Source organism: Zingiber officinale, chromosome 2A (assembly GCF_018446385.1).
Source record: "Zingiber officinale cultivar Zhangliang chromosome 2A, Zo_v1.1, whole genome shotgun sequence".
NCBI classification, from domain to species: domain Eukaryota; kingdom Viridiplantae; phylum Streptophyta; class Magnoliopsida; order Zingiberales; family Zingiberaceae; genus Zingiber; species Zingiber officinale.
This window is the reverse complement of record NC_055988.1, coordinates 138,483,711-138,602,172: the sequence shown is the minus strand read 5'-3', so window position 1 is coordinate 138,602,172 and position 118,462 is coordinate 138,483,711. Positions and strand designations below refer to the sequence as shown.

At 35.6% G+C, this 118,462-nt stretch overlaps 2 protein-coding genes across 2 annotated transcripts; one reads left to right on the top strand and one right to left on the bottom strand.

The window, feature by feature from the left end:
- Nucleotides 1-6,492: 6,492 nt before the first annotated feature.
- LOC122042430 (tetratricopeptide repeat protein 5-like) lies at nucleotides 6,493-33,080 on the bottom strand. The gene is made up of 5 exons (XM_042602550.1): nucleotides 32,844-33,080; nucleotides 28,131-28,240; nucleotides 12,633-12,743; nucleotides 12,473-12,530; nucleotides 6,493-6,725 (listed from the first exon to the last, which is right to left on the bottom strand). The coding sequence occupies exons 1-5, from the start codon at nucleotides 33,016-33,018 to the stop codon at nucleotides 6,601-6,603; spliced, it is 579 nt and encodes a 192-aa protein (XP_042458484.1). The 5' UTR covers nucleotides 33,019-33,080; the 3' UTR covers nucleotides 6,493-6,600.
- Nucleotides 33,081-52,242: 19,162 nt separating this feature from the next.
- On the top strand, nucleotides 52,243-52,793 carry LOC122040075. Its single transcript, XM_042599440.1, has one exon. It carries the CDS (start codon nucleotides 52,309-52,311, stop codon nucleotides 52,771-52,773), a length of 465 nt encoding a protein of 154 aa, XP_042455374.1. The 5' UTR covers nucleotides 52,243-52,308; the 3' UTR covers nucleotides 52,774-52,793.
- The last annotated feature ends 65,669 nt before the right edge of the window (nucleotides 52,794-118,462 follow it).

Sequence of the window (118,462 nt, the reverse complement as noted above, 5' to 3'; positions counted from 1 at the left end):
ACAACGATCAGATCATGATGGATCAGTGGGCGGAAGATAGACTTACAGTAGGGGTTTTGAAGGCTATAAAAAAAAGAACGAATGGAAGCTTCAAGGTTGGTAAAATAGTGTTAGTTAAACCTATTAGAAGGTATGTTCTTTGAGCCTTGTTCTTTTTAATTTCTTATGATGCTTATGCTTGTAAGAAATTTCTCCACCTGTGATAATTAACTGAGAAGGAGAAAAATAGTGACTTTCCAAGAGTGATCAATGATAAATCAGGTCATGGAGTAAGAGTCAGAGGACTATCGAACCACGTAAATGTTTATGTGTTTACGATTGTCAATGTTGATAGCTTGTTTTCTACTTCGTTGTGCTAATCTTGTTTGTGCGACCTTGCAAGTCAATAGCAAGAGTATAGAATCCCTTGCAAGTTTAAATCATTATTCACTCCTCTCTAGCTCACCTCACGATTCCAACAATTTATATCAAAGCCAAGGCGCTCTTTGTTGGACTAACCACCAAGAGGGCAAATTAAAGATGGCCAAGATAGTATACGAACCTCCATATTATAAAGAAAAATTCAACATTTGGAAAAGACAGATGGGGCACATGGTTCCGATTCAATTTCCAAATGATGTGTACTATGAAGAGGGGGTTTGAATTCCTAGTGGACAAGAAAGGGAGACAACTCAAGAAGAACAAGTAGATATATCACCAAATTGAAATTAGTGAAGGTAACTTTAAAGGTATTAAAGCTCCAAGGATCTTTAGGAAAAAATCATTCTATTTCCTGAAAACCCCACAAAAGAGGAAGAAGCCTAAATTTAAAAGAAAGTAATTAAAAAGGTAGTAGAGAATTTGCAAGAAAATTTTAAAGCCCCACAAAGTGTAAAAGATGAAGTTATTGAAGCTCCAACCATTGAGGAAGTAATGGTGGACACAAGCTCTTCTACATTGGATGAATAACAGAGAGTCATCCACCTCTTCAAGATGTGAGGAAGAGCAAAATTCAATTGAAGAGGAAATGTTGAAAGCTCAAGCCTCTAGTGCCTTAACCAATATTAAGAGAAAGGAGCACATTGTTTGGTTTGGATGCAATCAAAAAGGACACTACAAAGATAATGTCTACTTACCCAGAAAAAAGTAAATGAAAAGGTAATGTCTACTCTGCCCATGACGAACCAGTCATGACTGGTCCCATGTCCAGATAAAGGAAGAGGATAGGGTTGCGTTAGGATGCCAGCCAGCATTAAACTATGACAAATGTTCAAAAAAAGATAATTCCAAGCATAATGTCTACTTACCCAGAAAAAAGTAAATGAAAAGGTAATGTCTACTCCGCCCATGACGAACCAGTCATAACCAGTCCCAAGTCCAGATAAAGGAGGAGGGTACGGTTGCGTTAGGATGCCAGCTTGCATTAAACTATGGCAAATGTTCAAAAAAAAGTAATTTCAAAACTTAGCGATTTAAAGATTTCAACTAACCCAAGATTTGGGCACTTGGTATGGTAGTAACTTTATCAATGACGGGATATAGTAGGAGTCAACTTATATTGTGGCTAAGAGAAAAAACAAAATTGATCATCACTAGAGAGCAGTCTACTAGGCACAGGTTGCAATTGGCTAGCATAATGCTCAAAAGTTGGGTATCAAGTTTCAACTTGGGGAATAACCATAGAAGTTGGTATTCATGTATAGAATCCATTTGAGATTTGAATACAAGTATAGGGTCATTCTAGATGCATAAGACCAATTATTAGAAGATAGTTGGTGCATATTTTTTTATGTATGGCAAAGGAGGAGAGATTTGAAAATTAAAGAGAGATGAAACAAAAGGTTACATGGGAACCTTGATTTCCTTCGAAGGTGACTTTTGGAAAATTCTAGCCCCAGAGGAGTTTAGGTGTAGGCGAGCCTACGATAAGGCCCCATTGCATGCTATTACATTCATTGCATAAGCATTTTATTGCTATGATGGTTTTCCTAGAATTGACAAGCATAAAAAGTAGATTATTGTCGTAGTTGTGCCCCAAAGGGCCTGGTGCGATCTTGGATATTAATATTTAGGCAAAGGATTTTAAGTTAGGTCATGCTTGTACTTGATATATATGTTTGAGTATGCAAGGACTTAGGAACACACGTGAAGTTTAGAGACTCGTGAGTCATGGATGTTGGCTTGACGTGCCTAAGGTGACACATTTAATGGCTTGGAGGTCCATAAAGTTCAGAGAAGGATGATATTAGACACCTGATGGACTACACGACAAGCAAGGAGCATTGAGGTGATGTTAAAAGAGCTCTGGATTGATGAAGTTTGGAGAATGTTGTACAAGGCAAACTGAGTTGCAGAACAAGGAGCAAAGAGGGCAACAGCTAAAGGAGATGGACTATGTACGTAAACAAGAGGCATGAAGGATGGTACAAAGAGGAGCCAAGATTAACAAGAAATGGTCGACGGCGAAGTCAGCTACAAAAAGTAAACTATCGTGAGCGATAACTATAAGTCTTGAGTATCCATGGGAAAAGGATAAAACTCAATGTAAGTGGACTCAACCTCAGAGGTGGTTATAATCAGGTTACCCAATTGACTAATATTATAGATCAATCGACGACTGATGGCTGAAAAACCAAAGAGTCTTAGGATTCACGATTTCTCAACCACTAGCCGATTCATCTCCAATACCAATCGACTAGTAACCCTAATCATAACCACCTCTAAGGTTGAGTCTGCCTATATTGAATTTTGATGACTATAGGATTAGCCAATTGGCCAATTGACTAGATCCAAGGAGTCATTAAATAGAATATTTATATTCATGATAACGCCTTATATCCTCTACCTAATCATTTATTATGTTTCTGTACTGTAACATTCTGCTTTTGATAATTTGGATTTTGTTAAGATTCCTCAAACTAGCTTATGTGCTTTATTTCATCAGAGAAGAGAATGGTTACAATAGATGAGATGGCAATGTTGCATTCCAACAGCCCATGAGAATTTACTTTTCTTCATTCTAACAAATTTAATGTTGGTTAGAAATTGGTTTACTATTAAAACATCTCTTAATTTCCCAATTGATAAACTTAAAGCTCGATTAGCTGCAAGGGGATATATACCAACAATCAAGTTTTATCCCACTAGGTGAGGTCGACTTATGAATCATTCTACACCATTGAGCTCTATCTCCTATTATATCATCATTTATATTTAAATAAATTTTATCTTATTTTATTGTTTCTAACTAAGTCATTTTTAGTCTTTCTCGTTTGATGTGCACATTTATCATAGTTTCACATCGCCTAATTGGAGCATGTATTCGATAACGACACTCAATTAAACATGTTTCTAATTTTTCCTCAATAGGTACAACTCATATTCTTTCTAATATTTTCATTTTTATATGTCCATCCTTGTATATTTCCATATCCACCTTAACATCCTCATTTCTGTACCTCTTACATTCTTCTTGTATGCTCACTTATAGTCCAATATTCAACTTCATCTAGCATAACGAGTCTAACCGTTATTTCATAAAACTTTCCTTTAATCTTATAGGTACTTTATGATAGAATATATAACATTCTCCTCTATTTCAATCATCCTGCTTATATTATATGTATGACATTTCTCAATCCCGCCATTCTTTTACAAAAATAATCCTAAATACTTAAAGTTCTCTCTTATTTTAGCAATTATCTCATTACGTATACTATTACTAAATTTAAATTTCATATATTCTATTTGCACTCTACTAAGCCCAAAACCTTTAACTCATAAGGTCTCTGACCAAAATTCAAGTTTAGCATTTACTACTTTATATGTCTCATATATATATGCAAACAACAAACACCACAATACCGTATCTTAGATGTGTCCGGTGAGTTCGTCCATGATTAGTGTAAAAATATTGAGATTTAGAGTTGATCCTTATACAACCCCTACTCTTATGGGAAACGCTTCGATTATCCGCCTAAAGTTTTCACTCTTGTCATTACATACTCAAATATATCCTTAAAGTTCAAACATACGGTATGCTAACACATCTCTTTTCTATAATTCTCCATCATGAGCTTTTTTTAGTCAACGAATCACTGTGTATAAGTTTTGCTTTTGTTCTGAATACTTTTCAATTAGTTGCCTAAGATGTATAGCTCCTATTATCGACCTTTCAAAAATAAATCCAAATTAATTTTCAGTCACCATGACCTCCTTAGTTTTTTTTATTACTCTTTCCCAAAGTTTCATAATATGACTCATTAGTTTAATAACTTTATAGTTTGCACAATTTTATACATCTCATTTGTTCTTATAAGGGAACTAAAGTGCTTATAATATGGTACCCTTATAATGAGCCATTTTTTGTTTTCAATATCAAATTGAATAACTTTGTAAGTCATTTAATGCTTTATTTACCTAGGCACTTCCATACCTATCAGAATATCATTAGGTCCCACTATTTTTCCATTTTGTATCCTTTTTCAGCTTGTTCTACTTCTGTAGTTTGAATTCTATGATAAAAATTTAAATTTTTATACTCATTTAACCTACTTAAATTACCTAAGTTAAATTGTTCACCTAAACTTTCATTAAAAAATTGATGAAGTACCTCATCGCTCTTTTATTTCCTCATAATTTAATAATATCATATTGCATTATCTTTAATACATCTTATTTGGATAAGATCTTTTGTCTTCCCCTCTCTCGTTTTAACTATTCTAAAAATATCACTTTCCCCTTCTTTTGTATCCAATTTTAGATATAAGCATTCATAAGTTTCATTTTTTTATTTCATTCACCACTTTCTTGGCTTTTTTTTGTTACTATATACCTTTTAAAATTTTCCTCGTTCTTACAAGTGTACAATATCTGATAGATTGTTCGTTTGCCTTCACTTTCTCATGTACTTTCTCATGCCACCACTAAGATGCTTTACATATTGGTGAACATCCCATTGACTCACTGAGAACACTCTTGGCTACTATTTTCAACTTTAATGTCATTTTATCTCATGTCGTATTTGAGTCATCGTATATTTCTTCTAAAACTTATTCTCCTACCCTCTCCTTAAATATGTGTTGTTTCTCATCCTTTAACTTCCACATTACACATTTGCCTTCTATAGAGGGTTATAGCCCTCTAAATCACTTGGACATCGGGAATACCTTTTTCCATGGTGATCTAGATGAGGAGGTATATGAAGCAACCATCTAGGTTTGTTGCTCAATGGAAGAATGGTTTGTGAGTAAGTTTAAAAAGTTTATACAAGCTGAGGCAATTATGTTGGTAGATCTAGTTTTGCACTCCTTCAGTTTGATTGATATGGAGTGTATTAGATCATGTAGTATTTCACTTCACTGTTCCTCTTAGACTGAAGAACATAGCATTTTCATTGTTCATGTGGATAAATGTCATTGACTAGTGATGATTCTGTAGGAATCACCTAGACTGAAAGTATTCTTTCATCAACATTTTAAACAAGGGATTTAGGTAACATAAACCTTAATATCAAATTGATGCTAAGACGGAAGGAAGCACCAAGGTTAGTTGAAAATTTTGAACTATCTTATTGTCATGAGAATTAAGATCGCATTCACGTAAGTATGATTAGTCAATTTATTAAGGCTCCGTGTTTAAGATAGCTCTAAGGATGCGTTTGGTTCAGGGTTATTCTTGATAACCTTGGTTATCCATCCAAGGTTATCAACAAAACATTTGTTTCACAAGTTCAAATTTATTAGCGTAAATGGCAATATTTATTTTTTTTCAATAATTTTCTTTGATTTTCTGATAACTACAAAATGGATTTTTTTTTTTGGAAAATCTTCATGGACAAAGCAAACTCTTAGGCTCCTGAGATAAAGGGTCAGCAAATAAAATTTAAAAAACTCCAAATTGTGTTACCAAGGAACAAATAAAACCATGGAAAGATGAAAGACACAAAAATCAAATTAGAAACATAGATAATGATGAAGAAATGATGTGTTGTATAAGATTTTAAGGGCCTACTATTTCATAGTGAAACTGATCAATTTAGATAAACTCACATGCAGAAGCATTAGATTCATTTCTACAACTATTTTAAAATTCCAACAATCAAATTTCATGACATGGCCTGATAGTACATCATGCAAGTTCAAAATCAATTAACAATTTAACATCTTTAGTATTGATTGGAATGCAAGATTGACACAATTTTGGATGCATGCATGGGCTACTCAGGTGGAAGGGTTTTCTCAATTCAGAAATTCCATTGGACTTGCAAACCAAGTACTCTTTACCCTTATAGAAACAAAGGAAAATGTGTGAACCTTTTATGTAACAGTTTGTCATAGAAAAATCTATTATAGCATTAGGTTCATTTCATTAAAATAATATTTAAATTGATTCCACTGTATTTGCTTCTTGCAGTTGTAGATCGCCGTTAGCTGGAAAAATATCCATGGAACATGTGTCCTTTCATTCTTTTTTCGTGTGCTTAGCATGGGTTATTGATTTGTTTGCTATGTCTTCTCTTTGGTCATTTCTGGCCCACTTTGTTACACATTTTTCACCATAATGAAAATTTTGAAATGTCACTAAAAAATCAAATGAATATAATCTCGATGATGCTTATTTTCAGCAAACGGCAAAAAAACAAACAAAAGACTTACACCAAGAATTTCCATCCCTGATATCCAATTGTACAGCTTCTCTCGCGTGTGTTATGCTTTCTTCAATTGAAGCAGCTTTATTTTCTGTACCTGTGTGTTTCATGGTGAAGTATATTAGCAGAGTATTCTTAAGCTGCAAGAACCTAAACAAAAAATTACTAGTTCTCCACCAAACAAAGCCTCAAAATTATCAGCTCGTGTAAAGTAAAAAAGCATAATCAATGCCACAAAGGAAACAAAAAGGATAACCAATCATTTCAGAAAAGCACAGCTTTGTGAAATATGGAGATTGGGGAATGTTTTACTAAAAATAAGAAAATAAAAATATTTTAAAAAACGTTTACAAACACTTTTTACTGTGTGACAGAAACCTCAGGTTCTTTCAACTCTAGGTAGCTCCTTTACCTATATGTTTATTTATCATATTTACAATTTTTCAAATAAACACGTCCTTTGCTCAAGCTGATTCAAAGATAATATAAAATTTCAGCTTAATACAAATAGAATTCAATTTTCAAACCTCCAAGACTTTGTCAATAAATCTGCTGTCTGATAATCACCAACAAATGTAGTCATGACTTCCTTAGATTATACTTTTTCTCTAGCAAAGTGGAAATCCTTCTAGATCTTTTAGTCATCAATTGCATGCACCAGATAAGTTCACATGTAGTAATAGTCATAGCTCCATATTCTTCCTTTGCAGTTGATTTGGCCATTTTTATTTTTCCAAAATATCAAAATTGCCTCCTAAAACAACCCAATAACATAATGTGAATTGCCTATCAATGAGAAAACTGTCAATTTGTATCTGTGCATCGTAAGATGCCTTCAATACGATAAAAGAGATCCTTTCCTAGAGAATTTTTGAGGTACCAAAGACTCCTCAAAGTTGCTTCTAAAAGTTCAATTGGTTAATCAGACACACAGCAAAAGAGAAGTTCAATTCACCTGCAAATCACAAATCTTCCTTAGATCAGATAACTACTCCATTTATCTTGGCATTAGTCTAACATCTTGAACCATGGGAGTTTCTCAGGATTCATAGACAAGATGAAGGTTGTAATTGGTTGGGAAAAGACAAATTAACATTTGTGGTGTTGACGATATTGCATATTTCCTGTGTGGCTATGATTGTCTAAGTCTTACACTGACCTACACAGTTATTTCCGAATGACAACTTTACCTAATGGATACCAAGAATGTTTTCCTTCATACTGCTTGCTAAATAGGTGAACATAGAACAATCTTCTATGTATGTTGCTCAAGAGAGTAGGTCATTGTGTGTAAATTGAAAACTTCATATAAGACGAAGCAATTTCCTAGGGTATAGTTTGATAAATTCAGTTCTGCTTTTCTTGAGCTTGAGATGATCAAAATTCAAGTGTGTATCAAATCATTCGAGCCTGCTTACATTTTTAAAAAGTTGGAGGGAAGGAGTTAGTGATTATGGAAAAGTGGATTTATTCTGTTCCAATCTTTGTTAACATTAATAGAAGAGTATAAGAGCATCCACAATAAGATCGAAGATTTCTCCCAAATATTTATGGTCCCACATCCACATCATCAACCAAATATCTCACTCCTCAAATATCCCAAATTCCACCATCAAATATTTCACAAACCAAATGTTTATGGCCCCGCCTATCAAATATCTCATTCTCAAATATCCTAAATTCCACAATCAAATATCTTACCAACCAAATATTTACGAGTCTCACTATCATTCTATTAATTTACATCTAATTTTACATTTAAATATAATTAATTATATTTATCAATTTTTCAATTTAATATATTTCATCAATATTTTCAGAAATATTTTTTACTTAATATTTATTTACATATTTTGATAATTATTAAATATAATTAATTTAATAATAATAATTTATTTAATAGAAGGGGTACAATATAATACATACAAATTTTTAAAAAAAATAGTACAACATACACAAATATAAATATTTCACAAATTCGAAACTGAAATACAAAAGTACAAAACACGTTAATAAAACACAGAATGATAAACCATAGAAATTACAAACTACATTAGATAATAAAATAAACAATTCACTACATGTTCAATCCTTTCTTCAATTGCTCACATATCGCTAGATGGTTCTAAAGTTGTTTGTTTGTCATACCTCGTGTGTCCATTACGAGGAGTTGATGTGCTTGGATGAGTTGGTCAACTTTCTTAGTCATTATACTCCTCCAAATGTTACTCATGTTCATATTGAAAAGTAAATTTAAAAGTACTCTTGTATTTTTCATGAGCCTACAACATCAAATCATCGTCGCTCCATCCGCTTGGTCAATCATTGTACCATTTATTGTAGATTTCATTATATCTATTCACAATCTTTTTCACCCAAGCCAAATGTGATTTTGTTTTATCCTCAATTCTCTTTTTAGCTTCCTTACCTTGATTAATATTATAGTATGCCACCACCCGTTTCCAAAAAGACTCTCTTTGGGGCATTACCAACTATTGAATCTTCGCTCGTGATTGTGTAGGCTGTTGCAAGGAGTTTATCATCGTTGTTTGCTTGCTATGATCTCCATCTGATTCGTTGCCCATCTCAGTTGTTTGATCGAGAATAATATTGTCAAGCCCTATTTGAGATGAGAATGAAGGAAATTATGAATCAAGGACTGCATGAGGTGTTTCTATACCTTTATCAGTATCACTTGCATCAACACTAGCTCTTCTCAATTCATTTGATTGAATCATCGATGATTGAAGTCGATTAACTTCATGAGATGGAGCTTGCATGAAATATTGGCTATTCCGCCAATATTTCGGGACATGTATAAAACGAAGCTCAAGGGTCGCTATTAAAAATTTAGATAACTTTGAAAATTATGATAATATAGCGGTGGGCATGGAAAAGTTTGAAAATTATATGGGTTGTTGTGTGGGAAATGGAAATGGAGGAGGTTGTAGATTAGGACGAACTCAGGAATTTTCTTCACTTGAATTTTCATCAATATTTGGAGAATTCAACAAATCCCCAAAATAATGACTGGAATTTCTATCTATTTCTTTCTAAATTTTTGGTATGTAATGGTTTTTACCTGGTGAAAGATGAATGAAAAAATGATGTACATATAGAAGAAAAAAATGACCGTTGTCCAAAGTTTTAAAAATTAAATATTGGATCAAATTAATTACTGTTGCCAACGTTTACATTCAATTGTTTTAAAAAAAATAACAAAAAAAAACTAATAGAGATGCAGCAGCACAAGTGGGCCCTCCCTATCTCTCGCCTACACTGTGCTATAGCAACTCATTTTTTTTAAAAAAAAATTGTTTAAAAAAAAAGAGAGAATATCCCCATTTATATTCTCTCCAATGGTGGGTATTTGAGATTGGGGGATATTTGGAGAAATATCCTCTCCAAATATCCCCAATTGTAGATGCCCTAAGGATAGAAATGGATGGGTGGAAAAGGTCCCTTTTTTCCACATCTACTCCTGCCCAAATCTTTGTGGAAATAAAGGGGGAGAAAGCTCACCTTATCAGAAAAAAATAATAATTAATTAATCATTCTCATATTCAAGCATTACACCTTCCACCCTTCCAAAGGAACTCAATAGAGCACCACTTAGAAATGTTTGCTGTTCTTATTCATTTGATTTGAGCCTTTATTCTAACTTTTGCAAATGTATGCTATGCATTAGCTGAAAATAAGGTATTGCAGACCATAAAAAATGATTATTTTGTTGGATTATAGTTTATGCAATATACATAAGAGATTTATTTCTGTTCCATGCAAAATATTTTGAACAGCAAAGGCAAATGATAATGCAAGATCATGGAGAAGCAAGTAAAGAGAGTACTTATTTTGGGGAAACTCAAAGTAACGAATCTGAATTTAGTGAGAGTCAATGTCAAGTTCACTCGTCAAATAGCTCATATAGGAGTGAAGACAATGAACCATTTTATTTAACATTAAAAAGATGAAAATACCAAGGTTTATAATCTTGACCGACCATAACGATACGGGTTCGGTTTCGTATCGTGTCAATATGATTTCGGTATTTTTTAAATATAAAATATATTAATTAAGAATAAAAACTAATCTAAATATTTGCAATACAAAAATAAAAATAAAATATTTTTTAAAAATATATATAAATAATTAATGGGATAATTTTATTAGGATTTATTAAGCCTATTTAAAATATTCATACTATAGCTCGGAGTCGATTGAAATTATTAAACTATGTTTATTTAATTTTACTATTTGAACTATTGCGCTCGTGAGATGAATCTACCGCAACCGCGAGGCTCGCACGACAAGTCCACCACGGTCGCAAGGCTCGCACGACAGCCACGCCCACTGGCTCTCGCGACAAGTCCGTCACGGTTGCGGGGCTCGTGTGATGAGTCCACCCCAGGGCTTGCGCGACGAGTTTGTCGTAGGGCTGCTTGACGAGTCCGCCGCCGCCACGAGGCTCGCGCGACAAGTCCTTAGAAGTCGCAGGGCTGCACGACGCCTCCTCCGCGGCCACAGGACTTGTACAATGCCTCTGAGGCGGGCCATGGGCCTCAGAACTTCTGAAGTGTCGATACCGATTTCGGTCTACGGGCGGAACGGTAAGTTCTGCCCGTTTTGCCCAGTATAAACAATATTTTAAACCTTGGAAAATACAAAAGTACAATTAAGATAGCTATTTATACATTTGTGACCCAATACATATTTTACAATCCTAAACCATGTTGGGCGGTACAGCTGAAACATATTGTTTAAAAAATTATTAAAACTTGATACTACTCGTCATGGCTAATTTATCCTATCTCGCTAGGTAAATCATGTCAATGAGCATTATATCATATTAACATTCGTCACCCCTTGACATGCTATAAAATATGTCAAGATGAATTGAAATGATGTTTGCTATTTTTTTTTAACATTGTGTTTGTACAGGTGTTTGTACAGTTCAATGTCAAAACTATATTCAATATTAAATGGTATACAAAATCCAAAATTAAGTAGAATTGTGCTCTTCTTATTTTCATCTTCTTTCTTCTTTCCACTCCAATTCTCCATTGGTAACATACATCAAAACACCAACACATACCAAAACAGTATAACTTCAGCCAAAGTCTGAAATTTCAGCACAGCACAATTTGAAACCTTGGCCCAATATATGAAAATTAAGTAAATGCTACAATAGTGGATAGTGCACTCAAAATTTAGACAAGCCAACAATCAAAATGTAATGGCCTAAAGGTTAAAATACAACAAACTCTTATAATAAAAAAAATAGTTCTGATAACTTCAAATGCTCACCTAAACACATTGGTACAACATATCTACGCTAAGAGATAACTAAACTCAAGAGGAAAACAAAATTCCAGAAATACAAAATCAGCACTTGTACACTACCAATAATAAATAGAAGCAAGATACCAAAAAGGCAGTTGGATGCATGTGAAGGTATTGTGCACATGAATAAGTATATGAGAAAAGCACAAGGACATAAACAATTGGTTTGATATACGCACTCTGTAAACATGGTTTAAACTGCTAAGAATGCTGAAGAATAGGTGGCAGAAAATTTAATTATCACGTCACAACTGAAAAACACAGATCATGAACCTTGTCTTTGCATGTCCATGCATTGCATGTCTTAAGGAACAAGACAATCACAGATGTACTTTCAGGTAACAAAGCTTTTTAGCATATCTTAAACTTATTCTAAGTGATTAATCACAAATAAATGTCTGAATTTAATGTTTATGACATACAACACATTTCAGCATCATTAACTACAAAATAAAAAATAAGATTTTTAAAAAAAACAATACAACCAGGGAATCGTATGCTTGCCTTGAGCCATACTTCTTTCAAGCATTGAAAGCTGGCAAAGAATTTTCTTGTTAGGCCCCTGCATAACATAATTTTAGTCATCAATAGAAGTATAGTCCAACTTTAAGATAAATAATATTGGCAATGAAAATCCTGAGAATTTAGGAGTTTTAGGGAGCACCTTGCTTAGTGATAAAGAAAAGCAGTTTTTTGCAGATGGAAGATCTCCTTTCTTCCAAATGCAATTACCCAAGCTTAACCAAGCATCTGCAAGAGATGGATTTAACTTAACCTGAAACACACAACATGAATTCAAATTAATTTTAATTCATAACCAAGCATCTGCAATAGATGGACCCATTAGGGACTTAACCATAAATAATAAAGAATTTATTTATACGTATGCAAATCATAGGGTTATATATGTAAAACAACAACAGCATGACAATATTTATAGGCAGAGGGGACTACATAAAAAATTAGCCCTTTTCCCAATGCAATATGGTGTCAAAACTAGATAATCGTTGCCACTTGATTTTCATCTACCTTCTGTGACATGTAGGTTTTTGTTTTTCTCATCTGTCATTTTTCCCTGCCACATTTCTCGAGATAGCAAGCTAGTCCTTTTATCTAGTGTGTGCGTGCAATGAACTCCCATGTTGTTTGTTTTCCGGTGGAATGTATGAACTCCTGCATTACTCGTCTCCCTGTAGTTCATCCTCTGAGTTGCATGTGCTCACTCCAGCATGCAAGGTCTAGATAGGAGCTCCCAATGAGGATTTCTCCAGCAGCAACAATCAGAATGAGCTCTCCTTCCATGGGACCGGACTACTTTATGCTTCTTATCTGAAAACAGAAAATTCCTTTGTTTATCTCTATCTCATATTTCCCCTAGTGCTGAATTCTTCTAGGGTTTCCTGAGGTTTCTCTTGGCCCAAGCTTCTTCCTGGCACTGATTTCTCTCTTCTTGACTCTAATTTCAGCATCACTAGTCACTTTTAATAGAATTCTTCCAGATTCCACCTCTTCATACCTTTTAATTTTTTTCCCCTCTTGGACATGTCACCTGTAGAAAGTGTGTGGGCAGGCCAAGGAGCCAACCATCATCTCTTCAGTGACTGAATTCCAGCTCTGCTATAAGTTCATCAGTCTGTTACAATGATCTACATATCCCACGATACAGCCTCCTCCAGGTTCAGTGCTACCATTGACTTGAGATCAATATCAACCCTACCAAGGACTTTCAAGAGTCGATGATGGCAAGTACATCAACCATTTGGTTTCGCATTTCAGTCCTAAAAACTTCGAGTTATGATCTTCTTGGCAATAAACCTCCAATATCAGACACAATATCGACATAAACTAGCTAAGGAGTATCTATGCTTACTAAAAATGGAAGAATTTCTCAGAGTTTATCGCCCTAGTCTATGACATCATTGGTTCATGGAGATAACTCTACTGCATGTATATCATTGGGTTGAACATCAAGTTTCTAGATTCAAGAGGTTTTAATAATATGATAACATTTTCCTCTTCTCTAGGCATACAACAGCATCTCACCCTACCAATGTTACTTTAACGGACGCATCACTCACACCAGCATTGGTCAGAGTGCTCCTACCTCAATTTTGTCACTTCCTGTTATCCTCTGACCTTTCTATGAATTTACTATCAGTGAGAAAATTTTTAAGTCACTAAAATGGTTCAATTTGTCAACTGTATTTCCATTCAAGATCCATAATCCATGAAACAGCTTAAATGTCATTTCATGTTTCCCCATACCTGTTCTGGTGGTGAATAGAGGAAGAGAAAGCCTTCATCCAGCATTAATCTCTCATTTGGTGCAATGTTCCCTATACACCTTTAGGCACTTTAGGCAAGTAGTTAATGTAAGTGCAACTAAGATTACCAATTGGGTTGCCTCCTCTCCAAACATAGTGGCTCTTGGGACATTATAACCTGTAAAATCTATACAAAATAGTGTCAATGCAGTTGTACCACAAGAAGTTCGGTGCAATCTTTGAATTTGATGTTTGAATGAACGGTTTAAGTTAAGTGTTGTACTTAATATGTGTGTTTCATTGTGTAAGAATTTGCAGGGACACACATGGAGCTTGGAGAGGTTGTGGCTTAGCAAAGCAAAGTATTATGAATGTTGGCTTAGGGCATCCGCATTGGTTTGAACATTAATATGTCATATCTTCAAAAAGCATAGGACTCACATGTCATATACTCATTATATTAACACCTCCCTTTTATTAACTCACATTCATTTTAAAATTAACACTTATTATTTATAGATTTCAGTGTCCACTCATTCATCGGTATTCTTATTTTACATTAAAAAAGTACATTTTCAATTTTATTCTTGCTTATTAACAACGTTCAAAGAATTGAACGCCAACATGTGGGTGGGTGTTATCATTTGAGTGTTATAACACTCACCCATTAACACCAATGTGGGTTCCCTTAGCGTCACCAAAGTGATACACTTAGTTGTTTGGAGGTTCGAAGAAATTGAAAAAGAATGGTATGGGACATTTGAACGACCGCATGACAAGGAGTACTAAGGTGGTGTTGGAGCAACTCTAGAGCGATGATTTAGTGTGTCCAGGTTGGCAACAGTGGTCCATAGAGTTCGAAAAAGGTTGCATGAAAAAGAGCATCAAGCAACGAGGACGATAGCTGATAAAGGCAGACTATGTAGGCAAGATGCATAAAGGATGACATAAGGAGCCAAGAGCTTAGGTGCATCAGAGAGACAGACGGCCAAGAGTAAAGTTAAGCTATAAAGAATAAGACTCTGATAAGCTGAGTGTTAAGTGACCTATATCCATGGGAACAATTATAGAACTTAACGTAAGCAGACTCAGCCTTAGACGTGGTAGTATTCCAAGTTAGCAATCGACTAAGAAACCTAATACTCTAAAATATTTCAAGGTTTGTAGTTTGAGCAATCGAGTGATGATGGATATCAATCAACTCTAAGACCAGTTGACTCTTAAGACCAGTCGACTTGCAACTAGTCCAAGGAGCTAGAGAACAAAATGTTTTTGTTCGTGGCTGAGTTAGGTAGTCATCTAACAGCAAGCAATCAACTGTTAGTAAGTTACTAGTCAACCAATTGATCAGGTGGGAAGTAGAAAAGTCATTGTTGCACAACAACGATCAGATCATGATGGATCAGTGGGCGGAAGATAGACTTACAGTAGGGGTTTTGAAGGCTATAAAAAAGAACGAATGGAAGCTTCAAGGTTGGTAAAATAGTGTTAGTTAAACCTATTAGAAGGTATGTTCTTTGAGCCTTGTTCTTTTTAATTTCTTATGATGCTTATGCTTGTAAGAAATTTCTCCACCTGTGATAATTAACTGAGAAGGAGAAAGATAGTGACTTTCCAAGAGTGATCAATGATAAATCAGGTCATGGAGTAAGAGTCAGAGGACTATCGAACCACGTAAATGTTTATGTGTTTACGATTGTCAATGTTGATAGCTTGTTTTCTACTTCGTTGTGCTAATCTTGTTTGTGCGACCTTGCAAGTCAATAGCAAGAGTATAGAATCCCTTGCAAGTTTAAATCATTATTCACTCCTCTCTAGCTCACCTCACGATTCCAACAATTTATATCAAAGCTAAGGCGCTCTTTGTTGGACTAACCACCAAGAGGGCAAATTAAAGATGGCCAAGATAGTATACGAACCTCCATATTAAGAAAAATTCAACATTTGGAAAAGACAGATGGGGCACATGGTTCCGATTCAATTTCCAAATGATGTGTACTATGAAGAGGGGGTTTGAATTCCTAGTGGACAAGAAAGGGAGACAACTCAAGAAGAACAAGTAGATAGATCACCAAATTGAAATTAGTGAAGGTAACTTTAAAGGTATTAAAGCTCCAAGGATCTTTAGGAAAAAATCATTCTATTTCCTGAAAACCCCACAAAAGAGGAAGCCCAAATTTAAAAAAAAAAGTAATTAAAAAGGTAGTAGAGAATTTGCAAGAAAATTTTAAAGCTCCACAAATTGTAGAAGATGAAGTTATTGAAGCTCCAACCATTGAGGAAGTAATGGTGGACACAAGCTCTTCTACATTGGATGAGTAAGCAGAGAGTCATCCACCTCTTCAAGATGTGAGGAAGAGCAAAATTCAATTGAAGAGGAAATGTTGAAAGCTCAAGCCTCAAGTGCCTTAACCAATATTAAGAGAAAGGAGCACATTGTTTGGTTCGGATGCAATCAAAAAGGACACTACAAATATAATGTCTACTTACCCAGAAAAAAGTAAATGAAAAGGTAATGTCTACTCCGCATGACGAACCAGTCATGACCGGTCCCAAGCCCAGATAAAAGAGGAGGGTAGGGTTGCGTTAGGATGCCAGCCAGCATTAAACTATGGCAAATGTTCAAAAAAAGGTAATTCCAAATATAATGTCTACTTACCCAGAAAAAAGTAAATGAAAAGGTAATGTCTACTCCGCCCATGACGAACCAGTCATAACCAGTCCCAAGTCCAGATAAAGGAGGGTACGGTTGCGTTAGGATGCCAGCTTGCATTAAACTATGGCAAATGTTCAAAAAAAGGTAATTTCAAAACTTAGCGATTTAAAGATTTCAACTAACCCAAGATTTGGGCACTTGGTATGGTAGTAACTTTATCAATGACGGGATATAGTAGGAGTCAACTTATATTGTGGCTAAGAGAAAAACAAATTGATCATCACTAGAGAGCAGTCTACTAGGCACAGGTTGCAATTGGCTAGCATAATGCTCAAAAGTTGGGTATCAAGTTTCAACTTGGGAATAACCATAGAAGTTGGTATTCATGTATAGAATCCATTTGAGATTTGAATACAAGTATAGGGTCATTCTAGATGCATAAGACCAATTATTAGAAGATAGTTGGTGCATATTTTTTTATGTATGGCAAAGGAGGAGAGATTTGAAAATTAAAGAGAGATGAAACAAAAGGTTACATGGGAACCTTGATTTCCTTCGAAGGTGACTTTTGGAAAATTCTAGCCCCAGAGGAGTTTAGGTGTAGGCGAGCCTACGATAAGGCCCCATTGCATGCTATTACATTCATTGCATAAGCATTTTATTGCTATGATGGTTTTCCTAGAATTGACAAGCATAAAAAGTAGATTATTGTCGTAGTTGTGCCCCAAAGGGCCTGGTGCGATCTTGGATATTAATATTTAGGCAAAGGATTTTAAGTTAGGTCATGCTTGTACTTGATATATATGTTTGAGTATGCAAGGACTTAGGAACACACGTGAAGTTTAGAGAGCTCGTGAGTCATGGATGTTGGCTTGACGTGCCTAAGGTGACACATTTAATGGCTTGGAGGTCCATAAAGTTCAGAGAAGGATGATATTAGACACCTGATGGACTACACGACAAGCAAGGAGCATTGAGGTGATGTTAAAAGAGCTCTGGATTGATGAAGTTTGGAGAATGTTGTACAAGGCAAACTGAGTTGCAGAACAAGGAGCAAAGAGGGCAACAGCTAAAGGAGATGGACTATGTACGTAAACAAGAGGCATGAAGGATGGTACAAAGAGGAGCCAAGATTAACAAGAAATGGTCGACGGCGAAGTCAGCTACAAAAAGTAAACTATCGTGAGCGATAACTATAAGTCTTGAGTATCCATGGGAAAAGGATAAAACTCAATGTAAGTGGACTCAACCTCAGAGGTGGTTATAATCAGGTTACCCAATTGACTAATATTATAGATCAATCGACGACTGATGGCTGAAAAACCAAAGAGTCTTAGGATTCACGATTTCTCAACCACTAGCCGATTCATCTCCAATACCAATCGACTAGTAACCCTAATCATAACCACCTCTAAGGTTGAGTCTGCCTATATTGAATTTTGATGACTATAGGATTAGCCAATTGGCCAATTGACTAGATCCAAGGAGTCATTAAATAGAATATTTATATTCATGATAACGCCTTATATCCTCTACCTAATCATTTATTATGTTTCTGTACTGTAACATTCTGCTTTTGATAATTTGGATTTTGTTAAGATTCCTCAAACTAGCTTATGTGCTTTATTTCATCAGAGAAGAGAATGGTTACAATAGATGAGATGGCAATGTTGCATTCCAACAGCCCATGAGAATTTACTTTTCTTCATTCTAACAAATTTAATGTTGGTTAGAAATTGGTTTACTATTAAAACATCTCTTAATTTCCCAATTGATAAACTTAAAGCTCGATTAGCTGCAAGGGGATATATACCAACAATCAAGTTTTATCCCACTAGGTGAGGTCGACTTATGAATCATTCTACACCATTGAGCTCTATCTCCTATTATATCATCATTTATATTTAAATAAATTTTATCTTATTTTATTGTTTCTAACTAAGTCATTTTTAGTCTTTCTCGTTTGATGTGCACATTTATCATAGTTTCACATCGCCTAATTGGAGCATGTATTGGTCGTCTACGTACATGCATGTATCAATTAAACATGTTTCTCGGAATTTTTCCTCAATAGGTACAACCCGATATTCTTTCTAATATTTTCATTTTTTATATTGTCCATCCTTGTATATTTCCATATCCACCTTAACATCCTCATTTTTGTACCTCTTATCTTCTGCTCATGTGCTCGAGTCATAGTCCAGCATTCAGCTTCATCTAACATAGCAGGTCAAACCGCCGTTTTGCAAAACTTTCCTTTTAATCTTATAGGTACTTTATGATCAAGAATATATAACATTCTCCTCTATTTCAATCATCCTGCTTATATTATATGTATGACATTTCTCAATCCCGCCATTCTTTTACAAAAATAATCCTAAATACTTAAAGTTCTCTCTTATTTTAGCAATTATCTCATTACGTATACTATTACTAAATTTAAATTTCATATATTCTATTTGCACTCTACTAAGCCCAAAACCTTTAACTTGTAAGGTCTCCTACCAAAATTCAAGTTTAGCATTTACTACTTTATATGTCCCATCTATATATATATATATATATATATATATATATATATGCAAACAACAAACACCACAATACCGTATCTTAGATGTGTCCAGTGAGTTCGTCCATGATTAGTGTAAAAATATTGAGATTTAGAGTTGATCCTTATACAACCCCTACTCTTATGGGAAACGCTTCGATTATCCGCCTAAAGTTTTCACTCTTGTCATTACATACTCAAATATATCCTTAAAGTTCAAACATACGGTATGCTAACACATCTCTTTTCTATAATTCTCCATCACAAGCTTTTTTTAGTCAACGAATACTGTGTATAAGTTTTGCTTTTGTTCCCGATACTTTTCAATTAGTTGCCTAAGATGTATAGCTCCACTGTCGACCTTTCAAAAATAAATCCAAATTAATTTTCAGTCACCATGACCTCCTTAGTTTTTTTTATTACTCTTTCCCAAAGTTTCATAATATGACTCATTAGTTTAATAACTTTATAGTTTGCACAATTTTATACATCTCATTTGTTCTTATAAGGGAACTAAAGTGCTTATAATATGGTACCCTTATAATGAGCCATTTTTTGTTTTCAATATCAAATTGAATAACTTTGTAAGTCATTTAATGCTTTATTTACCTAGGCACTTCCATACCTATCAGAATATCATTAGGTCCCACTATTTTTCCATTTTGTATCCTTTTTCAGCTTGTTCTACTTCTGTAGTTTGAATTCTATGATAAAAATTTAAATTTTTATACTCATTTAACCTACTTAAATTACCTAAGTTAAATTGTTCACCTAAACTTTCATTAAAAAATTGATGAAGTACCTCATCGCTCTTTTATTTCCTCATAATTTAATAATATCATATTGCATTATCTTTAATACATCTTATTTGGATAAGATCTTTTGTCTTCCCCTCTCTCGTTTTAACTATTCTAAAAATATCACTTTCCCCTTCTTTTGTATCCAATTTTAGATATAAGCATTCATAAGTTTCATTTTTTTATTTCATTCACCACTTTCTTGGCTTTTTTTTGTTACTATATACCTTTTAAAATTTTCCTCGTTCTTACAAGTGTACAATATCTGATAGATTGTTCGTTTGCCTTCACTTTCTCATGTACTTTCTCATGCCACCACTAAGATGCTTTACATATTGGTGAACATCCCATTGACTCACTGAGAACACTCTTGGCTACTATTTTCAACTTTAATGTCATTTTATCTCATGTCGTATTTGAGTCATCGTATATTTCTTCTAAAACTTATTCTCCTACCCTCTCCTTAAATATGTGTTGTTTCTCATCCTTTAACTTCCACATTACACATTTGCCTTCTATAGAGGGTTATAGCCCTCTAAATCACTTGGACATCGGGAATACCTTTTTCCATGGTGATCTAGATGAGGAGGTATATGAAGCAACCATCTAGGTTTGTTGCTCAATGGAAGAATGGTTTGTGAGTAAGTTTAAAAAGTTTATACAAGCTGAGGCAATTATGTTGGTAGATCTAGTTTTGCACTCCTTCAGTTTGATTGATATGGAGTGTATTAGATCATGTAGTATTTCACTTCACTGTTCCTCTTAGACTGAAGAACATAGCATTTTCATTGTTCATGTGGATAAATGTCATTGACTAGTGATGATTCTGTAGGAATCACCTAGACTGAAAGTATTCTTTCATCAACATTTTAAACAAGGGATTTAGGTAACAGAATGTATTTCCTTGACTTAGAGGTTACCTAATCATGAACAGACATTCATATCTCACCGAAGTTTGTGAAATATATAATTAATATGGTAGGAGCTACATATTGGCCCTCTCATAAACCTTAATATCAAATTGATGCTAAGACGGAAGGAAGCACCAAGGTTAGTTGAAAATTTTGAACTATCTTATTGTCATGAGAATTAAGATCGCATTCACGTAAGTATGATTAGTCAATTTATTAAGGCTCCGTGTTTAAGATAGCTCTAAGGATGCGTTTGGTTCAGGGTTATTCTTGATAACCTTGGTTATCCATCCAAGGTTATCAACAAAAACCTTGTTTGGTTTAGGTATTCGATAATTCCCGAGTAATGTTCCATGTCCGACACGTCAGCAAAAGGGTCATGCAGCCCGGAATAGGAAAATCTCATAAAACTAAGGTTTTTCTTGATTCCGGGGTTAACAAATTTTTTTTACCAAAAATACCCTCCGATAAGAAAAAACATGGAAAAAAGAGAAAAAATGTAAAAAAATATAAAAAAAATGTTTAAAAAATTTTAAAATTTTTAAAAATAAATAATTTTTAAAAATAATTTTTTAAAAAAAATATAAATTTTTTTTAAAAAAATTAAAAATATAAAAACATTAAAAAATAAAAAAACACATAAAAAGTTAAAAAATATACAAGAAAAGAAAAGTAAAAAAACATAAAATAATAATAATAATAATAATAATAATAATATGATAGTTGATTTTGTAATACGGTAAAATATTAAACTAAGGTATCCATTAAAACCTTCAAACAAACAAGTTTTTGTTGCATTACGTATTTAGTTATGTTTTATTCCCCATAACCTTGGTTATGTGATTACCTGGTAATCACATAACCAAGGTTATACATGATAACTTGAACCAAACGCACCCTAAGGATTTTATGCTACCTCAAGATTGTTCTGGATTCAGGCTTCCATACCACAACTATGGTCATCTTCAAAACGTAACACAAATATAGATTAGATAGGGTTTACCCACATATGTGCAAATCCATATGGAGTTACTATGTTCTTTTGAGAGGCAATTTGGTATCATACTGTCATAGAAGAGCAAGAAGCAAACTGTATTGGTCAAGTGAATTCCAAAGATAAAATTTAGAGTCACGGATATAGACCCATAAAAGTTATATAGATGAAACATTTGAAAAATGAGTTAGGTAACGCTCTTACTAAGATGATAAAGTAGCTGTTTCCAGGATTCGAACCCGTGACCTTTTGGTCACATGGTAACAACTTTACCGTTAGCTCCCCTTCACAAAGTTTGATAAAGTTATATTCTGATAATCAAGATACCTTGCATATTGCTTCCAATCTAGTCTTTCATTGGAGAATAAGGCATATAAAAATTGATTGCCACTTTGTTAAGTGTTAAAAATAAAAAAAGTATAGGGATATGGTTTACTATATATATATATAGAATTCCCGTAAACTTTCTTAATATGGTATCAGATAAAACCCTAACCGTCATTCCAAACTCTAGCCTCCTCTTCTTTTCCATTATTGATCAATGCCAACAACTCTTCTCTTCTATTAGCCACATCTGGTCTAGGAGGAATCATCGACTGCCGATCTATCATCGCCCATATTCCTATCATCGAAATCTCTACGCGTGAGCCACACACGTCATTACGAGTTTTCTAATCCAATCCCATACTTCAGTGCATGAAAGCACGTTCATTATCATAAATCTCTTCGGTTGTTACTATTTTATTCACCCTGCTCCATATAACATCTTTGAATACCTAGTTGAGTCAACATCTATTCATGTGTGGGACTTTTTTTTGTACAACATGTTCACAGTTTCTTTGGTATTTTGAATTTAGTTCTCTTTTTTTTTTTCTTGTTACTCTTTGGTGATATGACTGAGAAGAAGTTTGTTATGATCTCTACTGATGGATATGTCAAATTCTCTTGATGATCTCTACTGATGATATGTTAAATTCTCTCGATATCAAGAATTGTTAAAATCTTCATCTACATCAATTACTACTATCACCAAGTCAGGTAAACCAAATACATATCTTATTTCCTCATTTCTCCAAATTGGTCATTGATTTTGGTATCATAGATCATCTGACAGGTAATTCTAATTTATTCTCCACTTTTCAATCTCATACATCTACTTCTATTGTTGCTTTAGCAGATAGGTCAACCTCTCGCATTCTTAGGTCTGACACATTTACTCCAACTCCTTCAATTCCATTACACGATGTCTTAAGCTTACCTCAGTTGTCTTACTCTTATCTGTTGTGTTTACTCTTAACTATGTGTCTGATTCTTTCCTAATTATTGTCTTTTTCAAGATCTTATAATGAAGAAGATTATTAGTAAAGGCCACAAGTCTAGAGTCTCTACATCCTTGATACACAGGTTCAAAACTCCATTGTCTATTTGGAATAATGGACCCGTTCAAAGCACATTGTCGGTTAGTCCATCCTTCTCTCCTAGTATTGAAGAAACTCCAATTTTATAATCTATCCTCATTACACTCAGTTTGCTAAACACCATCGTCTTAGTTTAAGTACAAGAGCAACTAGTGCTCCTTTTGAATTAGTTCATTCAGATGATTGGGGACCTTGTCCTATTATATCTCAACATAGGTGAAGGTATTTTGTTACTTTTGTTAATGATTATTCTGTAAAATGATTATACTTGATAAAAAGTTATAGTTATTCATTCATTTTTCTGCCTTTTCTACTAGCTTAAAACTCAATTGAATGTTCAAAAACAAATATTGTGAAGTGATAAAGCTAAGGAATACTCATTGGAATCTTTTCAAACTTATATGACTCAACATAACATTCTCCATCAAACCTCTTATGTAGACACACCATCTCAAAATGGGATTACTGAAAGAAAAAATACATACCTTGAAACTACAAGAGCTTTATTATTTTAAATGAAGGTTCTTAAATGGTTTTGGACTATGTAGTTTCCATAACTTACTTTCTAATTAATCATATGTCATCGTCCATTCTTGATGGTGAGACTCCTTATCACGTTCTCTTCCAAATAAGTCATTGTTTCCTATTGAACCTAGAATATTTAATTGTACATACTTTGTTCAGGATATTCATCCTCAAGCCACAAAACTTAATCCAAAATCTCTAAAGTGTGTTTTTATTAGGTTTCTTCCCAATAAGTCATTGTTTCCTATTGAACCTAGAACATTTGATTGTACCTACTTTGTTCGGGAAATTCATCCTCAAGTCACACAACTTGATCCAAAATACCTGAAGTGTGTCTTTCTTAGGTATTCTCAGGTTTAGAAAGTATATATAGATGTTTTTGTCATAACCTTAGCAAGTATTTGATGTTTACTAATGTCACTTTTCTTGAAACCATAGAAAAAAATTTCGTTCCGTGTCGGGCGGAACGAGCGGTGGGCACGAGCGCTAGGTCGCGGGCAAAATTACAATTTAAATAAATTAAACAATTCTCATTTAATCGTGATATTTTAAAAAGGCTTTCATAAACCCTAATTAAATTATCCCAATAAAATATAAAAAATATATTTAAAATTTTTAAAAAAATAATCAATTTTCTTAAATAATATTCTGAAATTATTTTTACTATTTTAAAATTTTTAAAAATTCTAAAAATTCTTTAAAATTCTAAAAAAAAATTAAAAATTTTTATAAAAATTCTATTAAATCAAATTTATATTCTTATATATATATTTTAATTATTTTATATTTTTTTACTGATTTAATGTTTAAATAAAATTACCGAAACCGTATCAGCACGGCCGAAACCTCGGCACGGGTCGAAATTTTAAACCTTTCTTGAAACTACACCTTTCTTTCCCTCTACTGATCACCCTTGTCAAGGAGAGGATAATGATTTGTTATTATATACTATCATATCCTCTATTTCTGATCCTACTGAATATGTTCTTGTTAATCCTGCCATACAGATTTATTCTCAGCGACATATTTCTCCTGATTCATGTCCTATGTCAGTTTCTTCAACAAAGGATCCAATTTCAAGTGGTGATCTATCAATTGCTCTTCGGAAAGGTAAACCTCAATGTACTTATCCAATGTCTTATTTTGTGTCTTATAATCACATCATCTACTTATTCGTTTATCGCATATCTCAATTTTATATCCATTCCTAAATCTATTCATGAAGCTTTATCTCATCATGGTTACCATAATGTTATGGTCAAAGAGATGAATGCTCTGGATGACAATGGGTACTTGGGCTATAGTCAAATTACCTACAAGGAAGAAGGCAATAGGATACAAATGGGTGTTTATGGTTAAAGTCAATTCTGATGGATCTTTTGCACAACTGAAAGTCCGTCTTATTGCTAAACGCTATGCCCAAACTTATAGTGGATTATTTTGATAAAGTTACATCCGGTTATTTATTTCCATGACGGTCACTCATAATTGACCCTTACATCAGCTAGACATCAAAGACACTTTTATACGTGTTGACGTTCATGAGGAAATATGTATGGAACAACCATCATGCTTTATTGCTCAGGCTGAATATTGGAAAGTCTATCATCTTCATAAATCTTTATATGGTTTGAAACAAAGTCCTCATGCCTAATTTAGTAAATTTAGTTATTGGATTAAGAAGTTGGGAATGAAGAATTGCAAGTCTGGTCATTTTGTATTATATTCTGCAATGGGCATCATCTTGTGTGGCAAAAGGTGATTTGCTCGCCCCCAGCTTCCCCTCAATGGGCATCATCTTGTTGGTTGTATATGTGGATGATATTGTCATTAATGGGAATGATATTGCAAGTATTTTGTCTCCTAAATCCTTCACAGTCAATTTCATACAAAGGATTCTTTTTGGGCGTTGAGGTAACAAGAAGAAAGGATTTTTTTTATCTCAAAGGAAATATATACTTGACTTATTGTTTGAGATAGGAAAATTATAGGCTAAAGCATGTAGAACTCTAATGACTCCTAATCTATAACTCACAAAAGATGGTGAATGATTTGAGAATCCTGAGAGTATAAAAAATTGGTTCGAAAGTTAAATTACTCCATTGTAACTTTTCTAGATATTGCATATTCAATATTGTGAGTTAGTATATGGCTTCTCCAACCGTTAATTATTGGGTAATTGTAGAATAAATTTTATGTTATTTGAAAGAAGCACCAAGATGAGGTATATTGTATAGCAAATCATGGTCATCCTAATATTGAGTGCTTTTCAGATGCTAAGTGGACAGGATCCAAGGACGATCGAAGATCCACATCGGTTATTGTGTCTTTGTTGGAGGAAATCTAGTTCATAGAAAAGTAGGAAGCAAAACATTGTCTCATGTTTGAGTCCAAAATCAAAATATAGAGTTGTGGCAAATTATTGTGTGAGATAATATGAATATATCAATCAAATTTTGATTGAAGCAGGTCTTACAACTTCAATGTCGGTCAAATTGTACTGTGATAATCAAGTAGCTCTACATATTGCTTTCAATCTCATATTTCATGAGTAAGCATATTGAAATTAATTATCATTTTGTTAATGAAAAGATTCGGCGTGGTTTGATGTCCACAGGGTATGTGAAGACAGAGAATAACTAGGAGATATTTTCACAAAAGCTTTACATAGGGTTGAGTCAATTGTCTTTGTAATAAGCTACTCCAACTTAAGGGGGAGTGTTACACATTATATAAATAAAAATATAGGAAATATAGGGATATGGTTTACCTTGATTGTGGAGATATAATTTTGATTGTAGGGATTTGATTAAGTCTCTCTCTCTCTCTCTCTCTCTCTCTCTCTCTCTATATATATATATATATATATGAGATTAATGAATAAATTAATAACATATTTTTTAATTTCTCTAAAATTTCTTAACATTAGGGAAAACGAATAGACAACTCTCATTCTTTAGTTCTAATTAAGGCAATCAAAGAAAAAACAACTCATTTACACCATGTGAGTACCCAATAAATTTATGGGTTTTGGTTTGAGTTAAACAAATTAGGTCATAAATAAAATGCATAGTGATCAAATATAATAAGTTAACGCACGATCATGGTTTAAAATTTTGTACCAGATGAAATGGTTGATATGTATGGTTCCAATAAAGTTTTGAAACTCGATACTATTTAGCACAAACAATGTCTTATATATCACTCTGTCAACCATGTCAATGAGTATAGTCTTATATCAACCCTCGACATCCTTTGACATTTATAATAGACGTTAAGATAATGTCCAAATCATACCATTCCACATGGAAAATAAAATTTATATTTAAGTATATAGTTGTATTTTCCTTTTTCTTTTTTTTCTCCTTTCTTCTACCTCCAATTTACCACTGCCACCCTATATTAAAACATCACGATACCGAAATAGTACTGCTATAGTTAAAGTTCAAAACTCTAGCACGGTTCGAGATTTTCAACCTTACCCACAATCACCCACCTATACTATCAATTAATATGTATGTTCATAAATTAAAAAGGCTAATCTCTGTCCTCAAAAATAATCTTATATCAATTATCTATTTTTATGTTAAGATTAATATATCTTTAATCAAACAAGTTTTTTTAGGTCAACCCACTAATCCACGAGTTGCATCCAAATTACAAATTTTAACCTCTTAATAAATAGGTCGAGTTTGGGTAAGAATCAAAAAGGTCATGAGTCACAGGACTCGCTTATAATCCATTAAGACAAATTGTGATCCTTAGTTCTAATGATTCAATCTTACATAGGCAATAGCATAGAATATGATTTAACAAGTTGGGATGTTCTCATATTTTTTATTTAGCTTGAGAAGAAGTGTTAGTGACATTTATAAATATGAAATCACAAGGATGTATAAGTAAAATGATAAAAGATATTATATAAGTACAAGGAACTCTCAAGGAACTAACCCTAAGAATATCTCACAAATTAATAGGATTCAACTTATCTCAAAGACACAACATTTGACAAATTAATGCATTTCATTATAAAAATAGTTCGTACATACAGCTTTTGACAAATGGTCTTCTGCTTCTTTTCTATAGTCAGGAAACACGTCTAGTATTTTTCCTCTCAAATATTCATAATTTGCACGCTGCAGTGATGACTTCCTCTGGTCTGTGTACTTTGAAGAAGTGAAAGAAACTACTATCAGATTAGCATGGCAAGGTGCTCCATGTTAAAATTTAGATTAAAATGCATGAGTAAAAAGTAACATTTTTTCTTTTCACACTTCAGAGGGAAATCATATAAGAGAACAAAGAAACACAAAAATTCAATTATCAACATGCACTGATAACAGAAAGTTGCAGACTGGTCATATTGATAACTTATTATTCTCTTTTTAGAAGAATGACAGCAATATAATGACAAAAACCACCATTCACTAGAAATTGATAACTTCCATATACCTGGCAAATAAACAATTAACTCTCCCATTAAAACTTAATTATCTGTAAATGAGAAAGTTGTGGAATTTTTGAAGTTTTCATGGTTCAGTGGAAACTTCCAATTGCCTGGGAACAGTTCAAAACTGAAATTTACATGTATTAATGGGTCAAGATAATGTGCCGTATATTTTGCCTTCAAACTGTTGTGTCCACGAAATTTTAAGGAATGAATATTATAAATAAATAAATAAATTTATATCTAAGACGTATTAGAAAATAGTAAATGAGCTGGGATAATTAAAATAAATTAACTAGGAGATAAGTTTGAATTGAACAAAAGTTAGAGTTGAGTGTTGAGCCTTAAATTAAATTAATTATAAGATAAAATCATTTAAATATGTTATCTATTTTTTTATATAACAAGTGGGTCTTGTGATTAGAATTAATTAGATTCAAACTGAGCCTAATTTGGACTCAATTTGGATGAGTTATAGCTGAACCAGGTTAACAATTTAGGTTTGGTTTGGTTTAATTGTAAGTTTGGGTTCAAGGTTTTAGAGATTATCTATATACATGGTCAATAATTTAGAATTAATTTGGTTTACTTGTACACTTGAAATTTAGAGTTTAATGGAGTAAAACAATCTATATAGCCGACCCCACCTAATGGGATAAAGCTTGGTTATAGTGGTTGTACTTGTATACTTGAAATTTGGTCTAGGGTTTTAGAGATTAATGCATACAAGGTTAACAATTTAGAGTTGATCCGGTTTACTTGTATAATTGGGACTTGGTTTAGGGTTTTAGAGATTATTTATATACATGGTTAACAATTTAAAATCGGTCTGATTTGCTTGTATACATGAGACTTTCTTTAGGATTTTATATGGTTAATAATTTAGAATTGATCTAGTTACTTATATACTTTGGTGGCAAAAAGTGAAGCCACCACCTTAGCAGCCCTTAGAGGGCAGCCCCACATACTATGGAAGGGAGTGAATCACAAGGGCATATTCAGTCTTAGCTGAGCGGCCTTTCTAGACAGGCGGCACGAAATAACCCGAAGCAATATTTGCACTTGTCAGAAATCGAACCATGCCTCTCTGGTAGCAAGGCTTGCCTAGGTACCAACTCCGCTCGCCTGTGAGGGCAAAAATAAAAATGATTGATACTTGGTCTAGGATTTTAAGCATAGTTATTAAAGGTGCTCGCTTAGCTACACCTAGGTGCTAGATACAAGGTGCAGCCAAGCGAGCCTCTTGTGCTTGTGCTCCTTAAGCGTGCACCTTGTGAGAGGAGGAAGAAATCAGTCTTAAGGAAGTCGATGAAGAAAATGATGATGATAATGATATGATTGAGAAAGATGATGAAGATTTTTTTTATGATTTAAATATTTGAAGTTTTTTTATTTGAATTATGCACATTACGTATTTATTTGCTAGTGAATTTTATATTTATATTATTGTTTAATATTTTATGAACTATAATTTTGTTAGTGAAATATTTTAGTAAAAATTCCCTATATATGTTTGAATTGTAAAAATTTATACCCAGAGCCTTACTTCAGTAAGGTGTACGCCTCACCTTACGCCTTAGGCACATAGCACCTATGCGCTTTTAGGCGCCTTAAGCACCATAGCACATTATACAAGGTTAACTATTTACAACTAATACTTATGGACTTAGTTTAGGCTTTTAGAGATTATTTATATACAAGGTTAACAATTTAGAATTGGTCTGATTAACTTGAAAACTTGAGATTTGGTCTAGGGTTTTAAAGATTATTTATATACATGAGGAGTTTGTCTTCCCTACTATGTTTCTTAGCCACCAAACTTTACGAAGATTAAACTCTAGCTGACATCATCTCCTTCCTTGCATGGTCATTAAAATCCCTAACGAGTTCTTCTCTCCTCTTTAGCCAAGGTCAAATTTGTCTCCCTTCCCCTATGAGGTAAGTTTCACCTTAGAAAATAGTTTTTGATAATTAAGATTATAATTGAGAATTAGAACAAATCTATATTTGTAGTATGTTGAGTTATAAGCATGTGATAGATGCATTAAAGGGGTGGTCAATGTCAATTTGAAAGCTATTCTTTAAAATGGGTAAAATATATCCTTGAACTTGTTATATAATTCGTTGTGCATGAATAAATAAATAAAAGATTACATGTATACTTGTATAATTATTTTCAAAAATGAAAATTAAAATAATATTCTTTAAAAAAATAGTAAAATGAGTTTTAAAATAATTAAACCATTAAAAGATAAATAATTAACATTCTTCATGTTCACACAAGAGTTTCATGTGGGGATTGACATGGGAGGGTTGTTTTAAAATTTAAAATGGATACTCTAATTTACACTTCAATTGATACTCGTCATTTAATATGCTTTATCTTTTATAATTTTTGTTGACTTAGACATTGATATTAATATCTTTGTTATATATCTTATACTGAGACACCACGTATTAATATGTAGAAACTTAGGGCAACTCATTTTAAAAAATTGATTTAGGTTAGTCATTAGTCATTTGACTAACTGATAAAATGTAAACATAGAATGGAATAATTACGGTTAGAAATATTAAAATAAAATAATAAAAATGTTAGATGGAGAAAAAATATAAAAAAAGTAAAAATTCTAAGTCTAGCTTTACACTTGAGTGCCTGACCGCCGAGGATGTGGTAGCGAGGGGTTATCCGCAGTCCGTATTTATTTGCACATGAACTCTATATTATTGTTTACACCAGTGAGGGCTTCTAGCCCATAGTCTAAGGGCACTAACTTCAATCATTTACTTTTTAGTGAATTTGAGGAAAAAAAAACTCAATCTAGATTATTCTAGAGTACCTGACCGCCCAGAGGAGGATGTGGTAGCACGAGGTCAGACCCTGTCATTATTTATTTGTGCGAGAGTATTATATATACCACTAGTGAAGGCTTTCAGCTCATATGTTAGGTGACATTATACTACTCTGAGGACACTGGATTCAAATATTTGCCTTTTAGTAGATTTATTGGTTATTGTTTTATTAGAGGTATATTATTACTGAAAAATCATTAGTCGAGATATAATAAAAGATCAAATAGATTAACTTAATTTGTGATGAAAGTTAACAAATAGTAGTAATGACTTCAAATGTTGGCAAATAATTGGAAAGAAAATAATAGTTAAATAATTCACATGAGAAGCTAAAGTTGTAATAAATTGTGATTTGCTTGATTTTTCTTGACCTTTTAATTAAGATTAAATTGATGTACCTCTTTCCTATATACTCACTTTGCATTTGCATTTGCATTTGCATTTGCATTTGCATTTGCATTTTTGTGCTTGCATGTTTGTGCTCACGTCTATGATTTTTTTTTTGCCTCTAGCTTACACAGTTTTTTAGATTTGTGCATAGTGCCGATGAAGTTTCTTTAAAAGTATGTGTTTAGTTAGTAGAGTTATTTATTTGCATGCATTCTTGCTCCAACATTATTGCAGTTCATGCACAATGAGTGACGCTAGCTTCAAGTCATGCTTAGCTCGTACAGGGCATGACACACACTCACTAACGGCCTATGTTGCGTGGATACGGGTATCATATCAGACACGACACAGATACGGTGGAAAATTTTGAAAATAAGGCACGATACAACTAGAATATAAAAATATTTTATATATATATATAAAATTTCATGCAGACTCCAAAACCTTTTTCTCATACAATATATGTTGCCAATTTCATGGAACATCAGAAAGGTCAAGCATTTCAGAGAATATCAGAAGAGTTAATCAATTGTTTAGCAATCTTCTTCCCCTTAGGTGGCAAACGTTTTTGTAACAAAAAGTTTGAATATGCTTAAGACCTATATACGGGTGACCATAACTTCAACTGGAAATATTTGCCTTCCTGATTTTGAGGGGTTATGAGGGGAAAAAATAAGACATCATTCAAGAAACCTTTACTATCTTGAATATTAAAGTGAAAGTATGACTAACTACTATTATTATGCTAACTGGCAAGCTAAAATGTATCAAACTAGGAGGCCATTACAATTCATGGAAAACTTTGAATAGCCTCAGTAAGTCCGTTTCAGATATGAAGCCAAAAAGATAACCAGGTGCATTGTGATCACATAGTTAAAAGATCACAAGTAAATGAAGGATCTGCACGCTATCATGATATTATGACGAATCAAAAGAAATGAACTCGGATCTGATCAAATAGAAAGCCACAGGATTGATTCCATTCGTTTCAAGCGAGATACTGACTGAACCAGAACGGCCAAAGGATTGATGGAGAGCAGAGCATGGAAATAAAGAAGGAATAAGTGTGTGCCTGGAGGAAGTGAATCGAGAAGGGAGAGCGCAGTGTCAACTAGGGCTCGAAGCCTGGAGGTCTTCTCCTCCGGATCCCGTGGGAAATAGGTGTCGCGTATGCGGTAGAGCTCGTCGACGACCGCCAAGACACTCGAGATCGCCTCTCTCTCCTCTTCGCCCCCGATGCTGCTCATCTCTGCGCGAGCGAGACAGAACGAGCTTTGACGGCCAAAGGCGTCTTTAGCTCTGAGTTGGTTTGTTTTTTCTCAGCAAGAGCAGACACACTTGAAGAATTTTGAGTTAGAACAAAAACAAATAATTGAAAAAAAAATTTAATTTTATACCTGAATAATTACGAATTTGTGATACGCCCTGTTTTATTTCCATTTGCGTTTCTTTTATATATATACAATCCTGATATGCTACGCGTCGCAGCATATCTGATTTTTTTTTTAATTATTTTTTTTTATTTTAAATTAAAAAAATTAATAATTCCTTAGATATATTCATAATACATAAATATATCACCTAAACATATTACAATACTCTATAAATACTTAAATTTATTTCATTTTAAATTTTTCTTTTTACTAAACACTATAATCCAATTGGAAGCCTAAACCCTAGAGATAAAATCTTAAAAAAATAACTTGAAAATTATAATTCAATTGAGAAGCATAACCTAAAATAAAATCTTTAAAAAAATATTTTAATTAATTTTTTTAATTCAAAATTTAAAATAATAATAATAATAATAATAATAATAATAATAAAATAACATACGATATATTATTATTTTTAGTTTTTAAATTTTTAAAAAATTAATATTTTTTTATATAAATCTCTAATCCTGAATATATCCCCTAAACATATTTCAATACTCCATAAATACTTAAATTTATTTTATTTTTAATTTTTCTTTTTACTAAATACTATAACTCAATTGGAAAGCCTGAACCCTAAAGATAAAATCTTAAAAATAAAATTATCTTATAAATTATAACTCAATTGAGAATCATCAATCCTAAAATAAAATTTTAAAGAAATATTTTAATTATTTTTTAATTCAAAATTAAAAAATATATATAAAGATATGAAAATAAGGAGCGAAGCGATCCTTCGACCTCTACATCAGCAAGGACCAACTTGCATTGGAGAACATGTAAATCAAAGTGCACGGAGATTGTGGTAAAAAAAAAGACGAATACGCTCATCTCAGCGCTCCCGTCAATCCATCCCAAGACTAACACAGAGGAGGTAAATCACGGGCGGCTACTAGCCTTTAGAATAGTGACTAGCACATAAGAGAGGTATTTACCTCGGTTTTGCCGAGATTCGAACCTCAGACCTCATTATGATAGCACATCATGCGCTGGCCACTAGACCCATCCGAGGGGACAAAAGTACACGGAGATTGATCATACTACGGGTTGACGGAGGCGCTAGGGATGAGTGAATCATCTTTTACCATAATGGGGACTGATCATACTCATACACAAGTCATCTACATACATGTAATCTGTCTAAGATTTATATCTCTTGAGAAAGAGTCTCCCTTATATATATTCACAATTTCAATTATTATGATTTATTATAGACCAACATTCAAGTCATCCCTCAACGTGGTGTAGGATCGTTGACGTGCTAGGGGTAAATAACACGCATTATTTTTTCACTCATTTCGAAAAACACACAGAATACGTAGTGGAATAAAGAATGAAAAGACAAGCAACGCTAACAAGTTTTCTTTTACTTGGTTCGGAGCCTATGGCGACTCCTACTCCAAGGCTCACGATCGTTGATCACTTTCGTTGGGCACACTATAGATTCAAAAATTAAGTACAAGTACAAATATGCAGCTTACAAGTATTGTTCAAAATTAAGCTTTTTATGGATAGAATTTTCAGGAGCTATAAAAAGACCCTTGGAGTTAGGAAATAGTACAACAACTTCTGTAATCATTTTCCTAGTTATTTCTGAGCTTTCAGTGTGTGTAAAAAACATCTCCGCCTTCAGAGAAGGAGATTCTTAGTCAGCTTTTCAACCGCCTTGGATTAACAACCAACTAGGTTGTAACCAAGTAAATAATGACATTTTACTTATTTCTTTAAGTTGTTAATTCTGTTTTTAATTATGTTTCTAGTCTAAGTCCAAGGATCGGGAAGGGGTTTTATTTTTCTATTTCAGGCAATTCACCCTCTCTTGCCGACCTCGCTGTGCCAATATTTTTAACTCTATATTGCAGAGACATGCGTAAATCTTCGAATTTTGCACGCGTGACCACTGACAAAGCCTGATTCTGATTCTTAAGTCAAAAGTTATGACCTCCAGAAGATTGTCATATTGAACTAGTGAACTGGAGGCACCCTGAGTTGTTCAGAGGCGCCTGGAACTAAGGCATCCTAGGTCAATCGGAGGTGTCTCGGATCAAAAAAGTTATCAAGATGATAACGCACGATTACATCAGATCAGATAAGCTTCATTGGAGGCGCCCTGGGTCATTGGAAGCACCTCCAATGTAGTGTAAAATGTGCATTCGACCAAAACGTTGTATAACAATTCCTTACAAGCTTTCAAGTCCATTCTACTATGTTGTCTCCTCACAACTGCTATACTATAACTCTACTACATTGAACTGATGCTCGAATAAAAAAAATGATAATCTCAGTTAATCTTATTGACTATCTCTAGGAGTGAGCAATCCGGTCCCATCAAAGTTTCCCACCAACCACCAGAATAAATTGGGAAGCGCACGCGGTGGCCAGCCCAGAAGCCCAACATCCTTTGATTACGCCCCCCCATTTGGAGGAACCGATGCTCGAATAAGCCTCTACAACAAGAATCGCAACTACATCGAGCTATAAGTGTTAGTAAAATTTAAGTATTGTTTCTTATTTGTTATTGTATAAAGAAAGTGTAGGTTGTTATGTTGGTTCGGTTAGCACTAACGATCTAACTCAGGTTTTGATGAATGACAAAGTAGGTTAAGTTAATTTCATTGTGATCTAACATTGTAACCAAGTATACAGGAGAAGTCCAAGTAGGTCGATGGGCCGACCGGATAGCTGGCACGAAGTCCAGACAGGTCGACGGACTGACCGGATGTCTAGCATGAAGCCCAGCTAGGTCGACAGGCCGACCGGATAGCTGGCACGAAGTCCAGACAGGTCTAGGTCAACGGGCCAACCGGATAGCTGGCACGAAGTCTAGACAGGTCGATGGGCTGACCAGATGTCTAGCACGAAGTCCAAACGGGTCGAAGGGCTGACCAGATGTCTAGCAGGTAAGTTAAGGTAAGTCACTAGAGGAGAGTAACTGTGAGGACGCATTTCCGGGAAGGGAACTTAGGCGCTGATTCAACTTAGAACCATTTCGGAACTCTAAGTTGAGATTTTGGCTAGATTCCGGTCTTGGTGAGACGAAATCTAATTACTACTTGTTCCTTATATAAATTGTGCTAACACTTTGTTTTGCAGAGTTGTATAATTTGCATTCCGACTCCGACTAATGTTTTCTTGCAGGTAGCTGGAAAATAGAGGTTCGGGCGCCCGGAATGCAAATTTTATCCCCATCACACGTCGCCACGTGGAATACTTTGGTTAGCTGGGCTACGTCAGAGTCCATGCGCTTGGAAGGGATTCGGGCACCTGGAGCCTCCTATATAAGGAGGGTGAGCCCTGGAGCTAAAGACAATTCATTACAATGCCATCCAACGCTTACTCTACCGTGCTATGCTCCTGCGACGCTGAAGTTTCTCCGACAACGCGCTGTTTCTTCTTTTTTCTTAATTATTGTCTGTATTTCATTTCTTTAACTTTCTTATACTTTCACTTTGTAATAACCTTTTTTGAATTGTTAGTGGATTGCCCAACGACAGTACTCGACGAGTGCAGGTCTTGGAGTAGGAGTCGACAAAGGCTCCGAACCAAATAAAATGGTTCGTGTTAGCGTTGTATTTTTGTTTTTCCGCTGCGTACTCATCTTTTGATCGATATTCACCCCCCCCACCTCTATCGACTTTCACGATCCAACAAGTGGTATCAGAGCAGGTACCGCTCTGATTTGGTGCAACCACCAATCAGACAAAGGGGTGAAATTCTTTTTCTTTCAATTTTCAGTTTTACGTTTTAATCCAAACTGATATCGTTACCTTTTTAGAAATTTTCTCGTAGCAATTAATTTGAATTGGTGCAACACTAATTCAGTCTTAGATATTTTTTTTAAATGTCGCACTACTAATCCAAGACCAAGTCTTGAGATTTCTTATTTTTGTGTGTGTGTGTGCAAGGTAAAAATGTCTCAAGTCGAAGGCTTCAGCACAGTTCATCCTCCTCTATTCAACGGGAACGACTTCCCCTACTGGAAGAAGCGAATGGAGGTCTACTTGAAGACCGACTTCGACCAATAGTTCGGTGTCACCAGAGGCTACAAGGTCACGGTCGACAACTCCGGAAATCCACTAGACCCAGAACAGTGGACTCCAGATATGAAAAAGAAATCCTCGATAGACTTCAAAGCTCTTAACACACTACTGTGTTAGAATCGGTTGAGCTAAAGGGGGGGGTGAATGGCTCACTTCGTTTTCTTGATCAACTTGATTTTGCGCAGCGGAAACTCGAAGGCAATGCTAACTCGGATATTTACTTGGTATCCACCTCCCCAAGGAGGTAACTAGTCCAAGGATCCACACCACTCACACTCTTCCACTATCAAAAACCCTCCTTCTCGGAATCACACCGAAGGTGGAGAAATCTTACACAGTTACAACTCTTCCTCTCCAAAGTAAAGGATCACACTCACCACAATGAAGAAGAAAGGAAATATTACAGACTTTAGAAAGGCTTCTTCTTCGCTGCGTGAGTTTTGAGAAAGTAGCGAGAGGGAGATTCTGAACTTGAACACTTTTGAAGATCTTGAGCACTTGAGAGAGTTGAGACCTTAGAGAGCAATGGAACAGTATGTATTGCTTTTCTTGTCTCTTTTCTTTTTCTTCCATGCCTTTAAACGTTGAGAAAACTAACCGTTTCTCACGTAGCCGTCGCCGTGAATCGATCGGAGTCATATTTGGATCGATTCATAATTATCCGTTGGAAACCATCGCGTCACGATTAACGGCTTAGATTGCTTCACTTGAGTTTGAATCGATCGGTGCAGTTGTTGAATCGATTCAGACCTTTGCTCATGAAATCGCAGTTCTGTGAATCGATCGCCCGATCGATTGAGTAACCTCAATCGATCGGCTGATCGATCCAGGGGAAATCTGTGTTTCGCACAGAGGCTTCTTGGATTGATCGCTCGATCGATTGGATTGCCCCAATCGATCGGCTGATCGATCCAGAAGCATTCTGTACTTTGCACAGAAGCTTCCTGGATCAATCGCTTGATCGATTGGATTACCCCAATTGATCGACTGATCGATCCAGAAGCATTCTGTGCTTCGCACAGAAGCTTCCTGGATCGATCGCTTAATCGATTGGATTGCCCCAATCGATCGGCTGATCGATCCAGAAGCATTCTGTGCTTCGCACAGAAGCTTCCTGCATCGATCGCTCAATCGATTGGTTTTCCCAATCGATCGGTTGATCGATCCAAAAGCACTCTGTGCTTCGCGCAGAAACTTCCCAATCGATCGGCCGATCGATTGGCTTCCTTCCAATCGAGCGACTGATCGATCCAGAGGCATTCTGTCTCACAGCCGTGTCTAAATTGATTTTCCAATCGATTTCTGATACGTGAGGGATCGTGCATCCAGCTTTATGACCTGCAGGAACTTCTCTTGCCAAGAATCCGGTCCTCGATCTTCTTGGACTTCTCTTGCCTTGCATCCGGTCTTCTGACCTGCAAGGATTCTTTTGCCAAGAATCCGGTCCTCGACCTTCTTGGACTTCTCTTGTCTTGCATCCGGTCTTCCGACCTGCAAGAACTTCTCCTACAAACTCACACTGTATGTTAGATCCAACGTATTAACCTAAACTTAAATAATTGTCAACACATTGAAACTTCCAGGGCATGATTGCACCAACATACTATTGGAACCCTAAGGTATTTTGATGTGATCAAACAAGTTAAGTTAGGTCATGTTTTGTTTAACCCTTATGTCTAAGTGTGCAAGGGCTTAGGAACATAGGAAATTGAGCGCAAGACGCAGCTAGCGAGAAGGACGGCATGGGGAGAGAGCCGACGGGCTCGGTACGTCCGAGGGACAAGGTGACCGCGGAAGAGTACACCGGTTGACAAAAAGAACGTGTGTGACATTCGAGAGATGAGAAACCGGGGAGGAATGCTGCTTGAGGAGATGGCCGGAAGTTAGTTTCGGGTGAGCCCTATTCTGGATGGACAAGATCACCCAAGCTAGCGGAACCGGAGCGGAAGACCTGGACCGAGGTAAGCAACACCGGAGCAGAGGGCCCGGACCAGAAAGCCAACTTGGTTGACTTAGTGGTCCGAGCGCTCAGAGTTGGAATATATCCAGATCTTGGTCAAACTGAGATCCATGCATTAGGGATAAAGTTTTATCCCCCCTAGGGTGCCCAGAACCCTTCGGGGCACCCCGACCAAGGCTATAAATAAAGTCTTCGTCCAGAAACTTTTCAACAATCTCAAGTAATTAATTTTAGCACTTGTATGCTTCATTTTAGAGTTAAGCTTCTATTTCTTGTGCGTCAACGTTGTAAGAGGCTTCTCCGCCCAGACGAGATTTTTTAGTACGTTTTTCATCTGCCTTAGATTAACAACCTCCTCGGTTGTAACCAAGTAAATTGTGAGTCTCGTTTTTTTCTGTTCTATTTTGTTTACTTTGTTTATGCAAGTGTTTTAGTTGAAAATCCGAGAAAGGGATTGTTTTATTTTGCAGGGCAATTCACCCCTCCCCTCTTGTCGGCCTCCAAAGATACCAACAACTACAATGCGAGCTGACGAGGGAAGAGCTGAACTGAGTAGGGCTGCACCAAAATACGAAGGAATTATGAGACAAGTTGGTCGAACTACACGAAGGAACGAGCGACGCCAAGGTAACTAAGTGTGATCTCCTTCTAAATAAATTATTTAATATTAAAATACAGGAAGGAGAAATGACAAATCAACTTCATGCAAGGATCAAAAACATCCTCAACGGACTTCACGAGATAGGCCACCAAATGGAGAATTAGGACTTAATTAGGTACGCCTTAAACACCTCTCCTCGAAATACATTGTGGGCATCCATCATGGATGCCTACAAAATTTTGAAGAATCTCTCTAAATTGAAATTAGATGAGTTATTTTGCAAACTAGAGTTACACGAGCAGACTAATGCCAGAATCGAGAAAGGTATCGCTTTGTTTGCAGGTTCCTCCAAGGAAAGGACAAAGACCAAGCCTGAACCTGAAGATGAGTCCGACCAAGATTCTGAAGATGAAGGGTACCTGGTGAACCTGGTAAGAAAGATATTCACCAGAAGGAAGAAGAACTTCAGCAAAAAGGACCTGCAGAACATCAACTCCCCGACTGAATCAAGGAACGTGACTTGCTTCGGGTGCAATAAGAAAGGTAACTACAAGAACGAGTGTCCAAGATTGAAGAGCAACAAGTCGAAAACATCCAAGAAGAAGGCTCTCAAAGCGACCTGGGGCGACTCTGTTGGGGTTGCAAGGTTGTAAACATAGTCCCACATTGAAAACACATGGAAAAGATCATGGGTTTATAAGAGAAAAGATATCTCCATTGGCATGAGGCCTTTTGGGTAGAGTCCAAGAGCAAAATCATGAGGGTTTAGGCCCAAAGTGGACAATATCATGCCATTGTGGAAATATCTAAATTCTTTTCGATCTAACAATTAGTATCAGAGCCTGAACTGCCAGAAGGTTTAACCACCGACTGTGCATAAGAGCTATGATCTGATTGAGTCATGTGGGTACAATATTGACCTCGAACAAATAAAGGGGGGCTCCTATGTTCGGATCAAGAGGACTAGACACCAGGCAGAAAGTCCTAGTTGCGGATAGGTAAGGAAGTCCTAGTAGGTCGGGTGGACCGAGGGGCAGGAAGACCTGGTGGGTCGAGGATCGAACGTGGAAAGTCTGTGGTCCTTTGTTTGAGGGAGGGATTGTTGAGGTTGCAAGGTTGCAAACATAGTCCCAAATTGAAAACACATGGAAAAGATCATGGGTTTATAAGAGAAAAAATATCTCCATTGGCATGAGGTCTTTTGGGTAGAGCCCTAGAGCAAAACCATGAGGGTTTAGGCCCAAAGTGGACAATATCATGCTATTGTGGAGATATCTAAATTCTTTTCGATCTAACAGATTCATCCTCAGAAGAATCGGAGGCCGAAGATTAGAAGCATCAAAGCCACCTCGCGTTGATGGCTCGCGAAGAAGAATCGGAGGATGAATCGGAAGATGAGTCCGAACCCGAATCGAGCCACGAGTCTGTACTCGTTTCCGAAGGTCCCTAAGAGGTATATCTTAATTTGAATAAGAAATTTTTTAAAATTATTGCTTGTTTAATTAAGAAATTAACTGCAACTGAAAATGATAATAAATTGCTCCTTGAAGAAAAACCAAAATCTTAAAGAACAAATCATAAATTCTAATCCAACTCAAGACCTAACACTTGAGGAGGAAAATTCAACATTAAAAATAGAAATTAATAAATTAAAAGGATTTTTAGAAAAATTTCCAACAAGATCTAAAAATTTAGATCTTATTTTAAATAGTCAAAAAGTCGTCTACAATAAAACCAAACTTGACTACAAGTCAACTTTAAATAAAATGTTTAAATCACTAATAACCCAATACAAACAACAAACTAAAGCTTGGGTTCCAAAAACAAGTTTAACCACGCAAGTAGAAATTAACCAATATTACATACCCAAAGATAAAATATATTATATAAAATCTGACAAACCAAATCAAAACTCAAAACACAAACCTAGACTAACTAAATCAAAATCGAAATATTTTAAAATCCATCAAAAGTTAGACTATCATCAAGTTAAATATAATTATAAAATTAACAGACATAAACCTAGAACTAAAACATCAAAATACAAGCCAATAATTCAGGGGAGGCTCCATAATAGCTGGTACCTCTAAAACTAACCTACCCGACATGGTAACCGAAAACTAACATACCCGGCAGGGTAATTAGGACTAGTTTAAAGGGATAATAGTTTAACTTAACTAATGGTACTGGTAAAGTTTTGGATAATAGTACGTTAGAGAAACTTTGTTTATGCATGCCTAGGAAGATATGACTTCGACCTGGTGTATTTGGCTTAGTGGAACTAATTGAAGCTACCATTTATGGATCCAAACCAGTTATACCAAGGTTTTGTATTAAGTTCAATGGATAAGACTATTTAAAAAACCTCGAAGGCATGGTTATTCTAATGATGTCCAAGTGACTCATCATAGCCCAGAAGTTTATCCAAATAATGCTTATTTGTTGAGCCCAAAACTAAACATGAATCTAACACAAAGTTAAACCAAACCCTAAAATTGAACTTAACTTCATCTCACAAAAATTATAAGTTTCCCTGATTGAAAACATAGATCGGGTGAGATGACTAATGACATCGAACCGAATCGAATCGAATCGAATCAAATTGAATCAAATTGGACCAAATCGAATTAAATCAAATTAAATTAAATTAAATCTATTAACTTAAAAATTATTTTAAATCTTTTTAACTTAAAAATTATTTGAAATCTTTTTAACTTGAAAATTATTTTAAATAAAAAATTACTTTAAATCTTTTTAACTTTATAAATTATTTTGAAAAAATTATTTTAAAAAAATATATTTTAACTTTAAAAACTATTTTAAAAATTATCTTAAAAATTATTTTTAAAATTAACTTAACTTAAAAATTGTTTTAACTTTAAAAATTATTTTAAAAATAACTTTAAAAATTCTTTTAAAACTTTAAAAACCATTTAAAAAAACATTTTAAAAATTATTTTAAAATTTTTTTTAACTTAAAAAAATTATATTAAATTAAAATATTATTTTAAAAATTATTTTAACTTAAAAAATTAAACTTAATACTGTAATCTTAAACTAAAACTTAAATTTAATCTTAAATTAAATCATTAAAATTTAAATTTAAATTTAAATTTAAACTTAAGATTAAAATTGAATCTCATATTTAAAACTTAAAAACTTAAAATTAAAATAACCACAAATATTAATTTAAATCTAAAATCAAAATTGAATTAAACATATGTTAATTAATATTAAACCTATTTCAAACAATCATTTTAAAATTCTTTTATAGTTTATTTTAGAAATCCTTTTAAATAATTATTTTAAATTCTTAAAACTTAGACACCTAACTTAAAGCTTACATCTTAATTAATAAGTAATTAATCAAAATTCAATTAACTTAAACTTTAGACTTAATTAAATAATTAATAATTAAATAACTAAAACTCAATTACGTCTAACTTTACTTGAAAACTAAGGTTGACTTGATTAGTTTCTAGATTTAACCTAATCAAAATATTAACTCTACTATAAATTATTTTAAATCAAACTTGACTTTACATTAAAATGTTAATTAAAATTTTAACTACTTTAATTAAATCATAATTTATCTTAATTAAAGGTTGACTTAAATTTAACCTTACTTAATTTTATTTAATAACTTGAATAAATTTAACTTCGAATTAATACTAACTTTAAACTTAGTTAATCCCACTTAAGTTAAATTCAAAATGAAGTAAGTGAAAAGTTAAATTATTAACTCATTTAAATTATTCAAATAAGTATTAATTGGTTAAATTAAATAAAAGTTAATCAATAAATTATTGATAATGATTAACTGCTATTGAATTAGTAACAAACTATTTAACTTAATACATCTAAATATAATGTTGATTATTTTCAGTATAATTGATTAATGATTAATCAAACTTAAATGAACAATTATAACAAATATATAGAGATAATTATGTAAATAATAAAAACGTAAGTGTTATTAACTCTAAATCACCTAAAACACTTAGGTAGAAAAATTTGTCAAAGCTATGAAATTTAACATACCCAAACCTTAGTATTAAATTAAGAGGGAATATCAAATTTAGGGGGAGTATCAAATTCAGGGAGAATTAATTCAAATTTCTTTTATTTAGTATTTTGTAATTAATTTTGTTTTTTTTTAAACTACCTTTTACAAACTCAGTATTGAAAATTAGAAATTGGATTTTTATAAATTTTGAAAATTAGATTTTGTTGACTTTGAAAAATTAAAGTTTGTAAACTTACCTTTTATAATCTAATGATAAATTTTATACAAATTTATTTTTGAAAATTTATATAAACTTACTTTAGTAAACCTAACTCTTTCTGAACTTAATACTTGAAAATTACTATAAGTTTAAAAATTAACTTTTGGAGGTTACAAACTTAGCTTTAAAAATTTATAAAATTGGTTTTGGTTTATCTTCCTTTTTGAAAATTAACCTCTATACAAACCTATATTTGAAAATTGTTTTCAAACTTATTTTGAAAGTTAAGTTGATTTTTCTAAACTTAGTTATTTTGAAAACTAAAAAGAAAAAGTTAAAAGAATTTTTTTTTTAAAAAAATTCTACTTTAAACTTCCCCAAATCAATCTGATTTTAGTTCAGATTCTCTATTTCATTATTTTCCTTAACCGCTTATTTTTTCCTACATTTTTTTATGAATGTCAAAGGGGGAGGGTTAGATGGTTTAAGTTAGTTAGCAACAAAAAATTACCAAAAATAAAACAAGACTAACTTAACATCATTGCTTGTGCTTATTTATTGCATATTTTTTCACTAACTTAACCAAGTTGTCATTGCATCAAAAAGGGGGAGATTGTTGGTGCGGTTAGCATTAACAATTTAACTCAGGTTTTGATGAATGACAAAGTAGGTTAAGTTAGTTTTATTGTGATCTAACGTTGTGACCAAGTGTGCAAGAGAAGTCCAGCTAGGTCGACGGGCCGACCGGATAGCTGGCACGGAGTCCAGACAGGTCGACGGGCTGACCGGATGTCTAGCACAAAGCCCAGCTAGGTCGACGGGCCGAACGGATTGCTGGCACGAAGTCCAAATAGGTCGACAGATTGACCGAATGTTTGACACAAAGTCCAGACGGGTTGAAGGGCTGACCGGACGTCTGACAGGTAAGTTAAGGTAAATCACTAGAGGGGAGTGACTATGAGGACGCGTTCTCGGGAAGGAAACTTAGGCGTCGATCAAACTTAGAATCATTTCGGAACTCTAAGTTGAGATCTTGACTAGATTCGAGTCTCAATGAGACGAAATCTAATTACTACTTGTTCCTTATATAAATTGTGCTGACACTTTATTTTGTAGGGTTGTATAATTTGTATTCCGGCTCAGACTAATGTTTTCTTGCATGTAGCTGGAAAATAGAGGTCCGAGCGCTCGGAAGGGATCCGGGCGCCCAGACGGTTCGAGTGCCTGGAAGGTCCGAGCGCTCAGAAGGGATCCGGGTGCCCGGAATGCAAATTTTATCCCCATCATACATCGCTACGTGGAGTACTCTGGTTGGCTGTGCTACGTCGGAGTCCAAGCGCCCGGAAGGGATCTGGGCGCTTGGAGCCTCCTATATAAGGAGGGTGAGCCCTGGAGCTAAAGACAATTCACTACAACGCCATCCAACGCTTGCTCTACCGCGCTGTACTCCTACGACGTTGAAGCTTCTCTGACAACGCGTTGTTTCTTCTTTTTTCTTAATTATTATCGGTACTTTATTTCTTTAGCATTCTTGTACTCTCAATTTGTAATAACCTTTTTCAAATTTCTAGTGGATTGCCCAACGAAAGCACTCGACGAGTGCGGACCTTGGAGTAGGAGTCGACGAAGACTCCGAACCAAGTAAAACAGTTCATGTTAGCGTTGTATTTTTATTTTTCCGCTGCGTACTCATCTTTCGGTCGATATTCACCCCCCTCTATCGACTTTCATGATCCAACATGTTACACTTCTTTTTATTATTGTATTCGTTATATTTGTCCGAAGGTTCTTCAAAAGATATTTTAGTTGATTGCTCAGTCAAAATAGTCTAAGGGATCGTGGGCTTTAGAGTAATAGTCGTTGGGTTACGAACTAAGTAAAAATAAAAGTATCTTTATCTTTTGTGATATTCATACTTTAAATTTTCTGCTACATACTTGAGTTTCCGAAAAGTTTTAAAAAGGAACATGCCACTTGACCTAGATAAGTTTTAAAATGAGATCCCCCCCCTCCAATCTCGTTCATTTCGTTAGATTATATAATCTATTAGGATTATTTGTTATAGTCTTGAGGGCAATTTGGTCTTTTACCTTTTTAGTTTAGGATTTAGATATAGTCTTTTACCTTTTCAGTTTATGATTTAGATTTTTTCTTGTAATTAACTATATAAAACCTTGCACTCTCTATTTTTCAATTTAATTTGAATTCAATAATATGGCTAGTTTTTCCCTTCTCTTATTTTTACATGGTATCAGAGTGATTTTCCTTCTTTAACCTAATTTTTTCTGCCACCCCCTGTTATTACTTTATGTTGCCGCTGTCGACTCCTATTGCTGCTATTGATTTCTGCGCCGACATATATTTTCTGTCCTGCTGTTGTTGATTTCGGCGCCGACATCTATTTTCTATCGATTACGCTGATGCCCTATGTTGACGATTTTTACATTTAATTTGACATCCTTTTCTGTCTCAGATTCTTTGTGTGACCACGGGTCGTCCTGATATCAGTTTTTGCAGATCATACAAATGTATATCCTTATAGTTTGGTTATTCTGAGAAATATTTGCTCTGTCATCATGCCTGGTTGTGCAGATGCTTCATGGAAATCTGATTCATATTTGTTTGAGCAGTTTCAACAGTTCCTTTCTTCACAACCCTTTGCCAAATCCGCTTCCTCTCATATAGGTTTGTCGTTGTCTGGTATTTCAGGTATATCTTCATCCTTATGGATTTTGGATTCTGGTGCTTCCCATCATATGTCATCCAATTTGTCATCTTTTGTTTCTTTTTCTCCCACTTCATCTATATCTATTGTGACTGTTGATGGTACTCCTATGTCATTAGTAGGTGTTGGTTCAATTGTTACATCTTCTTTATCTCTTACTAATGTTTATTATATTCCGAGTCTTACTTTAAATCTTGTTTCTGTTAGTCAATTATGTGAGTCTCGATACCTAGTCTCTTTTTCTTCATCCAATTGTTATGTACATGACCCGCAATCTCAGAGGCTAATTGGGACACGCCATAGGCAAAAAGGACTCTATATTTTAGATGAACTCAAATTACCAGAAGTTGTAGCTTCGAGTGTGGATTTATCGTCTTTTCATCTAAATCATTCATCTTCTGATTTTTATTTATAGCACTCTCGCTTAAGTCATGTTTTAACGCCTCGTTTGCAGTTTTTAGCCTCTACAGGAGCATTAGGACCTTTAAAAAGTTTTGATATTTCTGATTATAGTGGTTGTAAACTGGCCAAATTTTCTGCCTTACCATTTTCTAAAAGTCTTTCTTTTTCTTCTGTTCCATTTGATCTTATCCATTCTGATGTGTGGGGACCCTCTCCTATTCCTACAAAAGGGGGGTGAAGGTATTATATTTCATTTATTAATGATTGTACTCGTTACTCTTGGGTCTATCTTATGAAACACAGGTCTGATTATCTTATAATTTTTAATAACTTTAGAGCTCTTGTGAAAACTCAACATTCTAGTGTCATAAAGTGTTTTCGTTGTGATTTGGGGGGTGAATACACTTCGAATCAATTTTCACATTTACTTGCTTCTGATGGTACTATTCATCAAACCTCATGTACAGATACTCCTGAACAAAATGGCGTGGCTGAACGAAAACATAGACATCTTGTTGAAACAGCCCGTTCATTTTTATTGTCTGCTAGTGATCCTAGTGCCCTTTGGGGGGAAGCAATCCTTACTGCTGCTCATGTCATTAATAGAATTCCAACATCACACAATTTAGATTTGTCACCTTTTGAAAAATTATATGGGTATGTTCCTGTCTATTCTTCTTTGCGTGTTTTTGGTTGTACTTGCTTTGTCCTTCGTCTACATACAAAGCTTAATAAGTTAGTCTCTCGGTCTACTCTTTGTGTCTTTCTAGGTTACGGTATTAGTAAAAAAGGATATCGTTGCTTTGATCCCGTTAGTCAAAAATTGTATGTCTCTTGTTATGTTATGTTTCTTGAGCATATTTCATTCTTTTATATTCCGGCTAGTTCGCATAATATGACAAAGTCATATCTGCTTTGCATTGATCCTTTCAATACTGATACTGAGGAAGATTCACCCACAAATCCTACTAGTAGTTCAACTGAATCTGGTACTTTGGTTCCCGAGATATCCGCTCCACATGTTCCTCCTTCTGCCACTATTTAATTATCTCCTGAGGTTGCGGATGATCCTTCTCTCTACCATCGTCAATCCACTCGTGTTCGTAAGTCTACTAAACTATCGAATTTTGCTTACTCTTGTTATTCTCATTCTTTTGCTTCATTTGTTGCATCTATTCATTATATTTCTGAGCCTGAGTCCTATAGAGAAGCTGTTTGTAATCCAATTTGGCAGAGTGCTATGGTTAAGGAACTAACTGCTTTGCATCAGAGCCATACATGGGATATGGTTCCATTGCCACCAGGAAAACATATTATTGGTTCTCGTTGGGTATATAAGATCAAAACTAAATCTGATGGATTTATCGAACGATATAAAGCTCGTCTTATTGCTAAAGGATATTCTTAGGAGTATGACATGGATTATGAAGAAACATTTGCTCCTGTTGCAAAAATGACAACTGTTCGTACTCTGATGGTTGTTGCTTCTGTTTGTCGATGGAGAATATCTCAGATGGATGTCAAGAATGCATTTCTAAATGGTGATCTTCATGAAGAAGTTTATATGACACCTCCTCCTGGTATTTCACACAAACCTGGTGAAGTTTGCAGGCTTCGTAAAGTGCTTTATGATCTCAAATAAGCACCTCGTGCTTGGTTTGAAAAGTTCTCTACATTGATTACTTCGTTTGGTTTTCATCCTAGTAATCATGATTCAACATTGTTTATCAGATGTACGAGTGCATGTCGTATTCTTTTATCATTATATGTTGATGACATGATTATTGCTGGTGATGATTTTGATGGAATTGCTTCCTTGAAGTCTGAGTCGGCTCATTGTTTTGCTATGAAAGACTTGGGTATACTACGCTATTTTCTGGGCATTGAGGTTGCTTATTTCCCGAAAGGTTATCTTTTATCTCAGTCAAAGTATATATCTGACCTGTTTGAGCGTGCTCGTCTTACTGATAATAGAGTTGTTGATACTCCTATTGAGACTAATGCTCGATATTCTCCATCTGATGACTCACCTTTATCGGATCCTAGTTTGTACAGAACTATTGTTGAAAGCTTAGTTTATCTCACCGTGACTCATCCATATATTGCATATATTGTTCATGTGGTTAGTCAATTTGTTGTTGCACCAACTACAGTTCATTGGGCTGTTGTTCTTCGTATTCTCATATATCTTCAGGGCACTCAATTTCAAAGCATTTTATTTCCTTCTACGTCATCTCTTGAGCTGCGTGCATACTCTGATGCGGATTGGGCTGGTGATCCTACGGATCGTAAATCTACCACTAGCTTCTGCGTTTTTCTTGGTGATTCCCTCATTTCTTGGAAGAGTAAAAAGCAAGATGTTATTTCTAGATCTTCCACAGAAGCTGAGTATCGTGCCATGGCGTCAACTACTTATGAGATAGTTTGATTGCGGTGGTTGCTTGCGGATATGGGTATCTCTCTTCATCAACCTACTCCGTTATATTGTGATAATCAGAATGCTATTCAAATTACGCGCAATTCAGTTTTTCATGAGTGAACGAAACATATTGAAATTGATTGTCACATTACTCGTCACCATCTTCAGATTGACACCATCACATTGCCTTTTGTTCCTTCAAAGCTGCAGATTGCTGATATGTTTACCAAGGCTCATTCTGCTTAACGCTTTCGATTTTTATTTGACAAACTCTCAATGCTTCTGGCTGTAGCATCGTGAGTTTGAAGGGGGATGTTAGATTATATAATTTAGATTATATAATCTATTAGAATTATTTGTTATAGCCTTGAGGGTAATTTGGTCTTTTACCTTTTCAGTTTAGGATTTAGATATAGTTTTTTACATTTCAGTTTATGGTTTAGATTTTTTCTTGTAATTAACTATATAAGGCCTTGTACTCTTTATTTCTCAATTTAATTTAGATTCAATAATATGACTAATTTTTTCTTTCTCTTATTTTTTACAAATCATACATGTAGGGCAATCTTCATCCCTCACTGATCAGGCATCCATTTCGACGTCGATGTCAATATCCCATCGCATCAACAAGCATTTATACTTATTGTTGGCAGCAAAAAGATGAAATCGTCACCTCAACGACCCCTCTAGAGCGACCCCCCATAATCTAGAAGGGAGATAAATTACGGAGGACTTCACCCAACAATAACAACATGTGTAAGGAGGGTTAAGGCAACCAGTGGGACATTCCATATCCGCTGAAAATAAATCCTAGGTCTATTAGCAACAAATCATTTGTACTTATTGTTGGATGGTTTCAGGATGCACCTGGAGTACAGCGAGCATAGATCGAATGACCCGACATTGGGATAGCATCATCTTGGATGGATTCATGATGAGGATGGAGCATAATGGAGGACCCAAGCACAGATGAGTGCTCGGTCATGGATGATAGAGCTCCTTGTCGGATAAACTCCCTACCGGATGGAGCCTAGTGAGGTCTCGGCCATAGATGATAGCTCAGACAGGGATGATGGAGTGTATCACTGGATGATTAGATATTGAGGTAGCATTATCTCCAATGGAGTCATGATGCGGATGGAGCATTGTGGAGGCCTCTGGCATAGATGTTGTGGTAGCATTGTTGATATTTTTGATGGATCAACTGCTAGGGACCATTTTATGGATAATATTGATTAGAGGTTCCACGGGATTCACTGCTTATGGATTAGATATCAGCAGCTTGTGGTATGGAAGGTATTTGTGGACATGGGTGGTACAGTGAATGGCTTTTTGCGAGGTTGGTATATATATGATTCCATATGTTAGACAACTATTTCTTTCTGATACTTAATTAAAATTAAATAATTATCTTATGACATAATATTTTATAGTACCATTTTCTTGATGATATTTGCCCTGCCAAAATGTTATGCAATAGTTAAATCACACTTTTAATGGAAAATATATGGTATTTAAATTTCCATCTAAACGAAGGATAAATGTTAATAAATTTAAAATTATAAACCAGATTTAAAAAAAAAGTACATAAAACGCTCAAAGAATATTTAAATAGATTTATATGTATACCAATTCAATAATTGTATCTTTCCCAATCAATGAACAACAGCACTACAACTACTACTACTAATAATAATTAATTAAATTAAGTTATGATGTGAATTGAATTATACCAAAGCCGGTCCTGAATGGTCAAGGTGAGCTCATGCATCGGGCTCCACTTTCGATGGGGTCCATTTTTTTAATACTTTTTTAAGATTTTAATAAAACGTATTCATTGAAAATAAATTAAATTAAAAAGAGGAGCCCATTTCTTTTTTTTTTTTAAAAAAATATATTTTTAAAAATAAATAAATACCCATATTTTAAAAAATAAATTAAAAATATCTAATTATAAATTTTAAAATATTATAAATTTTTATAAAAGTATTTGAAAAATCCAATAATAGCACTTGAGGAGCACTTTTTTTTCCTAAAATCCTTAAATTTAAATTTATATGTTCGATTAATAAAATTATTTTTATTATTTTTTATATAAATATAAAAGACTTCTTAGTTTAATCGCCGACCCTTCAAACTCTACAGCTAGCTGAATTAAACCATATACAAAATCAAGCCCCTAGATATATTGACAGTAGAATCGAAAACTTGGACAATATTTGATCACCAACTGAAGAGAAGAGTTCGTCGACAAACTTTGTATGACCTCTTCTCAGTCTCCTCTCCCTCGTCATTCGATGACGTTACCATGTAAAACGTCATCAAATGCGTGATCTGGGCAAAAATACGCGTTCTATTTTGACTAAATAGATTTATTAAGAATATATTTTCTTTACCGACTAATTTAGATAAATCCAAAATAAAATTATGTTATTCCTTGTTTTTCTTTTGTATTGTTATAATTTTTTTTAATCCCATTTCTTACGATAGAGGTCAAAGACTATATACTTTCTCGACCTTTTGGTTATTATTATAATATTTATTCATGTAACACGTGTCTATGATCCCTAATTCTCAATTAAAAATGACTCATGCTTAGTCCTGACCGATCAAATAAGAGACGGACTTGGTAATCCATAAAATTAAAAAGCGCAGAATGAACATCTATAAATTAAAGCCCTGAGCAACAACACCCATGCCATACCAGTAATGTATTATATGAACGGAGATGGAGCAGAGCAAGCAAATAGGAGATGAAGAGGCGGAGGCGCAGCGGCCTAAGCCTGAGGTCACCGATGAGGAGGTGGACGAATTCTTCTCCATTCTCCGTCGGGTGCACGCCATATCCAAGACCTTCGCCGGAAAAGGCAGTGGTACCATGGCCGGAGCAGAGGAGACGAACACAAAGGCCGCGAAGAGGAAGAAACCGGCGAGGCAGAGGGCGGATGTGGAGGGGAGGAAGGCGACGTCTAGGTGGCGGCCGACGTTCATCTTGGAGGACTTTCGGGTCGCCGGCGAGGCCGACGCCGCCGCTAGCTCGGAGACAGCGGATCTGACTCTGGATTTGGACTCGGAAGCCGTCTCCGAAGACGTACGGTCGATAGAGAGCGTCGTCGGTAGCGTTGACTTTGAAGATAGCTCTCCGATAGATCGTATTCATATCTGCCATGACACAATCAATATAATTCCTTAATATATAGTACAAGTTGCAGATGATATCGAGGTATTCTCAAGAGTAATCAAACATTAAAAACAAAGTAATTATGCACCTTAAATCGTGAAGCTCTAAGACTTAACTTACAAAAAGTTCAACTCTTCTTTAATTAACAGCAATACTCTCAGTTTTCCTAATATTCTTCCATCAATACGGAATATCTCTCTCACTCTCTCAAAAAGGAATTATATTAAGTCTATTATACGTATTTTTGCGATTCAAATATGTGATCACATGATAATAATTTTATCATTAAAACTTTTCTTCTAAAAATAAAATAAAAGTTTTTGGACAGAAATAAAACTGAAACAGAGGACAGTAATTTTTGGTTGCAATTGTGCGTCACGAAGTTACAGTTGGCCTTTCAGATGTCCAAGATGGGACCCATCTTTCAAATGGTTTTTCATTGACTTAAGAGGATGCCCATTAATTCTTGACTTTTGTATTGGCTTAAGTCTTGTCATATAGACAAATTGCACGCACCTTAAAAAAATTGTTTGAATGGCGAAGATACTTTAAGGATGTAAAAGAATAGAAGGTATTTCATATGTAATGACATAATTTTTTTTTTGGTAAAATGTAATTTCTGATTTCAATCATTCTGTTTACTTTTCCTTTTGGCTACCAAAATACTGGTAATGAGGCTTTTTAGTAATGCCACTATGAGAGAATTAAGGTTAATGTACTTGAGGGTGAAAAAAAAAAAAGAATAGTGGCGAATTTGAAATTATTTTTTGATATATATGAATATATATACACACACACAATTAGATGCAAAATTAAAGTTGGGTTGAAGATACAATGAGTGGAATGAATAGGAATAAGTTTATTTGCTTTTAATTTTATTCTAGTTTTTTGGCGCATTATTTAGAATGAAATGATTATTCTAATGAATGGTTATTCTAGTTCATCATCTATATAACCATATTAAATGTTAGTTATTATTTTAAAATATAAAAATTTAGATAAAATGAAAAAAAATCAAGTAGGTCAAATTAACAATAAGTTCGTCCCAAGCGGAACAAACAAACTTCACAAATTGAAGGGATGAAATAGGTTATACTATTAGAATAAAGTTTTTTAAGAATATACAAGGGTAAAAATTAAAATGATACTCCAAATTAATAAAATGGTCAAAGAGCAACCCTTTTCAAAAAAGTAAAAAGACTTCTAATGCATTTTATTGGAAAAGAATTTAAAGTTAAGTCTTGAGATATGATGTATTTAAATACATAAGTTATTTAATAAGAAAGTCTTATTAAATCAGATAAATTAAATACTAAATAATAGGAAGTCTTAGCGGATCAAGTAGATTAAACACTAAGTAATTAAGAAAGTCCAAATGTATTAGTAGGACAAGACATTTGACAGGACAGACTTGATGATCGAACATCGAGTTAAAGAAAATTCTAATGGTTTAGAGGATCGATCAGATAAAATTTAAACAAATTAATTGACCAAGTGTTTGATGGTAAGGTACTAAGGTAAGTAAAGATAAGTTCTGTAGAGGTTAGTGAGACGTCTCCTAATCTTGGGACAAAGTTAGCGTTGATCCGAATAAGAAACCAACCCAAATTTCGAAGTTGAAATCAAACCATTATTTAACTGTCGTGCTAATGTGGCATCCCATCACTACAAAAAAACACACATTTGGGGACAAAAGTTTGGAATGAAAAATATTCGTCCCAAAATTGGGATAACTTTACCAACGAAAATAAATTTCGACCTAAATAACCAACAAATTTTGCAACAAAAATATTTCGTTTCAAGTTTGCAACAGGAAAAAAATTCGTTGCTAAATTTGTCCCGAAATCTGGAACGAATTCAGAATTCATCCCAAATTTAGGGACAAATCCTGGATTCGTCCCAGATTTTGGAACGAATCCAGGATTCGTCCCAAATTTTGGGACGAATCCAGAATTCATCCCAAAAATGAAATTATTTTTTAAAAAAAGACAATCAAACACCGAAGGCTTATATCTTGACCTAGAGACATCGAAATTTCATGAAAAAAAGTTTTTATACGTTCGTATCGTTGACCTGATCGTAAATATATCATCATCCATAATTTTTAATTAATATTTTCAGTGATTCAAATTTCAACACCAAATTAGGTCAAATTGAGATTAAAAAATTCCAAAAATAAATATATTTGGTCAAAAATATTTTTATGATATATTTACGATCAGGACAATGATACGAACGCATAGAAACTTGTTTCATCAAATTCCTATGTCTCTAGGTCCGTATTTAAGGCGTCCCATTTTGTTCTATTTTTTAAATAATTAAATTTTTGGGACGAATCCCTGGATTTGTCCCAAAATTTGGGACAAATCACTAGATTCATCCAAAAACTGAAAATAATTTTTAAAAAATAAAATCAAACACCGAAGGCTTATATCTTGACCTAAAGACATCAGAATTTCATGAAATAAGTTTCTATGCATTTGTATCATTGACCTGATCGTAAATATGTCATCATCTATAATTTTTAATTAATATTTTCAGTGATTCAAATTTTTAACACCAAATTAGGTCAAATTGGGATTAAAAAATTCCAAAAATAAATATATTTGGTCAAAAATATTTTTATGGATATATTTATGATCAGGACAATGATACGAACGCATAGAAATTTGTTTCATCAAATTCCGATATCTCTAGGTCCGTATTTAAGGTGTCCCATTTTGTTTTATTTTTTTTAAAAAATAATTAAATATTTGGGACGAATTTCTGGATTCATCCCAAAACTGAAAATAATTTTTAAAAAATAAAATAAAACACCGAAGGCTTATATCTTGACCTAGAGACATCGGAATTTCATGAAACAAATTTCTATGCGTTCGTATCGTTGACCTGATCGTAAATATGTCATCATCTAAAATTTTTAATTAATATTTTCAGTGATTCAAATTTTTAACACTAAATTAGGTCAAATTGGGATTAAAAAATTCCAAAAATAAGTATATTTGGTTAAAAATCATAAATATGGATATATTTATGATCAGGACAACGATACGAATGCATAGAAACTTGTTTCATCAAATTCTGATGTATCTTGGTAGATATTTTTTAAAACATATATAGATTCCTACTAACTAACAAGGTGTTATGCAGCGAATGGTTGTAAATTAGTGTTCGAAAGCTTAAATATGGACCTAAAGATATCGGAATTTCATGAAACTAGTTTCTATACGTTCACATCGTTAACCTGATCATAAATATGACATCATCCATAATTTTTAATTAATATTTTCAGTGATTCAAATTTTTAACACCAAATTAGGTCAAATTGGGATTAAAAAAATCTAAAAATAAATATATTTGGTCAAAAATATTTATATGGATATATTTACGATCAAGACAACGATACGAATACATAGAAATTTGTTTCATCAAATTCTGATGTCTCTAGGTCCGTATTTAAGGCGTCCCAGTTTGTTCTATTTTTTCTTAAATAATTAAACTTTTGGGACGAATCTCTAGATTCGTCGCAAAATTTGGGACGAATCCAGGATTCGTCCCAAAACTGAAAATAAATTAAAAAAAATAAAATCAAATACCGAAGGCTTATATCTTGACCTAGAGACATCAGAATTTTATGAAACAAGTTTCTATGCGTTCGTATCATTGACCTGATCATAAATATGTCATCATCCATAATTTTTAATTAATATTTTCAGTGATTCAAATTTTTAACACCAAATTAGGTCAAATTGGGATTAAAAAATTCCAAAAATAAATATATTTGGTTAAAAATATTTTTATGGATATATTTATGATTAGGACAATGATACGAACACATAGAAACTTGTTTCATCAAATTCCGATGTCTCTAGGTCCGTATTTAAGGCGTCTCATTTTGTTCTATTTTTTTTAAATAATTAAATTTTTGGGATGAATTTCTGGATTCGTCCCAAAATTTGGGGCGAATCCAGGGATTCGTCTCAAACCTGAAAATAAATTTTAAAAAATAAAATCAAACACCGAAGGCTTATATCCTGACCTAGAGATATCGGAATTTCATGAAACAAGTTTTTATGCGTTCGTATTGTTGACCTGATCGTAAATATGTCATCATCCATAATTTTTAATTGATATTTTCAGTGATACAAATTTTTAACACCAAATTAGGTCAAATTAGGATTAAAAAAATTCCAAAAATAAATATATTTGGTCAAAAATATTTTTATAGATATATTTACGATCAGGACAATGATACGAATGCATAGAAACTTGTTTCATCAAATTCCGATGTATCTTGGTAGATATTTTTTAAAACATATATAGGTTTCTACTAACTAAAAAGGTGTTATGCAGCGAATGGTTGTAAATTAGTGTTCGAAAGCTTAAATATGGACCTAAAGACATCGAAATTTCATGAAACAAGTTTCTATGCGTTCGCATCATTGACCTGATCGTAAATATGTCATCATCCAAAAATTTTAATTAATATTTTCAGTGATTTAAATTTTTAACACCAAATTAGGTCAAATTGGGATTAAAAAAAACCAAAAATAAATATATTTGGTCAAAAATATTTTTATGGATATATTTACGATCAGGACAATGATATGAACGTATAAACACTTGTTTCATCAAATTTCGATGTCTCTAGGTCCCTATTTAAGGTGCCCCATTTTGTTCTAATTTTTTTTAAATAATTAAATTTTTGGGACGAATCTCTAGGTCCCTATTTAAGGTGCCCCATTATTTAAGGTGCCCCAAATTTGGGACGAATCCAGGGATTCGTCCCAAACCTGAAAATAAATTTTTAAAAATAAAATCAAATACCGAAGGCTTATAACTTGACCTAGAGACATCGGAATTTCATGAAACAAGTTTCTATGCATTTGTATCATTGACCTGATCATAAATATATCATCATCCATAATTTTTAATTAATATTTTTAGTGATTCAAAGTTTTAACACCAAATTTGGTCAAATTGAGATTAAAAAATTCCAAAAATTAATATTTTTGGTCAAAAATATTTATATGGATATATTTACGATCAGGACAATGATACGAACACATAGAAACTTGTTTCATCAAATTTCGATGTCTCTAGGTCTGTATTTAAGGCATCCTATTTTGTTCTATTTTTCTTAAATAATTAAAATTTTGGGACGAATCCCTGGATTTGTCCCAAAACTTAAAATAATTTTTAAAAAATATAATCAAACACCAAAGGCTTAAATGTTGACCTAGAGACATCGAAATTTCATGAAATAAGTTTCTATGCATTCGTATCATTGACCTGATCGTAAATATGTCATCCTCCATAATTTTTAATTAATATTTTCAGTGATTCAAAATTTTAACACCAAATTAGGTCAAATTGGGATTAAAAAATTCCAAAAATAAATATATTTGGTCAAAAATATTTTTATGGATATATTTACGATCAGGAAAATGATACGAATGCATAGAAACTTGTTTCATCAAATTCTGATGTCTTTAGGTCCGCATTTATTCATTCTATTTTTTTCCTCTTTTATTTAAAAAAATTTAAATTCTGGGAAGAATTCCTGAATTCGTCCCAGATTTTGGGACGAATCCAGGATTCGTCCCAAACTTTGGGACGAATCTAGGGATTCGTCCCAAATTTAGGGATGAAATTGGGAACAAAAAATATTTGATGCTAATAACCCTACATCTACAACTCATCCCAATTCTTTTTTTCTTCCCCTTTCCTTTCTCCCCCGTTCCCCCTTCCAACCTGCGATTTCCAGGGTTTCGGCCACATCTTCGACCGACGACGGCGTGATCTGCGACGACCGCTTGATCTCCGGCAATGGAAGGTTTTCGATTGGTAAGCTACTCTCGGATGTCCCTCTCTCGGCGACGACGCGGGCTTCAACGCGTCGGGGGGGCTACCTGGCCGCCACCAGGAGCTGCCTGACCGTCGCTAGGCGCTGCCTGGCCGCCGCTAGGACCTGCCTGGCCGCCGCCAGGCCCTGGCTGGCCGTCGTCTAGCCGCTGGCGTGGGCCTTGCCATGGCTAACCGCCGGCGTGGGGCTTCTGAATTTTTATTTAATATTGGGAAGTTACTGCATGAATTGATAATGTTGTTTAATTTGTGCAGGTCTCATTTTGGCTTGATCACAGTGTAATTGAAGACAGTTGTATTTGTTGACCTCTTATCGGTATTCTTAAGTTCATTAATATGTATTTAGTGATTTATATATAAAGTTAGCTTTAAATAATTATATTATAGTTGATTAATTGTGTTCCTTCTTTTTGATTAGCTGTTCTTTGTTGTTTTGTCTTCAATGATAAGATTTATCTGTAGTAACTTTTAATAATGTTTAACTGAATAGCTGAATTCAGGTAAAATGCAGAATGAGCGAAGTTGGATGTATAACAAGAATTTATCTAATCGTTAGGGGTTAAATCTTGAGTTTATCATTGGCCTGAGGTAATTTTTGAATTTTGCATCTAGTCAAGTTATGTATATGGATGGCAAGAAGATAAGGTGTGCGTGTAGAAAATGTCGCAATGGGAAATTTTTACCCACCGATAAAGTTGAAGAACATCTTTGTAGATTTGGTTTTACTCCGAATTATTATAATTGGACAAGTCATGGCGAACCATTCATATCTGATGAGGATTATGGACGGAATTTCCAAGCCTCTGCTAGTGGGGATCAGAGTTATTATGAACAATTCAATCCATATTAGAGGATGGTAATTGATGCAAGCTGTCAGAATTATATTCCTGAGATGCTTGGTGCAAGTTCTAGTTTTCCTCCAATAAGTGAACAAATGTTTGCCACTAATACATTGCCATTGGAGGAGCCTGATGTACCAGGTCTGGATGAAATATATTCCAAATTTCAAGAAGTATTGAGTGCCGTAAATGAACCATTATATTCCGGTTGTGACAGTCAGACTAAATTATCTCTTACCTCCAGACTATTAAATATAAAGGCAGATCATAATATGTCGGAAGATTGTTTTAATGATATTGTTCAAGCGTTTGACGATACATTGCCACGTGATCACAATTTGCCTATTGATTTTTACAATATGAAAAAACTGGTGAAAGATTTAGGGCTTTCGGTTGAAAGAATTGATGTTTGTAGAGATGGTTGTATGTTATATTGGGGAGATGATGCAGATGTAGAGGTTTGTAAATTCTGTAATCAAGATAGGTATAAGACAACCAGAATGAGTCAACAACGACGTAAATCACACAACCAGTTGTTTTATTTACCTTTAACTCCTAGGTTACAAAGATTGTATGCATCAAAGGCAACTGCGGAACACATGACTTGGCATGCAACTCATCAAACAGAAGAGGGTTTAATGTGTCATCCATCAGATGCAGATGCGTGGAAAAATTTTGATAGAAAATATCCAGATTTTGCAAAGGAGACTAGAAACATTAGATTATGTCTCTGTGCTGATGGATTTGCTCCATTTGGTAAATCGGGAAAAATTATTCTTGTTGGCCAGTTATCTTAACGCCGTATAATCTTCCACCTGAGATATGCATGAAAACACCTTATATGTTTTTAACATTGGTTGTACTAGGTCCGCAAAATCCAAAGAAGTTAATAGATATTTATATGCAACCCCTGATTGTCACGCCCCCAAAGGAGTCTCTGCCAGACTAAAATCCGATAGCATCTCCCCTGTACCGGTGACAATCTGAAGCATCAATACAAGCAAAATACATCAGCCACATGCGGCTGGAATATTTATATACACAACCACGCAGTTATAATAACATCCCACTCGGCTGGAATGAAACAATTACAACCATGCAGTTATATATAAAGCAGCCCACACGACTGCACTAGAAACACAGCGGAAAAACGAAGGAAAGCCCACACAAACCAAATAAATACAATGCATGCCGGCATGGCTTAAACACAAATATAACACCAAAACCATAAGATAGCCACATGGCTACACATAAATACAATGCCAAAAATAATAAAAAGATATACAAAAGAAAACAAACACGATCTTCGGATGTGACGTAGGACCTGGCAGACAGGATACTCCGAGCGACACCAACCATCTACAAGCTACCTGAAAACATAAATGTATACATGCGGTGGTGAGTATAGGTAACTTAGCGGGTAATAGACAAGATAGTGCATGGTCCATAAACAAACATGGAGATCAGAAGTATACAGTCTCAGTAGGGAATAAAGAACATGATCATACTATCATAATCAATGTACCTAAATATATCTGACATAATAACCTGATATATAAACTGTACAAACCACAACTAACATAATGACAGATACATACCCAATCTAGAATCGACACATGGTATAATGATCAGTAAATTCACCGGATCTGCAACAGATATACCCGTGACACATGCGCAATATAAGTACAACTACATATACATGTAAAATAAATGACATGTATGCAGCATGACAACCAAATGCAACAACCATATCTCAATCAAGTGCAACAACGACAATCACATGCAACTAGTATCTACTACGCATGTATGCAAATGCAAATGCACCGCGCATCAAATGCAGGAATAATAACTGCGTATGCATGCTCCATGGTCACCCTGACACCTCTCCGGACACCACGACCCCAGTATGGCGAGAAGCTTGGGTCCGTGACAACTATACTACCCTCCAGCCCACTATATAATGGTTGAGGCGGACAGTCCACTAGTAGCTATCTAGCTACATAGCATCAGGGTCCCTGACTCCTCACAATGCCGGATCTCACTAAACCTCGTGACCGGGTGGCACGACAGGACGAGCGATAACTGCTCCAGCTACCACTACTCATGAGTGGCCGAGTGTGCGGCGCTAAACCAAACCGATGACTCTCTCAACCACAAGGGAGACAATGGTCATCGGATGCAATGAATGATGAACATGATATATATATATATAATCATCATCCATGTAACAACCCCAAACCTCATAAATACCTCCAACAAGAGTATAATCGTCATGATACCTCCATGTATCCCACCAAACATATGTACACACTACACATGTATAATTAACCAAAAATCTCCAATAATCCCACCAGACACATGTAGCAAAAATATAAGTACAATCAACATATATCCTCCAGTAAAAACACAACACATGTGTATATACCTCAAACATACAATCAACACAACTCCTCTAAAAGTACATGACAAATATGTATGTACACACCACATGTAAATGCACGGTCAACAAGATGACTCCTATAACACATACCCACCTATGTACAATCCACGTCATATACCCAATCAGCATGGGAATACCAACAACCCGACAATCCCTAAAAGACATACTCTACAAGTGTAATCACAACAGAGTAGATATCAGGAGTAGAGACTGTATATGATATAACTAGGACATCTCACAGATCAAACATAAGTATCAAGCAGGAAGGCAACCAACAAATACGATATAAGGAAAAGCAGCCTAATCCATCACATAAAATCATGCACTAAGTACAAGAAAATCTACATAGAGGCCAAGGAAGATATACCCGCCTTAAAGACGTAGATCGTGTCCGAGAATCCCACATCGAGACGCTCATCTCAAATCCAAGTCCTGCGATCAATCAATAGATATATTTTATTTAGCTAAATCCATATGAATTAAATAGCTAAATAAAAGCTCTAACCCAATTAGGATCACTCCAATCAAATCTGATATCCGATTAATCCTCCAACTAACCTTAACCATAATACAACCTAATTAGATTAGGTTATACATGATACATCTCCAAAACTCCTCTAAATCAACACATCATTTAATCCAATAACAAATCTCTATCATAAAGCTACAACAACCTAACATCATCATCAACAACTAACCAAACCACTACATCTGATAGCCCAACCAACAATCAATCCAATAGTCCAAAAAATGATCATATAACAATCTATATTAACCAATCATCATATCCACAAATTCCAACCTAATACAAACCTCAATCAATCCAATACATACCAATAACGATCATGTTTAAATCCACCTAATGATCCAAATCCAATACGATAATAAATCCATTCTTAATCCAACTCCTTCTAAAACCAAACATGATCCACCACCATTAATTTCTACAATTCATCTCCACTAATCCAACCATCAAACCCTTACATAAATCTAACCTACAACAAATCCAACGATTCTAAGAATAATCATGCAAGAACCCATTAAAACACCTAATCTAGCACATACTAATGAAAATAATGGAAATACATCACTGGAAATCACCTACCATGAGGTTTTAACAGAAATTCAGTAGCTCCCAATCCAACAAACCTCTGCTCGATAACTCCCAAGGTAGTCCTACACCAAATTCTTTCAAGAATCAGTCCATGAAGCAACTGTACAGAAATGAATTCACTAGAACCCTAACAAACAAAACCTTATTTACCTCAAATGGACCTTCACCACTTCACAAAGACTTCAACAGCTACAAGAACAACCAAGAATCAAATCTCTACATCCCAAGTCAAAAATGGAGATTAGATCACTAGAAAACTAATACTAGCCTTACCTTACACCAATTTCTGCATCGACAGTCCGTCCACAACAAGGGTCAACAGCCGATCAACGTCGATGAGAAAGGGGAATTGGAATCCAGTGAAGTGGACCTCCCTGATCCAAACTCCGATGACGAGGAAGCGCTAGACATCCATAAGATACAATTAGGGCTCGAATCTCCCCTCCCTCGCCAGGCCCTAGTCTCGCCGTGCCCTAACTTCGTCGGATCATCGTCGATTGCCCACAAGAAACTATCAAGGAAGCGATCAGTCCACTGGAGAAGGCTTGGACTGTTGATGCGGGAAGCATCCGACGATCGAACTCGTGTTTTGATAATGGCAAAGGATTCAAAGTTAAGGAACCTTGTGATCTAACAAGACTGCTTGAGTATTTCAGGAAAGTCCTAGCTGCGGTTAGGCAAAGGGAAAAATCCTAGGGGGTGGTAACCTTAGATCATAGGGGGAGGTAACCCTATGCGGAAAGTCTTGGCAGGACGATGGTTTCAGGCAAAAGTCCTAGGGGTGGTAACCCTAGTTGGAAACTCCTGGTGTCGCGAACCAGGTGAAAGACTGGACTAGCCGGGAAGCGGATGTCCAGCAGAAAGTCCGGAAGCGTCGAGTGCTGAGCAAAAGTCCAGTCGATCTGGAGGATCGCACTGGCAACAGGTAAATCTCCTGAGTAGAGTAGGTGAGGACGCGTTCCCCGTAGAGGGAACAGTCGGCGTCGGGTCGACCTAGGGTTTCCGGTCGGAAATCCGAAGTCGGACTCGGACAGTCCGTAGACTGTCATCATCATATCTATTATATTTTATGTGCTAACTTTGTGTTGCGGGGTATATTTGGGACTAATGTATCTTGCAGGGACCAAAGTGCAAAGATTAACCTCAGATGAACAGTGTCTGAGGCGCCTCCATGGAGCTTGGAGGCGCCTCGGGTGCAAAACCTGAGATGGCTGTGAAGCAAGCTTGGAGGCGCCTTGAAGGAAGCCAAGGCGCCTTGGACAGCTTGATGAAGGCGCCTTAGAGTGATTGGAGGCGCCTTGAACCTGATAAGGTTCGACCAGTTCAGCACTTATCTCCGCGGCTGACTCGGCTCCTTCAAGGCGCCTTGGTGAACAGTATAAGGCGCCTTGAACAGCCTTTATAAGGGGTCTCGACCAGCAGCTCAGAACAACAATTCCCAGGTCTTCTGTCTCCAACGTGCTGCTTTGAAAGACGCCCGAAAGTGCTGCTACAAGTTTACGACGACCCGAAGCTCCGAGATTCTACTCTTGTCGTCGGTATAATTAGTTTTTGCATTTACTTGTACTTCACTTTGTGATCATTTTATCGAGATTATAGTTGTTGCCCACGCAAAGCGATCAAGGATCGTGGGCCTTCGAGTAGGAGTCGATCAAGGCTCCGAACGAAGTAAAATTCTCTGTGTCCTCCTGTTTGTGTTTCTTTACTCTATTCCGCTGTGTTTTAATTACTTCGATTGTTTTACGATTCCGATAATCGAATGAAATAGCCGCGAGCGCTATTCACCCCCCCTCTAGCGCGTCTCGATCCAACAATTGGTATCAGAGCGGGGTTGTTTTGAATTGGTGCAACCACCATTCAAAATATTTTTTTCGTGGCATTTGTTTTTCGGAGTTAATTAGAAATTAGCTTGTAGCTAAACTTCTAATTCTTTTCAAAATCGGTGTTGCTCAAAGTTGGTCAATACCACTTGAGCTCGTTTTTTCCCCTCTTCCAGCACTACTAATCCAAGACTCAGTCTTGGAATAGATCTTCTTGTTTCTGTTTTTTTTTTCAGATTTAAATGGCCCAACAAGAAAGATATAGCACTGTTCGTCCCCCACTATTCTCCGGAGAAGACTTCGGGTATTGGAAGGGGCGAATGGAGATATATCTTAAAACCCAGTTCGACACCTGGATGATAGTCAAGACGGGACTACAATTACCAACTGATGAAGACGACAAGCCTACATCTTGCGAAAAGTGGGAACCAGCCCTTATAAAAAAGGTAGAAGCCGATGCTAAAGCCACCTGCACCCTCCAGTGCGGTCTGACCAAGGAAGAGCTCAACAGAGTCGGTCCGTTCTCTTCCGCAAAGGAGCTGTGGGAGAAACTGATCAAACTTCACGAAGGCACCTCGGAAACCAAGGTAAGTAAGCGTGATTTGTTACTTAATAAACTATACAATTTAAAAATGCAGGAAGGCGAGATGACGAGTTCACTACACGCAAGAATCCAAGATATCCTTAACTCCCTTCACGTAATCGGGCATAAGGTAGAAAATAGGGATATCATAAGGTATGCTCTTAATTCATTTCCTAGGAGCACATTGTGGGCATCGATGGTAGATGCCTACAAAGTCTCTAAGGATTTGTCTTCCTTAAAATTAGATGAATTACTTAGTGAATTTGAACTTCATGAACAAACTAATGCACAACCGACCGAGAAGGGTATTGCTTTGATTGCAGGTTCTAGTCGAACACGGGAACCAAGAGTACGACGAAAAATTGAAACGGAATCAGAAGACGAACTCGACTCAGAAGACTCAAAAGACGAACTGACCAGCGAACTAGTGAACCTCGTGAAGAAGCTCTACAAGAAGAAAAAGAGCTTCAACAAGAAAGACTTAAAGAAGGCAGTACAATCAAAGGAGGCCCAACCGAGCTCGAAGGTAAAATTTGAAGTTACTTGCTACGGGTGCAACCAGAAGGGGCACATCAAAGCCAACTGCCCCAACCAAAAGGAAACCAAAAAGCAAAGAAGAAAGAAGGCCCTGAAGGCAACCTGGGACAAATCTTCTTCGGAGGACGACGACGACGAACTCGATCAGACGAGTTTACTCGCACTGATGGCCCGGGACCAGATCGTCGAGAGCGAGAGCGAGTCAGAGGCCGATCCGAGCAAAGCCACGGATCCGTATCCGTTTCTGAAGGGCCAGACTCCACTGTAAGTATTCCGAGGCTTAACAACTTAGTCAATTATTTATTACGCAAGTTAGCTAAGTCAAACCTTAGGATTAAGTCACTTCTAAAGGAAGTAGCTGTCCTTAAAGAAGTGACTAACACTATTTCCTTACCTGATCAAGTTCAGACTGGAAATTCAACTCAAGTTTAAAAACTTGAGGAAGAAAATTCTAGTTTGAAAAATCAGATTAAGGACTTAAAAATTACCTTAGAATGGTTTTCTTTAGGTTCCAAGAATCTTGACCTAATTCTTGGGACACAAAGAGCCGTCTACAATAGAACTGGGCTAGGATATAAAAGTAAAAGGAAATATAAATCTTATTTATCCTTAATAAACAAACAAAATAGTAAATCAGTCCAAGTATGGGTCCCCAAGTCCAAATTGATCAATCAAGTTGGACTTGGTAAATACTGGGTTCCGAAGGATCAAATACACTACCTCGATAGACCATATCGAGGCCATGATCCAGGGGGAGCAAAAAGAAAAACGATTTTAAAAATTTGAAATTTAAACTCAAAATTAAAAAATTCAAAAAACACAAAATCAAATTAAAAATTCAAAATCAAATTAAAAATTCGAAATTAAATTATAAAATCAAATAAAAAATTCAAAATCAAATTAAAAATTCGAAATTAAATTATAAATTCAAATTAAAAATTTAAAATTAAATAAAAAATTTGAAATTAAATTACAAATTCAAATTAAAAATTCAAAATCAAATTAAAAATTCGAAATTAAATTTTAAATTCAAATTAAAAATTCAAAATTCAAAAAATTCGAAATTAAATTATAAATTCAAAATTCAAAAAATTCAAAATCAAATTAAAAATTTGAAATTAAATTATAAATTCAAAATTCAAAAAATCAAAATCAAATTTAAAATTCAAAATAAAAAATAGATAGAGGATCCAGACTAGCTGGCACCCCCAACTGAACTACCCGACAAGGTAATTGAACCTAATCTACCCGAAATGGGTAAAACAAGAGTAGATTACCCGGCAGGGTAATTAAGGTTAGATTAAAATGAGTTAGGTTTAACTTAACCCAAAGTACTGGTGAAGTTTTTGGATGATAGTACGTTAGGGAAGCTTGGGCATCGTATGTCTAGGAAGATATGACTTCGACCTGGTGCATTTGGCTAAGTGGAACTGACCGAAGCTACCCTTAAATGGATCCTAACTAGTTAGACCAAGAATTAGTATTAAGCTCAATGGGTAGGACTATTTGGGAAACCTCGAAGGCATGGTTACTTTAATGAGCTCCTTGTGACTCACCATAGCCTAGAAGTTTATCCAAAGAATGCTTACTTGTTGAACCCAAAGCTAAACCTGAATCTAACACAAAGTTAAACCAGACCCTTAAATTCAACAATAATTCATCTCACAACAATTATAGGGTGTTGGTGCGGGAAGCATCCGACGATCGAATCTTAGTTTTGATAATGGCAAATGATTCAAAGTTAAGTTAGTATGTGATCTAACATGTTTGAATGAGTGTTTCAGGAAAGTCTTAGCTGCGGTTAGGCAAGTGAAAAACCCTAAGGGGTGGTAACCTTAGGTCCTAGGGGCGGTAACCCTAGGTGGAGGAAAACCCTAAGGGGCGGTAACCTTAGGTCCTAGGGGGTGGTAATCCTAGGTGGAGAAAAACCCTAAGGGGTGGTAACCTTAGGTTCTAGGGGGCGGTAACCCTAGGTGGAGGAAAACCCTAAGGGGCGGTAACCTTAGGTCTTAGGGGGCGGTAACCCTATGTGGAGGAAAACCCTAAGGGGCGGTAATCTTAGGTCCTAGGGGGTGGTAACCCTAGGCGGAAAGTCCAGTCGGTCTGGAGGACCAGACTGGCATCAGGTAATCTCTCCTGAGGGGAGTAGGTGAGGGCGCGTTCCCCGTAGAGGGAACAGTAGGCGTCGGGTCGACCTAGGATTTCCGGTTGGAAATCCGAAGTCAAACTCAGACAGTCTGAAGACTGTTAATTATTCGTTACTATGTTTTATCAGATTCTAACACTATTTTGCAGGGTATTTGCTCGGACTAACCTTGTGTTGCAAGTGAGGAACCTGCTGGAAAAAGGTGGTCTGGGCGCCCGGGATGGGTCCGGGTGCCCGGGACCAAAGTTTATCCCCTGCGCGACTTCGCCACATGGAGCAACCTGGTTGGCTGGCCACGTCACACTCCAGGCGCCCGGAAAGGTCCCAGGCGCCCGGAGCCTCATATAAAAGGAGGGTTGAGGTGCAGCTTCAAAAACAACAATCATCTAAGCAATCTCCTTGCGACAAGCTGCTAACGACTCAATCCAGAAGTGCTGCAACGACACCCCGACAACCCGGAGCTTCGGATTTAATCTTTTTATTGTCGGTATAATCTTTTTACAGCTTTGAATTGTAATTAGTTTGTAATACTTTTAACGAACTTATAGTTGTTGCCCACCAGAAGCGATCAAGGATCGCGGGCCTTCGAGTAGGAGTCCTCACAGGCTCCGAACGAAGTAAATTCTCCGTGTTCTCTGTGTCTGTTTTTATTCCGCTGCGTTACTCAAGTTCTTACGATTCCGAGATTTCGAAAAACGAAATAGCCACGAGCGCTATTCACCCCCCTCTAGCGCTTTCGATCCATCAATTGGTATCAGAGCGGGGTCGCTTTGAATTGGTGCAACCACCATTCAAGTATTTTTCGTGGCTTTGTCGTTTACATAGGTTAAAAATATAACCTTACGCCTTTCGTTTTTTTTCCCTCCAAAACTGTTTTTGAAAAATTAATTTTCATTTTTTCACCATTGGTTGGAATTAACAAAATATTGCATTTTCAAAAATTTGTAGTAATATTTTTTTAATATTATTTTAATATTATTTTAATAATATTTTATTATTTTTTCTCAAAATTCCTGAATTACTATTTTTATTTCTCTCCCGCATTACTAATCCAAGACTAAGTCTTGGAACAAGTTTATTGTGTTTATTTTGCGAGATTGTCTTTCTAAGATGACCCATCAAGAAGGCTACAACACTGCTCGCCCACCGCTTTTCTCCGGAGATGATTTTGGAGATTGGAAGGGTCGGATGGAGGCGTATCTCCAGACTCACTTTGAAGTCTGGATGATCGTCAAAATCGGGCTTCAACTGCCAACTAACGGCGCCGGCAAGCCACTACCGTACGAGAACTGGGACGCGAACCTTATCAAAAAGGTAGAAGCAAACGCAAAAGCAACGTATACACTTCAGTGTGGCTTAACAAATAAGGAGCTGAATTGCGCCGACCCATTCTCAAGTGCCAAGGAGCTATGGGAGAATCTGATTGAGTTACACGAAGGTATTCCTGATACAAAAACAGGTAACCATGTTTTAATAAATAAATTATTTGAGCAGACTAATACTAGTCCGGCCGAGGAAGGTGTTGCGTTATTTGCAGGAACAAGTAAGACGAAGAAAGCACTGAAGGCAACATGGTCCGAGTCATCAGATGAATCCGAATCGGACGAAGAAGAACCAACGAGCTTCCTCGCTCTACCAGTACAAGCAACCGTGGCGGAAACTGAGTCCGAGTATGAGTCAAAAATCGAGAGCGAATCTGAGACTAAGTCTGATCGAAGCTACGAATCCGCATTCGTTTCCGAAGGACCAAAACCCACTGTAAGTTCACTACTCGCAGAATTTCAATTAGATAACTTGCATGAATTATTACCTTACTTAGTAAAAAAGTTGGCTAAATCCAACGTCCGAGTTAAGTCGCTCCAAAAGGAGGTAACAGTCCTTAAGGAAGCGACTGACTCGAGCTCTTTAACTGAGTCAGTTCAGATTGGAAGTTCAACTCAAGTCCAATAACTTGAGGAAGAAAATTCCAATTTGAAAGCTCAAATTAAAGAACTCAAGGACACGTTGGAACGGTTCACCTTGGGCTCCAAGAATCTGGATCTGATTCTTGGAAAACAGCGAGCCGTTTACAACAAAACTGGACTTGGATTTAAAACTAAAATAAAATACAAATCATATTTATCGCTAGTTAATAGAAATAATAGAAAAATTGTCCAAGCATGGGTGCCAAAATCCAACTTGGTTAATCAAGTTGAAAATGGTCACTATTGGGTCCCCAAGGATCAAGTCTATTACCTTGATAGACCATATCGAGGCTATGATCCAGGGGGAGCTAATAGAAAAACAATATTAAGAACATAATTCAAATTAATATTCAAATTAAATTCAAAATTCAAAATTCAATTAAAAATTTAAAATTAAATTCAAAATTCGAAATTAATTTAAAACTCAAAATTCGAAATTAATCTAAAACTCAAAATTCAAAATTTGAAATTAATTTAAAAACTCAAATTTTAAAAATTCGAAATTAATTTAAAACTCAAAATTCAAAATTCGAAATTAATCTAAAACTCAAAATTCAAAATTTGAAATTAATTTAAAACTCAAAATTCAAAATTCGAAATTAATCTAAAACTCAAAATTCAAAATTCGAAATTAATCTAAAACTCAAAATTCGAAATTAATTTAAAAACTCAAATTTTAAAAATTCGAAATTAATTTAAAAAACTCCAATTTAAAAATTTAAAATTAATCAAAAACTCAAATTTAAAAATTCAAAATTAATTTTAATACTCCAATTTAAAAATTTTAAATTAATCAAAAACTCAAATTTAAAAATTTGAAATTAATTTAAAAACTCCAATTTAAAAATTCGAAATTAATCTAAAACTCAAATTTAAAATTAATCTAAAACTCAAATTTAAAAATTCGAAATTAATCTAAAACTCAAAATTCAAAAATTTGAAATTTAAAATTATTAAAACTCAAAATTCAAAATCAATTATTCAAAATTAATTCAAAATAGAAGGAGGGTCCAGAATAGCTGGCAACTCCTGAACCTAATCTACCCGAAATGGGTAAAACAAGAGTAGATTACCCGGCAGGGTAATTAAGGTTAGATCAAAATGGGCTAGGTTTAACTTGACCCACAGTACTGGTAAAGTTTTTGGATGATAGTACGTTAGGGAAGCTTGGGCATCGCATGTCTAGGAAGATATGTCTTCGACCTGGTGCATTTGGCCAAGTGGAACTGACCGAAGCTACCCTTAAATGGATCCTAACTAGTTAGACCAAGGTTTAGTATTAATGGGTAGGATTATTTGGAAAACCTCGAAGGCATGGTTACTTTAATGAGTTCCTTGTAACTCACCATAGCCCAGAAGTTTATCCAAAGAATGCTTGCTTGTTGAACCCAAAGCTAAACCTGAATCTAACACAAAGTTAAACTAGACCCTAAAATTCAACCATAGCTCATCTCACAACAATTATAGGATTCCATGATTGAAAATTTAGATGGGTGAGATGACTAACGAATTCTAAAAAATTCAAACTGATAGTTATTCAAATTTTTTTTTAAAAATTATTTGAAAAATCTTTTCAAAATCAGTTCAAAATCTTTAAAACTTAATTTCAAAATTCTTTTAAAAATTATTTGAAAAATCTTTTCAAAATCAGTTCAAAATCTTTAAAACTTAATTTCAAAATTCTTTTAAAAATTATTTGAAAATTCTTTTCAAAATCAGTTCAAAATCTTTAAAACTTAATTTCAAAATTCTTTTAAAAATTATTTGAAAATTCTTTTCAAAATCAGCTCAAAATCTTTAAAACTTAATTTCAAAATTCTTTTAAAAATTATTTAAAAAATCTTTTCAAAATCAGTTCAAAATCTTTAAAACTTAATTTCAAAATTCTTTTAAAAATCATTTGAAAAATCCCTTGAAAAATTGATTTCAAAATTATTTGAAAAATCATTTGAAATATCCTCTAAAAAATTAATTTCATAACCCTTTTCAGAAGTTATTAAATTCTTTGAAATTCTAAACTCAATTAATTTTTAAATCTTCAAAATAATGGTCACCTATTTGGAATTCTAACTGATATTTTCAATGTTGTAAATTAAAGTAAACTCCGTCTCACACTCACTCATATGCTAAACATGCTTGTTAATCTAGAATGAGTGAGATGGAAAATTAGGAAAATAATTTTTTAACCTCTCATGCTTGAACTCCTGAACTCAAAAATTTATTAAGGCATTAATTAAGGGGGAGTGATTTTGAGTCGGTTTTAAAATTAGTTTTTCTTTAAAAATTTTGACTTGACCTCAAAATTAAAAACTATTTTTGGCATATCTTCGAAAATTCAAGCTATTTTTTTTAGCTTTAAAATTAAAATTATTTATGACCTGACCTTCAAATTATAACTTCTCTATAAGCTAAATGTTTTCAAAGCTAAGTACTTAATTAAGTTTTCTCTAACTAAACTTAGTTAAATTAGTTTCTAAACTTAGCTAATTGGCAAGATGTTCTCTAGAGGCAATATTAAAGTTTAAGCATGTCTGTACTTAAGGGATCTGACACCTGATCAAAACAAATCTTGACTCATGCTTGGTCTTTAGAGCTCTGATACCTTACTAAAACAAAATGGCAAGCTATTAAACATTAAGGTTATCGCTTCTCCTTTGCCTTAAGTATTCTTGATATTCAGTTCAAAAACATACCTTAAGCAGCTTTTCAAAAACTTTCTCCAAATTTAAAACTTTCAAGTGTCCTCTATTTTGAAATTTTTTTTGGAATTTTGTTTAAGCTGAAACTTTTTCGAAGATTCATTAAGTTAAAATTTTTTTTTCTTAAGTTAGAAAAATCCTTAAAGTGTGAAATTTTTTAAGCTGCAATTACCTTCTTTAAGTTGAATATTTTCCTTGGAAACTCCTCAAAATACACTAAGAGCTCCTTTTCGCTATATCACAAAATCTCTTCAAGCAAAACCAATTTTGAAAAATGTTGCTATTCTAAGGTGTTGCCTCTCACTTGCTCCTTGCCTAAGTTAAAATGTTTTCTGCTAAATTCTGTCTTGAAAAGTTAAGTTTTTCAAAACTAGCTCATTTTTGATATATGGCAAAGGGGGAGAGTAGAGAAATTCAAAGAAAATATTTTAAAGGGAGCTTGTATTAAGGGGGAGCTATGGCTATTAAGTAGAAAAATTCAAATAGAATAACTTATATTAAGGGGGAGCTATGTTTATGCTTATCTTGCTATCACGCTTATCGTGTTTCTTGTGCTTATACATAACTGCTCATTTTTTTTACTTAACATTGAATTTCGGTTGCCATTATCAAAAAGGGGGAGATTGTTGGTGCGGGAAGCATCCGACGATCGAACCTTAGTTTTGATAATGGCAAATGATTCAAAGTTAAGTTAGTATGTGATCTAACATGTTTGAATGAGTGTTTCAGGAAAGTCCTAGCTGCGGTTAGGCAAGTGAAAAACCCTAAGGGGTGGTAACCTTAGGTCCTAGGGGGCGGTAACCCTAGGTGGAGGGAAACCCTAAGGGGCGGTAACCTTAGGTCCTAGGGGGTGGTAATCTTAGGTGGAGAAAAACCCTAAGGGGTGGTAACCTTAGGTTCTAGGGGGCGGTAACCCACGAGCGCTATTCACCCCCCCTCTAGCGCTTTCGATCCATCATAGGATTCCCTGATTGACAATTTAGATCGGGTGAGATGACTAAGAAATTAAATTATGAAAATTAATTTGAACTTAAATCAAGTTAATTAACGATTAAATTATCTTTAATTAACTTGAATTATTTTCAAAATCATGTTAAAATTTAATTTCAAAATTACTTTTAAAAACTTAATTTCAAAATTATTTTAAAATTTTAATTTCAAAATCATTTTAAAAACTTAATTTCAAAATTATTTTAAAAATTTAATTTCAAAATTACTTTTAAAAACTTAATTTCAAAATCATTTTAAAACTTAATTTCAAAATCATTTTAAAACTTAATTTCAAAATTATTTTAAAAATTTAATTTCAAAATCATTTCAAAAACTTAATTTCAAAATTATTTTAAAACTTAATTTCAAAATCATTTTAAAATTTAATTTCAAAATTACTTTTAAAAACTTAATTTCAAAATCATTTTAAAATTTAATTTCAAAATTACTTTTAAAAACTTAATTTCAAAATCATTTTAAAACTTAATTTCAAAATCATTTTAAAACTTAATTTCAAAATCATTTCAAAATTTAATTTCAAAATTATTTTAAAGCTTAATTTTAAAATCATATTAAAACTTAATTTCAAAATCATTTTAAAACATAATTTCAAAATCATTTTAAAATTTAATTTCAAAATTACTATTAAAAACTTAATTTCAAAATCATTTTAAAAAACTTAATTTCAAAATCATTTTAAAACTTAATTTCAAAATCATTTTAAGAACTTAATTTCAAAATCATTTTAAAATTTAATTTCAAAATTACTTTTAAAAACTTAATTTCAAAATCATTTTAAAATTTAATTTCAAAATTACTTTTAAAAACTTAATTTCAAAATCATTTTAAAATTTAATTTCAAAATCATTTCAAAATTTAATTTCAAAATTATTTTAAAACTTAATTTCAAAATCATTTTAAAACTTAATTTCAAAATCATTTCAAAAATTTAATTTCAAAATTATTTTAGATAACTTAATTTCAAAATCATTTTAAAACTTAATTTCAAAATCATTTTAAAACTTAATTTCAAAATCATTTTAAAACTTAATTTCAAAATCATTTTAATTTCAAAATTATTTTAAAAACTTATTTATTTTAAAAACTTAATTTCAAAATTATTTTAAAAACTTAATCATTTTAAAAACTTAATTTCAAAATCATTTTAAAACTTAATTATTAAAAAAAAAATGACGCCTCATGAAGGTGCCTCCCACACGGGAAGGCGCCTCCAAGCGCGGCGGGAAAATTCCCGCCGCATCTTCCTAAGGCGCCTCGGATCGATCCGAGGTGCCTCCAAAACACTACTTAAGGCGCCTTCAAACCCCAACTTTAGGAAACGAACAGATTCTTTCTGTTCGTTTTCTGCAGACGCCGAGCATGTCTTCCGCGTGCAAATTCTAGCAACCAAGGCGCCTTCAACCCCGTTGATCTTCCCTCAACACTCAACAATGCCTCCTACATATAATCTCAACCCTTCTCAATCAAATTTTACATAAAATTTCTGCTTATTTTTGCCAATTTTTGGTAATATCGTTGAAAATAGGAAGCGCCGTCACATTGATCCTACTCCAGCTAGACTTCCATCAGCAGATATCAGATTCCCTACTGTACATCTTAGGGATACCTTTGCTAATTACTCTTTTGAACCTATCAAACCTAGATATGTAAATAGGACCTTTTTTACCCAGTATTGTCAGTCATCTATCCCGATGATAGAGCACTATCAGCTGGACCAACTGGTTTACTGCACTGATACAGTGAATCAGGAATTATGTGCACAGTTCTATCACAACCTTGAAAGGGTTGGTGATAGTAGGTATTCCACTAGAGTGGCTGGTGTTGACATTGAGCTTACTCCCTCATTGTTACGTACCACCCTAGGACTTAGGGCTTCAGAGTCCGCTTTCCTATGCTACCCCAATAGGGACTTGCCATTTGGCGATCCTTACTCCCATATTACGTTAGATACTATCTATACGTATTTCTTCGGGGAAGAGAGACCTCTTGGCCTGACTGAGTTCAGGTCAGTCTCTCTTCGGGTTCAGGACTATGTGATGTATAGGGTCCTGACAGTATGTATTTTACCGATCTCATCTCGGGATGTCCCGAAGATGAGGCCTTCGCACTCATTTTTCTTGTATGCCTTATGTCATCGATTAGATATCGATATAGCCTTGCATATGTTCTAGAACATTATTTGTGCATCTGGGACAGTCACTTCCAGGATAGTACACATGCCCTATTATCATATTTTGACACGCTTATTTTCGACCATAGAGGGTATAGATGTGACCAGGGGAACAGTTATTCCTCTTACTATATATGACGAGCTAGGATCCCGTAGTTGTAGACTAGCCGGTGCTGATATCACCGCTGATGGAGTTCTAGCCTGGACAGGACGACCACAGCTAGCGGCTGCCCCTATCGCTCCAGCAGCCGAGGATATTCCAGGCGAGGGAGAGGAGTGGGCTGATTTCTTAGCTGAGGATCTCTTCGCGGATCCCGCCCCGTCTGCCGGACCATCCGCCTCAGCTGGACCTTCGACCTCTACATCACTCTCCGTCGAGGATAGACTTGCTCGACTCGAGGTCGAGTCCATCCAGACACGTCGGATAGTTCTCTCCATTCGATCCGAGATGACTGTCGGATTTACGTCCCTCCGTGACGAGATACGACGTCTAGGTCAGCCAGCACCCGAGCAGCCCCATGCACCACCTCCCGCTGATGACCCGCCAGCTGATGCTCCTCGAGTCGATGATCCTGCTATTTGATATGACCCCCTTATGCATTGTACTATGGATTATTGCCTATGGACACCTTCACTTCACTATCTACTTATTTTGTCAGACCTTCTTGAAGTGATATATACTTATTTGCATGCTTAGTCAACAACTTACTCAGTTTCAAATAATATGGGTCTACCTATCTTATTATTTTTCAAAATCTAGGAAAAATAGTTTTCAAAATTCCAATTTATTAGAGTTTTCAAAAGTTGGACTTAGCCTAAGCTTACCCCCTAAAAATCATGTTCCCCTAGAATTAAGACAGAGCATCTCACAAACACCTAGGTATACCATGATTGTGTTTGAAAGGCTTAGAACGGTGTGAGATGCATAGGGTGCAGCCTGGACTCAAGAATGCTTATATCTGTGCATCAATATGAGTCTGGGCGTTAAACACGCAATATACATCAATCAAGTCAAGTCCTCCAGCTCTAGTCAAAGCTAACTGGACCAAATTGACTTAACTTGACTAATCATGTGAAAGATGTTGCCATATAGGCAATCAGCAAATAGCTAAAGGTTAGACAGTTGGTAAAGGACACTCAGTTTACTGGTTAAGCATGTTCTGATCTTTAGGGCTCTGATACCTCTTAAAATCAATCTATTAAACTTGACTCATGCTTGGACTTAAGGACCAATTGACTTCTTAAACCAAATTTTTTAGCTACTCTGCTCTCTCCTAGTCTTAAAATTTAATAAATATTGTTTAAAATTAAGCTAAGTTTTTTTCTAAGCCATAGCTTTCAAAATCCAATACTTGCAAAGAACTTAGCTTTATTTTCTTTAAAACTTAGCTTACTTTGAAATCTAACTTTTTAAACTCTTGTTTAAAGCACAGTTTTCAAAATTAAAAAGCTACTTTAAAAGTATTTTCTTTCTAAATAAATAAAAATTAAAGTTTTACTAGCTTTTTAAAATTGTCAAAAAGATCCACTTTCTAGTCTCCAAAAAGCTAAACATCAGTTTCTCACTTAACTAAACTATTAACTATTTTTTTCAAAGTCTTGTTAAATCAAATGCCTATTTTTTTGCTTATGTTTGATATATGGCAAAGGGGGAGAGTAGAAAATTCAAAGTAGAAAAAGTAGAAAAATTCAAAGTAGAAAAAGTAGAGAAAAAGTAGAAAATTCAAAAAAGAAAAGTCAAATACTTCAAACTTAAAATAATGAATATTAAAAGGGGGAGCTACAGTTAAGGGGGAGCCTATAGAGCCTATACCTTAAATTACTTGCTAAGCTTGCGTTAACTGTTTATTTTTGTTTGTTTGATATCTGTTTACTTAACTTTGAATTCAAGTTGCTATAATAAAAAAGGGGGAGATTGTTGATGCGGGAAGCATCCGACGATCGAACTCGTGTTTTGATAATGGCAAAGGATTCAAAGTTAAGGAACCTTGTGATCTAACAAGACTGCTTGAGTATTTCAGGAAAGTCCTAGCTGTGGTTAGGCAAAGGGAAAAATCCTAGGGGTGGTAACCCTAGGTCATAGGGGGAGGTAACCCTATGCGGAAAGTCTTGGCAGGACGATGGATTCAGGAAAAAGTCCTAGGGGTGGTAACCCTAGGTGGAAACTCCTGGTGTCACGAACCAGGTGAAAGACTGGACTAGCTGGGAAGCGGATGCCCAACAGAAAGTCCGGAAGCTTCGAGTGCTGAGCAAAAGTCTAGTCGATCTAGAGGATCGCACTGGCAACAGGTAAATCTCCTGAGTGAAGTAGGTGAGGACGCGTTCCCCGTAGAGGGAACAGTAGGCGTCGGGTCGACCTAGGGTTTCCGGTTGGAAATCCGAAGTCAGACTCGGACAGTCCGTAGATTGTCATCATCATATCTATTATATTTTATGTGCTAACTTTGTGCTGCAGGGTATATTTGGGACTAATGTATCTTGCAGGGACCAAAGTGCAAAGATTAACCTCGGATGAACAGTGTCCGAGGCGCCTCCATGGAGCTTGGAGGTGCCTTGGGTGCAAAACCTGAGCTGGCTGCGAAGCAAGCTTGGAGGCGCCTTGAAGGAAGCCAAGGCGCCTTGGAAAGCTTGATGAAGGTGCCTTGGAGTGATTGGAGGCGCCTTGAACCTGATAAGGTTCGACCAGTTCAGCACTTATCTCCACGGCTGACTCGCCTCCTTCAAGGCGCCTTGGTGAACAGTATAAGGCGCCTTGAACAGCCTTTATAAGGGGTCTCGACCAGAAGCTCAGAACAACAATTCCCAGGTCTTCTATCTCCAACGTGCTGCTTTGAAAGACGCCCGAAAGTGCTGCTACAAGTTTACGACGACCCGAAACTCCGAGATTCTACTCTTGTCGTCGGTATAATTAGTTTTTGCATTTACTTGTACTTCACTTTGTGATCATTTTATCGAGATTATAGTTGTTGCCCACGCAAAGCGATCAAGGATCGTGGGCCTTCGAGTAAGAGTCGATCAAGGCTCCGAACGAAGTAAAATTCTCTGTGTCCTCTTGTTTGTGTTTCTTTACTCTATCCCGCTGCATTTTAATTACTTCGATTGTTTTACGATTCCGATAATCGAAAGAAATAGCCGCGAGCTCTATTCACCCCCCCCTCTAGCGCGTCTCGATCCAACATGGACATCGTCAACTCCTTCGAGATTCCGGTGATGGTCCTTAATCGGCACGAGTAGGCCAAGACCCGTCAGGGAAGAGTCATCCTCCGTCGACGTTGACTCGTCCACGAGAGAGAGCAATAGGGAGAGAGGAAACCGAGAGGTGAGGAAGAAGAACCGACCACTTGTTTTCCCTTCAAAGCCCCGGTGGTTGCCTGCGCCGACGACATCGAGAAGGGGGAAAAAGAGGGGAATCGCCGGGGTGGTGATGAGGCTCGGGACGAACATGGAAGAAGAATCGGGAGAGAAATACGGGAATTTAGGGATTATTAAACTTAGGTTAGTTTAATTAACTTTTAAGTTTATTCTTTAATCAACTCCTATTTAAGGGGTATTTTAAACAGACTTTCACTATACCCCGATTTCATCCCCTCAAAACGAGTCATACGGACTCCGTTTAAATCCCGAAAAATTTCTAAAAATTTCAGAAAAATCCAATATGATTTTTCGTCCAATAACATTTATTATTTAATTTTACAGTATCTTACATTCTCCCCCACTAATAAAAATTTGGTCCCCAAATTTACTGGTCAACTCAGGGATCCTCCTCCAAGTGTAACATCCAAGCAACAAACTCATATACCACTCACTCCAAGCATAACCACTAAGCCACATCCCCATCAATTACTCCAACCTAGCATCATAAAGATATCTCCAACCATGACCATCCACCTCCAAGTGAATAGTAATGACTCTGTGGATTATGAGTTCACCCTGCATCTGCTACTCCGATCCCACACTGCTACATAGCCAAATATGAATAAATTAACTACCTCTGAAATCCAAAATCCACTATCAGCAGATCCTCCAACACCTGTATAGAACGCTCAAACTATCCATCAGTCTGAGATGAAAATCTATACTAAAGTGAAACTCCTAATCCAAAGTCTGCTGTAACCATAATCAAAACCATAACATGAAATCACTGATCTCCATCCAAAACAATACTCGGAGATACATCATCCAGTCTGATAATCCCTCTAGAGTATAATCCTGCTACTCAATCTAAAAGAATCCGCCTTACAAATCGACAGCTAGGGAGCCAAGTTGTCATCCAATAATGATTACCCAAACCATCATATCCTCTCCATGTCCTGGGTAATCTTACAACAAAATCCATCAAAAATGCTCCCAACTCCACTCTATTACCTGAATCAATAGAGACAATCCTGCTAGTCTCTAATATTCAGCCTCCACGTGCTAACACACTAGACATCAAGCTACAAAATCTGCGAAGTCTTTCTTCATGTCGTTCCACCAATATGAACGCTCCAAGTTTCTATATATCGGATGTCACTCGGATATACCACAAATCCAGATCGAGGTATTTCCTGTAGTTACTTCTTCCCGGATAAGAAGTGACTCGACAATACACACAATCTCCCATAGAAATAAAAATCAAATTCTCATTTCATGAGAATTCAAACTAGTGGCACGGGACTACTCCGCTCATACTACATCAGAACTGCACCAAACCTCGGGTATGATACATCTGTGTAGAGTACAAATCCGTCTACACTAGAGAGCATAACTAAGACGGTGCAGTTAACAACTTTTCGTCCAACTCCCAAAACTGATCTCATAAGCATCCGTCCAGAAAAGTTCTATTCCCTTCCTAGACAGTCAAGTCAACGACATATCAATGCTAGAGAAACCCTCAACCAAACTCTGATAATATCTAGCTCGACCAAGAAAGCTACGAGTCTCCTGTATAGACTACGACTACTCCCCAATGGTAACAATCTCTATCTCCTGCAGATCTACGGTATACTCCTACTGATCACCACGTGTCCTAGTAATCTCACAGAAGACAATTAAAATACGTATTACTAAACTTCACATATAGATGATCCCGTCGAAACATCTCTAGAACTATGCGAAGATAGTGTACGTAATCAATCTCGGATCGGAAATAGATTACAACATCATCAATGAAGACAATGAAAACTGATCCAATCACTCTAGGAATACCAAGTACATCGAGTCCATAAAAACATCCAGGTCACTGTAAACCTAAATGATAACACCAATGACCCATAATGTACGTACAATAGGCTCACTCAACCGTAGGATCTCCAACAACAAGCCTACGATCAAATCACCAACTACAAATCACCAAATCCATAGATATCACACATGTGCTACTCTCCATGTCACTATCAATATCAAACACCAAACCATAGATCATCAAGTCCAATATCCACTAATAAATCATCAACAAATAACCTATCACCACACCTGATCTCCCAATATCCACCAATCACCAATCAATCATACCAGATAGTCTTCTAAACAAATATAGAGAAAAAGGAAAGCATTCAACCTTCAACACTCGCTGCCAACAAACTAGCTGTATCCAAAAAGTCTGACAAATCTCATCATCTCATCCTCTTAGATACTCAAATATCCACAGTAAAAGAATGTCAATCCCAAGTCCAAAGATTCACACCACCTTCTGGCTGAGAGTTCACTCATCAAAAAGATATCTCTACAACTCTCATAATCCTCCCATAAATGTCCCTCGACAAATATCGATAAAAGGTCAAACCCTCTAATATGAGATATAGACTACAAGATCTGGTAAACCGATCACGTGGTCAAGGTCTTAAGCCACCTAATAGAGACAATGTTAGTTGAGTCGTCTAACCATTATCTTGTACCCCATCATACTGTGATTGCTCCACCCTGAGGTTCAGCAACCTCCAATATCGAGCAATGAACACAAAGATAGAGGAATGCTACAACTAAATAGCTGATCAAAATATCCGTCAATCGACGCTCTACCCCTCGAAGATCATCATATCCGAATGTACTCTCCAAGTTATACCCTTGTAATGGTTGTATCTCAAAGTGTTAAGCACATAGCTTTACACTTTTCCTCACCGTGCGGTATCCTATCTGAATGTACCTTCTAATCCCCCCAACCAGGTACAGACAATCCATAGTCAAAGTCCCCATGGAATAGGATACATCGATCCTCTATAGACTGACTAAGCCGATAATGGTATACGGCCAATTCAGTCCTTTCTACACCGGTACAAGTCAAAATATCTAACCAAGTATGAAACATCCCAAAGATAAGAATCTCAAAAATAGAGTAAGTCAGTCCCCTACTGGTCGGACCAACAAAATAAATCGATCAATGCTATCTGATCTAACAAGAGTAAATCAATCATCCACTGATGAAACTAACTAAGGTAAATCGATACCCAACCACCAAAGTCAACCTGGGTAAATCAATCCTCTACAGACAGAACTGAAAGAATCCAAATTAGTCCTCTACTGACTGAACTCATAGGATCACGAAACCAACTAAGATAAGTCAAACCCTACTGCACAAGTCAAACAGGTAAGCCAATCCTAAACAGGCCTAACCAATAGGAGTAAACGGGTACTCTACTAACTGGGTCAACATGAGTATACAGATATCATCCACTATCCAGCTAATAATAATAGAGACTAGTATGTGAATCTGACTCTTAACCAACTAGTAGTAATAGACACTAAAACTACTAATAGTATGATATGAGGAAATCCCCAGAGACTGTAAATCCTTAATCTCCAATAGGGTCAACCGTGATCAATGATTGACCCAACACATGAAATGCATGTTACAAGCAACTGGACAGGTACTAACAAAAGTGTACTAATACATGTCATAACTAACTATCATGGGCAATAATACATACACCAACAGAAATGTATGATAGCAATATGCAAACATACCTCCTATAACCTAGAACTGTCCTGTTGCTGCCTGGTCTCAAAGCCAGAAAGTCACATCAAGAAAACCGACACACAAAACCCAAAAACATGAATAACAGGCATCGTACCTACTCTGATACCAAAAATTGGTATCAGATTAACTCAAAAACAGAACACAAAACAAAACAGGTATCGTACCCGCTCTGATACCAAAAATTGTCACGCCCCCAAAGGAGTCTCTGCCAGATAAAAATCCGACAACATCTCCCCTGTACCGGTGACAATTTGAAGTATCAATACAAGAAAAATACATCAGTCACATGCGGCTGGAATATTTATATGCACAACCACGCAGTTATAATAATAACCCACTCGGCTGGAATAAAACAATTACAACCATGCAGTTATATATAAAGCAGCCCACACGACTGCACTAGAAACACAGCGGAAAAACGAAGAAAAGCCCACACAAACCATTAAATACAATGCATGCCAGCATGGCTTAAACACAAATACAACACCAAAACCATAAGATAGCCACATGGCTACACATAAATACAATGCAAAAAATAATAAAAAGATATACAAAAGAAAACAAACACGGTCTTCGGATGTGACGTAGGACCCGGCAGACAGGATACTCCGAGCGACACCAACCATCTACAAGCTACCTGAAAACATAAATGTATACATGCGGTGGTGAGTATAGGTAACTCAGCGGGTAATAGACAAGATAGTGCATGATCCATAAATAAACATGGAGATCATAAGTATACAATCTCAGTAGGGAATAAAGAACATGATCATACTATCATAATCAATGCACCTAAACATATCTGACATAATAACCTGATATATAAACTGTACAAACCACAACTAACATAATGACAGATACATACCCAATCTGGAATCGACACATGGTATAATGATCAGTAAACTCACCGGATCTGCAACAGATATACCCATGACACCTATGCAATATAAGTACGACTGCATATACATGTAAAATAAATGACATGTATGCAGCATGACAACCAAATGCAACAACCATATCTCAATCAAGTGCAACAACGACAATCACATGCAACTAGTATCTACTAGGCATGTATGCAAATACAGATGCACCGCGCATCAAATGCAGGAATAATAACTGCGTATGCATGCTCCATGGTCACCCCGACACCTCTCTAGACACCACGACCCCAGTATGGCCGAGAGGCTTGGGTCCGTGACAACTGTACTACCCTCCAGCCCACTATATAGTGGTCGAGGCGGATAGTCCACTAGTAGCTATCTAGCTACATAGCATCAGGGTCTCTGACTGCTCACAACGCCGGATCTCACTAAACCTTGTGACCGGGTGGCACGACAGGACAAGCGACAACTGCTCCAGCTACCACTACCCATGAGTGGCCGAGTGTGCAGCGCTAAACCAAACCGATGACTCTCTCAACCACAAGGGAGATAATGGTCATCGGATGCAATGAATGATGAACATGATATATATATATATAATCATCATCCATGCAACAACCCCAAACATCATAAATACCTCCAACAAGAGTATAATCGTCATAATACCTCCACGTATCCCATCAAATATATGTACACACTACACATATATAATCAACCAAAAATCTCCAATAATCCCACCAGACACATGTACACAAAAATATAAGGACAATCAACATATATCCTCCAGTAAAAACACAACAGACATGTGTATACCTCAAACATACAATCAACACAACTCCTCCAAAAGTACATGACAAATATGTATGTACACACCACATGTAAATGCACGGTCAACAAGATGACTCCTATAACACATACCCACCTATGTACAATCCACGTCATATACCCAATCAGCATGGGAATACCAACAACCCGACAATCCCTACAAGACATACTCTACAAGTGTAATCACAACAGAGTAGATATCAAGAGTAGAGACTGTATATGATATAACTAGGACATCTCAAAGATCAAGCATAAGTATCAAGCAGGAAGACAACCAACAAATACGATATAAGGAAAAGCAGCCTAATCCATCACATAAAACCATGCACTAAGTACAAGAAAATCTATATAGAGGCCAAGGAAGAAATACCCGCCTTAAAGACGTAGATCGTGTCCGGAAATCCCACATCGAGACGCTCATCTCGAATCCAAGTCCTGCGATCAATCAATAGATATATTTTATTTAGCTAAATCCATATGAATTAAATAGCTAAATAAAAGTCCTAACCCAATTAGGATCACTCCAATCAAATCTGATCTCCGATTAATCCTCCAACTGACCTTAACCATAATACAACCTAATTAGATTAGGTTATACATGATACATCTCCAAAACTCCTCTAAATCAACACATCATTTAATCCAATAACAAATCTCTATCATAAAGCTACAACAACCTAACATCATCATCAACAACTAACCAAACCACTACATCTGATAACCCAACCAACAATCAATCCAATAATCCAAAGAATGATCATATAACAATCTATATTAACCAATCATCATATCCACAAATTCCAACCTAATACAAACCTCAATCAATCCAATACATACCAAAAATGATCATGTTTAAATCCACCTAATGATCCAAATCCAATTCGATAATAAATCCATTCTTAATCCAACTCCTTCTAAAACCAAACATGATCCACCACCATTAATTTCTACAATTCATCTCCACTAATCAAACCATCAAACCCTTACGTAAATCTAACCTACAACAAATCCAACGATTCTAAGAATAATCCTGCAAGAACCCATTAAAACACCTAATCTAGCACATTCTAATGAAAATAATGGAAATACATCACTGGAAATCACCTACCATGAGGTTTTAACAGAAATTTAGTAGCTCCCAATCCAACAAACCTCTGCTCGATAACTCCCAAGGTAGTCCTACACCAAATTCTTTTAAGAATCAGTCCATGAAGCAACTGTACAGAAATGAATTCACTGGAACCCTAACAAACAAAACCTTATTTACCTCAAATGGACCTTCACCACTTCACCAAGACTTCAACAGCTACAAGAACAACCAAGAATCAAATCTCTACATCCCAAGTCAAAAATGGAGATTAGATCACTAGAAAACTAATACTAGCCTTACCTTACCCCAATTTCTGCATCGACAGTCCATCCACAACAAGGGTCAGCAGCCAATCAATGTCGATGAGAAAGGGGAACTGGAATCCAGTGAAGTGGACCTCCCTGATCCAAACTCCGACGACGAGGAAGCGCTGGGCATCCACAAGATACAATTAGGGCTCGAATCTCCCCTCCCTCGCCAGGCCCTAGTCTCGCCGTGCCCTAACTTCGCCGGATCATCGTCGATCGCCCACAAGAAACTGTCGAGGAAGCGATCAGTCCACTGGAGAAGGCTTGGACATCGTCAGCTCCTTCGAGATTCTGGTGATGGTCCTTAATCGGCACGAGGAGGCCAAGACCCGTCGGGGAAGAGTCATCCTCCGTCGACGTCGGGTTGTCCACGAGAGAGAGCAATAGGGAGAGAGGAAACCGAGAGGTGAGGAAGAAGAACCGACCACTTGTTTTCCCTTCAAAGCCCCGGTGGTTGCCTGCGCCGGCGACATCGAGAAGGGGGAAAAAGAGGGGAATCGTCGGGGTGGTGATGAGGCTCGGGACGAACAAGGAAGAAGAATCGGGAGAGAAATTCGGGAATTTAGGGATTATTAAACTTAGGTTAGTTTAATTAACCTTTAAGTTTATTGTTTAATCAACTCCTATTTAAGGGGTATTTTAAACAGACTTTCACTATACCCCGAATTCATCCCCTCAAAACGAGTCATACGGACTCCGTTTAAATCCCAAAAAATTTCTAAAAATTCCAGAAAAATCCAATATGATTTTTCGTCCAATAACATTTATTATTTAATTTTACAGTATCTTACATTCTCCCCCACTAATAAAAATTTGGTCCCCAAATTTACTGGTCAACTCAGGAATCCTCCTCCAAGTGTAACATCCAAGCAACAAACTCATATACCACTCACTCCAAGCATAACCACTAAACCACATCCCCATCAATTACTCCAACCTAGCATCATAAAGATATCTCCAACCATGACCATCCACCTCCAAGTGAATAGTAATGACTCTGTGGATTATGAGTTCACCCTGCATCTGCTACTCCGATCCCACACTGCTACATAGCCAAATATGAATAAATTAACTACCTCTGAAATCCAAAATCCACTATCAGCAGATCCTCCAACACCTGTATAGAACGCTCAAACTATCCATCAGTCTGAGATGAAAATCTATACTAAAGTGAAACTCCTAATCTAAAGTCTGCTGTAACCATAATCAAAACCATAACATGAAATCACTGATCTCCTTCCAAAATAATACTCGGAGATACATCATCCAGTCTGATAATCCCTCTAGAGTATAATCCTGTTACTCAATCCAAAAGAATCCGTCTTACAAATCGACAGTTAGGGAGCCAAGTTGTCATCCAATAATGATTACCCAAACCATCATATCCTCTCCATGTCCTGGGTAATCTTACAACAAAATCCATCAAACATGCTCCCAACTCCACTCTATTACCTGAATCAACAGAGACAATCCTGCTAGTCTCTAATATTCAGCCTCCACGTGATGACACACTAGACATCAAGCTACAAAATCTGCGATGTCTTTCTTCATGTCGTTCCACCAATATGAATGCTCCAAGTTTCTATATATCGGATGTCACTCGGATATACCACAAATCTAGATCGAGGTGTTTCCTGTAGTAACTTCTTCCCGGATAAGAAGTGACTCGACAACACACACAATCTCCCATAGAAATAAAAATCAAATTCTCATTTCATGAGAATTCAAACTAGTGGCACGTGACTACTCCGCTCATACTACATTAGAACTGCACCAAACCTCGGGTATGATACATCTGTGTAGAGTACAAATCCGTCTACACTAGAGAGCATAACTAAGACGGTGCAGTTAACAACTTTTCGTCCAACTCCCAAAACTGATCTCATAAGCACCCGTCCAGGAAAGTTCTATTCCCTTCCTAGACAGTCCAGTCAACGACATATCAATGCTAGAGAAACCCTCAATCAAACTCTGATAATATCTAGCTCGACCAAGAAAGCTACGAGTCTCCTGTATAGACTACGACTACTCCCCAATTGTAATAATCTCTATCTCCTGCAGATCTACGGTATACTCCTACTGATCACCACGTGTCCTAGTAATCTCACAGAAGACAATTAAAATACGTATTACTAAACTTCACATATAGATGTTCCCATCGAAACATCTCTAGAACTATGCGAAGATAGTGTACGTAATCAATCTCGGATCGGAAATAGATCACAACATCATCAATGAAGACAATGAAAACTGATCCAATAACTCTAGGAATACCAAGTACATCGAGTCCATAAAAACATCCAGATCACTGTAAACCTAAATGATAACACCAATGACCCATAATGTACGTACAATAGGCTCACTCAACCGTAGGATCCCCAACAACAAGCCTATGATCAAATCACCAACTACAAATCACCAAATCCATAGATATCACACATGTGCTACTCTCCATGTCACTATCAATATCAAACACCAAACCATAGATCATCAAGTCCAATATCCACTAATAAATCATCAACAAATAACCTATCACCACACTTGATCTCCCAATATCCACCAATCACCAATCAATCATACCAGATAGTCTTCTAAACAAATATAGAGAAAAAGGAAAGCATTCAACCTTCAACACTCGCTGCCAACAAACTAGCTGTTTAGTTATTCTAATTAGGTGGAGAGAAGTTGGGGGATTAATCCATAATCATGTTTGATTAGGGTTATTCTAATTAGGTGGAGAGAAGTTGTTTAGTTATTTACTTCGTATGTAATTAGGTAAATATACTATGTGATCACAGGACTTTGATTCGAGGCGAGCGTCTCGATGTAGGAGTGGCTTATCTGATACAGTCGACAGATAAAGGCGGGTATTTCTTCCTTGGCCTCTATGTAGATTTTCTTGTACTTAGTGGATGATTATTATTGGATGAATTAGGCTACTTTATCTTATATCATGATCAGTTGCTGTTTTTCCTATATGATACTTATGCTTGACCCTTGTGATGATCTATTTAATTGATATACAGTCTCCACTCTTGATATCTACTCTGTTGTGATTACACGTATAGAGTATGTCTTGTAGGGATTGTCGGGTTGTTGGTATTACCATGCTGATTGAGTATATGATGTGGACTGTACATAGGTGGGTATGTGTTATAGGAGTCATCTCGTTGACCGTGCATTTACATGTGGTGTGTACATACGTATTTGTCATGTACTTTTGGAGGAGTTGTGTTGATTGTATGTTTGGGGTATATACACCTATCTGTTGTGTTTTTATTGGAGGATACATGTTGATTGTACTTATATAGTGTATACATATGTTTAGTGGGATACGTGGAGGTATCATGACTATTATACTCATGTTGGAGGTATTTATGAGGTTTGGGGTTGTTGCATGGATGATGATTATATATATATATATATCATGTTCATCATTCATTGCATCTGATGACTATTGTCTCCCTTGTGGTTGAGAGAGTCATCAGTTGGTTTGGGAATAGCGCAGCATACTCGGCCACTCATGGGTAGTGGTAGCTAGAGCAGTTGTCGCTAGTCCTGTCGTGCCACCCGGTCACGAGGTTTTGTGAGATCCGGCGTTGTGAGCAGTCAGGGACCCTGATACTATGTAGCTAGATAGTTATTAGTGGACTGTCTGCCTCGACCACTATATAGTGGGCTGGAGGGTAGTACAGTCATCACAGACCCAAGCCTCTCGGCCATACAGGGGTCGTGGTGTCTGGAGAGGTGGCGGGGTGACCATGGAGCATGCATGCACTTTTGCATATGATGCGCGGTGCATCTGGGGAGATTTATTTGCATACATGCCTAGTAGATACTAATTGCATGTGATTGTGATATGTTGCACTTGTTTGAGATATGATTGTTGCATATGGTTGTCATACTGCGTACATATCATTTATTTTACATGTATATGCAGTCGTACTTATATTGCACATGCGTCACGGGTATATCTGTTGCAGATCCGGTGAGTTTACTGATCATTGTACCATGTGTCGATTCCAGATTGGGTATGTATCTGTCATTATGTTAGTTGTGATTTGTACAGTTTATGTCAGGTTATTATGTCAGATATGTTTAGGTGCATTGATTATGATAGTATGATCATGTTCTTTATTCCCTACTGAGACTGTATACTTGTGATCTCCATGTTTATTTATGGATTATGCACTATCTTATCTATTACCCACTGAGTTACCTATACTCACCACCGCATGTATACATTTATGTTTTCAGGTAGCTTGTAGATGGTTGGTGTCGCTTGGCGTATCCTGTCTGCCGGGTCCTACGTCACATCCGAAGATCGTGCTTGTTTTCTTTTATATATCTTTTTATTATTTTTGGCATTGTATTTATGTGTAGCCATGTGGCTATCTTATTCTTTTGTTGTTGTATTTGTGTTTAAGCCGTGCCAGCATGTATTGTATTTATTTGGTTTGTGTGGGTTTTCCTTCGTTTTTCCGCTGTGTTTCTAGTGCAGCCGTGTGGGCTGCTTTATATATAACTACGTGGTTGTGATTATTTCATTCCAGCCGAGTGGGCTGTGGTTATAACTGTGTGGTTGTATATAAATATTCCAGCCGCATGTGGCTGATGTAGTTTGCTTGTATTGATGCTTCAGATTGTCACCGGTACAGGGGAGATGCTGTCGGATTTTTGTCTGGCAGAGACTCCTTTGGGGGCGTGACAATTTAGTGGTATCAGAGCGAGGTTCGATGCCTGTTATTCGTGTTTTGGATTTCATGATTCGATTTTTTTGATGTGACTTTTCGGGCTTTGGGACCAAGCAGCAGCAGGACATCTCTAGGCTATAGGAGGTATGTTTAGATATTGTGATCATACATTTCTGTTAGTATATGCATTGTTGTTCTGATAGTTATGACATGTGTTAGTACTCTCATGTTAGTACCTGCCTATTTGTTTGTAGCATGCATTACATGTGTTGGGTTAATCACTGATCATGGTTGACCCTACTGGAGATCAAGGATTTACAGTCTCAGAAGATTAGTCATATCATACTATCAGTGGTTTTGGTGTATGCTATTACTATTTGGTTGAGAGTTAGAGTCACATACCTATCTTTGTTATTATTAGTTGGGTAGTGGGGGTATCTATATACTCATGTTGACTCTGTTGGTAGAGTATCGATTTACTCCTGTGTCTTCAGTCAGTCTATGATTGATTTACTTGGTTGACTTGTGTAATTATGATTTGACTTATTACCCTTGTTGACTTGGATAGTTGAGGATTGACTTATCTTAGTGGGTTTTATCAGTGGCGTACTGATTTACTCTTGTGGGATCAGATAGTAGTTGATCGATTTATTTTGTTGATCCGATCAGTAGAGGACTGACTTACTCTATTTTTAGAGATTCCTATCTTTTGAGTTATCTCGTGCTTGGTTAGATATTTTGAGAGACTCATTTGAGTACATGACTTGTACCGTCATGGAAATGACTGAATTAGCAGTATACCATCGTCGGCTTAGTCCGTCTATAGAGGATCGATGTATCCTATTCCATGGGGACTTTGACTATGGATTGTCTGTACTTGGTTGGGGGGCTTAGAAGGTACATTCAGATAGGATACCGCACGATGTGGAAAAGTGTAAAGCTACATGCTTAACACTTTGAGATACAACCGTTACAAGGGTATAACTTGGAGAGTACATTCGGATATGATGATCTTCGAGGGGTAGAGCGTCGATTGACGGATATTTTGATCAGTTATTTAGTTGTAGCATTCTTCTATCTTTGTGTTCATTGCTCGATACTAGAGGTTGCTGAACCTCAGGGTGGAGCAATCACAGTAGGATGGGGTACAAGACAATGGTTAGACGGCTCAGGTAACATTGTCTCTATCAAGTGGTTCAAGACCTTGACCACGTGATCATTTTGTCAGATCTTGTGGTCTATATCTCATATTAGAGGGTTTGACCTTTTATCTGTATTTGTCGAGGGACATATATAGGATGATTACGAGGGTGGTGAAGATATCTTCTTGATGGGTAGGCTCTTAGTCAGCAGGCTGTGTGACCCTTTGACTTTGGATGGACATCCCTCTACTGTAGATATTTGATTATTAGAAAAGATGAGATGATGAGATTTGACAGACTTTTTGGATACATTTAGGTTGTTGGCAGTAGGTGTTGAGGGTTGGATGCTTTCGTTTTTCTCTATCATTGTTTAGGAGACTATCTAGTATGATTGATTGATATTGAGGATGATTATGATTGGTGGATGTTGGGAGATCAGGTGTGGTGATAGATTATCTTTTGATGATCTATTAGTGGATATTTGACTTGATGATCTATTATATGGTGTTTGATGTTGATAGTGACATGGAGTGATATGTCTGTGATTTTTATGGATTTAACGATTTGTTGTTGGTGATCCGATCATAGGTTTGCTGTTGGAAATCTTATGGTTGAGTGTACTTGTACAGATATTATGAGTCCTTGGTATTACCATTTAGGCATACCGTGCCTAGATGTTTTCATGGACTTGATGTATTTGGTATTCCTAGGGCGTTTGGATTAGATTTCATTATCTTCATTGACGATGTTGTGATCCATTTCTGATTCGATGTGGATTACGTACACTATCTTTGCATAGTTCTAGAGATATTTCGACGGGAACATCTATATGTGAAGTTTAGTAGTACGTATTATAATTGTTTTCTGTGAGATTACTAGGACACGTGGTGATCAGTAGAAGTATACCGTAGATCTGCAGGAGATAGAGATTGTTACCAGTGGGGAGTAGTTGTAGTCTATACAGGAGACTCGCAGCTTTCTTGGTCGAGCTGGATATTATCAGAGTTTGGTTGAGGGTTTCTCCAGCATTATGTCGTTGACTGGACTGTCTAGGAAGGGTATGGAATTTTCCTGCATAGATGTTTTTGAGATCAATTTAGATGGCTGCACATATCTTAGTAGTACTTTCTAGTGTAGACGGATTTGCACTCTACACAGAGGTATCATACCTGGGGTTTAGTGTAGTTTCGATATAGCATGAGCAGAGTAGTCTCGTACCAGTAGTTAGAATTCTCGTGTAATGAGAATGAGATTCATTGATTTCCGTGGGAGATTATGTGTGTTCCCGAGCCACTTCTTATCCGGGAGGAGTTACTGCAGGAAACACATTGATCTAGATTTGCGATACATTCGAGCGACACCCAATGTATAGAGACTTGGAGTATTCTTATTGATGGGATGATATGAAGAAAGGCAGCGCGAATTTTGTAGCTTGATGTCTAGTGTGTCAGCACGTGGAGGCTGAATATCAGAGACCAGTAGGATTATTCCAGTAGACTCATATATTGGAATGGAGTGGGGAGTATCTCAAGATGGATTTTGTTGTGGGATTATCCAGGACATGGAGAGGATATTTTGGTTTGGGTAATCATTGTATTGGTTGACTACTTTTTCTTTTTTCTATGGATCTGTAAGACGGATTCTTTGGATTGAGTAGTAGAATTATACTATAGAGAGATTACCGGACCTCATGGTATATCTCTGAGTGTCGTATCGGAGGGAGATCCACGATCGCACATTATGGTTCTGACAGAGATTACAGCAGACTTTGGGTTTGGAACTTTGTTTTAGTATAGAGTTTCACCTTTAAGACTGGTTGATAGTTTGAGCGCCCTATACAGAGGTTGGAAGATCTGTTGATAATGGATTTTAGATTTCAGAGGTAGTTGATTTATCCACAGTGGGTTAGATAGTAGTGTGGAAGTAGCAGATGCAGTGTGTGCTCATAGTCACAGAGTCATCGCTATTCATTGGAGGTGGATTATCTTGTTTGGAGATATGTTTATGATACTAGGGTGGAGTAGTAGATGAGGATGTTGTTTGGTTATTATACTTGGAGTGAGTGGTATATGAGTATGTGATTTGGATGTTACCCTTGGATGAAGATCCCTAAGTTGACCAGTAAATTTGGAGACTAAATTTTTATTAGTGGGGGAGAATGTAAGATATCGCAAAAATTAAATAATAAATGTTATTAGATGAAAAATCTTATTGGATTTTTCAGGAATTTTTAGAAGTTAATAGATATTTATATACAACCCCTGATAGCAGAACTTAAACAACTATGGGATGAAGGTGTTCCTACATACGATGTTCATTCTAACCAGATGTTTATACTGAAGGCTGCTCTTCTTTGGACCATAAATGACTTTTCAACTTACGGTATACTATCAGGTTGGAGTACTGCTGGGATCTTGGGACGCCCAATATGTATGGAGAGATCAAAGTCATTCAAATTGAAACACGGAAAGAAACCAAGTTATTTTGATTGTCATAGGCAATTCTTACCAACAAATCATAATTTCAAAAAAATAAAGATGAATTCACTAAAAATAGGATCGAAAGAACACTTCCGCCATTAAGATCGACATGCCTAGATATTTGGTACAGAGTGTTTCACTTTCCATCTGTTATTGAATAACCATATGGTACAACATATGAATATGGGAGTACACATAAATGGACTAAACGAAGTATATTTTGGGATTTGCCGTATTGGTTTAGTCATTTGATACATCATAATCTCGATGTAATGCATATTGAGAATAATGTTTTTGATAATATGATAAATACTGTGATGGATATCACCGGAAAAACGAAAGATAATCTCAATGCAAGAAAAGATATGCGACTCATATGTCAAAGACCCACTCTTGATGTCGATGAAAATAGTAGGGGACCAAAGCCAAAGGCAGTTTATACATTAAATAAGGATCAACGACGTGTCCTATGTGAATGGTTGAAATCTTTGAAATTTACAGATGGATATGACTCTAATCTTGGAAGATGTGTCGATATGAAAGAATGGAATTTAATTGGTATGAAAAGTCATGATTGTCATATCATAATGCAAAGACTGATTCCTATTGCTTTTAAGGAACTCTTACCACAATTTGTATGGAGAGCGATTACGGAGTTAAGTATTTTCCTACATGATATTTGCTCAACAGTTTTGAGACGTTCACACATGGAGAAGTTAGAGAGAGATATTCCAATCATTTTGTACAATTTGGAAAGGATATTTCCACCTTCTTTTTTTGACTCCATGGAGCATCTTTTGGTTCACTTGCCATATGAGGCCAAAGTTGGAGGACCCGCCCATTTTCGGTGGATGTATCCATTTGAAAGGTAGAGTGTCTTATTTGTATAATTCGACTATTTGAATGAAAAAAAAATTACTTCTACTCCTGGATCATATATATATATATATATATATATATATATATATATATAATATACTTTTATATATCTCCAACAGATTCTTATGTCATTTGAAGAAAAAAGTGAAAAATAAAGCACGAGTTAAAGCCTCTATTGTTAATGCATACATTGTGGAGGAAGTCACCACTTTTGCATCATATTATTTTGAACCTCATGTTCAATGCACAAGGCGAAGAGCGGACAGAAATGATGAGGGTCCTATTGATCCAAATGTTACCTCATTTTCAATTTTTAACTATCTTGGTAGACCAAGTGGACTATGTAAACAAAGATACTTAACTGGTAAAGAATGACGGGCAACCCAAACATATATTTTACTAAATTGTCCAGAAGTATCGTCATATTACGAGTAAGTATATATTTTTATTTTTATTTTTTTATTTTGTCAATTGTTTGTGTAATAATATGTTTTTTTGAGTAGGATATTTACCAACTTATATTCTGAATTATCGACACAAGAGTTCGATCAATTTTGTGAAGAAGAATTTGCTGCATGGTTCAAATCATATGTAAGTAAACAATCTATATTTTGTTGATACATATACATACTTTTAACAATTTGTGTTTTGACCTTAGGTTCAAGCTAATTAAGCTTATCTTGAGCAAGAATGACTAATCCATCTGTCATGGGGTCCAAATTCATGCGTACGCACTTGGCCAGTATATTTCATAAATGGATATAATTTTCATACTCAAGACTATGGAATGGAAAAGAATACCATGAATAGTGGGGTGTGCGTATCGTCATCCAATAAAGGAGGTGCAAACAATGATTGATATGGTTTGTTGGATGAAATTATAGAAGTAGAATACCCAGGGCCACAAATGCAAGTTATATTATTTATGTGTCGCTGGTTTGACCCTGTTAGAGGGATGAAAGTGCATCCACATTATAATTTAGTTGAAATAAATCATAAGAGATTTTATAAGAGATATGAACCATTTGTGTTGGCACAACAAGCAATTCAAGTATTCTATTCTTCATATCCGAGTTTGAAACACGATAAGATTGATTGGTGGGTTGTTTGTAAAACCAAAGCACGAAAAAAAATTGAGGCACGTTGGGAAAACGTTGCATATCAACAAGAGGAAGTTTCAAACACCTTTCAGACTGAGGAATATATTATTCCAACTTTATGAGATCCCAACGGTGTAGTAATAAACGTGGATAGAAGTGAAATTGATGATGATGAGGAGGAGGAGGAGGAGGAGGAAGAAGAGGAAGAGGAGGAGGAAGAGGAAGAGGAGGAGGAGGATGATGATAATGACAATGATGACTTTGATTTTTGATGATGGGTAAGTTTTGTTAGCTTATTTAAAGAAATTTCTCATAATTTATTGTATATACTGTCTCTTTTATAATTTGATTTACTTTATCTGTTAACACATTGTATTTGTTCCTACAGGTCATCAGAGGTGACATTTCATAAATTTCCCCTCCCCCCTTTTCCAGAATCTTTACATAAAAATGGTAAGTTTTTAATTATCCTTTGTTATGTATCAGATCTGTAATTAACTTTATCAAATTATTGGAATTTCCAGCATATATTTTGACATGGTGGACGTAGACGGCGACCACAGGACTTGACAAATCTATCACCTGCCAGTGAACCTATGCCACCCCCTACTCAGGCAGGACCATCCCATGTGTCTTCTCCACCGGCATCATATTCCCTTGCCAGTGTACCTATGCCACCCCTTCATCGACCGGGCCCATCTCATGTACCTTCTGCACCGATTTCATATTCGCCGCCGCAAGTACCATACCCAGAGCAGTTACCTATCCACTAAGATCCTCCTGACTCAGCAAGAAACTCATTTGCTGAGTTTAGGAATGATAGAGCTCCTTTAGTCCCCATCGGTGATTTGTAAGTACTATAAAATATTTTATTTGTTATGCCTATCTTAATTATTTAACATCGTTATTTTGTAATTTAATGCAGATTTGAAAATCCAGTACAAGTTGTTCGGGAAATAAATAGAATTGTGAACAACCATTGGGGAGGGGATTCTATGACATATTCAAGCACTCCACCGGCCACAAAACAACTTTGGTGGAGCGAGTTCAAAGTGTATTTTCTTGAGTTTACTTCAATTTTATAGTTAATTATAATAAAACAAATTTCCATTTCATCGCTTAAATACTTGGATCCGAATGACGAAATGGAGATACGAAGAATATTTAAAAAGAAATGTAGCGATCACATTAGACATGTATTAAGTCACGCAAAGAATCGGGGAAAAAAAGCCAAACTTCATCACCGAAGAAAATTGGGAGAGGATCATTATATTTTGGGCAACGAAGGAGAGTAAGCAAAGGAGTGACCTGAATAGAATGAATCAATTTCACAATTCTGGTGACTCAAGTGCTATATATGTGGGAGACTCCATTAACATAGATGAGCATAGATGGAGAATGGTAATTTTTTTACTCTTTCACAAATTTTTAATATATATCAAATTATTTCATTATTTCAAATAATGTTTTTTTAGACCAAGGAGATAGGGAAGGAGCCTTCTTTCATTGATACTTTCACCCGTACTTTAAAAAAAAAAGATAACACATGGAGTGGGGCGAGAGCAAAAGCAGTCAAGGTTGGAATTAATATTTATTTTATCTTAATATGTGGTTTAAATTTAATTAGTTACGTACCATTACTGTCTTAATATTATATATGTTTCTATTATATCTAGTCAATATCGCATGTGTTTTACAAAACAGGAAAAATATGATCAACTCGATCTAGCCCAAACATGCTCACAAGCTAGTATCGATAGTCAAGGGTCTGAGGAGTCCGTTGGCAATAATTTGAGTTTATGGTTAGAGGCCAGTGGAGGACCAAAAGGGGGAAGGATATTGGAGATAGGTTCCTTGAGTAGAACCCAAAGATTAGTTGGAACATCTTCCTCCACATCAGCACTTACGACCCAAATAAATACCTTGACTAATGAGGTTAGCAATCTGAAGGAAATAATATCGCAAAGAGACCAAGAAAGGGTGCAAAGAGACCTAGAACGGGCTAATTTGGAGAAAGATATTAGAGATATGTGCCGACAACAAGAATTAATCATGCAACACCTTCAGTTGAGCTCCGCTCAAAGTCAGAATCCTCCCAATGACGATGATAATGATGCCTACGATGATAACGATGATGGTGGTGATGGTTTTTGATGATTATTTGTCTCATGTTTATTTTATTTTAATTAATATTGTCAATTTATTTTTAACAGGGTTGGTGAGGCGAACTAAAGGTTTGAGAAAAAAGTAAGTATTAAGTAACATGTTAAACTTTTAATTTTATTTATTTATTTATTTATTTCTAATTCCTTTTAATTTATTGAAATTTATTACTACTGCATTATTAGTTCAAATTCCAAATTATGATTACAGTTTACCTAGCAACCAAGTAACTATGAGTACTAAAAGACTAGTATCACCAAATTAAGCTTAACTAGTTTGTGTTTTCTTCATTTGAGCTATTTTCATATGTTAGGAAATTTTAAGATTACCTTTTATTCTCTCCATGTCACATGGACATAGAATATTTGTAGCTATTGATTGATATGGTGAAATATGTATTATCATAACAATTTCAATAGTTAAAACTCATTATCATTGTAAGAAAATTATTGTCTATTTACAATATTTAAGATAACAATTAAACATAAAAAAAAACCAATTGAAAATAAAATATTTACTACATTCAATCCATCGCAATATTATGTTTAAAATCTCAAAATTATTTATACACATCTGAATTGTAAGATAATATAGCTATGTAAAAGAAACCAAAAAATGTACCAATTAAGATTTTCAAAATTAATTGTACACATCTGAATTTAGAACTATCAAACCATAAATCAACTTTTTTTCATGATATGCATCTTTTCCGTATTAAAAGACAATCTAATTGAAACAAAGCCAAATCCTTGCATCTCTCTTGTCCCCTCAAAAAAAGACATATATATCAACTAAGATTTATAAAATCCATACACTTGAAACAAAAATCCACATGTTAACTATGCTTTTAAGATTGTTACATGTATGTTTAAACCACAGAAGCATGACTATTATTTTATGCATCAGTGAGTTTTCAAGAATCATCCAGAACAGAAAATAAGCAAAAGCGTGCAAGGTTAAAAAAATTCTAAATCTAGAAAAATACCACAAGACATTATCAAAGTTGGTACCAAAGATATTGGCATTCCCAGTGAAAATATTATTGAACTGATCCAACTCACTTTATTATCTAATGGTGCAATTACAATTTATAGAATAAAGAACGTCACCATAAAATAAATAACTTTTGCATAGAGGAAAAATGGATAGAAAACTATATATTTTTTAATTATTCTTTTTATGGCATATTCAGATATATAAAAGTTCTGAATTTGATTTATGTACAATCTCAAAACTATATAGATACATAAAAATTCTATATTTCATCTAGAATTATATCACACCATTCTAAAATTCTTTACTAGATAACGATGCATCCTCCTACCTTAATATTTTACAAAGAGTTGTTAAAGATGTGCTAAAGATAATCATATGAAATTGTCAACTAGTTAACACAATGAAAGAAACAATTATTTTAAACATTCTTTAGTTTACATTAAACACCAAAACACAACCAAACGACAAAACTATAAATTCAGCAAATTAAAATGAAAAATAAAGTGAACAAAGTGAGGAAATTTGAACTCTAATACCATACTATACAAAATATATATATATATATATATATATATGATGTGCCAATTATATTAGGTTGTATCATAGTTACGATACTTGTACTTAGCTTCAAGATAATTCTTATAATTTTATTTACCGTTGCTATGACATGGATGGTTCATATCGTTAGTAAATAGGGCATTTATTTGAATGTTTAAGGAATTTCACGGTTATGTCTTGTTTCCAATCGTTCTTGTTACATGGCCATATCGTATCATATTTACAATCTTTCTTGTTACACATGATCTGATTTATTTGTTTGTTGTTATGTAGGCAAAGGAGATTTGATGGGGAGCAAAGCTTTTGTGGCAGATAAAGATGACTTGATGTATTCTTAGTTTATTTACCTTCTTGGATGGATGATGGACTTATATAACATTGGGTTGTTGAACTTTGTATAATATTTTCTAGAAGCTTGAACAAGATAGATCTTGTAAAATTTGTTGAGATCTTTATATTTGTTGAATTATGAGTTGAGTTCAATTATTAATATTTATGTGAAATTAGGATGTGTTGAATGTATATTATCTGTTATTTGAATTTGGTGTTTATGTATCTATGGATTGAATTGCAGAAATAAATTAAATCTGGAAAAAATATTTAATATAGGGACGAATTTGGCGACGAAAATGATTTATCCCCATTATATCGTAATTAGGGACAAATTTATTTTCGTCCCAGAATCTGGGACGAATCTATGGATTCGTCCCAGATTCTGGGATGAATCCACAAAATTCGTCCCAGAATCTCGAACGAATTCTAGGATGAAAATTTATTTATTAATTGAATTAGTATTTTCGTTGCCAAATTCGTCGAAAATGCTTATGAAATTTATCACCGAATTTGGCGACGAAAATTTAAATCGTTGGCAATTTTTGTTGCCAAATTTACAACAAATTTATTATTCGTTGCAAAATTAGGGACAAAAATGACAAAAAAAATATTTTGTTACCGAATTTGTTCCCAAATTCGTTGCAATATTAGGGACAAACTTGGCAACAAAAAATAATGTCACCGAATTCGTCCCCAAATTTATTGCAAAAATAGAGACAAATTTGGCAACAAAAATTATGTGAATTCGTCCCCAAATTCGTTGCTAAGTTTGCAACAAAAAAAATATATTCATTGTAAATTTGTATGCTTTTTTGCAACGAAGTTGGGGACGAAAATTTTATTCGTCGCTAATTTCGTCCCGAAATTCGTTGCCAAATTTGTAACAAAAAATTATGTGAATTCGTCCCCAAATTTGTTACTAAGTTTGCAACAAAAAAATTATTCGTTGCAAATTTGTATGCTTTTTTGCAACGAAGTTGGGGACGAAAATATTATTTGTCGCCAATTTCGTCCCCAAATTCGTTGCCAAATTTGTAACAAACCATTATGAGAATTTATCCCCAAATTCGTTGCTAAGTTTGCAACAAAAAAATTATTCGTTGTAAATTTGTATGTTTTTTTGCAATGAATTTGGGGACGAAAATTTTATTCGTCGCCAATTTCGTCCCTAAATTCGTTGTCAAATTTACATCAAATTATAATTCGTTTCAAAAGTTTGCATCAACCATTTTGGGACAAAAAAATTTTCGTCCCTGATTTCGTCCCAAAAAATTTTGCAACGAATTTTTTTTTAAAATTCGTCCCAAAATTTATCCGCAAAAGTCTTATTTTTATTTTTTATTTATTTTTATTTTTTTTAGTGAATGTGGATATGGATGAGTCTTTATAAGTTGATGTGGCAGCAGATAAACTTAGAGTGGCCGGCGTGTTAAAGTGCAGGACAAAAAATAAGCATTACAAAACTAACATGGAGAAAGATGGGCTTTGTCAGGCTAATGTGACAATTTGATACTACACAAAGAAGACTCGGCGACGTTCAGGTGATCAGAAAACTCGATCTGGCAATTAGAAAAACTAAGTCAGCAGTTGAACCGGGACGAAAAGCTAACGTGGCAAATTCAGTCGATTGGAAATATGATTAGGTCGATTAGAAAATCAGATCTGAATTTGGTTATCGAGATGATCGATCGACTGGATGACTGGATCGACAGATAAATGTACATAAAAGAAATTTCAAACCGAGAGTTCAAGACATCCCATTCACATTAATCCAAAAACCTACACTAAGCTCCGAATAGCTAGTTGTCTATAATTTTTGTTAAGCTTATTGCATTTCATTATTAAAAAGTACAATAAAGTGTTACCATATCATTTTCATTTATAAGAGGTTTGTCCGCTCCTCAAAAAAAGTTCGGAAGGAGAAGATTAATGTTGCCTACTCATAAGCGATCCATTATCAAATCGTAGACTTTCGAATAGTAGTCATGAGCGCTATGAATCAAGTAAACGACAATGTTCTTATATGTTGTGGTGTTTTATTCTTTCTGCTACATGATGAGATTTCAAAACAAAAGAAGATTTTTTGAAAAAAAATTTACTAGTGATATTAATCCCCACTATCGCTTCAAAACAAAAGAAGATTTTTTGAAAACAAATTTACTAGTGATATTCATCTCCACTATCGAATTGAACTTTTATCACAAAGCTCGAGCTCGGCTCGTTTTGAAATTATCAATCTCGCGAAACGTTCGAGCTCGGCTCGTTATTAGCTCGATTATCAAAGTTAACGAGCCTAACTCGTTAAGCGAGCTCGGGTTTATTTTCGGGCTCGTTTTGGCTCGTTTTAGAGCTCATTTTAAGGTTCATTTTAGAGCTCATTTTTTTGACTCGTTTTAGAGCTTGTTTTTTTGTCTCGATTTAAGGCTCGTTTTTTTGGCTCGCGAGCCTATAAACGAACATGTTCGCAAGCTCACGAGCCGAATATCCTTAAGCTCGAGCTCGACTCGATAAAACTGTCGAGCTCGAGCTCGGCTCGATAAAACTGTCGAGCTCGAGCTCGGCTCGATAAGATAAACGAACGAACTCGAACGAGTTTTTTGTCGAATCGAGCTTCGAGTAGCTCGCGAACCGTTTGGTTTATTTACATCCCTAATAAAACATAACCAAATATTATTTGATTCAACCTAAATAATACAACCAAAATTTATTTGTTTAAAGATTTTAATAAATAACTTAATTTAATATTTTACTGTATTACCCTCCGTTATAAAATCAACTATACATATTACCTTTTCCATTTTCCATTTTTTAGTTTTTTTAAAAATTTTGTTTATGTTTTTTTAAAATTTTTTTTTTGACTTTTTTTTGCTTTTATTTATCTTGTTTTATGTTTTTTTTAACGTTTTTTATGTGTGTTTTTTGTTTTTTTATGTGTTTTTTTTATTTTTAATTTTTTAAAGGTTTTTAAATTTAAAATTTTTAATGTTTTTTATTTTTTAAAACATTTTTGTATTTTTTATGTTTTTTTTACATTTTTAATTATTTTTTTACATTTTTAAATATTATTTATGTTTTTAAATATTTTTTCCTTTATTTTTTATATTTATTATTATTATTATTATTATTTTTTAACGTTTTTTTTTTATGTTTTTATGTCTTCTTTTTCTTTTGTTTTTAAGGTTTTTTTTTGTTTTTCTATCTAGAGGATATTTTTGGTAAAAAAATTATTAATCCCAGAATAAAGAAAAACTTCAGTTTTTGATAGATTGCATGCCCCTTTTACTGTCGGACATGAAATATTACTTAGGAATTATCGATTATCTAAACCAAACAGAGTTTTCGTTGATAACCTTGGATAACCAAGGTTATCAAGGATAACCCTCAACCAAACGTATCCTTAAGGTTTTTCATGATTCTATGGTTAATAATTTTTTTTTTCCAAAATTACTCTCCATAAATCGGGTATCTCCCTCGTGGCCGGCGACATTGACCACCTCCTCTCCCTGCCTCCCACACCGTCTCCATATCTACGTTTGCCGGAGACGAGGACCCCTTCGCTATCACACTGGTGGAGTGCACTAAGCGCTTGTCAAGCCACTCCAAAGAGGTGTTAGACATTGCATCAGTTACAACGTCGGGAAGATGAAGGGGTGCTGATCCTTCATCTTCCTCCATTGAAAGCTAGTCATCAAAGCATCGGTTGGTAACCGATGTTTTGCTAGCTATATAAGATGGTGTCCAAGAGCAATCGTGATGGGGATGAAGAGCGAGTGAGCGAGCGCTGTGGAGGTGATCAGAGAGCTTTACGAGGAGATCGGCGAGCAGAGGGAACACCCAAAGGCTGGGATTTGGTTCGTGAAAGAGTTCGAGAAGGTTCTCGTGTGGTGATCTTCTCAGCGACAGAAGCAGCGACGTCTCCGACGGGTCTTCAGATGCGACTTCGGGAGATCACTGTAAGCGATTATAATTACCGCATTATTTTGCTTTAGTTTTCATGCTCTCAAAATTACCAACAATGGTATCAGAGTATGCATGGTTTTGAAAGCATGGAAATCGATGTGAAAACGCTCGCATTTTTTCTTCTTCTGTCGCGAATAAGAAGATGAACAGTAACACTGTTCATCGATTGAATCGATTGAAAATCGTAAATAGTGCACATTTTTTTTGTTTTAATCGATTGTTCAATCAATTTAAATATTTGAATTGATTGAATAAGGAATTGAATCAATTCAATTGACGGCACAGTGCCTCACTCATGTGTTGAATCGATTCGTGAATCGATTGGAGAAAAAAAATCGCGCACAGTAATTTAATCGATCCAAGAATCTCAATCGATTCAAAAATCGTGTACAATGATTTAATCGATTGTTCAATCGATTAAAGGAAAAAAAACGGTATGAACAGTGCTCATTTTGACGGAGTACAGTACCGTTCGTTTTCTTGCATGCATGAACAGAAGTGTACAGTAAAACAAAAAACGTGTATAAAATAAAGAAAAAGGTGCATGTTTTTTATTCATAGAGATTAATTAAATATATTTATTAATTAATTAAAATACATATAGAAATGTATTATTAATTAATAAAGAAATATTTAATTAATTTATGGTTCAATTTATTGAAAATAGAACCAGACCAATTTAGCCGATCAAACCTAGATCTGGTTTAAATTATTAATTGATTTAAGTAGACCAAATTGATTCAATGATACCTAAAGCTGGTTCAAATTATTTGTTAGTTTAACCAGCTCGGTTTATTATTGAATTAATTAAGGTGATCTTGATTACAGAAGTTGGGCTGATCAAATATGACCGGATTAGTTCCGTTGTGTCAGATTTGATCAGAAACATTAGATTTGTTCTAATGAGTCAGACTTAATCCAATGGACAATTGGACGAATCAAACGAACCTGAGTTTGATTAATAAGTCCGTGATTGACTCAAATGGGCTTAAACAATAATAGAACATAGGTCCAATTAGATTAGTTCTAATGAAGACAATAGATTAAGCTTAAAATTCGGATTCCTGATCGACCAATCCAATGTGTCAGTCACATGAGACTCCCAAAAATAAGAAACTTTGTTTTTCTTAATTGCTTGTGTATTCTGTATATTTTGTTCTATATGTGGGAATTGAATTTGACCAGTTTTTGTTACTAGTTAGTCGATTTTACACTGACATCATGATTTTCAATTCCAGATACAAAGAACGATATACACGATGACTGGTCACTATGTACGACAACATGAGCTGTGGGAGGAGATCAAGAAGCTGGAATATGACCTAGATCGCGGAGTCGGTAGGCTTATTGGTCGGCTCGATTGGTTGTTCTGGAATGTTGAGCAAGAAGGGTATCCAGTCCAGGAAACAGAAAGAAGATGATATCTGGTTTATTCATTATCGGAACATCTAAGGTAGATAACATTCCAACTTTGGGATGATTCTGATGGGCATATCTCATATTCAGAGATGTGCAGATAATTGCTTCATTTAGAATGGGGTCCTGATAAATCTGAAGAGAATCCAGATCCCAAAAATATGGACCTTGAAGAATCTGAGGAGGATCCAGAAATGGATTCTAAAGATTTAGAGGAGGATCCAAATCCCGAAGAATCTGAAGATGATCCGGAAATGAACCTCGAAGAATTTGAAGAGGATCTAGAAATGGATCCTGAGGATCCCGAGGAGGATCTAGAGATGGATCCAGAAGAATCAGAGGAGGATCCTCAAGAGTATATAGAAGATCCAGAAATGGATCTGATGGATACATCTGAGGCTGATCCACCCATCATAGAATCCGAGATGAACGGGATGTAATTACCCACTGCTCTAGCATTTATCCTAGTGGGAGTAGTGCTAGCTTATATAGTCTATTAGTGTTCTGTTTACTGTCGTTATGTACGAACAGTGTTAGCTCATCTAGTTTTGAGTTATGTAATAATTTCTGTTGTTTTGTACGAACAGAATTATATAATAAAAGTTATGTTATATGTTAACTAACTTGGAAATGATTAGTTCATTTCATGATATGATTAGTTCATATATCTATATGATTAGTTCATATGAAAAATGATTCGTTCATTAAATGGGATGTGTTCAATAAAATTGATCAATGTTGATTAGATTAGAACATACAAATGATGAGTGGAAACAATGTTATCACTTGATTTTATAAACTAATTCTAATTTACATTGAGTCAATGATTAATTGCACATATATGAATTACACTGAAATAATAAATAATTTGTTTATTTATGTAGATCATGACAACTAAAAACATCATAGCTGAACTCAATAAGGGTGAGAAATTATATGGAGATAACTACAAAATTTGGCACCTCAAGATATAATATGTTCTTGAGGAACAAGAAGTTCTAGAGGCTGTAAACCAAATTATGGAGGAACCGGTTGATGATTCTTTAGCACAACACACACGTGACCTTGATGCCTATAAGGCATGGAAAAGAAAGGACTCCATTGCTAAGGGAATATTGATTAGTTCAATGGTGGATGACCTGGTGTTTGAATATGAGCCATTACCATCGGCTCATGCTGTCTGGGTAGCCCTTAGAGAGAAGTACAGTGGAGTCAGTCTGAGTAAGCTCCGTCAGCTAACTATCAAGTTTGATAGTTGTAAAAAGTGCTCGAATGCTACCATGGCCCAACATCTCAGGGAGATGGGTAACATGATTCGAGAGCTTAAGACTGCTGGTTATATGTTGACCGATGAACAACAGGTTCAAACAATTATCCATTCCCTTCCTGATTCTTGGGAAACGATGAAACAGAACCTGACCCATAGTGAGAGTATCAAGACTTTCACTGATGTCTCACGCCATGTAGAACTTGAGGCGGAGAGGATTGAATCTGCAAGGATTTCGAGTCAATCTTTTGTAGTTGAAGGTTCTGGTTCTAAGAATAAGAACAAGTGGTTTAAGAAAGGAAAGGAGAAAGGAGAAAGGAAAGGAGGCTAATGCTATTGCTGCGAAAAACCAAATCAAGAAGAAAGGAAAGAAATATGGACAAAAACCTAAGAGCAGGTTGACTTGCTTCAATTGTGGCAAAAAGGGCCATTTTGCTCGGGATTGTACTGAGCCTAAAAAGGTAGATCTATTTTTGTCTTCTTTCCACGAGTAATATGTTGCAAGTACAGTGTTGTTAGCTGATTCGTATCCTTTGTGGATTATAGATTCAGTAGCAACGAACCATGTAACTTGTGATCGAGCTACATATGTGGAGTACCGTCGGGTACTAGCTGACAACAAATGGATATATGTAGGAAACAATGCAAGAATTGAAGTCAAAGGAATTGACACTTGCAAGCTCAACTTACGTGGTGGAGGCACCTTGTTTCTACATGATGTCCTGTACGCTCCTGAGATTCGACGGAATTTGGTTTCCGTTATTTGTCTTCTTGATTTAGGTTACAATGTAAATTTTTATAGCCGTTGTGTGGAACTTCGAATTAACTCTGTGTTAATTGGGTATGATTTTCTAATAAATGGTTTTATGGTTCTTGATGTAGAACCAAATAATAATGATGGTTGTTTTTCAAACATTGCTCTTACTAGTAATGCTGATGTTAATGACGAAATTTGGCATGCTAGATTGGGACATATAGGACAAGAACGAATGAATAGATTAGCTAAGGAGGGCCTATTAGGTACTCTTGCTAAGATTAACTTGTCTATATGTGAGCATTGTTTTGCTGGAAAGACGACTAGAAAACCATTTGGTAAAACTATTAGGGCTGAATCATCATTGCAATTAATTCATTCGGATATTTGTGGTCTAATGAATGTGAATGCTAGAAATGAGAGTTCTTATTTCATTACATTTATCGATGACTTCACACGTTTTGGTCATGTGTATTTGATTTCTTACAAATTTGAAGCATTGGATTGCTTTATTCATTACTTGAACGAAGTTGAGAATCAATTGGAACGTAAGGTTAAAACCTTGCGCACTGACCTTGGAGGAGAATATTTGTCTGATCAGTTCAAGACAATGTGTAATGAGAAAGGGATTATTAGAGAGCTAACTATCCCTGGAACTCCACAGCAAAATGGGGTTGCTGAAAGAAGAAATAGGACTCTTCTTGAAATGGTTAGGTCTATGATGACGCAAGCTAATTTGCCAATCTCCTTTTGGGGAAATGCATTATTAGTTGTGACCTATATACTTAACAAAGTGCCTTTAAAGTCAGTTCCATCTACCTCACATGGACAGGCAGAAAGCTGGATTTGAGTAATCTGAGACCTTGGAGGTCAGCTGCCTACGTTCATGATAAGACTCACGAATATGGAAAATTAGGACCCAGAGTTAAGAAGTGTATCTTTATAAGGTACTCTGAGACTTCTAAGGGTTATGTTTTTATTGGTGAGCGACAAGATGGAACCATCTCTGAAATAGAGTCAAGAGATGCTACTTTTCTAGAAACTGAGTTCCCAACACGAGGTGAAGTTGATAAGACAATTCCTCTATATGAGATAGAGGAGGAGGATAATATTCCTTTATCAACAGATCAAGAGATGCCTGAATCTAATCAATCGAGTGGGAGTAATTGTCACTGATTGAGTCAGTTTCTCAACAGTCTAACCTTCGAAGAAGTAGTCGTCAGATTATTCCTCGGAGAAGGTTTGATATTGAGAATGAGGCATTGATGGTTCTCCCAGTTGACGATGAGGAACCTCGAACAGTTGAGGAAGCTTTGAGAAGCTCATTTAGAAAAGAATGGAAAATTGCAATGGATGAAGAAATGGAGTCAATGAGAAAGAATCAAGTTTAGGATTTAGTCGATCTTCCTCCGGGCTGAAGGGCTATTGGGAATAAATGGATTCTCAATGTAAAGAGGAAAGCAGATGGATCGATTAATCGATACAAAGCTCGATTAGTTGCAAAAGGATATACCCAAATGGAGGGTATTGACTTTGAAGAGACATTCTCCCCAGTTGTAAAGTTTGTGTCAATACGTGTCATCCTAGCTATAGTAGCACAATATGACATGGAATTACATCAGATGGATGTAAAAACGGCTTTCCTTAATGGTAATCTTGACGAAGAAATCTATATGGTACAACCAGAAGGTTATGTTGCTGAAGGCCAAGAGAAAGGAGTATGTAGACTTCGGAAGTCTATATATGGGTTAAAGCAAGCGTCAAGACAATGGAACATAAGATTTAATGAAGTAATATTGTCTTATGACTTCGAAATGATCAATGAGGATTATTGTGTTTACCTAAGAAAGGAAAAAGGAAAGCTTGTCATTTTATCATTATATGTTGATGATATGCTAATAGCTGGAAGCGACATAAAGTGTGTGATAGAAGTCAAAAATTAGCTTTCATCACAATTTGACATAATAGATATGGGAGAAGCAGAGTACATCTTAGGAGTAAAGACCATTAGAGACCGATCAAAGAGACTTTTCGGTTTGTCTCAAGAAACTTATATCATTAAGATGCTACAACATTTCAATATGTCAGATTGCAACATTGAACAAATGCCTATAGAGAAAGGTACTATCTTGAGCAAAAGTATGTATCCCAAGACTCCTGAGGAAATAATCGAAATGAAGAAGAAACCATATGTCAGTGCCATTGGTAATTTGATGTACACTATGTTGTGTACCCGTCCCAATATAAGCTATGCTGTTGGCTTAGTTAGTTGTTTCCAGTCAAACCCAGGATCGAGACACTGGAAAGTGGTGAAGAGGATACTCAGATATCTTAAAGGAACAGCTGATTATTGCCTCTGTTTCCAAGGATCAGATATGAGCCTTAGTGGCTACTCAAATGCAGATTGGGTAGGAGACCTTGATAACAGGAAATCCACATCTGGCTTTGTCTTCTTGCTCAATGGTGGCGCCATCTCATGGAACAGCAAGAAGCAGGCTTGTGTAGCCTTGTCAACAATGGAAGCTGAGTATGTGGCTTGTGTAGTGGCTGTGCAAGAGGCTGTCTGGCTAAGAAGGTTCCTGAAGCATCTGAGGATTGCTGAGGATAGTGGGAGTCCTGTTACTATGTACTGTGACAGTCAAGCTGCGATAACTTTTTCCAAGGATCCCAAATACCACAGCAAAGGCAAGTATATAGAAATTAAGTATAATTTTGTAAGGGATATTATTAACAAGAAAAAGATTATTCTTGAGTACATCCCTACACGGAATATGCTTGCTGATCCTTTTACTAAGCCATTGACTAAAGAGTAATTTCATGGGCATGTGAAGTCTTCGGGACTTCGAAGAATGTAACAATTGTAAAGACATTTTGATAAATGAAAAATTCCATGATCTATTCAGTGTATATGTCTTGGTTACATTCGAATAAAAGTCTAGATGAGCATGTTGGCAGATTGAGATTGGTCCACTTACATGGACAATCATCTCTATTTGTTAAGTACAAATAGGGGTAAGACCGTTGCTTATGGGACAGCTTATGTAGCTGTGAATAGAGACATATCCATAAATTAAGGTCGCCTTGATATTTGTGTCAAGATGAGATCATTTGTGTAATGATTGCAGTAAATGCACCCACCATTTACTGAATCGGCTTAAGGCCAGATTAGAATTCATATGTTGAATTCAGGATTAGACATTGGGAATGTCTAGATCAAACTCTGTACGATGTTAAATTTTGGGAAAACATGCGCTCTTTTTTTGGAAAAGAGAATAACATCGTAGCATGTGATTCATACCACATGTGATATGGTGACAAGAAGGGTAGTAGGAGAATAGATCCCTGCTTCTCGACTATGTGAGACCCTAGAGATTATAAGTTAATCTCGATTTTACCCTAAGTGACTATTTAGCTTTCTACTTGAAGTTTTGATCAGTGTCTGCTACTTTAGCATGTTTCATATTGGCTATGAATGATTCGGTCTATGGAGCATAACTAGGAAAGCGATTGATTAGAATAAATGGATTCTAGCTAAAAAGGAAGGTTAAGATTGATTTACATCTATGACATTTATTCACTGGTACCGGTTATATTTTTAGTTCAGTACATAAAATATAATTGTGAATAATTTGTTTAATTGGAGATATTGAACATGCTCTTGACATATGGTCAATATGAGGGATTAGAGATGTTCATAATGATGTAAATAATTTAATCTGGGGTAAAGGCAAACCATTTATGTCTTTGATTCGTTCTATGGACATTTATGTCTCTGATTTGTTCTATGAAGCAGCTAAGTAAGGTGTGACAATCTTCTTAACAATTGAATGCTCACTGTGCTTGTTGTCGCACGAACCATTTTCCCTAATGTATGGAATGAATGTTCTTATTTGGTCTTTGTGACTAAATTCTACTCTGGTCTTCGTGACTGGATCCTCATAAAGTCTACGTGACTTATTTGGTCTTTGTGACTAAATTTTGTTCTGGTCTTCGTGACTTGATCCTCATAAAGTCTTCGTGACTTATTTGGTCTTTGTGACTAAATTTTGCTATGGTCTTCATGACTTGATCCTCATAGAGTCTACGTGACTTATTTACTCTTTGTGACTAATTTCGCTCTGGTCTTCGTGACATGATCACCTTGTAGTCTATGTGTCTGACATGGTCTATGTGACCATATGGATTGACTTGGACGAGTGGGAGATGTTAGACGTTGCATCAGTTGCAACGTCGGGAAGATGAAGGGGTGCTGATCCTTCATCTTCCTCCATTGAAAGCTAGCCATCAAAGCATCGGTTGGTAACCGATGTTTTGCTAGCTATATAAGATGGTGTCCAAGAGCAATCGTGATTGGGGTGAAGAGCGAGCGAGCGCTGTGGAGGTGATCAGAGAGCTTTGCGAGGAGATCGACGAGCAGAGGGAACACCCAGAGGCTGAGATTTGGTTCGCGGAAGAGTTCGAGAAGGTTCCATGTGGTGATCTTCTCGGCGACAGAAGCAGCGACGTCTCCGGCGGGTTGTCAGTTGTGACTTCAGGAGATCACTGTAAGTGATTATAATTACCGCATTATTTCGCTTTAGTTTTCATACTCTCAAAATTACCAACAAGAGGAGCTCTTCGCGCCGAGCGCCAGCCAGGCCACTGCCACCTTCTTCGATAACTATCGCAACTGTGCCGCACTGGAGAGCGGCGGTAGCCACGAGTTGTTGCTCAGTGTGTCGGTGTGGACGATGTACTACAATGGGTGGAAGGTGGGGTTTGTAATCTGAAGGCGAGCGATGGAATTTGACGCAGAGGTGTTCAGGATGATGCGCTCGGTCTTGACAGACATCGAGATTCTACTTATGGAGAACATCAGGGAAGAGGACGATACCTAAAAAAAAAAAAAAGAAGTAGAATTGAACTTTAGTATTTTAATTTTAACTTTAATTAATTGATTCAATCAACTCATAACCTAATAAGATAATTGACATAGAGTTTCTCAACTCTAACTAAATTATCCTTTCAAAATATATATGAAAATTTATTTTAAATTTCAAAAAATTTAAATCAACTATATATATATATATATTATCAATCTATTTTTATCATTAATATTATTAATTAAATTTATTTAAAAAATTTAACCAAATATCAAATTGATTTAGTGATAAAAGTGAACTAATACAGTAAATATTAAATTAGGTTATAACATTACTTAAGATTGAATCAAATAATATTAGATTATATTTTATTTTTCGTATTCTTGATAACATGATTACCTAGTAATCACATAACAAAAATTATATATGATAACTTGTACTACCGTTTGGAGGAGGAACTTTAGGACACTCTTGGGGAAATGCACATGTTGTAGTAGCTAATAGGGTGGCTTTAGAAGCGTGTGTACAAGCTCGTAATGAGGGACGTGATCTTGCTCGTGAAGATAATGAAATTATCTGTGAAGCTTCCAAATGGAGCTTTGAACTAGTCACTATTTGTGAAGTATGGAAAGAGATCAAATTCGAATTCGAACTAGTAGATAAGCTAGATAAAGAGAAAAGCTAAGTGTGCATAATTCAGTAATTCTTGTTTGTTCTCCTAATTGATTGCAATTAAAGTCGGTTCAATCATTTTTAGTAACAAGTCCAATAAATCTAAGCGTAGTACTTTGTGTATTGATTTATTTTGGAAAGGAAGTGTGTGCAAATTGTTTATTTCAAGAATATGATGGATCCATCCATCTGCACTTATGGTATTTATAAGGGATAGGGGAAATAGTAAAAAAGTGTACGATCTCGACGAATTTCTTCTGAATAAATAAAGAAATTATATGCAAGAATCATAACATTTCGAATCAAACACATCATAAGATATTACGCAATGATAACGTGAAGAAGAAAAAAATCCCTAGAGAAAGGTGATGGAAAGGATAGAGAAAAGAAAAAAAATCCGATGGAATGAAAAGAGAAAATAAAAAAAATAGAGGAGATGGATCCATCGTGTGTAGGGTAATCGTCGATGGTCACACGAGAAAACCTCGCGCATGGGGCTGCCGCTAGTGGTAGTGTAAGGTCGCTGCTCATGATAGGGTTCAGGGCTGCCGCCCGTGACCGTTAGGCTTGTTCGTTGTTCTGAGCTTGTATCACAAGCATTTGGCTTGCAAAAGGGAGGAAAGAAGATAAAAAATTATTAAAAAAAATTAATCCACCGACAAATTGTTAAATCCATCTGCTCTATGTCTACCTATTATGTAAACAAGATAAATGAATATAATTCATCTGTTTTTTTATGAAGTAAACAGGATAAAGTTTCCCACAATAGAAAATTTTCACTATTCTTATTTCCATCCTTCTATGTGAACAAAGGTTTCAGGTTTAGAATTTGGATATTTATACTTTCGGTGCAACCACCCTTAAATTATATATATATATAAAATTTTGATATCCTGCGCGCGCAGGATATCACTCCTTTTATTTTTTTAAAAAATTTTTTATTAAAAAAATAAATAAAATATTTTTTAAAAATTTTATTTTTAGGGTTCAGGATTTGTGTTATAGTTTTTAAGTTATTTTTTTTAGATTTTATCTATAGGGTTCAGGTTTCCCAATTATGTTATAGTGTTTAGTTTTAAAAAAATTAAAATAAAATAAATTTAAGTATTTATTGAGTATTGTTGAGAGGATATATTAATGTATTAGAAATTTATATAAGGAAATATTTATTTTTTTAATAAATAAAATATTTTTTAAAAATTTTATTTCTAGGTTCAGGTTTGGGTTATAGTTTTTAAGCTATTTTTTTTTTGAGATTTTATCTCTAGGGGTTAGTCTTCCCAATTAGGTTATAGTGTTTGGTTTAAAAAAAATTAAAATAAAATAAATTTAAGTATTTATTGAGTATTGTAATATGTTGAGAGGATATATCTATATACTAAAATTTTATATAAGGAAATGTTGAATTTTTTAAATTCAAAATATTAAAAAAATAATAATTAAAAAAAAAGAAAATTGATATTGTGCGCGACGCGCATAGTCACGCACTGTGCACGTTGCGCACAATATCAAAACTCTCTCTCTCTCTCTATATATATATATATTGATTAATGGTTTGATGACTCAATGTCCATAGAATTTAGAGAAAGATGACATGGTGCATTCGAGGGACTATAAGACAAGAAGTATTAGAACATGGTTGAACTAAGGTAGTGAACATCATAGGTGAAGGTGTGAAGGATGACACAAGGAGGAGCGGTGGGCTGGGTGCATCAAGTAGTTTGATGAGAGATGACTTCAAAGCAAACGTAAACATTTGAGGAGCTGAGTGTCAGAGACTGTGTACCTAGGTGAATGGCAAAATCTTTTGGTGGACGTAGCCTTAGATGTGACTGTTAGATCGAGAAGCGCTAGAAGGAGGGGGAGGGGGGTGAATAGCGCTCGTGGCTTTCACTCGTTTCGGATTCGTAAAACATTTGATTAAAACTAATCGGGATAACGCAGCGGAAATAATAAAGACAGACACAGAAAGACACAGGGTATTTACTTGGTTCAAAGCCTTGTGCGACTCCTACTCCAAAGCGCATGTTCGTTGAACGTTTACTTTGGGCAACATCTACTATTTCGTAAAATGATTACAAATGAGGTAAAATTGAATATCGACAACAATAGAAATCGCAAATTCAGAGCTCCGGGTTGTCGGTGTCGAGTCGTAGCTTCATCGGAAAGTCTCTTTAGCAGCTTGTAGCAGAAGGGTTGCTTGTTCAGTGATGATGTAACTTGCTGCTCAAGAGCTCCTTTTATACACTGCTGGAGGCGCCTCAATCACCATCCAAGGCGCCTCCAACAAGCCAAGTCAGCTGCGTGGATCAGAATGGACCTGGTCGCAACTCATCCACTTGAAGGCGCCTTCAAACCAATCCAAGGTGCCTCCAATCTCTAGTCTAAGGTGCCTCCAGCTCCATCCGAGGCGCCTCCAGCACTGCTTCGCGGCCAACTCACAATCTGCACCCGAGGCGCCTCCAAGCTCCATGGAGGCGCCTCAGACACTATTCATCCGAGGCTTAACTTGTTCCTTTTGTACCTGCAAGACATGTTAGTCCCAAAACAACAATGTACCCTGCAAAACAAAGTTAGAACATGATAAATCAAGTGATCGACAGTCATCGGACTGTCCGGGTCTAACTTCAGATTTTCGACCGGAAACCCTAGGTCGACCCGACGCCTATTGTTCCCTTTACGGGGAATGTGTCCTCACCTACTCCCCTCAGGAGAGATTACCTGATGCCAGTCCGGTCCTCTAGATCGACTAGACTTTCTACCTAGGGTTACCACCCCTTAGGACCTAGGGTTACCACCCCCTAGGGTTTTTCTCCACCTAAGGTTACCACCCCTAGGACCTAAGGTTATCACCCTTAGGATTTTCCTCCACCTAGGGTTACCACCCCCTACGACCTAAGGTTGCCGCCCCTTAGGGTTTTCCTCCACCTAGGGTTACCACCCCCTAGGACCTAGGGTTACCATCCCCTAGGGTTTTCTTTCACCTAGGGTTACTACCCCATAGGACCTAAGGTTACCGCCCCTTAGGATTTCCACTTGCCTAATCGCAGTTAGGACTTTCTTGAAACCTCATTTAAGCATGTTAGTGTTGGAATGTATACTAAAAGCCTAGCTTTTTGTATAAATATTTATTTAGAAATAAGAATCACATTGGTCAATATCTATATTTATATGCTAAGTGTAGTTGTTCAATTAATTTATATTGTAGATAACATGGTGTGTGGTGTCACACACAGAAGATCATGTTATCAATTCCTTATAAATTATAAATAGTAGCTCACGACTGAGATGGAAAGGAACAAGCCATTGGAATAGTCGTAGTGTAATTAAGTATTAGTTTATCTTTACTGATAAATTACATTAGTACACTATGAGTGTATTGAGTAGGACCATTTGAGGTAGTTTCTTTTTATACTGACTAAATAAAAGAACAATACCTCTGTTATTATGGAAGTGTGTGCTCTTAATCCTAATATAATAATAAGCACATATACTTAATATTTATTTCTTTGATTTATCAAAGAGTGCGATTTAGTTCGATAAATCAATAAGCCCGTTAAGTTGGGAAATGATATTATTTATAGTGTGTGTTGTTGATTATTGAAGGAAACTATGTCCTAGTAATCTAGGTTGATAATGTTCCCAAGAGGAGCTCATAAGGATTGTCATGTAGACCCTGCAAGTGGACTTAGTCCGACATAACGATAAGGTTGAGTGGTACTACTCTTGGACTAAGATATTAATTAAAGAGAGTTGTCAGTAACTCATTTTAATTAATGGACATTCGATATCTTAAACACAGGGAGATTAACACACTCTTGATAAGAAGGAGCTCAAAATATAATTGGGATTGGTGTGGTAGTTCAATAATAATTCTTTAGTGGAATGAATTATTATTGATGAAATTAAGTTGGGTGTTCGGGGCAAACACGAGAAGCTTAATTTCATCAGGAGACCAAAAATCAATTCCTCCTCTCGGTCCCTATCATAGCCTCTTATTTATAAAGTGTTATACCCACCTATACCCACCTTCTTACCCAACCTTAGGTGGCCGGCCAAGCAAGCTTGGAGTCCAAGCTTGGGCCGACCAAGCCAAAGGTTGAGCCAAGATAAGGTGGCCGACCCTAGCTTAGAGCCCAAGCATGGTGTGGCCGGCCACATAAAATTAAAAGGTTTTTATTTTTTAAAATCTTTCTTATGTGGAATCCATGATTTTAAAAGAGAGTTTAAAATTTAAATCTTTCTTTTTATAACTTTCTACAAAAGATTAAGAGAAAGGTTTGATATCTTTCCTTATTTGTAGTTAAAAGGAAGATTTTATTTTTTTGATAAAACTTTTCTTTTATGAAACCATCGTCATGATTTTAAAAGAGAGTTTTAAAAATTAAATATTTCCTTTTATAGCTTTCTATAAAAGATTAAGAGAAAGATTAGATATCTTTCCTTATTTGTAATTAAAAGGAAGATTTTAATTTTGTAGAAAACTTTCTTTTTTGGAAATCATCCACATATTTTAATAGAGAGATTTTAATTTATAAAATTTCCTTTTATAACCAACCATGAAGAGAAAAATTATTAGAGAAATTTTTATTTTAAAAATTTTCGGAAACAAATAAGGAAGTTTTAATTTTGTGTTTAAAACTTGCTTTATTTGGAGCTTGTGATGTGGTCGGCCATGATAAGGGTTAAAAGGAAAGTTTAATTAAATTTTCCTTATTAACCAAAGGCAATGAATATAAAGGAATTTTAATTATAATTAAATTTCCTTATTTGCTAAGACCAAGGAATATAAAAGAGGGGGTAGAGGTGCCTCACCTAAGAATAACTCTCTTCCTTGGTGGTGGTCGGCCATATCATCTCCTCATCTCCTCCTTTTCTTCCTCCTTAGTGGCCGAACCTCTTCAACCTCTAGGAGCTTGTTTTGGTGGTCAGATCTAGCTTGGAGAAGAAGAAGAAGGAGGAGGTTTTGTTTCCTAGTTTTTCCTTGGAGCTTGGTTAGTGGCTAAGACTTATAATCTCTTGGAGAAATTTGCTTGGTCGAAACTTGGAAGAAGGAAGAAGAAGGGCTTGGGTGGTTCTCATCTTGGTAGATCGTTGCCTACACGACGTCTGAGATAAGAAGAGGAATACGATAGAAGACCAAGAGGTTGTTGCTTATAAAGAAAGGTATAACTAGTA

Bases quoted from the DNA above. Each gene is read 5' to 3' on its own strand.
- LOC122042430 (XM_042602550.1), bottom strand. From the start codon at position 33,018: ATGAGCAGCATCGGGGGCGAAGAGGAGAGAGAGGCGATCTCGAGTGTC. The intron at 28,241-32,843 runs GCACACACTTAT...CAAAGTACACAG, and splicing joins TCTCGATTCACTTCCTCCAG to ACCAGAGGAAGTCATCACTG. The intron at 6,726-12,472 runs GCAAGCATACGA...TGAAACACACAG, and splicing joins TGAAAGAAGTATGGCTCAAG to GTACAGAAAATAAAGCTGCT.
- LOC122040075 (XM_042599440.1), top strand. From the start codon at position 52,309: ATGGAGCAGAGCAAGCAAATAGGAGATGAAGAGGCGGAGGCGCAGCGG.